The 129,144-nt window shown below is 31.4% G+C and overlaps 19 protein-coding genes across 38 annotated transcripts; 12 read left to right on the top strand and 7 right to left on the bottom strand.

The window, feature by feature from the left end:
• Window positions 1-8,848: 8,848 nt before the first annotated feature.
• On the bottom strand, window positions 8,849-12,549 carry LOC108338490 (calcium-dependent protein kinase 2). The gene is made up of 8 exons (XM_017575396.2): window positions 11,337-12,549; window positions 11,027-11,170; window positions 10,768-10,920; window positions 10,459-10,574; window positions 10,160-10,327; window positions 9,950-10,077; window positions 9,580-9,679; window positions 8,849-9,154 (listed from the first exon to the last, which is right to left on the bottom strand). The coding sequence occupies exons 1-8, from the start codon at window positions 12,031-12,033 to the stop codon at window positions 9,083-9,085; spliced, it is 1,578 nt and encodes a 525-aa protein (XP_017430885.1). The 5' UTR covers window positions 12,034-12,549; the 3' UTR covers window positions 8,849-9,082.
• A 9,372-nt stretch (window positions 12,550-21,921) lies between these two features.
• LOC108337559 (NEP1-interacting protein-like 1) lies at window positions 21,922-23,720 on the top strand. Its single transcript, XM_017574115.2, has 5 exons — window positions 21,922-22,141; window positions 22,681-22,835; window positions 22,972-23,061; window positions 23,193-23,357; window positions 23,486-23,720. Exons 1-5 carry the CDS (start codon window positions 21,973-21,975, stop codon window positions 23,621-23,623), a joined length of 717 nt encoding a protein of 238 aa, XP_017429604.1. The 5' UTR covers window positions 21,922-21,972; the 3' UTR covers window positions 23,624-23,720.
• An 822-nt stretch (window positions 23,721-24,542) lies between these two features.
• Window positions 24,543-26,492, top strand: LOC108338524 (reactive Intermediate Deaminase A, chloroplastic). The gene is made up of 6 exons (XM_017575449.2): window positions 24,543-24,823; window positions 24,969-25,084; window positions 25,176-25,220; window positions 25,368-25,441; window positions 25,523-25,572; window positions 26,112-26,492. The coding sequence occupies exons 1-6, from the start codon at window positions 24,637-24,639 to the stop codon at window positions 26,204-26,206; spliced, it is 567 nt and encodes a 188-aa protein (XP_017430938.1). The 5' UTR covers window positions 24,543-24,636; the 3' UTR covers window positions 26,207-26,492.
• Window positions 26,493-29,176: 2,684 nt separating this feature from the next.
• On the top strand, window positions 29,177-33,191 carry LOC108338523 (OVARIAN TUMOR DOMAIN-containing deubiquitinating enzyme 2). Of its 2 annotated transcripts, none has more exons than XM_017575446.2 (9): window positions 29,177-29,370; window positions 29,619-29,709; window positions 29,827-29,872; window positions 31,182-31,290; window positions 31,858-31,949; window positions 32,041-32,103; window positions 32,329-32,447; window positions 32,832-32,907; window positions 32,990-33,191. In XM_017575446.2, exons 2-9 carry the CDS (start codon window positions 29,645-29,647, stop codon window positions 33,044-33,046), a joined length of 627 nt encoding a protein of 208 aa, XP_017430935.2. In that variant the 5' UTR covers window positions 29,177-29,370; window positions 29,619-29,644; the 3' UTR covers window positions 33,047-33,191. The 2 variants fall into 2 exon arrangements, with proteins under 2 accessions (XP_017430935.2, XP_017430936.2); XM_017575447.2 differs by having other exon boundaries at window positions 29,177-29,461.
• Window positions 33,192-43,999: 10,808 nt separating this feature from the next.
• Window positions 44,000-47,650, top strand: LOC108338406 (peptide methionine sulfoxide reductase). Of its 10 annotated transcripts, none has more exons than XM_017575260.2 (4): window positions 44,021-44,154; window positions 44,375-44,401; window positions 45,607-46,133; window positions 47,200-47,650. In XM_017575260.2, exons 1-4 carry the CDS (start codon window positions 44,022-44,024, stop codon window positions 47,449-47,451), a joined length of 939 nt encoding a protein of 312 aa, XP_017430749.2. In that variant the 5' UTR covers window position 44,021; the 3' UTR covers window positions 47,452-47,650. The 10 variants fall into 10 exon arrangements, with proteins under 10 accessions (XP_017430750.2, XP_017430749.2, XP_017430748.2 ...); XM_017575259.2 differs by having other exon boundaries at window positions 45,604-46,133; XM_017575263.2 differs by having other exon boundaries at window positions 44,138-44,154; window positions 44,383-44,401.
• Window positions 47,651-51,678: 4,028 nt separating this feature from the next.
• On the top strand, window positions 51,679-55,789 carry LOC108336192 (uncharacterized). 2 transcript variants are annotated; one of them, XM_052880797.1, is made up of 4 exons: window positions 51,679-51,787; window positions 51,897-52,352; window positions 53,178-53,309; window positions 53,707-55,789. In XM_052880797.1, exons 2-4 carry the CDS (start codon window positions 51,978-51,980, stop codon window positions 55,273-55,275), a joined length of 2,076 nt encoding a protein of 691 aa, XP_052736757.1. In that variant the 5' UTR covers window positions 51,679-51,787; window positions 51,897-51,977; the 3' UTR covers window positions 55,276-55,789. The 2 variants fall into 2 exon arrangements, with proteins under 2 accessions (XP_052736757.1, XP_052736758.1); XM_052880798.1 differs by having other exon boundaries at window positions 51,686-51,776.
• A 1,999-nt stretch (window positions 55,790-57,788) lies between these two features.
• On the top strand, window positions 57,789-60,653 carry LOC108337132 (uncharacterized). The gene is made up of 5 exons (XM_017573589.1): window positions 57,789-58,202; window positions 58,320-59,160; window positions 59,268-59,655; window positions 59,929-59,991; window positions 60,077-60,653. Exons 1-5 carry the CDS (start codon window positions 57,968-57,970, stop codon window positions 60,152-60,154), a joined length of 1,605 nt encoding a protein of 534 aa, XP_017429078.1. The 5' UTR covers window positions 57,789-57,967; the 3' UTR covers window positions 60,155-60,653.
• Window positions 60,654-60,998: 345 nt separating this feature from the next.
• Window positions 60,999-66,794, bottom strand: LOC108336306 (heat shock 70 kDa protein 16). Its single transcript, XM_017572714.2, has 9 exons — window positions 65,127-66,794; window positions 64,617-64,832; window positions 62,883-62,978; window positions 62,649-62,795; window positions 62,154-62,354; window positions 61,877-62,023; window positions 61,669-61,797; window positions 61,456-61,586; window positions 60,999-61,261 (listed from the first exon to the last, which is right to left on the bottom strand). Exons 1-9 carry the CDS (start codon window positions 66,294-66,296, stop codon window positions 61,183-61,185), a joined length of 2,316 nt encoding a protein of 771 aa, XP_017428203.1. The 5' UTR covers window positions 66,297-66,794; the 3' UTR covers window positions 60,999-61,182.
• A 787-nt stretch (window positions 66,795-67,581) lies between these two features.
• On the bottom strand, window positions 67,582-70,282 carry LOC108337499 (1-acyl-sn-glycerol-3-phosphate acyltransferase). 5 transcript variants are annotated; one of them, XM_017574036.2, is made up of 8 exons: window positions 70,151-70,282; window positions 69,982-70,069; window positions 69,713-69,735; window positions 69,260-69,603; window positions 68,967-69,116; window positions 68,692-68,790; window positions 68,516-68,608; window positions 67,582-68,026 (listed from the first exon to the last, which is right to left on the bottom strand). In XM_017574036.2, exons 4-8 carry the CDS (start codon window positions 69,563-69,565, stop codon window positions 67,790-67,792), a joined length of 885 nt encoding a protein of 294 aa, XP_017429525.1. In that variant the 5' UTR covers window positions 69,566-69,603; window positions 69,713-69,735; window positions 69,982-70,069; window positions 70,151-70,282; the 3' UTR covers window positions 67,582-67,789. The 5 variants fall into 5 exon arrangements, with proteins under 5 accessions (XP_017429525.1, XP_017429526.1, XP_017429522.1 ...); XM_017574037.2 differs by having other exon boundaries at window positions 69,720-69,735; XM_017574033.2 differs by having other exon boundaries at window positions 69,720-70,069.
• Window positions 70,283-71,637: 1,355 nt separating this feature from the next.
• On the top strand, window positions 71,638-76,168 carry LOC108338730 (DEAD-box ATP-dependent RNA helicase 32). The gene is made up of 8 exons (XM_017575792.2): window positions 71,638-72,085; window positions 72,364-72,639; window positions 73,107-73,430; window positions 73,954-74,145; window positions 74,222-74,377; window positions 74,524-74,945; window positions 75,225-75,382; window positions 75,701-76,168. The coding sequence occupies exons 1-8, from the start codon at window positions 71,717-71,719 to the stop codon at window positions 76,042-76,044; spliced, it is 2,241 nt and encodes a 746-aa protein (XP_017431281.1). The 5' UTR covers window positions 71,638-71,716; the 3' UTR covers window positions 76,045-76,168.
• Window positions 76,169-80,589: 4,421 nt separating this feature from the next.
• On the top strand, window positions 80,590-82,380 carry LOC108337693 (disease resistance protein RPV1). Of its 2 annotated transcripts, none has more exons than XM_017574267.2 (3): window positions 80,590-81,175; window positions 81,285-81,614; window positions 81,919-82,380. In XM_017574267.2, the coding sequence occupies exons 1-3, from the start codon at window positions 80,643-80,645 to the stop codon at window positions 82,028-82,030; spliced, it is 975 nt and encodes a 324-aa protein (XP_017429756.1). In that variant the 5' UTR covers window positions 80,590-80,642; the 3' UTR covers window positions 82,031-82,380. The 2 variants fall into 2 exon arrangements, with proteins under 2 accessions (XP_017429756.1, XP_052737050.1); XM_052881090.1 differs by having other exon boundaries at window positions 81,285-81,618.
• A 67-nt stretch (window positions 82,381-82,447) lies between these two features.
• LOC108337651 (TMV resistance protein N-like) lies at window positions 82,448-85,544 on the top strand. 2 transcript variants are annotated; one of them, XM_052880297.1, is made up of 3 exons: window positions 82,448-83,757; window positions 83,887-84,381; window positions 84,539-85,544. In XM_052880297.1, the coding sequence occupies exons 1-3, from the start codon at window positions 83,306-83,308 to the stop codon at window positions 84,588-84,590; spliced, it is 999 nt and encodes a 332-aa protein (XP_052736257.1). In that variant the 5' UTR covers window positions 82,448-83,305; the 3' UTR covers window positions 84,591-85,544. The 2 variants fall into 2 exon arrangements, with proteins under 2 accessions (XP_052736257.1, XP_017429709.2); XM_017574220.2 differs by having other exon boundaries at window positions 82,449-83,754.
• Window positions 85,545-85,593: 49 nt separating this feature from the next.
• On the bottom strand, window positions 85,594-86,339 carry LOC108338712 (protein translation factor SUI1 homolog). The gene is made up of 2 exons (XM_052880298.1): window positions 86,187-86,339; window positions 85,594-86,104 (listed from the first exon to the last, which is right to left on the bottom strand). The coding sequence occupies exon 2, from the start codon at window positions 86,078-86,080 to the stop codon at window positions 85,736-85,738; it is 345 nt and encodes a 114-aa protein (XP_052736258.1). The 5' UTR covers window positions 86,081-86,104; window positions 86,187-86,339; the 3' UTR covers window positions 85,594-85,735.
• Window positions 86,340-87,598: 1,259 nt separating this feature from the next.
• Window positions 87,599-91,198, bottom strand: LOC108338710 (syntaxin-61). 2 transcript variants are annotated; one of them, XM_017575758.2, is made up of 7 exons: window positions 91,039-91,198; window positions 90,519-90,629; window positions 89,619-89,732; window positions 89,253-89,443; window positions 88,632-88,722; window positions 88,197-88,262; window positions 87,599-88,055 (listed from the first exon to the last, which is right to left on the bottom strand). In XM_017575758.2, exons 1-7 carry the CDS (start codon window positions 91,090-91,092, stop codon window positions 87,945-87,947), a joined length of 738 nt encoding a protein of 245 aa, XP_017431247.1. In that variant the 5' UTR covers window positions 91,093-91,198; the 3' UTR covers window positions 87,599-87,944. The 2 variants fall into 2 exon arrangements, with proteins under 2 accessions (XP_017431247.1, XP_017431248.1); XM_017575759.2 differs by having other exon boundaries at window positions 89,619-89,736; window positions 91,039-91,062.
• A 5,494-nt stretch (window positions 91,199-96,692) lies between these two features.
• On the top strand, window positions 96,693-98,129 carry LOC108337480 (uncharacterized). 2 transcript variants are annotated; one of them, XM_017574012.2, is made up of 3 exons: window positions 96,693-96,825; window positions 96,954-97,021; window positions 97,210-98,129. In XM_017574012.2, the coding sequence occupies exon 3, from the start codon at window positions 97,242-97,244 to the stop codon at window positions 97,833-97,835; it is 594 nt and encodes a 197-aa protein (XP_017429501.1). In that variant the 5' UTR covers window positions 96,693-96,825; window positions 96,954-97,021; window positions 97,210-97,241; the 3' UTR covers window positions 97,836-98,129. The 2 variants fall into 2 exon arrangements, with proteins under 2 accessions (XP_017429501.1, XP_017429502.1); XM_017574013.2 differs by having other exon boundaries at window positions 96,727-96,825; window positions 97,225-98,129.
• A 6,323-nt stretch (window positions 98,130-104,452) lies between these two features.
• On the bottom strand, window positions 104,453-105,584 carry LOC108337681 (heterodimeric geranylgeranyl pyrophosphate synthase small subunit, chloroplastic). The gene has a single exon (XM_017574255.2). The coding sequence runs from the start codon at window positions 105,548-105,550 to the stop codon at window positions 104,732-104,734; it is 819 nt and encodes a 272-aa protein (XP_017429744.1). The 5' UTR covers window positions 105,551-105,584; the 3' UTR covers window positions 104,453-104,731.
• A 7,718-nt stretch (window positions 105,585-113,302) lies between these two features.
• On the top strand, window positions 113,303-116,749 carry LOC108336410 (uncharacterized). Its single transcript, XM_017572854.2, has 6 exons — window positions 113,303-113,558; window positions 114,116-114,243; window positions 114,602-114,771; window positions 115,316-115,393; window positions 115,902-116,049; window positions 116,183-116,749. The coding sequence occupies exons 1-6, from the start codon at window positions 113,447-113,449 to the stop codon at window positions 116,600-116,602; spliced, it is 1,056 nt and encodes a 351-aa protein (XP_017428343.1). The 5' UTR covers window positions 113,303-113,446; the 3' UTR covers window positions 116,603-116,749.
• Window positions 116,750-117,765: 1,016 nt separating this feature from the next.
• LOC108337266 (mitochondrial acidic protein MAM33) lies at window positions 117,766-119,537 on the top strand. The gene is made up of 3 exons (XM_017573751.2): window positions 117,766-118,014; window positions 118,105-118,421; window positions 119,110-119,537. The coding sequence occupies exons 1-3, from the start codon at window positions 117,865-117,867 to the stop codon at window positions 119,288-119,290; spliced, it is 648 nt and encodes a 215-aa protein (XP_017429240.1). The 5' UTR covers window positions 117,766-117,864; the 3' UTR covers window positions 119,291-119,537.
• Window positions 119,538-121,085: 1,548 nt separating this feature from the next.
• Window positions 121,086-122,633, bottom strand: LOC108336505 (LOB domain-containing protein 24). Its single transcript, XM_017572987.1, has 2 exons — window positions 122,481-122,633; window positions 121,086-121,403 (listed from the first exon to the last, which is right to left on the bottom strand). The coding sequence occupies exons 1-2, from the start codon at window positions 122,631-122,633 to the stop codon at window positions 121,086-121,088; spliced, it is 471 nt and encodes a 156-aa protein (XP_017428476.1).
• Between the last annotated feature and the right edge of the window lie 6,511 nt (window positions 122,634-129,144).

Genomic DNA, 129,144 nt, shown 5'->3' with positions numbered 1-129,144 from the left:
ATGGTGCTCTCAACTTACAATCTGGTCAAACATGAATTACTGATAAGCACTTTGAAATTGTAATGTAAAGCCTTAATGATCTCTCTCTCTCTACCTATTTTGACACTCTTTCATTCATTCTTCCTTGTAGCTGTTAATGGAGCAAGGACTTGTAAGACATAATCTTTAAAGGGAATTGTTAATAAAAATTAAAGGTTTTACACATTAACTGTTTAAAATTAAAGTTATTTATATAAGTAACTCTTTAATTTTAAACAATTCACGAATGTAAACTTTACATTGAAATTGTTTTTATACATATAAAAAAATTTTGGATGTAAATTCATTAAAAACTAGACAAATACTAAATATTTTAATATAACAAATGAAAAATGTCATTTAATAATTGTCAAATAAAATAAATAATTAAGAAGTTGCGTCATGCTTTCTTAATTTTTAGTTAAAGCAAAAGCTTACATTTCCAATCGTCTAAATTTACGTTGGAATTAATTTTTACAATTTAATCTTACAAGTTCTTTACTTTTAAATTGTGGTCTCTTCTCATGCTTCGCATTTACTTTCAAATTTAAGTTTCTTGCCCAATTGCATTTCAGAGATTTTATATTAAATTTGGTTTCTTTGCTAGATTCTTTGAATTCGAATACATTTTATTTTCTTGCCCATTTTTGCATCTTGAGTGTTTTTAATTGATGAACCAATAACTGATTATAAAAGCCCACATGTTGAATTCACAAGTTCCAGCTTTTGGTGGCATAATCTTCCTTTTAGGTACTCAAAGAAAGGACTTACTGCAAAAAGTACACGAGGCCATTCGATTCATTTCATGCATGGAAAGTTTATGCTTTTCCTTTCTTCGATCAGATATTCTTATAATATTAAATAAAAAAAAATACTTTAACAATATTTTTTTTACAATATTTTAACATTATTTATATGTCATTCTTTAATTGGTCCATGTTGGTGTTTATGATGATTATTATTATTGATTGTGAAGTAATTTGGATCAATCATAAAATGACATGTAAATGATATTAAAATATTGTTAAAAAATATTGTTAAAATATCATTATAAAAAAAAACAACAACACCCAATGTTTTGGTGTCAAAAAATCGATAATTTTAGGAAAAAAACTTTTAACAATTTTTTTACAACGGTAAATTGTGATTGATTTATTTTAAATATATAGATCAATAAAAGAACTATAGTTGTTAAAAGAAGTGGTTAAAATGTCATCTTCCATTTTATTATAACGTATGTATAAGACATGAAAAGGTAGTGTTGATGTGTTTAGATTTTAACAATTGCGAAACACAACTGAGAAGAGATTCTGAAAGACCAAAGGTGCAGCGTACGATACAGTTGAAGATGATTGTGATGATCAATCTGGTTCCATCCCTTTGTCAAGTTGTAGATGCAGCTTTTCTCCATACCATTTCTTCAAACACATCTTGTACTCCTTCAAAGATGGATCCAACACAGTCACTAGCAACCCAACAAGCCTTCCATTTTCTTTGATACATTCATCCAATGACGATTCCTCAGTTTCTGAAAGAAATTTGTTGGCAATCTTTGAGGGTGGAATGGACAAGCGAGCATGCTTTGGGTCCAAATCTGTACTAAAAAGCGTCTTTTCGATCACAAACTTTATCTCAGATCCATTGAGTTCTTTGATCTTCTCCAGAAATTCCCTTGGCAGCAAATGACCTTCTTCCTCACTATCTACAGTTTCACTGTTTCTCAAGCCATGCCTGTTATCAGGTAAATTTCGTTCCTCTTCGTATGCACTGAATAAGGACACTGCCTCCAACAAATATTCAAACTTTGATTTATCGTTATTGCATCCTACTTTAGTCTTCATTCTCTTTTCTTTCCCTTTCCTTTTTAGACTCCTTTCACCCATTTCAATGGAAAACTCATGCTTGTCTTCTCTGCCAAGAAAGTCACTGAACACATTCTTAATCGTTTTTCCATTACTAACTTTCTTCTTTTCGGTTCCTCTCAGAATTTTCTCTTCCATTATACGTTTCATTCTACACTCTTCTTGTAGATTAGAATATAATATAAAATAAAGATAAAACATTTATATTTAATAGTATATTCGTAAATACCTTGATTTAATAATTAAGGTAATATGATACGATCAATATATTTTTAGTTAATATATGTATTATGTTATATTGTTTAAATTTAATATATTCTTAGTTAATATATGTATTATATTATTTTTACATTCATTTAAAACACAAGAGTAAGAGTAAAATGGTTATAAAATAAGAGTACTGATTATTTTGAGTAATGGTTATACAAAGATAAAATGGTCTTAAAAATATAAAGTTTTGTATTTTTTCAAGAAAGAAAAGAGTAAAAAGTAAATAATGATAATGTCAAATAAATGTAAAATATTTAGATGTGTCAAAAATTATTTTTTATAAAAGAATATTATTTTGTATTTTTTCAAGAAAGAAAGAGTAAAAAGTAAGAAAGGATAATGTCAAATAAATGTAAAAAATTTATGTGTGTTAAAAGAATAAATTTTTACATTTTTTAAAAAAAGAAGAAAGTAAAAAGTAAAAAAAGATAGTGTCAATTAAAAGATTTATGTATGTCATAATATATTTTTCTTATACTTTTATCTTGTGAATTTAATTGATATCATTCTATTCAAATATATTTTTAATTCATAAGATATTGTGTAGATTTAGTATTTTCTCGATTGTGTGAGAATTTAATTGATATATGTTAATAATTGAAATATATTTTTACTTTATATGATATTGTATAGATTTTGTGCATTCTTGATTATGTGACAGTGTTTAAACTTAGTAATAAAGGTAATTATAAGAGAACTATATTCCAATGTTGTCTAAAAGAAAAGATAAATTGTGAATAATATTTCATGTTATCTTATTGTTTTTTAGCAAAAAAAAGTTATAGGTGATATGTTTATGAGCCTGTATGGGAAAGCTACAAGTGATATGTTTAGGAGCCTGTATGGGGAAGCTACATATGTACGGTTAGGAGCTTGTATGGGGAAACTAGAGGTGGTCCTGTTATGAGCCTGTATGGGGAAGCTATAGGTGGTACGATTATGAACATGTATGGAGAAGCTACATGTGGTATGGTTAGGTACATGAGACAGACCAAGGTCCTTCTTGATGATGTTGGGAATTTGTAGTGACGATGTGTTGAAGACGTTATTGATAGGATAACGTTGATGGTATACTCGTGATAAGGTTAATGAGGTTATAGATTATGATAAGGGTGTAAAAATGATTATGTTAGTAGGATAGCGCTGTAGATGATTGAATTGTTATTAATTGTGCTTGTTTCCTATGTACAAATTTTATTGTTATTGGTTGTGCTATGGTAGCTTACCCATATTTGTTTGTGTTGTGGTTGTGTGTGTGTTTTGCGATGATCGTATGACATTTGGTTATACGGGAGCAGGTGATGTTACATATGCTCCAGATGCATGATAGAGACGTTAGAGTAGGAAGACGACTTGGATTATTTAAAGCTTTTGTGTTATAAATTTTAGAAATAATGTAATTGGGTTTGCTTTATTTGGTTTTGGTTTTGATTTTATTAATTTCAATATTATATAAGTTGATTTTCGAAACGATATTATGTTTAATAAAAGTTTTAAATTTTTCCTCGTAATCAAGACATCTCAAAAGTCAGCAAAAAAAAGTTACACGATAGATAAACCCACTCACAGACGGGTTTAAACATATAATATAATTGGGTGTATGTTTTTTTTATTTAATGGAAATAAGATACATAGGGATTATTATTACTTTTCATTCAATAGTTTACTTTTAATTTTATATTTTTTATTTGAAGTTGTTAGAATATTTATCTTATTTATCATGATTATATTATGACTAGGGTTAATATTATAATATGATTATAAAAGGTTATATTTACATGTGTTGAAATATTACTGAATCATAAAGAAATACACAAAATATAATTCTCTTATTTCTACTCTAATTTTTAAATATATTTCAAAACAATGAGAAAAGTAAAATATTGCATGATTGACACTTTATAATATATTGGTATTTAATATAATAGGAAAAAGAAGAAAAAGATAATGTTCTAAGCATGGATCTTCGCTTTGAAGTAATGTTTTGATGTGTGATACGAAAATTTAAAAAATAAATAACAATAACAATAATTAAGCATGAATTATTATAATTCCTTAACCATTTTACTAATTTTTTTTGTTTGTTACTGTTTTCTAATATAATCATTTTTAAAACGAGAGAACAAATACGAAAAAGAGCTCACATCATTATCTTCTAACCCAAGTATAGGAAGAATAGGGTGAGAACGTAGTCAGAATGAGGCTACAGACAGTTACATTAACAGAAAAATAATTATTTTAAAAAATAATTATATATAATTTTTTTTAATAAGAGTATTGGCCCATTTATATACCATTCAATAGCTTTTTTTCCATTCATTTCCGCGCTGGAGTGAGTTTACTTTCTCTTCTACTCCGTAATTTCTTTTCTTCTGTATTAATAATTTGTGAGTTTGAACTATTTATTTTTGAACTAATTTCTTTTGAACTATTTTCTTCTGTATTAATAATAGCTTTTTGAATTTATTTTGTTTGATATGTAAGAACCATCATATTCGATCGTTTTGAACTATTTATTTTGTTACAATTTTATTTTTAAAAAACGTATTGAAGAATGGAAAGATGAAAAACTATTTAAATTATTGGACTACCGAATATAAACTCTCTAGTCAAGGATGAAGAGAAATGAAGATTCATTCCCACTAAAAGATTTAAGAGGTTTTACTTACTAGTCCTACAATTGATCTCAATATTTTCATTCCAAGTTTGCAAATCTTTAGAATCAATCACTCCTTAAATATTTAAAATATCTTTAATATTGATTCTTAATTCATATGTGACTATTAGACAATAATAAAATTTATCGAAATAATATATTAAGTAATATAAAAGTTGTATGGTTTCAAGTGAATTTTTTTTACGTGTCATTTTTCTTTTAAAATTTTACATCCACAAAAATATTTTATTATTATTATCTTTATTAAAGAATGGTTATATATATATATATATATATATATAAATTGATGAACAAAATTTAGCTATACTAATTTTGCATTCAGATTTTACACAATTTATGATTTTACAACAAAAGTTATAATAGAAAAACTATAAAAGTATAAAAAATGGTAGAACAAACAACAAATCATGATTAAACTAAATGTAATATCATAAGTTTACACTTTGATGACAAAGAAACTTATAAGTAAAATTAAAAACTAGACAAATACTAAATATTTTAATATAACAAATGAAAAATGTCATTTATTAATTGTCAAATAAAATAAATAATTAAGAAGTTGCGTCATGCATTCTTAATTTTTAGTTGAAGCAAAAGCTTACATTTCCAATCATCTAAGTTTACGTTAGAATTAATTTTTACAATTTAATCTTACAAGTTCTTTACTTTTAAATTGTGGTCTCTTCTCATGCTTCGCAATTACTACTTTACATTTGCTTTCAAATTTTAATAATAGGTTTAAACTCTCGGTTGGTCCTCAATTTTGTATGGAAATCTCGGTTGGTCCTCAATTTTGTATGGAAATCTCAGTTGGGTCCTCATTTTTGTAACTGTCTCAATTGGGTCATATTTTTTGTAAAAATGAGCAAATTTTATCCTAACCGTTAAGTGCTCTCAGACGGGCGTTAAATTTAGCTTTATGTTTTGATGGTGTGACATTGTGCATTAAATTGAATGGGTGATGTGTTTTATAATCATCAAATCCACGTGGCGATGGTGCTTCTTCTTCCCTCTAACCACTGATCACCTTTCATCTTTTCCGCTCCTCCGCCCAAACTGCTTCCTTCCAACTTCCACCCTCATTCTCCCGACATACATCTTTTTTACTGAAATAAGATTAGAGAAAGCGATTTAGGGATTTGGTCAGTGGGAGAAGAGGAATTGGAATCCTAAAGAAGACGAAGACAATCAACTGTGTTCTACCAATTCGAAACCCATTAGGGTTTTTCGCCTCCATCCAATCGATCGTCGCGAGTCGCGGTCTAAGGCGTCACCAGCACTGCTATTCACCATCGGGGAGGCATCACGGCCATGGTTTTTATAAGAAGGGTGACATGGAGGGTGCGCGATGTGCAGAATTTTGTAGCAAAGAGACATGCATTTGCTGGTTTAGAGCAGTTGAAGTTGTCGGTTGAATTGGAGGCCTGACAGACAAACTTCCCAGACCTGGGCGCAAAGAAGGAAGTAATAAATTAGGCTGCACTGACAAAGTTCCAGGCAGTACAGGGTTGTTTGGATGTTGTTGAACGGGAATTCGGGGCTGCACTGGAGCCTTTGGATGAGCAGTTAATTGATTAGGAGCCAGAGGATTATGAAGTATCATGACAAAAAAAATTAATGATCTAGAAGGAGTAAGTTTAAGGAACAAAAGTCTAAGTAGTCTAATATAAATTTAACGCTAATTTGATATAACATAAACCCTGAATGATCATATTTAGGTTTAGGGCTATTTGGTTTTGCTTCTGTTGATGTCATATAAGTCCTAGAGTCATCTTATTAATTTTATAATTAAGTATTTTAAAGCTTGTCAGCAACTGAGCTTCCATGTCTTTTCCCTAAGTTGTTTTAGTTATTTGAGCTTTATTTATTAAGGATAAGTTATTAATCTTGAGACCTCCAGTTTCGGAATATTTGCTACCCAAATTTGGTCTGATCCTCAAATACAATTGGCGTATACAGCTTCCATGAAATCAATTCCAGATAACTCTGACTACCTAGACAAGAAAGATAATCAATTGCTTAATAAAGTCTATTCCCTTTCTCTTTCTCAGTCTGCCTAAACATATTGTTCTCCACAAGACAATATATAAAATACGATAAAAAAAATAAAAATAAAAATAGCTGTTAGTTGTTTCCAACTGTCCCAGAACACACTAGCTGTAATCTACAAATTAAAAGGCTCAGTTCACAGCCTTGGAAGTTGGGATTTATAGCAACCTAAATCAAATTATAAGTCCCAAATGACAAAGATTTGGCATAAAATATAAAACAAATGAACATCAAGCAGAAAGAGAAAAGCTACAGTGGAGGAGGTTGTTAACTTAATCATGCATTGGAAGTTCAATGTTCATTCTTTGCAGTAGGGTTAAGTCTGTGATGATTGGTGGTATGGTTAGTAAGACAAAGTTTGGATAGAAACTCAGAAAAATTGAATTACTGATCGAGTGAGGTGTGGGAACAGCGGCAGGGCATACCCATCACTCAGAACACCAACAATGATGGGAGAGACCCAATTCCAACACAGAGCGAAAGAGAGAATCTGAACTTCGGAGAGAGAAAGAGAGAGACAGAGAGAGATTGTCGCCGGCGAAGCTCCAACCGTGATCGATGGCCGGCAGGGAGGATTGTGGCCTAACTTGATGAAGAACGTTCAGTGAAAAATGTCCAGATCCCTAATTTTCTTTTCAATTCACTCTTTCCTTTTCTGACCCTTTTCAATCCTTAACATATTATTTTAACATAAATTAATTCAATTTTGCCACGTCATAATTTTTTAATTTAAATAAAAATTCTATCTAATCAAACAATGCACATCAACATAAACACATCAGCTAAATTTAACGCCGTCTAAGAGCAGTTAACGGTTAGAGTAAAATTTGCTCATTTTTACAAAAAAAATATGACCCAATTGAGACAGTTGCAAAAATGAGAACCCAACTGAGATTTCCATACAAAATTGAGGACCAACCGAGGGTTTAAACCTTAATAATAATAAAAATGAAAATAAAAAAATAAAAAAATAATATAAAATATAATTTAATATATTTAAATATATTAAATGATATTAGAATTTTAAATTAAATTAAATAATTATTAAATTTTAAAAAAAAATTGTTAATCAAAATTTAACAATTTTTAAATTTTTTATTTATTTAAAATTTAATAATTATTTAATTTAATTTAAAATTCTAATATTATTTAATATATTTCCATATTTTAATAATTATTAAAATGTAATTTATATTATTATAATTAGAACTGTCACAACCCGTGGGCCAACCTGGCCCACCATGCATTCGGACCAGATTGAGTTTGAAAAAATTGTATTTTTTTTATGCAGATCAGATTTCAACCCGACTGATTTAAATCCGGCTCATGAAGGTTGAACCCTTGGTAATCCATCTACCTAATTTTATTTTATTAAATTTTAATTTTAATTTTATAAAAAATATTTTATTTTATTTTTGCTTGAAAAAATTATTTAAGTTCTCTATTTTCAAAATTAATTAAAGAGAAATTTTGGAGTGAAATTTGTTTAGATTTGAATTATAGATAGTTTGTAATTTTTTTTTATTTAAAAAAAATTATAATTAAATGAGTCAGTGAGTCAACCCGTTTACCTACCAACCTATGGTGGATCTGACCGAGTTTGAATTTTTCTGACTAATAAATTAGACAAGTTGGATTGACTCACTAAATGATCAACCATGGTGGGTCATGTCGGGTCAGGTGACCCATTTTGACAACTCTAATTATAATAGTTATATTAAAAAAATAAAAAAGAATAATAGACGTTTTTAAGAAATTTGATAGTTTCTTTATTAAATTTAAAAAAAAATCGATAAAAATTCAGTCATCGAAATTTGATAAAAATTCAATCAAATTTGAAGATTTGTTAAGTATTTTTTTCACGGAATATAACAGACATTCTAAGAAAATCTAGAGGTCCATTGCAGGATGAAACGTCTTTCTAGATTATCATCATCATTGATATTTCCAGTAGTATCAAATGGACCTGGCATAAATTGCAGATTTTGCTCAAATTGCAGATGGGGTTTTCAATTTAACAAACTGCACAATCTAACTTGTAAAGTTACCTTCACTGGTAAATTACATGAGAACTCAATACAAAAACTTCAAAGCCAAAAGGAAACCAAAAGGATAAATAAGAGTTGACAACCAAGTCTCCATGTAGCTCAACACAAATCTAAACCATCAACTTTACATGTCTACATATGATATCTTTTAGAAGCCTTTAGAATAGCTTTCCCTTTTGGGTTCCACTCCTCATCATTGTACAAAATTCCTCATAATTGATTCTACCATCCTGAGAAACCACCAAATTCAGTGTTAACTATGGAACTAGAAATGCAAAATGAGTAATAATACTTTGACATGCAAAACTGATACTTTTACACTCATACATTATCTTTTCCTGTTTCTTTTCTTTTAGGAAAAATGATATTTTGACACAGATAAATTTTTACATTCATTTGATACTATTCTTTTTTACTTTTTACTCTCTTCTTTTTTGAAAACAAATACAAAAATTTATACTTTTTCTACCATTTTATTCTTGTACTGTATTAAATTAATGTAAAAATATGTTATGGTACCATTACTCTTCTTTTAGACATGCAAAAGTTTATATTTTTTAATGACTATTTTACTTTTACAATGTATTGTCAAATGAATTGTCAAAGTATTATTACTGATACAAAGTAGTAGCGAGTCAATAGAAGACGGGCTTACATTATCAGTGTCAACTTCAGATATAATTTCCCTGATTGTGGCTTCGTCTCCCATACCATTCTCCTTCATGGCTGTTTCCAGTTCATCTCTTGTGATATACCTGTGATGGAATCAAACAAAAAATCCAAGGTCATGTGTCATTTATCTTCAAAATTCTAAATAGAGACATTCATTAATTAATTAATGATTGGTAATGAATGTGGTCTTTGGTTTAGGAAGAAATAGGATTTATGGTATATGATCTTGTTCATTGTTGAAAACTCAATCCAATAGTCCAAAGAACTGAGGCTAAGAATGCTACTGGGGAAAAAGAAAAAGATTACTTTCATAATGTGACAGATTGAATAACAAGTTTGAATTATGGACTTACCCGCTCCCGTCTTTATCAAAATATTGGAAGGCTCCATAAAGATGCTCATCTCTCTCCAACCTGTATCTGTGCATTGTAGCAGTGATGAATTCTATGTAATCAATTGTTCCATTTCCGTCTACATCAGCCTAAATTAAACAAAGGAGTGTAAGCTTGAAAGAACATAGGAAAAACATTGAAGGACAGATATTGTTGAACTCGACAACTTACGGCATCCATAAGTTGTCTCACTTCAGCTTCAGTTAGCTTTGAGCCAAGTCTTTGCAGTCCTGCCCTCAGTTCCTCATAGGTGATTGTACCACTATTGTCAGTGTCCATATTTGTGAACATTGCCTTCAGACCTTGGATCTCTTCTTCAGAAAGATTTTCAGCAATGACCTAAAAGATCATTCAAAATTCACTCAGTTAGCTCTCATTTTTAGACAGAGGTAACATATGCCATCAAATTCAAACACAGTATGCATAAAAGAGCACTGTGGTCTCTTCATGCATCTTGTGGCTGGACTAACCTTGAGGGCTAGTTTTTTTAGTTTGTTCATTGCTCTGAATTGCTTCATTCTGGAAAGCACTGCACTGTCTATTGGCTTGTCAGAAGCATTGCCACCTTCTCTAAGCCACGGATGCTCTGATTATTCAAACAATACAAAACAAGCAAACAATTAGCAGAGAAATTACAATTCATTAACCAAGAAAAATCTTAAGGATGCTGCAATCAACCTCGTCCAACACTATATGGGAAAGAAAGCCAAACTATTAAACACTATACAGATATAGTTTACTGAATTTCAATGAGGATAAAACATATATAAGTTACCAACCTAGAACCTGAGCTGAAGTAATGCGTTTCTTTGGATCCTTTGTAAGCATTTTGCGAACAAGGTCCTTTGCACTGCTTGATATGTTTGGCCATGGATTGCTTTCAAAATCAATATAACCCTTCAATATGGAATCAAATATTCCCTTTTCCGTCTCTACAGCACATATTTTATGAAAAAATTAGTCAAGTGCAAAATAGCATGAAGCTAGCCTCTACAAGGAGATTATCCTTTCATCAAACACATCAAAGTCAGAGTATACCTGCCCAAAATGGAGGTACACCACTAAGTAAGATATACAGCATTACTCCTGCACTCCATATATCTGCTTCCTTCCCATAGCTACGATTAAGAACTTCTGGAGCAACATAGTAAGCACTGCCAACTATGTCCCGATACACCTTTCCTGTAAAGAACTAATCAGAAAAGAAAAAGAAAATAGTATATGTTCTTACTGGAAGATAATGTACAGTTTATTCTCAGCTATGCCAGAATCCACATACTTATCTTTCAGGAATGCACAAGAATTTGATTCTCATAGCAAAAGACCACTTAAAGGATACCGGACTTACCTTCTTCTATGAAGACTGATAAACCAAAATCTGTGGCCTTGAGAAGTCCCTTATCATCCTTACTGGATAACAAGAAATTCTCTGGCTTCAGATCCCTATGGATCACTCCCATAAAATGGCAGATGTTAACAACGTTAACAATCTGTCTACACACTGCAGCAGCAGCCCTTTCACTGTAGTGCCCCTTCGCAATGATCCTATCAAAAAGTTCACCACCTGCACACAGCTCCATGACCACATGAACAGAGTTCTTGTCCTCAAAAGAACCTTTGAACTCCACAATGTTGGATTGTCCACTTAAATGCTGCATAATTTGAATCTCCCTCCTCATATCCTCCTTGTCATCTCTTCTCACAAGCTTCCTCTTTGAGATGGACTTGCAGGCATATTGCAAACCAGTTGAATTTTCGGTGCAGAGATAAGTCACCCCAAATTGGCCTCTCCCCAATTCTTTCCCAAGAGTATAGTGCTGCTTAACATCCTCAAATGGCTTCCCAGTGATTGTGTCAGCCCTGTGAGCATGTTTTGGGCCTGGAGAAGGAACAGTGGCCCTCCAAGCAGCCTGAGGAGCATGTTTCTCAGGAAATTGGCTGACAAAGGGTTCATGGCTCTTGTGATTGTGGGCTCCCCCAACAGCATTTCTGTAACCAATGTGTTCTTCTGGCTCTGACCCTCTTTTACTCAGACAAGAACCCATGGCCGTGACACAAAAAGGAACGAAATTTTTAAGTTTTTCCTCACACCCGCAACTTGAAAAGTGATTGGATCAAAGCATGCAAAAGGAATGAACCCAGATGAGAATTCAAGGAATGAATATGCAACGAAGAGAGAGAAAAAGGCAAAGCTTGATGCAGAAAAATCAGAATCTGCAATTTTTTATAGATGGAGAGGAAAATAGAATGAGTCTGAACTCTGAACAAAAAGGATAAAGCTGTTGCCAAGTCAACTGCGGAATTTGGATTTGAATGTGTTAAACTAAGAATGGTTGAAACTATTTTACGACCAAAACATGGTTAGAGACCAAGAGGGAGTCCATAGAAGAGAAACTTCCTAAGAGCCACCTATGATTCAAGGACCGAATCAGAGAATCAAAGATGTTGTATCCAACACCACATTTTTTTTTTCTCTGTTTCATTCACGACATGTTTGTCTGGTACCACCAAATTATTGCCAATGAATGAGTAAACAAGTCAAACTTTATGCAGTTTAAGGTGATGCTGCTCTCACCTCCTATTTGGATAGACTTATACATTTTGAACACACTGTCTTTATATTCATATATACATGTGTGTGTTGATAAATTAATTATTCGTCTTTTATTGTATTATAAATTAGAATAGAATTCACAAATTTAGGTAGATCTTTCTTTCTTGATTAAGTCAGGTAGAAACAAATTATTCTTAAAGAAAAGTTAAATTAAATTAAGAAAACAATCGTTAATAAAAAACCATGGAATTATAAATTATAATAAAATTCTCAGACTCTTCCATATATAGAGACAAATTATTCTTCAAGAAATGTTCCTACAGTTGAAAAAAGAATCTTGAAAATTATATTTATTAATTTACCGAACCGTTAAATCATACATATAATTGATATAAAATCTGTACTATTGAAATATCACGTCAATAAAATTATTAAATAATGATTAATTTTAATGATAAAAATATATTTATAATAGATAATGTTAATGACTAAATTAAATATTAATTTATAATAAAAATTATTTTAGTTATTAATTTAGAAATTAATTATAATTTTTTAATTATGATAGAAATTATTTTAGTTATTTATAATTTATAAATTAGTATCTAAATTAATTATTATAATATTTAATTATTTTTAGTTACTAAAATTATTCTTTTACTTAAGAATATTTTTTGTAGTGTTTTCCTCTCTCATAATCAATATTGTATGATTTAAATGCAAACAAAAATCTTTTTTGTTAAGAGCACAACCATTTTGACTGAATATAAGGAAATATATTTATATGTTCACAAATAGCATAATAATTACTTATAGATTATAAAATTAAAACCGGAAACAATTCATATTTTAATTAATTGTTTGGAATTGTTGATTATTAATTTAATATTGGGGGATTATTTTCATCTGGTAGACTTAAATAATCCATATTTTTTATTAAAAAAAAGTGTTTTAGTGTAGCAAATAAAAAATTTATTATTCAGGATAAAATAATAAAAATGTGTTCCCATTAACAACTTTTATCTTCAAGTAATTAATCCATTGTTCGAATCTTATGTCACTTTTAATAATCCATACCAATATAATGTAAAAGAATATTTATTTAGTTTTATTCAGAAAATAACTTATAAAATGATGTCATGAGGAAAAGGTAAAAATTGAAGTGATTTATTCTTATAAAATCAACAATGCATTTTTATTTCATAACATGTATAAAGAAATAAAATAATATTAAAGAAGATACAATTTTCTTTTTCTTCTTTTGTTATTTACTTCTTTCTCCTTCAACAATCTGTTAATCACAATTAAATAGTATATTGAAAACTGAAAGGAAAAATAAAACGGTATGGTTGATGGTGATGAAATCCTGAAAATGAAACGTGACACGTGTGGCACGTAAATGATGAATTGTGGACACCAAACACTATATATTATTAGTATAATTTTGGGAATTTTCAACCCTCAAGCAAGAAAACGTGTACACAATAATTCATAATTATGCATTTGAACTACTAAATAATTTATGTTTCTAAAAGTTGTTAAACTAGTTTTATATATGATAATTAAAAAAAAATCATACATGATTTCACATTATATATGTTTGATGGATTATGTATGTTTTAATATCCAAATCTTTGTTTTTGTTACCATTCCCTTTTGAGTTCTTCATTAAACGGGAGAGTAGTAGATATTCTGATATAAAACTATATCAATATAATAATTAACTTGTATTAAATATAATTATCTATTTTTTTATTTCAAAACAAAATTATATTTATAATTTTTTAAATAAATTTTGGATTAAAAGTGATATAATTTTTACTAATAATCATACTTTATTTTAAGTTAATTAATATTAAAATTAATCTCTTGAAAGTTGAATAATGATAAATAATTATCCATAAGGACGCATTTATTTTTTTTCCTAAAGTTGAATCTGGCTCCTCCCCTTATTCTTTGTCACTGGATAATTCATTTTAACCTTTCTGAAAAGTTATTCACACCACACTTTTTAAAGAAGAAAGAGAGTGGTGTTGTTTTGTTTTTCAATTTTTTTTCCAATAATAAGGCTATTGTTTAAGCTTTTGAGGCTGCAAATTAAAAAAACGTAGCTTTCTCTAACCATTTTGTCTAGTTGAGTTGCCAAAGCAACCTTTATTTTATTTTTTCAATTTTATTACATTTTTATAATTTGATTTGATTGAATGAGTACTTTATAGTCGGTATGTACATGTTTCTGAATTATTTTAGAAAAGTATAACCTATAATTTAAAAAGAAAACATCAAAACTATAAAAATAAATAAATATCTATTCGACGAAAATACACTTATGTTTCTATGTAGATAAGTCAAACCATTATTTAGTAAACTATAAAATGTTGAGTCATCGTGATAATTGTGTAAAATATTCATTGATTCTATCAAGGTTAGTTTTTTTCTTTTTCTTTTTTCCTAAACCTTAACATTTAAAAACATATAGTGACTTTTCTAGAAATAAAAGATTTTCAGCTTTTTCTTCCACTCACCTACCATGTGATATGATGCTATAAATAGTATATTATATTTGGTGGGTGCAATGGTTATGCTCTTAAACTAATAGCAAATAATGAGTAAAGTTTATCATGATTCTTTAAAATAATGGGTCGTATGGTTATAGTTTAAAAATATTTGGTTAATACCTATTTTATTTTCTATTTTAGTTAGTTTAGTTTAAAACTGTGTTTCATCTAGCGTTCAAAATGATTTCAATTTGTAATTTTTGTTTAATTTAATTTCTTTTTTTAAGGGTAAAGTGATGTGTAACTCGGAATTGATTTGGAGATGGTTTAACTTTGTGACTTTCGCGATAGTTGTTTGATTTGGTTGGTGAATCTATTGAACAGATTAATATTATAGTGAATATGAAGATGCATTGATGAAGATGAAGGTTCATAAAGTGGTGGAGAAGATCTTGCAATTTAGGGTTCGTTCTTGTGGTGACGCAATGTTTCTCACGATATTTGTGTGAGCTGCATTTATGATGAAGGAGGTGTAAGGAGAACAATGGTGAAAGTTTGATGAGTCGTAGTGGTCTATTGGTGGCAATGGAAGATTTCACGATGGTGGTTTTACGATTCATGGTGACTACGATTAGAGGTTTCGAGGAAGATGAAGGTGCGCGAGGCGTGATTTGTAATGGCTTACATGGAAGTGACATTAAGCATATTTAGGCTTGTGTTTCACAGTTCATAGCCTTTGTTATTACAAGGAAGAAGAGAATGTTGCTAGATATGAGCGTTGTGGTGGTTGCTTTGGTTTCAAGATGGTCCATAAAAAACTCGATTATGTTATTGGGTTGTGTTGCTTTTGTTTGCAGGTTGACGTGGTTGACGAAGGGGAGGGTTTCGTGGTGACGTTGTGGTGATGGAGGTTAGCACAAGGAAGATGGTCTGGCCATGGATTGGTTTTCACGGTGGCGTGAACCTGGTTCACAGTGGTGAACTGTTATGCCTTGCGGTGTGGTGAGATAAATGAGAAGGTCATGACATCTAGGATTCCTTGATGATGAGGTAAACAGCCACATCAGATAAAATGAGTCACGTCATTCATTGATGGTTGACCTTGACTATATCAGTAACAGTTTAGACACTGTATGAAAAAAAGATCAAATTAAACAAAAATTGAGAACATTTAAATGCCAAAAAAGTCGAAAAACCATTTAAATAAAACTTACCAAAATATGAATTAAAATAGATATTAAGACAAAATAATTTCATGATCACCTTTTATAGATTTTTTTGGAGAAAAAGAATATATACATGTAAAATTAAAACAAAGACCATGTCCCTCGTTTTAATTCTGCTTGAAAAAAATAACAAAATGGTTATTATTTTTATTGATAATACTTTTGCACTGAGATATTTTCGTCGTGTATATACTTGATTATTTTTATTTTATAAATTGAAAAATATTTTATGTTAATTTGTTAACTAAAAAAAAAGCTCATGATTTATCCCTAACATCTAACCGCGAATATGTTTAGGTTTCATTACTTTTCCATAATTCACCAAATTCCAAAATCTACCGGTCGTATTCTTATATAACACTTATTTATTTTTTTATATGACACTGTATATAAATAGAAATGATTGCATTATGTGCAGGTGTTTTTTTTTACTAAAATTGATTTGTATGACAAAAATAACTTAATTTAATTGTAAATGAAAAATAAAAACTAATTTATATTTGTTTATAATTGGGAAAATGTCATCAAAATAATTTTAAATGATATTTAAAATCATTTTTAATTTATGAATACGAGATAAAATAAGATTATACGCTAATAATATTGTGAAATTCATTTTAACCTAATCACACGTTTTTAATGCGTGGAATATTTTATTTCACTTTTAAGTATAGGTTGGTTCAGATAAAGTGTGAACGTGTGAGAGATTTATCCGAAAAAAAAAACGTGACACAAAATGAAAAGTTACGAAGAGTTTGTAAAAAAGTTAGTTTCTTTTTATTATTAAAAAGGAGTTGTTAGAGAAAAGTGGTTATTCTTTAAGTTGGTATTTTTTAAATTTAGTTTTTATCATTTTTTTATGATCAATTTTCATTTATAAAATAATTAAGTTCCTATTTTTCTATTTTTTTCCTTTTTGCCTTATTTCATTTTATTAACTCATCCTTACTAAAATATGGTCTCTATAAAATCAAATTATAATATGACTTAGTCGTATTATTTCATTACTTTAATAAAAACAACAATAAAAATGAAAAAATATATATAACTTTTAATACGATAAATTGTTTGAAATAAATAAAATTGTAAAAACTGACTACTGTGGTTGAAAAGAAAAAAATGTATATTTTGTAAGAACAAGGTAAATAAAAACCCTCTCTCCAATTCGACAATAGAATAATTTTCAATTGAAAGGCAAAAGTATTTTTCACAGTATAATAAGTTTATTTATCTCATAATATTTATGGTGTTCTTTTAAATATACATTTTTTCTTTCATTGATTATTCAATCAGAGAAACAAAATATAATGTTTTTTTTTTCTTTTTCATCTCATACAAAATATAAAATAAATCATTTAATTTTTTTTTAACTTTTTTTTTATGAGCAAACACAAGCTCAATTTTAGCTTTTAAAATAGCAATATCTCGTGCAAACCTACGAGCAATAGAATTGTAGGGACTTGCGGTTTCTACCAATGGAGGTGTGACTTTCCAACAATAGAGGTGCACATTACGAAGTATAAGAAAAAAATGGGGTGCAGGAAGAAATTGTCCATGGTTTATTTTAAGAGTACAAAACTTTTTATTTGGGCCATCAGAATTCAATTTGAGTTAAGAACCCAGAAAAACTTAATACTTATCATCACTTAGTGTTATCCATCATATCGTACAAGTATTCTAATAAATCGGTTATTGTTTGTTCTCAATAATAATAAATGACGGAGAAATAGAAGAAACAGGGTATTATTAACACTGAAAGATCATGCATCTTAACATTATGCATTCAACAACAATATATATAATTAACATGATTATTAAAGATTATATTGTTGTTAATTTTAATCTGTATCCACAAAACCTACAACGTATTATATATATTCTCAGAATAATTTTCATCTCTTCTTCATAATAAAAGGAGATTGAATAATAAAATAAAAAGTGTGCGATGATAAAAAAGTGTAGTGATACGATTCACAAGACACACTTAATCACCAAATTTATGGTAGTCGTAAATTTATACGTTCAAAACTAATAATAGACCCATTATCATAATTATCATTGAGAAAATGGGAAATAATCCTTTTTATTTAGAATATATGTACATTTTAATTATTATTTAACAATATATCAACAAAATTTGTTAATATACTTTTCATAAATAAGATTTATAAATACTTAATTTTATTATATATATTTATTAATTATATTACTTTTCACTCTTATAAATTGTTTTTATTTATAATTAATGTAAAACAATACTTTTTTTTATGTCAAATCATATATATATATATATATATATATAATGAACGTGAGACTAGTGAGACTATATATATGAATGAATAGTTTAATAAATGCTTAACTAATTCTATATATGTCAAATAAAAAATTCTTTCTTCTTCCAACCTTTTGATTTTTTCATTTGTTTTCATTGTAGAGATACTCTTCCCCTAATTCTTTCCATTCTATCAATGAATAATTTATAATAATTCTCAATTCCAAATCCACTAATTATTCTTCGATAGCAACAACATTGTTTGAAATTTCTTAATTTTGAAATATATCAAAACCTTAGTAGTAAAAAAAAAAAAGTTGTATGCTATGTTTCCAATATTGGATTTCATATTTGAATAATTAAGAAAGTATGTTTTTTATCTACGGGTCTAACAAATGAAAATTTTAGATAAAACCCAATCCATTAAGATCTCTTCCTTTTAAAAACTGATAACATATTAAAAATAACTTTAAACTTAATTTAATTATAAAATCAATTTATAAAATAAAATTTACGTGCATATCCATCCATATATATACAAATTGGTCTTATATACATACAAGATAAGAGACTTCTAACCATTATAATAAATGTGAAATTCACTATTATGAAACCAAACATGGTGCAACTTGCATTATCTTGCAAATGGCGTTCGCGCACATTGAATATTGTAAAAGTGGGTGATGTGAAGTGAAGCAATCCAGCCTATTAAAATTGAGAGGGACAATTACGCTTTGATGGCTTTACTTGTGGTAATGATATACCCTCCTTCAAGTTCAAAGCAAATTTCTATTTTTCTTCCAAAATCCTTTTCTATACCAGTAAAGAACAAACAAATCTTGTTTCATTCTTTAGATTTCACCAAAACTTTGTCTAGCTTAAGATTTTGCAAATTTTTTACGGAAGATAAATATAAGTAAAAGTGACGTGGTGTAGAAGACTAAATATGAAATATGTCATCATATCTACCATGAGTTAATGCATTTAATTATGAAGTTATTAACTCAACATGTATCAGCCCACAGTTGCAGATAACCAGCAACCAGTTTTCAGCACCTTGTTTTGGTTACTTTCCTGTTTTTTCTCTGCCCTACCTCTTTCAAACTGCCCTAAATATCTCAACTTTCCTTTTATTTCAACCAATAGGAAACACGATTCAAGTACTACAAAGCACTATAAAGGCCATTCCATCCACCACCCCACTTAACCTTTTTTGTGTTATCATATCATTCTAGTACTTATAGGTTTAACTCACTACACTACAAGTACCAAAATCAACCCACCCAATTGTTTCCCATCTGTACATAAGTTGCAACTAAACTAAATCTAATTCGATGATTATTAAAAAATGAATTTTAAACATAATTCATACTTATAAAATTGATTTATAAAATAAAATTTATATATATAATTTACACTGAATTATACCTTTTTAGCATTCAATTGATTTAATTATTTACTATTTGTTTGATTGATGCACGTCATATGATCATATTTAATGTAAAAATTCGAATCAATTTCGCAAAATTATCACCTAAGCTATACATTTATTGCTTCTCTGTTGACGTGAATTTATTGTTGGCAAATGGGTTATGAAACATACACATCAGAAACATACTTAATCAAGTTAGATAGATCATATAAAATCAAATGAAAAATGAGTACAATGTATTTTCTTATGTTTAACTAACACTTTATAGATCAAGATAGGTTTAATGTATTTTTTTTCAGATGTTTTTTTTTTAAAAAAAAACATCTTAAACTTATGAAATCAAATAACCATTTACTTAAAAGTGAATTATGCAATAAAATCCAGACAATACTTTTTTTTTTTTTGAAAACAAAATTAACGAATTGATTTCAATTAACTCGTTATAATTCGAATAAAAATTAGGCAATTCACCCATTTAACGGACCTAATTAGTAGTACATTTGAACAATAAATATTAGTTAAAGCACCTTCGAGTTTTTTAGGTTACCAGCAAAGTGACCGAAAGCAGCCAAACTTTAAGAAAAAAAAAACAAAAACAAGAGAATTAGGTAGCAATTAAACTAACATATGACGTTTTTTATTTTTGTTTTTCAGTCGTTTTCCTTTGCGTGTGCTTTTTTCTTCTTACGACATTCTTTGGTGAATTGGTGTGCCATATTTGCCTAAGTAAATTTGTTAAGACTTATTGTTTTTTTCATTTTATGTGATTCTATTTAGCATCTAAAAGTAAGATAATTAAAATAAGTTTTGTTATACATTATGTTATAATAAAAAATTAACAATTATTAATCAAACATTCAAATATTTATAATTTAATTGTATGGTTGTGAGATTTTGGAATTTAAAAATTTCAGTGCTCTCAGCAGTAGTAACATTATTTAATTGTTTAGTCATGCACACTTCCTATCTATACATCACAAGGAGCCTACACGTAATCAACCACTCATGACTCATCAATACTATGTTGTTACTTAAATTCTAGAAAACGATGTTTAAACATCAAAATCCTCATTCATATCACTTTTTCCTTTGACTCGCTTCCTACTAAAATAGAAAAGAACGTGTGTTCAACGTAGCAGTACTATAAAATATTTCATCATATAAAAATTAATATGACTTTTTAATTAAATCTATTTTCCTATCGCATATAGTTTAAAAGTCACTTAAACAAATTTGGTATCGAAATATCGGTATCCACCAACTTATAATAAAATTGTTAAAAAAAAATTTAAAATTTAATTTAATCCCACAAAATCGATTTTAAAGGTGAAGTTTGCACTTATTTATATACTATTAATTGGTCTTATTTTTAGTCGTTATAGAACTTCTAACACACCTCCTCACACTGAGATATATACATCTCGAACGTGAGACTAGACATTAATAAGTGTTCCAATAATGATCCGATAATAAATGGAATAATATATTTACACAAATTTTACTAGAATAGACTCTAACATGACTCTTATACTATATTAAGAAGTGGACTTTAAATCTAACTAAGATTATCAGATTAATCATTTGTCCGTTAAGTTTTTCACTAAGATAATAAGTCATTATATTCTAATTAAAGATTTATGTTTTTATCACACCTAATAATCTTACATCATTTAAAAATCAAGATTAAACCGAGTTTAAACACTTCTTTTTCCTTCCATCTTCTAATACATCTTTTAAGAAAAAAAGTATAACCATATGATTCACCTTTAACTATATCATTTGATATACTCGAAACAATTGTAATTTTTTTATATTATATTTAACTTAATTATCTCTATCCACATTTGGATTATTTCCTATACTCAAAGACTCTCGAATAAAAACTAGAATATCTGGTCCATGACTGTAATTAACGTGGCTTGCCTCTGTCTATAAATGCTAGTGTATCTGCTTCATTCCCAAGCAAAATACATTTTGACCATTCTTATCCCTTCACTTTGAAATGCCCATTGCCACCACTTCTCTCACTGTCACCGACTGGTTTTCTGAAATGGTAGAAACAGTAACCGCAAGTTTCAAGCATCTTTGTAATGGTGGTTCTGCAGTTGGGCTATTCATGAAGGCTTTCGAGAGAGTTCTTTTTGCCTTATTTACTTGCATTGTGGCACTTGGTAAGTATGATGCATTTAATTTCCTTCCTCTTTGTTATTACTTACCATTCTCATGAATTGCCTTTGTCCTGAGAAATCACTGCTTCAATGATATACCTTGTTATGTTACACATCTCACATGGTTTGTTAAACGTTTGGCTTTATGTCTTAGAGAAACTGTAACTTATGCTAGTCAGGTTAAGTACATGTTTGAATTTCTCTTGGAGACTTGAAAAGTGTTTTTGCTCCCAAAGTGAAAAATTTCTTGTGTATTTGGATTGGTGGTGAATTGAACTAACAGTGATTTTTTGAAACACGAAGTATAAAAAACAACCATGGTTAGTTCACCACAAAAGTAACCTTTTATTTCGAAAACACTTAACTAATCCTTCTTCATTTTTTCGTTGGAATTCAAAAGCAAACATTGAAATTCATTAAGATACTTTTCCAATTTTATTTCAAAAGATCAAAACTGAAGAGAATGAGGGAATAAGATAAAATGGTGTTTGTCATTGACCCAAAGTCACTGCAGATATGAGAAATGTTTGATGTTTGTGCAGGAGGGTCAATAGTGGGAACAATTGCAGGAGGCATAAAAGGGCAGACCACAGAAACTGGTTTTCTTGATGGTGCTGGCAAAGGAGCAATCACAGGAGCCATTGCAGCATTGGAATTGATAAATTTTGACTCTGCTGCTGATGAGCCAGTGTCTAAGGTAATGTTGCCAGTTCCATACTTTGAAAAAAAGAATGTTTCATCCCTTTCTATTATCTCACCAGTAACTAGTAGCTGCTAGTCCAAGAACACTGTGTTCTTCGCACTCACCTTTGAGTTTTGGTGTGGAACTGCAGTTTGCCCTGTTGAGAAGTTTATTGAATGGGAAAGTCTTTATGGAATGGATATGTCCAGCTGTGGCAAAACTCTATCAGTTGCATGTAACAGTAAGTATGAAACATAAATCTCTCTATTACTGATGCTAAATCAGGTTAATGTGTAATTAGTGTGTGTGGACCATACTACAATTCTAAGAATCAAAATTTTAATCACATTTGGTGAAACTCATTTGTTTCAGATTAACACACTGGAAACAATATACCAAGAAGTATCAGACATTTATGATATCAGGGGAGCAAGAGGGGTACCCCAGAATGTGATTATGAAGCTTCAATTTCAGCCATTCAACTCTGGAAAAATGTCCAAGTTATACAACATGTCTTGCTGCTCAATTTGCTTCCAAGTGAGTAACATCTCATAGTCATGTGAAAATGAAAAAAAAAAAATGTCTTAGTATGAAATATTCACTGTCTGCACTATCAGTATAGCTTGATATTTTCTCCTAAAAATCATTAACATTTTGATTTGCAGGAGTTTGAGGATGGAGAATTGGTGAGGATACTTCCAAAATGTGGCCACCTTTTTCACCTAGAATGCATAGACAAGTGGCTAGTCCAACAAGGATCATGCCCAATGTGCAGAACTTATGTTCCAGACCACATTCTTTAATAACAAATGTTTCAGTTGTAAAAGTAGGTTGAGCTTCTGTCATGAAGTATTAACTTTGTATATAATCTTTTTAAGTTATTGCCAAATTAGTGCATGCTAGTTATAATCTCTTTTATTTTATTTTCATAAATAGACCTTTTTTAAAATAATTTATTTTTCTAGTGAAGGAATGCTGTATATGGGTCAATCTGCACTGACACTTAAATTTAAAGAGCAAGGACTATAGCTTAACCTGTGGTTATATGGTCTTTCCAAACCAAAATTAAAAAATAAATATACTTGCAAACATAACATTAAGAAAAAGTAATATAGTTTTACCTTACATCTATGAATAAAAAATATAAAATATTTTATCCACGTAAAATAAAAGCATAAGATAGTTCTGATATTTTCTAAAACGATATTAACGCAGAACCTTACTTACGTTTACCTCTTAGCATGAGTTTTAACTTTATCGCTTCAAAAATAAATACCCAAATTTTACCTTAACTAATAAAAATATATAACATTTTTTTGCTTTTATATTACTATTATTATTTAATAATATTTTCCTTCAACCAAATGATAACAATAGTGTTTCAATTTCTGTATCCTCTAAAATATTGGCATGATAACTCTATTGTTCTGAATACAATATCTTAGCACATCCTTCTTTCACGCTGACAAGGATATTTGAAATGTAATTTTTGTATTTTGAACATGTCTTCGAAAAAGAAGATAAATATGTTAAGATTTTTGTAAGGTGCAAGAAGAAATGTTCCAACACCAATTCGTGAGGTGCAGGAAGAAATGTTCCAATTCAAGACTTTGCATTGGGAATGGGCCTAGCCCAAGAACCGTGGAAGCCCAGACATTTTGAAAGGACAAAAACGGTAAATCTGTGTCTGAGATAAGGGTAGTTCTGGAAAAGGGAAATATTATTACAGAGACCCCAAAAAGCGAAGACCAAGATTGTGTTGGTTTGAAGAATTTGATTGAGAGTAAGAGTGTGAGGTAGAGTCGAAGATATACAAATGGCGTCGTGGTGCAGTGTTCGGAGCTTCCAGATTCCGGCGATGGAACGCGGCGCACTGCGCAATAGTGCTTCATTGGCTGCCGGAGTGGGGTGTCTGTCGGTGGCCGGCACCTCCTTCTGGCGTTCCTCTTTGTCACGCAACCGCTCTTTGCCATTCACATGCTTGAGCATTTCTTCGGATGCTCGTATGTACCCATTGTGAAAAGACCTTCAGATTTTTTTAACTTTTTTATCTTCGATGGTGATCCTTATTGTTAATTTTTTAGCATCGAAGTTAATTGTGAAGAGAAGAGAGTGAGGAAATTGTAAACGATTGTCTATGTGACTTAGGTGTTAAGGAAAGTGTTCAAACTGATGGGGCACCGGCGGCTCTGGGGCCATATTCTCAAGCAATCAAAGCCGACAACCTTCTTTTCGTGTCTGGTGTTCTTGGCCTTGTTCCCGAGGTTTGTTAATTGTCATCTCCAGTTTTTTTATAGTTTATCTTCCTTTCTTCAGCAGATTATTGATATGCGTGTGTTTTGCTCTTCAATACAGACAGGGAAATTCGTATCTGATGATGTTGAGGAGCAAACTGAACAGGTTCAATACAAAATGAGACCACATTTCATTTTGTAACATACATAACATTATTTGATTGTATCCTTGTATGATATGGTAACATTTAGTCGATGATGCGACCCACTTGTTGATTCTGTTTTTGACATTTGAGATAATTGTCCTTTGTAGCTTCTAAAAAACATGGGGGAAATCCTTAAAGCTGGTGGTGCTAGCTACTCCTCGGTCGTTAAGACAACAATTATGTATGAATTCCTTGCTCTCTGTAGTTGGGGTTTATTGCATTTCGGCAATGTTACTAGTTTTTGAGGTTTTATTTCCTGCAGGTTGGCTGACTTGAAGGACTTTAAGAAGGTCAATGAGATATATGCTAAATGTGAGTTCTGTATAGTGAATTTTGTTGATAATGTTTCCTTGGCGGTTTACATTCTTGTAGAAGGTGAAGCTTACAATAACTTGTCTTGGTGAAAAGATGAATACACCTTAAACTTGTACTCAATTTCTAACCTCTTTGATTAGAGATAACTAGACATAAATTCTATACTGCAGATCATGACAGTTCTGTATCTGTATTGACAAAGTGCTTAACTATGCTGATTACTAGTGAATTTCCCATATGATAATTTATTCTGTTCTGTAAGAATTTATCATGCTCCATCTGTGGGCTGTGCACGAGAATCTGATCAGCATTTAGATTCAAAATCTGCATGCTTTTTTTTTTTGTGGTTGAAAATTCTTGAAGATTCATCTATTATCTGTCATAGGTAATACTAATATATGCCAAGGGTGATTACTAGATTGGTGCAAGAGAATCCAGTAGTAGTACTGTGCTGATAATTTTATGATTTTTCTCCTTTTAATTGGCATTATTTATTTTCACTGTGTTTAATTTATATGTTGTTCCAATGGTTTCAGACTTCCCTTCACCTTTCCCTGCTCGTTCCACTTATCAAGTAGCTGCCTTGCCATTGGATGCCAAGATTGAAATTGAGTGCATAGCAACACTATGAGCATCAATGGTAGTGGTACCTCCTGCTCCTTCAGCAAACTCAGGTTAATAATGCAGGAAGGGGACATATGTTAGTAATGGAGTTTTATTTTGTTTTATTTTGTTTTGTTCTTTGGTGGATAGGGGTGCTCCTGTATTACATTTACCCTAGTTTCCTATTGAGGTCTCTAATCTTCGGATTCTCTCAAAGATTATGCTCGTTAAAAGTGAAAGAAACTTAGACATTGAAATGGTGTTTGCAGCTTCTGTTGCTTCCTATCACATAAAAAGCCCTTGAATTATGTTAAGTGTTCTTTCTGTTAGATTATTTTTGGAGGTAGCCCTTCATCCAATTTTTACAGCATACATTCATTCTGCATAATGCTTGTTTATTTTTAAAGGATAAAAAGAAACCTTAAATCAGTATGAATGGTTGTACTAAAACTTAGATCACTGTATTCGATTTAGTAGATACAAATATTATTGAAAAACTAACTGCATCCTATTATTAAGAGAATCTTGCAGGAATTAAGAAATTGATAATATTAGTAATTTTTTTTTCTAATAGCCAATAATCTATTTACATAATAAGAATTAAAAAGAAAATAAACATTGAGACTTAAAAATTGATATTTCATAAAAAAATAATCTAAAGAATATACTTTAAGACTACTTAATGAGTTTGAGTATTTTGTACACAGTTTGTTCAAGTAGTTGAAAATTTCTTTTTCAATCATATAAAAAGTTGTGGGCCCAAGTGAATTTTTATCAGCGAAAGGCATTGATTCTATACAGGAAGCATAGACTTTAGCTTAAGCACACTGTATACGTATATATATAAATAATATTTACTTAATATCTTTTTAACTCAAATTAATATTTAAGAAACATTTCAGTTTTAGAATTTCAGTTTTATAAATTAAGATTAAAATATTATAAATATTTTATATTTGATATTATGATACATTTTACTTTTTATATATGTAATGTATATAAATAAAATATAATAATAAGTTATTCCATTCAATATATTTCTCATATATTTCATTCATCTCATATCTTCAAAAGCCTTAAAAATCTCAACAATAATTATATACACCAAATTGCACTTGCATCCAATGATGTTATGTTGTCACTTTTCAAGAATAAAGATAAAAAGTTAAGCATATTTCAACTTCTCTTCCTTTTTTTTTTCTTCTTTTGTTGACATGCACCAAGATCAATTTAAGTAATTCTCACACAGTATTAGAGAAAAATAGAGTCAAAATAAAATAAATAAAACTTACATAAAGAAAAATATCTAATTTTATTTACATTTGATAGTTATTTCTATCGGGGTCTAATAGATATATTAGAAATGCGGTCAGTTTGATTCTTTAATTATTATTTATTTTTTAGTTATTATTTATTATATGTTGTTATTATAATTTATTATGTTGTTATTATATTAAGTATTATTTTTATATAAGATATGTCTATTATGTATAATTAATCCTATAAATATAAAGTAGTATCTCCTACCTATACTCTAATTCATAACCCTAATACATTTGATTACACAGTTGATTCCATTCAAGGGAGTAACAAGAAGACAACAAAATTCATTTGGAATAGCTGCATCGTGTCACTTATTTGGAAAATCTGGGCTCAAATCTCTGGTAAGATTAAATGTGTTATTAGTTATCTTTAGAAAAAAATGATAAGTGAATTTGAAAACACTAATTCTCAATTGAAATTTATGAGTTAGAATCTAATTGATAAATTTAATTATTGAAATAAAACATGTAAGTAATATTTATGTAGGTGATTTTTTTGGGATAATAGTGTAAACATTTATTGAGGATAAAATATTTTTTAAATTATAAAAATAATATGTGAAAAATGTATGACTAAAGCAATCAGCAGTAAAAAAAAAAAAAACTGCACAAAAATAATTAGTGAAATCACAAGGGCAAGTGAGAAATATTATCAATCAAAATTTAATATAGTACAAGTTATCATATACTTGTCAAGTATTTAAGCTAGTTTTTAAGTTTTTTAATTGAAAAGTTTATTTCATCATATTAGTAATGTTTGGGAAATAAGTTTTTTTTTTTTTTTTTTATCTTTGATGAAAAGTTCAATTTTTTGTACTCTATCCTTAACAATTCATGTTCTCACTAATTCATCTCTTTTATATCTTAATTAAGTTTTAAAGTTCGGTAGTTTTTATTATTTTAATTAAAAATAAAAAATATGTTAGATAATAAGATAATATTATTATCACTTATATATAATAATCGTGAAGTAATAATCATGGTATAATGTTGAAAATAACTCATGTAAATTAAAAAACATTAAATATGTTTTTCGCTGTATTTTTGTCTAAAATATTTGGTTTCAGTACTTTTTGAAAATATAAAATATCATTTGACATGCAAAATATTGCTTATGAAAAGTAAAGATTCTGAACTTTCACATGATAATGATGTTTTTTTGTTGACTTTTACCATGTATACGAAGTAATATAGATTTGTTATTTAGTTTTAAGACTAAACACAGTTTTTCATAATAAAAAATAAAAACATATTTAACAAAAAAAATAACTACCCATAGAATTAAGTTATAAGCATATAGAATGTTTGATTATATACAATTTATCATAATATCTAATATAATCCACAATAAATAATATATTTAATTATTTAAATGTTTATATATAACAAAAATAAATAAATAATGATGATACTAATACATGTAAATTATAGAAGTTGGGGCATTTCCACTCCTCATAAAAAAATGAATTTAATGCATATAATTATTTAATATAAAGTGGCAGTAAAGTTTATTTCATACATTTAATTTAATAATTTGAAAAATGAAAGGAGTGATTAGTTAGAAAATTAGGAAAGTGAAATTAATTATAGATTAGGGTGAAATTAATTATAGATTTGTGAAATTAATTATAGATTAGGGTGAAATTAAAGGATAAGGAAGAGATGGTGTGAGTGTTCCTTTGCTTGCTAGGTGTTGGCCATGGAAGAGAGTGGGGCATGTTCAGGAAAAGGACGGTGCCATGGCATCTGAATCCAAATGCTGATAACCACCGTTACCCCTTTTTTTCACTTTAAAGATCAAACCTTTTTCTTTTCAAATACCAAACCCAACCAACGCACAAACCCACCTTAACAAGCTTTAGTTTTCTTGGTCCGTATTCTTCTTCTTCTTCTTTAATCCATTCCCTTTTCATTCTCCATACCATAGATCTTCATTTTCCAATTCCAAACAATTTCCGTTTGTACAATCCTTTCCCTTTCTTTGCACATGTCTAACTTATGTTCTATCAATTTAATAATCAATAAACTATAGGTTTTGTTCTTTCGCGGTCGGTATTTGTTTGCATTTGGTGCTGCTTTCTAGATTTTTAATTTGTTTTTTTCATGATTGATTTTCAGGCTGGTGGTTGTCTACAATCTGCGTCATGGAAGGTGTTATTGTGAGAAGAGTTATTCCTTCAGATAACAGTTGTCTGTTCAATGCAGTTGGGTAAGCAACGCAATGGAAGTCAACTTTTTTTTTATGCTGTGTTGGTGTTAAGGTTGGTGTTGGTGCTACTTGTACAAATGATTCCTCTTGTTATTTTTGTTGTGTTTGTCGATTCAGATATGTAATGGATCATGACAAGAAGAAAGCCCCTGAGTTGCGACAGGTAGTGTTTTCGTATATTAATTTTATTTCTCTGGAATTTATCATCCAACTGCTTCATTTCTATGTTTTTTTTTTTGTGTGAATTTGGTTCTAGTGGTAAGGGGTACTTCCTTTCTGAGGTATCAAACAAAACTCGAAGTTAAATTTGACCTTTTTTACTAAAAAACAGAACTCATTTTGCAAATCTTGAGGTATCAAGCATGGTAAACTCAAGATTTGGACTTGTGAAACCATATCTTAGCATGTTACCAATGCTGGGTGGCCTCCCTTCACAAAATGCCCACGGCTATTGCCAAAATATTTGCAACGCCATTCCACCATGGTGGCCATGTTGCCACCATTTAACAACATTGTATCAGAATTTGTTTCTGAATCCGAGGAATTCTTTATGGGATTGGAACAAGGAGTTTTTACCCAAACGAGTTAGTGTTCCCCTGAATTGTGTTATTCTCTTAGTATGACACTCATTCAATATATTTTTAGGTCCCACATTTTTATCAGAGAATGCGTTTTTAGGTTCGGATGAGAGACTAAAATAAATCCCTCTTGGCAAACGTGGGAGCTAAATCTAAAAGCCTATTACATTTTTATGGGGAACAAGAAGCAATTTTTGAGGAAGTTAAATCATATTTTATCCTTTCTTTTCTCGTGATAATCATATACAGTGTGCTAGCGTGTTATCATATACAATTCAAATGGGACATCCAACATTCCATCTTAATTGAAATTAGCTTGGCGTTCGTATCGCTTTGCTTGTTTCAATTTGAGTAGTTTCTGCAACCAGAAAGTCAAAATAGAAGTTCTGAATTTGTTTTTCCGTGGAAAAGTGTTCCTTGTAGACACATTTGATTAAAATTCAGAGTTGGCTTTCCAATTACTAAAATGATTGCAGTAAATGCAAAAGATTGTCAATATTATACCGATTGTGTTTGGATTTCACACTCAGTATTATATAAGGATCAGCTATATTTTTAAGTAGCTGATGTTTCTTTAACGTAGGATTTAAGCAACTTTCTGGTAATTTTTTATATTTCATCATCAATTCACATGCCTCTATTAGTCTGCCAAGCCCAATGTCGTGCCACTCAATGCTTTCAATGAAATTACTTGCAACCAGAAGCTTGTCAATGCAAAATATTTGTATTTTCAGATGTGAAATTACATAGTCTTTCATTTAAGAATTATCAGTGAAGTGGAAATGAAACTTTTATTCCATTGTATTACTTATATCTATTTAATTTAAGTATGTCATTGACATCATTTCGATCATATTGTAATTTGATAGTTTTGTACTATTTGACGTGCTAAAGGTTATAGCTGCAACAGTGGCAAGTGATCCACAGAAATATTGTGAAGCATTTCTTGGGAAGCCAAATGCAGAATATTGTAACTGGATTCTTGACTCAGAGAAGTGGGGAGGTTAGTTGGCCTATGCCTTCCTGATCAAGGCTGTTCTAAATAAAAAGTTTAATGGAATTGATTATCAACTTCTATTGTGCTAGTTGGAACTGCTACCTGTATTGTTATACCGTGGTCAGTTTGTACGAATGTTTAACCTCAAATGTGGTGAATTCATTTTTATTTGGAATGTAGAAGGTTACGAAACTTGCTCAAAGTTAGGTTGATTTAAAAACTGGGTTTTGAAAAACTTTGCTAACATAAATGTAGTATGTAGTATATGAATAAAATATATTATTTTCCTGAAATGTTATGAGGTATAAAGATTTAATTCAGATTTGGGAAATTTCATTTAAACATCTGGATACCCAAACAAGCTTTTGCTACTATTGTATTGGTTGTTTTGCTTAAACAAGTTTCCGAAATTAGGCTTTTGATATAAATTGTGGGTTCAGATTTTGTACCCGATGAATTTAGCACGGCTTTCAAAGGGTATTTCAAACTCTCCTAGTAACAGCTTAACAAGATTGCACTGTTAACGTTTTGTTTGTTTGATGTGCTAATTAAGCTCTATATTCCTCCTTGAAGGTGCAATCGAACTTGCAATATTAGCAGATTATTATGGACGTGAAATTGCAGCATATGATATCCAGACAACTCGATGTGATTTGTATGGTCAGGTTAGTCACTTTTATGCAATTTATGCTCTCAGTGTTGCAACCTCTTAAGACCGAACTCTCCATTTTCATCTTCTGTGTATACTTTTGACAGGAAAGTAACTACTCTGAAAGAGTGATGCTAATTTATGACGGTCTCCACTATGATGCATTAGTGGTGAGTAATCTCATATACCAGAAACTATTGATCATCCACTTCTTCTCTTTTGTGCATTTTTAATTTTTGGATTTGGAGGTGAATCATGAGATTGCATGTGTATGATATTTATGCTTTTATCTACTGCACATAAAACAATAGAGAAAAAGAAATACAAAATTCAGGCTTGTATGTAATTCCCTTTTTCATGTTGCCTGATGATTAATCACGCCTTGTTTGGGTCAGATGTCTCCCGTTGAGGATGCTCCTGAAGAGTTTGATCAGACCATATTTGCGGTTCAGCCGAACAGAAGCATTGGACCTGTGGAGAGGCTTGCTCTAAATTTTGTGAAGGACCAGCAGAGGTTGTTTGCAATTCTTATTGAACCTTCTTAAAACAAATAGAGGAATATTTGCACTCTTAGATGATTGAATTGCATGAATCCTCAAATTTGGATTCTTCATATTACTAGATTTTTTTTTGTGAATATATATTACGTAAAATGTTTTTATGTGCTATTACTTAAAACTGAAAAGTGAGAGAAACTAATGAGACAATGTTTTTATGTGCTATTACTTTAAATTTACCAATTTCTATGGTCAAACCATACCGATGAAATTATGCACATTTTTTAAGGGAAAAGTTGGGCTATGGATCTGCCTGTAGCAGCCTATATTTTAACCCTGCTCTGGTACAATTATTTCCTTTCCATTTATGCTATGCTAATGTGATGTATACTCTTTTTCAGGAAACGGAGTTACACTGACACTTCCAAGTTCACTCTGCGCTGTGGGGTATGCCAAATTGGAGTAGTTGGCCAAAAGGTGATTCTTGTTTTACTTATCTTAGCCTGAACTTTTTTTTCTTTTTATGATTCTTAGAAGTTTTTTTTCCTGAACATTTCAGGAGGCAGTTGAGCATGCACAGGCCACTGGTCATGTTAACTTTCAAGAGTATAGATGATGCACACTACATTGATTTGAAAGAGATACAGATGTATGTGCAGTGGTTGATTTCAATGACCTAAACTGAATAATTTCTGCATGTGCCAATTTCTGTTGTAATATTATTAGCTTTTTCTCAAATAAGTTTCATTTATTTTCCTTTATGGAAAGTTTCATTTATTTTCTTTATGTAGCTTTGGTGCAGTGCAGTGGAGTGTCTATATTAAAAGTTTATAGATTAACTTTATATATAGTTATTTAAGGTTTAATTTGTGAATTTTTTTTATACAAATTCTTTAAAATTTTATTTTTAACGTAGCCATAAACTAATTTGAATTTATAAAAAAATGGAAATTCATATTTTTCTTAGGATTTTTTGGTTTTTTAATAAAAGTAGTTTTTTTCGTGGAGTTCATCGGTTTAATTGGTATTTTCTTTTATGGTTCATGGTTCATATTCTGGATTTGGTTCATCTCTCTAGTAGAACTGAACAAGAATCCACTTTTTCTTTCAATGCAAGTGAATCGTTTTTAAGAATTATACTCTTTTTTTTCATATAAATGACTACATATTATATATAATAAAAGATTATCTAGCGTTGGAAAAAATAGAAACTAAGATATAGGATTTTTCATCCAAACAATTCAATAACTTCGGACGAACCCAACCATCTAAGGGCAACTTTAATAGCAATTATTATCTTTTCTTTTTTAAGAGTTTGTTTTTATAATTTATTGATCTTTTCATCTCTAAAGAATAACAATATTATTAAAATAAATATTACATATATAATAATGAAATTATTAGAAGAAAACAAACTTAAGACTCACATTAATCTGATCATTGCAAAAGAGAAAACATACAAACTTAAGACTCACATTAATGTGATCATTGCAAAAGAGAAAACAAACACAAAGTTAGACAACACAAAATCAAAGATAAACTAGAATACAAACCATTAATGATATATATATATATATATATATATATATATATATATATATATATATATATATATATATATATATATATATATATATATATATATATATAAACATTTAAACATTATACACATGATACACATATGACATCAACCAACTCTATACACATGATACACATATCACACCAACCAACTAAACACTCTATGCATGATCATACTTTGACTAGACTTTTTGGACTTAGAATGAATATCGAGCTATGACGGGTTATACACTTGTGGTGGCTTCTACTGCTTTGCAAAATCATTATCAATGAGTTTCACCCTATCATACTCACAAGGTTAGTTTGTTCCACGCCTTGGATCATACTGGAAGCACCCAAGACTAAGACCTCCTGTTACTCTCACCACATGTGTCAAACCTCTCTGTGTGAGAATGCATGACCATTAAAGTGTCAGGAAAACTCCCTAGATTGAGGCTACCCGCATTCATTCTAACACACTTGAAACCACACCATGAAGTTCCACCTTGGAACTAACCTTCGTAACTTTGAAACCATTGATATCACTTGACCTTTACATCTTATGTCAATACATGAGACTACCGATCATACATTAAAGAAATAGAAACACCCTTACAAGTCATAAAAAATCACATAATAGCACAATTTCTTCATGGCATTTTTATACTCACATTTACATAAGGAAAACAATTTTGAAACTCTCACCAACAGCTCTTGAAGGGTCCAAAACTACCTAAAGAACATCCAAAACGGACATCCATAACCCTAAAACCCCCTTCCCCAAAACTAGTGTAGTGGTGCCCAGTTGTGCCCAGTGGCGCTCGGGCGCCCAGGGGCTAGCGCTCAGCCTCCTGGCCACTGAAAAATGGGCGCTCAACGCTATAGTTAGATAAAAACTCAATTTTTCTTACTTTGAATAGTAGTTCCCTCACATCGGCTCTTATTACTCAAAATCACCCATTAAAACCTTTCTTGTTAAGCTTGAAACTCAAGTAATTCACTCTTCCTTACTCCAAACACTTTAAGATAAATTTCATACCACACTACATCTTCCAAACACAGAATCATGACAGCAGAAACATTCTAAGAATATCATCATTCAAATATCAAACTACCTTGGATCATCATTCAAACTCAAACATAATTAGAACAATTAATTCAAATACATGTAATTCACTTTATCCTACATAAATATATTAAGTCCAAACCAACACAATAATCTAAAGCAAGTTCTAGCTTCCCTTACCTCACAATAAATTGTCCGACTCAAAGAACATTCTGCTGATTGCTTGAAACATAAGAAATCTCTAGACGAACCTATGAAACACCAAATTGGAAACGGACAGAGTCCTTAGAACTCTAGATTAAGCAAAGATGACTAGGAGATGCATGATCACACATTCAATGATCATTCTTTCTTCTAAAAACATATTAGGAACGAGACAGAAAAAAGGAGTCGAAACTTACTTGTTCTATGACAAAAATTGATCAGCTAGAAATATAGATCTCGTCACCGTGGTCGATTTGACACCTCTTGATCACCAAAAAGATGACTCAGGAGTCAGAACTCTTAGAAAAAAAGGTAGAAAACTATAAAAAAAAAATGGTTTCTAGAGAGATGATTTGCTGGGATAAACTTAAACTTTAGGGATTCATTAAAATCTTATTTTATTAGTTTTGGGTTTAGTAATATTTGATTTGATTTTTATAGAGATAAAATAGATATAGATAGTTTTGATTTTTCTTTTATTTAGGAGAGTATTATTTTATTTTATTGATATAAGATAGAGATAAATTAAGTAGATTTTATTTTAAGTTAGTTGATATTCTATTGTTAGTTTTTATTATTTGTACTTGGCCCAAAGCCCTATTTGCACCTATTTAAAGGTTGCCAAGATTCAATGAAAAGTAACCACAATGAATTGAAGAGTATTATTATTTGTGTGGGTCACGTTTTTCCCAACAGTGGTATCAGAGCTTTATGCTCTGAGTACCGAGAGAGAGAAAAAGAGAGAGGAGAGAGTCAAACACTGTGAGAGAAAAAGTGAGTGCTTGATTTTTTTGTAAGAGATGACAAAGGTAGTCAATGGGATGAGTATGCCACAATTGTCGGAAAATACCAATTACGACAATTGGTCTTTGCAGATGAAGGTTCTTCTTGAATCCCAAGATGTATGGGACATAGTGGAGGACAGGTACAATGAACCCACGAATGATGAGCATCAGACAGTGAACCAGATTGCTGCAATGAAAAAGACACGAGTGAAAGACAGATTGACTTTATACTTTCTGTATAATGCAGTGGATGAATCTGGATTCGAGAAAATAGCTAATGCAAAGTCAGCAAAAGAAGCATGGGAAATTCTGAAGGTGGCATACAAAGGAGATACTCGCGTGATGCAGGTCCGAGTACAAGCTCTCATAAGAGAGTTTGAACATATGGAGGTGGATGAAAATGAGGGAGTTGCCGAGTTTATAACTCGAGTGCAGAAGATGGCTAACCAACTCAGAATGAACAGAGAAGAGGTTCCTCCTAACCGGGTTGCAGAAAAGATCTTGAGAAATCTGACGGATGATTTTGAAAGTATCGTGGTCACCATTGAACAAATAAAGGATTTGTCAACTCTCACTGTGGAGGAGTTAGCTGGGTCATTAAAAGCCCACGAATTGAGGAAGAAAAAGAAAAAGAGGGAACCCAACGATCAATTACTACATGTACAGTTTGACTCGAATAAATCTCGGATTACTCAGAGTTGAGATCCTGGCGGCAGAGGGCAAGGCAGACGAGGACGAGGTGGACGTGGCCGAGGTAATTTTGAGAATGATAATGAAGAGCAAACCGGTCAGCAGAATTGGCGTGATCGAGGACGAGAGAAAGGCCGAGGAGATCAGTCAGGAGTTGAATGTTTTAAGTGTGGCAAGTATGGCCACTATGAAAATGAGTGTAGATCAAGCAAGTGCTACAATTGTGGTAAGGTAGGCCATATTGCAAAGTATTGCAAGACCGAGACAAAGGGGGAGACGAATCTCCTTACTGAAGATGCAGAAGAATTATTACTGGTAAAGAGCTTGGATGCAATGGACATGGAGAGCCTGATCCCAACAATGGATGAAGTGATCTTGATAAAGGATGCAACAATTATGGAGAAGGAAAATCTGGAGAAAGAACTTAAACAAAAAGATGAAGAGATTCAACGGATATGGAGGCTTCTAGATGAACAGAGGGTTGAGCTTGGGGAGCTGAAGAAGGCGGCTCTTGAAAAGGAAGAGAAAGCATATAGCGTTCATGAACCAGATAAAAATAGGGAAGAAGAAGATGAAGAAGAGATGAAGGCTGATGAGATTTCTACCAACTCGGTATGGTATCTAGATACTGGGGCAAGCAATCATATGTGTGGAAACGAGAACTTTTTTTATAAACTCACCAAGGTGGAAGCCAAATTTATGTCTTTCGGAGATGACTCCAAGGTGACCGTGAAAGGGCGTGGAACAATCCGACATATGCAGAAGAATGGACGAGTTGGAGAGATTAGGGATGTTTACTATGTTTCGGAGCTGAAGAACAATATTTTAAGCATGGGTCAGATAATTGAAAGAGGTAATTCAGTTTTTATGAAGGACCAGGTATTGTATTTAAAGGATAAGCATGGTCGTCTAACAACCCAGGTAAAAGCAAAGAAGAACCGGTTGTATGAACTAGAGTTGAAAATCTTGGAGAGAAGATGCAAACCCGGTGTGGGATGATGCACATGGAAAGCCGATTGAAGGAAGGAAGAATTTAAGTTTATGGGGGAGTTTGTTGGGATAAACTTAAATTTTAGGGATTCATTAAAATCTTATTTTATTAGTTTTGGGTTTAGTAATATTTGATTTGATTTTTATAGAGATAAAATAGATATAGATAGTTTTGATTTTCCTTTTATTTAGGAGAATATTATTTTATTTTATTGATATAAGATAGAGATAGATTAAATTTTAAGATAGTTGATATTCTATTGTTAGTTTTTATTATTTGTACTTGACCCAAAACCCTATTTGTACCTATTTTAAGGTTACCAAGATTCAATGAAAAGTAACTCCAATGAAATGAAGAGTATTATTGTTTGTGTGGGTCACATTTTTTTCCAACAATGATATGTTTTAAAATAATAAAATTCGTTTATAACAAAATTATTTATAACTAAAACATTTAATATTGAAACGATTTTGACTCTTTTGAACTATCATCCACAACCGCTTAAACAAAGTTTATCACATCATGTACGTGTTATTTGTTTTTATTTTTAGCGACATTTCATCTTGAAAATAGTTTAATTATACACACATCTGTCAACGTTTTTATACTAATAAATAATGATTCAATCTTTGCAAATTGCAGTGATATATTCCTATTGGTCATTTACATAATGCAAATAGATGAAGATAAATGCAACATCTTTTTCAATAGCAGTTTATATATACCTCATCTGAAGATGACTAATATCACTAGTGTTGAGATCAAAAGAGTGACGTATTGATGAGATAATATATATGCCAGATGAACGTCATACAAACCAAACCACTGAAATATTAATATAATTGCACAACAAAATAAATATTTAACACCACAAAAATTGTTTCAAATAATTTGTCATTTGAAACTAACCTACCTCTTCATCTATATTTTTGAATATGTGACGGGATGATATGTCAATTAAGTAAAATAAGAGAATATTATAAGATGAAATTGAAATATAATATGAAACTTATTTTTAAATTAAATAAATTTTTATTTTTATTTATAATCTTAAAATGGTAATTGTTTGGGGTGTGAGATCAATGTCATACGTCTAATTTTCAATGTTTTTGTCCAAGGTTCTAATTCGTCATTTGAATGCTTTCTCTTTATTTTAGAAGATACTTCGATGTTAAAGTTACTTTAACTTAAACAAATAGAAATAAATATTGTAATTAATATGTGTAACTTACCTTTTTATCTCAAATATTTATTTATAAGTTTTGTGGTGGACTTTTAATTAAAATTGGCTTAATTACTATCAAAATGTTAGTAATTTGAGTTAAATAGTTTTAGGATTGATCTTCCTTGAACTTGTTTAGTTCGATCAGTCTGATATAAGACCAAACGACCTTTTTAGTGACCGTCTAAGCTCAACGACTTGTTCATCATATTAGTGGTTGACCATTCGATATAATGCATGACTGTCCAGATTTAGTAGTTTATTCGTTGAGGTAATGATTGATCATCTAGTATAATATATGATTTTCTAGATTCTGAACTATAATTATCTGCTCATTAAATTGATGATTGATAATCCAAATTATAATTCACAGTCAGAGTTATGATTTAACGATTAATTATTTTAAAGTTGGGTACATTATTGACAATTTGAAGGATGTTATAATAATAGCCATATTTCAAAGATTGAAGTAGTGCCGGCAGAGTAGAAGACAACACTGGTGGTTGGACTTAGGTTAGGATCAGTGTGAACTCAGAATTTGAGATGTTATTCTATCCACAAATCTCTCACCAATTCATCATTATTCATCAACCACCAAATTTCAATAGTGACCACAAAGAGATTTGTCTGCCCCATGATTTTTGGAACCTTTTTCAGTGTAAAACTTCATAATCTTCTTCGTATGTCTACCAATTGCAGCCATTGTAAAAGTGTTTTAACAATTCAAAGATGAACCATATGTGAGTAACATAACACAAGACAACGTATCTTGAAAGTGATAGCTTTTCATTGTTTGCTGAAAAACTTAACCAGGTGAAGAAATTCTTGAGTTTGAACAATGCCATTAATTAAAGAAAATGTTTTGTTAATCATCCAGCCTTTAACGTAACGCCACACAACATTTCTAAAATAATAAGTCAGCTTTTTGGAGCAAATGGTAAACACAGTCAAAGTCTATCATAATTAGAAAACACATATTTTTTACTTTCATGCTTTTCGAAGATCTCACCAAGCTTTTTTTATAAACTACAAATCTCCAATGTCGTGGACTTCAATGCTGCTATTACTGTGACTAATATCATTAAACTACTCCAATTTGGTGGTGACAAATTCTGAAAGCGAATCTCAGAACCATTCACGCCACTCATCAATCAAAGTTGAAGAATGAAAGTGGCTGCCACCCTGGCCACTAGTAGGTGGAGCAGTGTCACGGAATTTTATCAAACAGTTGCCATGCTCAAACATTATTATCAGGAAAAAAATAATAATTATAAAATAACCTCGTGATTAATTACAATATTGAATTGATAGAGAGAAGGAAAGAAAATCAAGATTGCAAAGATGTTCTGAATGATCAAATATATATTTACAGAAAAGAAAGCAAAAATTATGAGTTACATTAAGATTCCCATAGAAGGAGAAAACAAAACCCTAAAAGTGTGTATGTATGGAAGGATTGGACCAAGATCAGACCCGATTCACTGCTCCATGGATCCACCAAAGTACATTTATTAATGTTCTGGAATGCTCTGAAGAGCAGGCCTCCATGGCCGTTCTAGCGATTCATTGATGAATTGGGCCAAAACCTGTTCCACTCTGAACTCCTTCACCTCCACTTTACCGACCAACTCCTCCAACTGTTTCTTCGTGATCTTTATCTTTACCTCTCTCGTCGCTTTCCTATCACCACCGTAAGAACACTTCTCCGCCGCAAAATCCTCCCACTCCCACTCCTCCTCCGCGGCGGCGAAACCCTCGCGCCTTAAGCAATTCCCCATTTTTTTTTCTAGGTGTTGAATCGGAGAGAAAGATGAAGGTAAGAGGTTGGTGTTATGATTGCCCATATATATATAAATGTGAAAAATGAAAACGGCCACGTCGGATTTCATACGTGGCAAGTGTGGGCCGCTTTGACTTCAACGGACTTAAACGCAGCATCTTACGGGATCACATTGCAACTTCGGCTTAATATTAATATTTTTTAATCAAAATTATAATTGTGCATTAATGTTTTTAACATAAAGTTTAAAATTAATATTATTAAAATAATTAAAGAAATTTATCCAAGTTTTGTAAATTGTGCTGATCATGAATAGCCTCAAAGCAAAAGTCAAACCCTTCAAACGAAATAACACTGTTACTTTGATGCTGCCAGCTATGAAATATTCAATCCAAAGTTTCAGGTGTGAACAGAACTTTGGTTCGGAATCTATCCAACCTTTTCTATTTATATTAATTTCATCATTTTTAATTGTGTGTGAGATAGAGAAAGGATGATTTAAAGGAAATAATTTAAAATTTATGTAAATTGCAGGAGTTAAAATTTGTTGGTTATTTATGAATATTTACTGAAATCTCACATTATATTAGAAAGAAAAAAAAGTAGAAAAAAGTTATTATAAAAATAAAAAGTTAATTTGAGAGTAATGATTCCAATTCAGTAAGTATTTTGGATGCAAGAAAGATTTGGATAATTATGTATCATTGAAAGGTTTTAATTTTTGATAAAAAAAAATACTGAGTATGTTTATAGGAATTTTGTATTTTTTTTTTTAAATCACATTAAATTAATGTTGGGTTTTTATTTCTATTTTTATTGGTAAAGATCATTTTATTTGAAGAGATTTTTAACAAAATTTGATGTTCCATGACATATTTTAATGAAATGTGTTATTAATAAATATAACAAGTTGATGAAAACATAGATGGTGGGACCATAAAGCTAAACTAATTGGTAGGTTTTAGGTATGAAAGGGATAAATGGAAGGACATTTTTTAAATGAAAGTAGCCATGTGAAGTGTGAACACAAGATAGGGAAAGGAATCTATGATTGAAGGTGCTGTTTGGATACCTTTTTTTCATGTGCAATTGATTCCTATTTTGCTCATCCAAACGCACTTTTTTTTGTTAAGGGTATTATATAGTCCTTACACGACTTTTGTGGAAAATATGTTCAGTAATAAAGAAAGAAATAGTCAAAATCGATAACATGCAATCGTGTTTCGAGTTTAACCATATAAAAAAGCAATTAAGTTTCTACAAGGACACCACGTTGAAACGGCAACGAAAGGAATCTCCAAAACTTTCATATTTAAGGTACACTATGAAGCGTACACGATTTTCTTCTGCTAGAAAAGTGCACAACTACATAAAGTAAAATTCAAGATAATTACAAATTTTGCAATGTATAATGCTTTAGGTCAACTTTTTTTTTCTGAACTATTATACATCTTCAAACTAAATCATAAAATATTTTGTATAGTATGACTCTTTGGTTTTAAGTAAATTAAATGGTTGTGTTAGTTTGAAATCCCAAAGGAATCAATTGGATATTGATTGGAGATTAAGGTTAATAATAATTACATTAAAACTAAGTAAGATTATTATCAATCCATGTTAATCTGAAACTTATTTTAAAATCTATAAATACAAGTTTGAGATATGATGATAAGTTAATTATATTCATTACACATTTATTGTTGAAACTATCATATTCTCACTGACTTGTGCCTTTTACACGTAACTTTCAGTTTGACTAAACGATAGTAAGCAAGAAAGAATCTTAATATATTAAAAATTTGAAGAAGATATAAAATATATTTTGTTAATGCATTTTATTAAAGTTAATGTAAAATATTATTTTCAATAAATAATAAATAACATGTGAAAAGTTATTGATGTAATAAACGAAAATCCTATAATTTTCAAATAATTAAGATAATTAAATAATAGTATATATAAAATAAAAGATAAATGTAATCTTAAAAAATCTTAAAAGAGAATATTTAGCTTTATAGGATTACTTCTTGAACTTGGAATGAGTAACCTAACTCATTCCTTATATAATTTGTGATTAACTTTTTCATTTGGATGTTACTAATGTTTATGAAGTTTAAATATGTATTTTTTAATTTGTTCAACGTTGACCACTATCTTCACTTTGACTACTTAAGTCTCAATATAGCAGCAGTTGGCTGTATTCTTTTGCTAAAATATTATTTTGACTTGGCTTTCATGTCACAACTTTTTAGACTGAATTGCATGCTTCAGATTTAAATCAATATGACATGTTTTGCATAAAACTCGAGTTAGTATTTAAATTAATAAAAGCTAATTAATTTTCCTTAATTATGAATTAAGGAAATATTAATTAGTAAAAGTTAAAAGGTATTACCAAGATTCTGTGACTCTTTCATGCATGTTTAAATGAAAATAGAAGCTTTCTCTGTTTTTTTTAAATCATTTTCTCTACATTTTTCTAGGGCTTTTACTTATTGTACCCCTATTTCTTCGGATACCTACACAAGTTTTGGATATGACTATTTCATCTTCTATGAATTGATTTTCGAATTATATACTCTGGAAAGACTTAAATACAATTTTATTCCAGTTTCATTAAGTTTTTTAATTATATATTTTTTCAATTAAGTCATAATTTTTGTAAATTTTGTTTATTTAAGTCTTTAGTAATGTCCATTAAATAATTTTTTCTCTGCAGTAGCACTGTACTGCGACAGTGGAGCTGACAGTGATGATTATGTTGTGAAAGATGTGTGAAAGGGTTTCAGTCTTTTCCTATTATTATAGGGTGCAGTTAATAATTGGGGGTGGGGGAAGTAAATAGCCTTTTTCTAGTTCAATTGGGCTAAACTTACACGCCCGTAGTAATCCACTATTAGCTTTACATGGTCCTAATCCAATCTTTTATATTAGTAATAACAATTATATTAATTTCCAAAATAAATTACAATAAAATTGGTTCAAATTATTCAACAACATGGAAAACAATATTACTATACGATGTATTTTAATTAATTTAATAGAAAGTAAATATATTTAAATTTCTCACTTCATATATAATTTTATTCAAAGTTTTACTTTAAACGTGAAAAAATATATGAATGGTATCTCATGACGTGTAGCCCTTACATGCACTAATTTCTGTAATATTCTAGACGCTACGTGAAGGGATTTCATGTGATTTTGCATTGAAATGACATGCTTATCCTTTAACCTTTAAAGAGTTAATCCGTTCTTTGCGTTAACTTGAGGAGGGGTTTTTAAGTCTTTTTATCATGGATGCCAGAATAGAGAGAGAAACCATAGTAGTTCAGCATCAAGACTCGCTCTTTTGCAGTGATCAAATCCTCATCTTCTTTCTCAATCATCAACCACCTTTCAATTCCTCTCTCTTCTGCTCTCACTTGGGTACGTTCTTTTTTTTTTTTTTTCCATTCTTCAGTTACTTGTTCTCTCTTGTTTTTTCAAAACTATCTCTCCCATTACCCTTTTCCCTTTAATCTTTAAGAAAAAAGGGGATCGTGGGCTCTTTTAATTTCTGTTCAATTTTTCTTTATAGTGTTAAAAAAGTTGTCTTTATTATTCTTATTGTTATTGTTTGGAGATTGATTCGAGTAATTTGTTGAAGGGTTGAAGATGAGAATTTGTGGAGCAGGTATGGGTTGATATTGGATTTCGTTTCATTTACTATTTGGGGGACACATTTCCTTCATGTTCATGTTCCCAATTCTATTAAAAATTCTGGGCCACGTGAGTTTGATTTTATTTTACTGTGTTGTAAGTGACTCTGGTTCAATTCCCAATTTCTGTGAAGCATTGGAGCATGAAGAAGATATAATATTTGTTTGTTATCACAATCTTTGACCCAATACGAATTTCCATTTGTTGCGCAGCTAGCCTGACGGAAATAATAAGCTTATAAAAGTACTATGTATGTCTTTTTATCTTCCCCCAAGTGAGTGCTAATAGTTAAACCGTAAATAACTTCTTTATCTCGTAACAAAGACTTGCTTTTATCTACATGTATGAAAGGAAAAGTTTCAGCTGATTTTTTAATTTGAATAAAATAGAGTGGCAATTTCAAGTGTTAAATCAATGTTGAACAGTAGGCAGAGTTGTATATGAGTCTGCAGCTTGTGGAGTCGTGGTCCATTCTTGGGGTCATTCGCGTACATACAGATGGTATAATAAAAATATCCCTAAGGTCAGAGGGAGAGTATATGTGATTAGGACTAGAATATATAGTTGTGGGAGTTTGAGTTTGGTTTAAGTCTTGAGAAAACGTTTTCTGCATTCATTTTTTATTTTCATAATTATAAAAATTTTGCACGTTCGATGGTCAATAAATTATATTTGGTCCTTGGGATGGGGGAACAAAGTAAATATTTGATTATATTTTTGTAATTATGTGTAAGAATTCAAAATGACAACGGAAAATATTTGTTCAAGTCAAAGGCATCCACTGTGTTTTCCCTTTTCGTTCCTATATAAAATTTGTGATCTCACTCAATATGAACGTATGGGTGGATGGTATAATTTGTTTGTTTTTGTCATTCATCCTTGTAGTTATATTAGAGAATAATTGTTTTATTAGTCAAATGATCCTTGATCGGTGTAAAACATTTTTCATTGCTAATATACAGGCGCCATGTGCTATAGTAATAACAGATAGCCCCGTATGGATCAACATAAGTCATTCAAGATTAAGTTTTAAGCTTTTGATTATTTGTTGAAATTTGTAACTTCAGTTTTGGCATCCTGATTTGGTGGCTCCTTTGTTTCTTTCATATATACAAGTGCATTTTTGAATTGGTTATTTATTCTAGAAAAGGATTCTCATGCTACTAAAATGCTTAGCAGCAATCAGCAGCAGCTATACCACCACATCCAATTCCCTTTCAGTGTTTGTTTCTTCTTCCCTCTCCAGTCCTTCGAAAACCAAGTTCCTTCCCTCACTTTCTAGGTTTTCTGTCAAGCGTTCTGGCTTATTTTCCCAAACTCGTCCTAGCATTGCTGTGAACAAGCCCTCCATGAACCTATTGAACAAACTTGGATTTGGCAGCGCAAGGGCACCAGAGAACTTGGATTCATCCATTCCTCAGGGTCCAGATGATGACATACCAGCAGCAGGCCAGCAGTTTGCCCAGTTTGGTGCTGGCTGTTTTTGGGGTGTTGAGTTGGCCTTCCAAAGAGTGCCTGGGGTGACCAAGACAGAGGTTGGTTACACTCAGGGGCTTGTGCACAATCCAACCTATGAAGATGTCTGTACGGGGACCACAAATCACTCAGAGGTTGTAAGGGTTCAATACGATCCCAAAAATTGTAGCTATGAGTCTCTGCTTGATTTGTTCTGGGCTAGGCATGATCCTACTACTCTGAATAGACAGGTAAATATAAAGTTTTTGGTTTCTGATTAAATGGAGGTTGTCAAAGTGGTTTCTGATTGATATATCTAGACTTTGGTGATTTGAATAAGAGGTTCTCTCTTTGTTGACACTTGCCAGTATTTAACAGATACGTTTATGTTTTGATATCTAGTTGAGTCTTGTTTTGTAAATTCTGTTGTAATATGGGTCAAATAAAATTCATGGGGTCTCTTTGTAATAGTTGTTTAGGCAATTGTAACCTTTTATTTGCTCTCTGCGGATGTTGATACCAAGGGTGTGAAATGGAAGGATTGGAGAAGTTAAGTTGGTTTCAAATGGATGGGTAAAAAATAATTTTCTAGTTCACTTATGATGTCTGACTACTTAATAAAAAACCGATCATCCATGACTTATTTAATTAAAAAATTCCTACTCATCCATCAATAACTTATCATGGATAGATATACAATTCATTCGTTTTAAAATGAGGGATGATTACATCTAGTAATAGTTGTTGATCCAATCCATTTAGTATTGCTTGTATGATTGTGCAGATTGATTGGATTTAGGCATGGATAGATTGGATGATCAGTGGATAAATAAACTAATTGGCATCCCTAGGTTTATATCCAGAAGTATTTGTTGAGTGATGCATTTCTCTTTCCTTTGGAGGGGTTTGGAGTAGGGACATTATAAAAGTGTGAAACACTGACATTTTTCAATGTTTTCCTGTTGATCTCAGAGGCTGGAAAATGATTTATATTTCTGTAGAGATCACACAATTTTTTAGTTTTCATTTTAAAGTTAAAATAGTTAATTTTATGATATAATTGTCTCACCCTCTGTTTCTTCTGTCCAAGTTAGAACTCTTCTGTTCCCCCCTTTCAATATATTTTATTTATTTTCAAATCTTCCATTTCAATATGCATGCATACTTTTATTTCTTGGATTCACTCTTTCATCCAAATCCATGCATACAGGAACTTCCAAAAATATGGTAACTAATGATATGCTGCTGCACACACATGAATTGAACATTCTAGTTCTTGAGCACTTAGTTACCATTTGATCTTGTCTTCTGTGGCAGGGGAATGATGTGGGAACTCAGTACAGATCTGGAATATACTACTACACGGAGGAGCAAGAGAAGGCTGCCAGGGAGTCCGTGGAACAACAGCAGAAGCAGCTGAACAGGAAGATTGTTACCGAGATTCTTCCTGCCAAGAAGTTCTACAGAGCAGAGGAGTACCACCAACAGTACCTTGAGAAAGGGGGTCGGTTTGGTTTTGGGCAATCTGCTGCTAAAGGTTGCAATGATCCAATTCGGTGCTATGGTTAATTGTAAAAGAGGGAATCGCCACCAAAGATCAACGACAACGGTTCTTCAGATGCTGAAATTCCATAGTTTTTGTAACTTCTTTTAGCAAGTAACACATATTGTGCATATTGAAGGTTGAAGATGGACATGGCCATAAATTCTGTTGTAGAGCTGTATATGTCTATTATATATGAAATAATTTTGCTTTTGAAGTATTGCATTTTAGGGATGTCCTAATATAACTTGAAGCTATCCCTGTATTGTAGTTATACATTGATTTCTTTCTTGAAGCTATAGAAATTACTAAGGTAGTCTTTCTTCAACCTTGGGATGTGATGTTATGAAAAAGAAAGGAAAAGTGTACTGTGGAGGAAGGTTAGGGAATAGTGTGAAATGTGTCCTATTGATTTGTGGTCTAGAAACTACAGGAAACATATAGGGTAGGTTACAAAACTGACCTAACAAAATATCTTGTCCAATTGTAATTAATTATTGATGCACATGCAGCAGTATCGCACAACTTATTATATTCTTGTAATTTTGATCTCTTAAATGAAGCAGAGATACAAAACAAAAAGAAAGCAAAACATAAAACAAGAAAGTGGGGGGCAGAAGAGGAGATAACTGTCCCAGCACCTTGCATTTCCATTAAATTCAGAAACCATTCCTTTCTTTAACTCTGTCACATGTGCTGCTTTTTCACACTCACAATGAAACTTTATTTCTGAAACAAATAAAAGAAGAAAGCTTTTTGTTGGTACCATTTTCTAATTATGATAACAACAAACAAAATTATCTCCTAATGGGAAAAAGGTTAAATATTTGAGATATTTTATTGAAAAATTGCAAAATAGAAAATCTTAAACTTAATCCATATATTTCTAAAATAAAACTCTAGCATGATGAAAGTCCAATTTTTTGTTCACACATTGTATGACATTTGATATATTTATCTTGCAGCAGTTTTATCAGGTTGTTTTTCTTTTAAACTGAGAAAAAGGTGATAAAGAAAGAAGAAAATGTGTACAAGTTTCATTTTTTGTCTGTTTGTATGAAAAACATCCACTGAAGAATACTCAACACACTTTGACAATTACTAAGCTGAAAAAAATACAAATGTCAGCAATTTTCTTAAAATTATATATCAGTCATCAATAGTACAACAACTTTCTAAATGCTTTGTATTACCATATGTTTTTTTATTCATTTTCTTATATTTATTATTATAATCCCAGTTTATAACGAAAAGAATATTTGATGATTGCAATATGGACACGAGTCCCCACTGAACGTGCCCTCTTGTCATTTCCAATTTTCCATGCATGCAGACAACATATCCTTCACACTGCATCTTCGTCTTCATCATATTCTTCATTTTCATAATAATATAACAATTTAAGACTCAAATTGTATGTTTTGAAAGATCAGACAATCCTTAAAAAAAAGATAACTGTTCAACCATGGTATTTACATCAGTTTACTAATTTTTGTTTTTAATTAATTATAAAATAAATAATAATACTTTGACAACATTTTAACATCATTTACATGTAATTGGTTAATGTTTATGATTATTATTATTATTATTGATTGTGAAATAATTTTACATCAATCACATAATAACACGTAAATAATGTTAAAATATTAATGTCTGTGTAAACTAAAAGGACGTCAGAAAGTTAAATACTATGATGTGAAAATAACAAAAGTAGACTAATAATTGAACCCTTTTAAGTCAATAAAGGAATGATGAAACGAAGAATGTATTATGATATCAAAAGTATACAAAGGAAACAACTTCAACAAAACTTCCAAATCACTGTAGATACATGCAGTAAACTTTATCTCATACTATTTAGTAAACAGTGTTAGAGTATTTCTTCTTCATCGTAGTGGTGATTTTCAGTGATTTTTTTTGGAGGATATAACTGCAAAAATAAAGTGTAAAATAGAAGAAGAAAAAGCCAAATGAGATACTGGTTTAACAATATAGAAAATAAAATCTGTTGTTTATCGTGTATTTATCTGTTATTTATTTTTTTATCCAAACTTCTGTATGTATTTTTAGTGTTTGAACTTTTTTCTCGAACTTTTTATAAAACAATTGGATTTTTTTTATATATAAAAGGATTGAAACACTCTAAATATTTTTAATTAACGTATTTTTTTATTACTGATAAAAAAACTCAATTATGGTCTTAAATAAATATTTCATCAATATTTTACCTATTACAGATTCATTAATAGGACATTCATTTCAAATACCATTTTTAACTAAAACCAATATTTTAAATTTGTCTCCAAACTTGCCACCAGTATGTTTCTTTATTTTAATTTACTGAAGAATTAGAAAATTAAAAAATAAAAAGTCTAGAAGATGTTATAATGATGTCTGAGATAACCTTTTCCTACTTATGATGGCCGTGTCTAACGTGAGGGATTCTAGGAGTTTCTTCACCATGTTTGTTTCCTATGTTATATTTGACCTTGAAAACCTAAATTATTTAAATTTTCTCTAATAGTAACTTTTAAACAATGTAACATATTGAAAACATATTAAATTATCTTTAATCTAAACGTTAATTTCTATTAAACTTTTATACTATGCTGAAAATAAAAAACAAAGATAATCTTGGTCTAAGAATTTTAATAAGCTATTCAGATAGATCTAGTTCTACATTAAAGTTATCGTAGTCATAAAAATGAAGTTTTAATTAATTACATTAATTATTGGTTATTAAAATTAGCAATAATTTGAAGCCATGTGAGTGCGTATTTTAATATGAAACGCACGTTTTGCATTTGTCGACGTGGCAGCTTCTGAGATTGCCACGTGGGGTCTCCCTCGGATGCCTTTTGAGGTAGGGTGAACGGAGAAGACAATGAACTGTGGAAGCAACAAATAGATGAGACAGTGACGCCACTACCTTTTCTGAGAAACCAAAGCAACGCGTGGGTTACACTCTCCGTTCCTCGCGCGTGCCAAGCTTTGGTTTCAGCTCATCACGCCATGCCAAATTGTACCCTAATTTTCCAACAATTAGGTCTGAAAACTCTTCTATTTTATTGGTTTCACAATTATTTCACAATGAAACGTTTGTTTTTTAAAGACGTTAACATAATAATAAATAAATAATAAATCAGTTATATTAAAATGTTAATAAAAAAATTGTGTTAAAATATGTTTTCATTTCAATTTTTAATATTGCAGGAAAAATAAAATAATCAATGTGGTAGGGTTTATCGATTAAAATTTTGTATTTGTTGCTTTTAATTTCACTGATTCAAAGTTTTTTTTTCCTTCCTGATTTGACCATAATTAAGGAGGTTTATATAAATGCTTGATTGGTTCCTTAATTATACATTATACCTTTACCAAGTACTACTAACTGTAGAATTTTCGCATTTGATTTTTTATTTTATTTTATCTTACTGTTCCTTTATACATTTTTATTCTTCTAATAAATTAAGTCAGTGAGATTTCATCTGATATTATTATCATCTGTATTTAATACGATTATTCGTTGTAGTTAAAAGATTTTATTGTTGTTATATTATTTTGAAGACTTTGACCTTTGTGAATTTGAAATTTCTAGATTTTCTTAATGCTGTGCATAATAATAATAATAATAATAATCAAATGACACAAGATTAAAAGAAATACACAATTAAATCAGCAAATTATCTAAAGAAAACGGTAAAATCAAGTTTTATTAAGTGATTAATTTAGGTAGCATATATTAGATTTGTTTTAAATAATATCTTAAGTAGACTATTACATAAAAAACATATACATTGTACCATGAATAAATTATCCAATTAAAAAAATCATAGCAGAAAACTTTAACAATTTTCCTTTTTTAGTAAATTGGAATATATCGTTTCAGAAAATTTTACAAGAGACGGAGCGGGGTTTCAAAATCACTAAAATCCTTACAATTATTTTTTAAAGTAATATAAAGTTAAATTTTTCAAAAAGAACCAATCGATTTAAATTGGAAATTGAAAAATGATTTCCATATATAAATTAATAATTTGAACTTCTTAAAAACAGAATGAATAAAAAATAAAAACCCCACCATCCATGATCATTCAAATCACAACGTCTCTTCCACCAGCAACCATAACAAGCATAGCAGCTTACAAATCAAAGTAGGACCATACGACACCGTATAAAGATTTCACGCGCGTCATCGTGATAATAAATACGTTGACCGTATAAGCATACGGCACGATATACACCTCTCTCGTATATGTATTTGTATTATCACTGTGTTCGTTCGTCCTTTTCTCAGCAAAATCTTTGAAACAGTGAAACTCTCTATCTTCATCACTCTCTCTCTTCTGTACTTTCCTCGTGTGCTCTCTCTCTCATACAAACATTTCACGAACTTCATTACTTCAACAACACACAGATTCTATCTCTCTCTCTCTCACACTGTTTTCATTTTCTCTTTTTGGAGCAGTCATTGTTTCATTTTCGCAAGGCGGCGAGTATTAGCATATATTTAGTAGGTAACTCTGATGGCTGAGACTCGCCGGCGACGATGAAGTATTCCGGCAAGGCGACTTTCCCGGCGGGCATTTCTTCGAGGGGCGTGAGCAACCCTTCGCCGGACTGGGATCTTGAACCGGCGCGGCCTTTCCAGCGGCGGAAACCGAGAACTCCGGGGACACGGTTGAGGAGACACGGTGGAAAACGGAGCAGACCTGAAACCCCTCTGTTGAAGTGGAAGATCCATGAGGATCCACTCGAAGAGGACCAGAAGTCTTCTTTGTCGGGGTCTCGTCGGAGAACGTGCCGGAGCGCCAAAAAGCAAACGGAGGTTGCCGTGTCGGCGCGGAGACTAGCCGCCGGGCTTTGGCGGTTGCATCTGCCGGAGACTGTCTCGGGTGATGGCCGGAAGGGGTTGGAACATAAGGTAGAACTTGAGTTTCTACACTAAGGCTTACTTAACGGCAAAAACTATTGTTTCCCTCGTATGTACACTATATTTTCCATGTAACGGTCAATGTGGGATCTCCGTCGATTACCCTTACGTTCTTAGTTTTTCTCTTGTTTGCGTTGAGATCCCTTGTTTTTTTTCGTTCCCGTGTGAGTTTTGTTTCATCTTGCATGCTTTTTTGCGGTTTCTGATTTAAAATTGATTTTGCAGCTATAGGCTATTAGGTTATTCCATCTACTTTATGGTAGGCCCTCCCTCGTGGAGAGAAAAGAATTATAGTTTATTGTTGGGAAGTATTTTTGTATGATGATTTTGCTGTTGGTTGATTGTGAAGGGTTATTTGAGAATTGATTCGAGGAGGGTTTGTCAGTGTAAATAGTTGACGTTCTGTTGTAGTTGTTTTCAAGATTTATTTCCCGGACCCAAAAAATGTGCTCGGTGGAAGGATTGATTCTTTGTCCATTTTTGCTTGATTAAATCATCGCCATCCAGACTGCATTAATATCGGGTCTTGTTTGACAGAATGTGAAACAAAATGCTGTTTCTGCCGTGTTAATATTATTGGTTTTACAAAGTCGTATTCTTTTATGCTTGTTTGGAAGTAAGTTTGGACTGCTATTGGATATTCATTATATACGAGATTCGGTTATTTGTTATCTGTGCATTGCAGTTGAATTAGAGAACTGATTATCTTCCATGTACTCTATTATTGTCTTCATTTGTGGATCAATTAGCTGCTTTGCAATTTTAATTTGATAGGTTTCCGTTTCTCATTACTGATGTGATGTCACTTATCTACAGCATGGAAATGGCCACGCAAGGCACCGGTTCCTTGGTCATCCAAATGGCATGATCCATGAATTCGATCTGAAGAAGAATCCATTGCAAAGTCCCCGTTCCATATTTAGGGCAAAGAATGGACACTTCTGTGAGGTATGAATTTTCTTATTTCTAGAATATAATATTACCATTAGATGTTTTACAGCTCTTCAGTCTTTGCAATCGAAGATTTTTGAGTGAATGTCATATACATGTAATAACTCAAGTTAAAACTGGACCCTGTACCTGCTCTATAGAAAAATGGCTTATTTGATGGCAACTCGGGAATTAACAAATAAGGCTGATTATTGCATTGATCCATGCTATGTATAGAAGTATAGATCTGCGTAGAAATGACTTAGACTACAATTTTTTCATGTAGACATACTCGTTGTAATTAGCCTCTACATTCTAAATGAGCAATGAGTTTCAAAGTGTTATGCTTTTACTTATTAAAGTGAAAGAGCAAATAGTTAAGGTGCTAATATTAAACCTACTTTGTGCTATTCAGCCTGAACCTTTCCAGTTTTCCAACACTGAAAGGGAGGGTGCAACAAAATGGGATCCTCTATGTTTAAAAACGTCAGATGAAGAGGCACATCATATCTACAGACACATGAAACTTCTTGACCAAAAGGCAAGTGCAGTATCTATGGTATCTGCCCTCGGAGCTGAACTAGAGCAGGCTCGGGCACGAATTCAGGAGCTTGAGACCGAGCATCGATCCTCCAAAAAGAAGCTTGAACATTTCCTGAAGAAAGTCAGTGAGGAAAGGGCGCAATGGAGGAGCAGAGAGCATGAGAAAATCCATGCATACATCGATGACATTAAATCAGAGTTGAGTAGAGAAAGAAAAAATCGCCAGCGGATTGAAATTGTCAATTCAAGGTTGGTAAATGAGTTGGCCGATGCCAAACTCTCTGCAAAGCGCTACATGCAAGATTATGACAAGGAAAGGAAGGCCAGAGAATTGATTGAGGAAGTATGTGATGAGCTTGCCAAGGAAATTGGAGAAGACAAGGCTGAAGTTGAAGCATTGAAGAGGGAATCTTTGAAACATAGGGAAGAAGTGGAAGAAGAGAGGAAGATGTTACAGATGGCGGAAGTATGGCGTGAAGAACGTGTTCAAATGAAGTTGATAGATGCAAAAGTTGCTCTTGAAGAGAAGTATTCACAGATGAATAAACTTGTTTCAGATTTGGAAAGTTTTATCAAATCAAGAAGTGCAGATCCGATAACAACAGAGCTGAGAGAGGCACAGTCTCTTCAGCAGGCTGCAGCTGCGATGAACATTCAAGACATCAAGGGATTTTCATACGAACCCCCAAACTCTGATGACATTTTTGCTATTTTTGAAGAAGCAAATTTTGGTGAAACAAATGAGAGGGAGATTGAACCACGTGCTTCTCACAGTTCTACTAGTCATGCCTCGAATATTCACATTGTGAGTCCTGAAGCCAATGCAATAACTAAGGATGGCATTCAGAGGCGTTCTGATGTATTTGTGGATGATAACGGGGATCTAGATGGAGATGAAAGTGGATGGGAAACTGTGAGCCATGTTGACGATCAAGGCTCGAGTTATTCACCAGAAGGGAGTACCCTATCTTTGAACAGGAATCATCGAGAGAGTAATGTCTCAGGGAGAAGTGTACTTGAATGGGAAGAAACTGCTGGTGAGGAGACACCAATAACTGAAATAAGTGAAGTGTGCTCTATACCTACTAAGCAGTCAAAGAAGGTATCATCCATAACAAGGCTTTGGAGGTCATACCCAAACAACGGGGATAATTACAAGATAATCTCTCTAGAGGAAATGAATGGAAAGCTTTCAAATGGAAGGTTATCTAATGGGGTCATAATGTCCCCTGATCATGGATCAGGTAAAGGTGGATTGAGCCCCCAAGACCTTCTATACCAGTTGAGTCCTGAGTCGGGAAGTCCACATGCACATAAAGGTGGTATGAAAGGATGCATTCCTCGCGGTGCACAGAAGAATAGTTTGAAAGCCAGACTTTTGGAGGCTAGAATGGAAAGCCAGAAGGTTCAGTTGCGCCATGTTCTTAAACAGAAGATTTAGTTAAGGGCATCGGCATTGCACAGATTGGCAACCTGGATAACTGATAAATGATTGTGAAGGTACATATATATGCTGCTCACGGAAAATCTGCTCAAAAGTGCTGAGGGGTCATGAATAGTTGCACATTTTCTGCCTCGTATTAGTTCTTATTTCAGTTCTTCATCATCATTCATATTAAGCTTTAAGCAGATACCCTTTTCACCCTCTTGTGCCAAATGCCTCATACCCTGAGATATCTGGGCAAAACCTTCACTCTGTAATATGGGATTACTAGCCTTACTTCTTTAGGTAGGGTCTTGAGAAAAATTATGAGAAACATGTAAGCTTGTGTTGTACTTGTATCAATTCTAGTCAGAGGACAAATGTGAAGGGAAAAAACATTGTCATAAAGTATAGATGATAGTATTATCTACTTCAGATTTTTATTTTCTATCATTGATGTCGCATAGTATTGTTGTAGATTGTATTTTAGTAGGTTCTGGGACAGAAAAATATAACTTCATACTTGTTCTGCGACATTTATCTCGCTTTCTGCCCGTCTTCTTTTTTGCTGACTTTGATAATTAGTTCCCTTCAAGTATATCTAATGAAAAGCAATGAAATTGAAATCAGCATTGTTTTTCTTTTGTTTGCTGATTATAGTTGTTGAAATAAATTCTGACTCATGGAACGTTTTAACATATGTTATGGGAGTACACGAAAAAAAAACTTTATATCTTTTGTGGACAGAGAACATAAAATGTTATTAAGAAATTTTGTAAGTAAAACATTTGGACACAAAGAACATAAAATGTTATACAAACATGCAATCAATATATAAAAATTAAATTATTGATTTAGTTATTTAGTTTGGTTTTAGAAAATATATTTAGATAGGCATGTAACTACAAAAATAGATTTTTCTATCATAGGTTGAAAAGGGCACGATTATCTTTTTTTTCCTCCTTTTACTCTCATATAAATTAGAAATTTTAAAATGTTTAGCTTTCTGTTTGATGCATAATAAGGATAGCATTTATTCATTGTTTGGTGAATGATGAGTAATGCTTAAGGACAGTGTTTATTAATCAAACTGTTTCCTTAGGATATCATATTTTTTTAAAGGTTTAAACTCTCCCTTAGTCCTTATTTTTGTATGAAAATCTCAGTTCGATCCTCATTTTTTCATCTATCTTAATTGGATCATATTTTTTTGTAAAAATGAACACATTTTATCCTAACCGTTAACTGGTCTCAGACGGCGTTAAATTAAGGCCGCATGGTGTAGAGAGAATGTGTTGATGTGTGATGTGACATTATTTACTGGAGTGTTTTGATCAAATAAATAGTGGTGATATGACATTATTTATTTTTTTTATTTAATAATTTTAAAATCAAGTTTTATTTATTTTTTATTTACTTTGTAGAAGACTTTTTTTTTAAGTTTCACCACTTACAGTGGGTTAGAACACAGTTATTCTTCAGAATTAAATTAGTTTATTTTTAATTATTTATTTTATTTATTTGATAATTTTTATTTAATATTTTAATTTTCAAGTTTTACATAATATTTTAATATTATCTTTTTTTCTTTAAATATAAATACATAAATATTAATTTTTATAAAAAACTATTTAAAATAATTTTTTATTGTAATCATTAGATATATAATTTTATTACTTTGGAAAGTTAAAAATATAATATATATTAAATTTATTTAAATTTAAAAATAAAATAATTTTTAAAAAAATATAATAATTTTTTAAAAAATATAATAAACATATTTTAGTTTAAAAAGAAATGTTTTCTCTCAAATAGTCATCTAAAAATATTAAATAAATTATTATTTTTATATAATAATTTGATATAATATAACAATTTTGTATATTAATATTCAATTAAAATACACATATTTTTATAAAAAATTTAAAATTAAGAAACTAAATTTATAATAATTTAGTTTAAAATAATGACTAGTGAGCATGATTAAATTAGATTATTAATTAAATTAATATATTATCTTAATATAAAAAATTGAAGAGAAAATATGGTGATGTGACTTTAAGGATATTCACTTTAGAGATTTCAATACATTCTCTCTGCACGTAAATGAGGAACCCACATCAATCCATTCTCTCTGCACCACGTGACCTTAATTTAACGCCATTTGAGACCAGTTAACGGTTAGGGCAAAATGTGTTCATTTTTACAAAATATATGACCCAATTGAGACAGATGAAAAAAATAAAGACATAACTGAGATTTTCATACAAAAATGAAGACTAAAGGATAGTTTAAACCTTTTTCTAAATTTGCAATCATTCTGCAATTAGTACATTGTATATATATACTTTGAATTTCAGGATAATTTGTAATTAGATTACTTTAAAGTAGACAATTAAAATAATTGATTACATAAATCAAGGTAATTATGATAACTTATATATTCAACGAAATGTGAATAAAAAGAGCTTATTGTAAATAAAAACCAAGAGACTAAAAATAACTAAATTTAAACATGCAGAAAAGGAAAAAGTTGAGAGGCATTGTAAGAGAATATTCGCCACACTTCATCGTTCACTCGTGCCAGCAAGAAATTTCAATTCCCTCCATTTTTCCCCAAATTCGAATCCACAAACCCTGATTTACTTCAATCTAAAATCCATTCCCTTTCTATTTCTCTCTGTCGTTCTCAATTTCCCTTCTAATTTCCATGGCCAACTCCGAAGTGCCCTCATTTTCCCTAGGTCTCGACACGCCCCCGCATTCCCCATTCAATCCACCTCCTTCTCCGACCGCCCATGTCTCCGACTCCGAACTCGACACTCGAGCCGACCCGCCGCGCCCCCTTCTCAAACGCATCCGCCGCGGACCACCTTCGCCGTCCCTCGACGCCGACGTGGATGACGATATCGAGGAGTTCTCCTCGCAGGAAGATCCCGATCAAGGTAAGGTCAGCTAAAACCTTTTTTTTCTCTCTCCGCTTCTCAATTTTAAATAATATAATATACTCTTTTTCGTTCTAAATTGGTTATTTTTTGTTTTGCTGTAATATCTATCATCAGTTCATACGCTTCTATCGGCATCGAATCGTTCCGTGTGTAGCAGCTCAAAAATTTCGTTGAATGGTAGTAGAGTTTTCAGTTTAACCCCTCATCATTGTAGTAACTCTTCCAGAGATGGGAAAAGAAAGGAACATTCGGATGATGTTCCTGCTTCTTCTAGGTTAGAAACAGGGAAGAGTGGCTTGATGTTTCCCAAGTTAACGACTAGTCCTCTCCGTAGGTTTCAGTTAATTGATTCCGATGATTCCGACGTGGATGTTGGTGGTGGCGCCAATAATGTTAACCCTAACGACAATTTAAAACAAGATAAGAAATTATCTTTTGATGACAACAAAAATGTGGATCTTTGGAAGGATTTTTCGCCCCTAAAAAATGATTCTGTTCCTGAGTTTCGACTAATTGATTCCGATTCAGATGTTGATGTTGGCGGGGATAATAAAGTTTACTTTAACAATCATTTAGAAAAAAACAAGAAAGCATATTTTGATAAGAATAGAAACGATTCTCTATGGAAGGATTTTTCGCCAGTGAAGAATGTTTCTGTGCCAACACCAGCTTTTAATGAGCTGTGTGAAGAGTACTTTCGTTCTAACAAGTGCAAGGAAGTCCGGGGTGATGTGAATGAAAGTCACAATGAGAGGTATCCTGGGGTTAGTTCTAGCTGTCAAAGGAATCAACAACAATGGGAATCTGTGGACCTAGTTTATCCTGCTCATAAGTACTTTTTCCATGAGGATCCGAGAATTCAGCAGTTAGTTCACACTCGCTTTCGGAATTTCAATCCATTAGGTGCCATAAACAGAGTGAATCAGCAACCTAATACCTCACACATTGATTACATGTAAGTCATAGCTCGTGCTCGTTTTTAATTAATCACTGGTAGTGATTTAAAAAGACAATGGTTGTCGTTTTGTATTACATATTGTTTTTGGTGTATTTTTATTTTAGGGGACAATTTGGCAATGGAAGAGCTTCAAACACGCAGGGGGTTCAAAATGCTTGTGTAAACGGCTCAACAAGGGGGAAAAACACATCCAGTAATTTGGTATTTGAGGGATCTTTCAATACTTCTGAAGGCTGGGTGGATCCCAAAATTGTTTCTCCATTTAGCCATGGGGAATCTTCTAGAAAGAAAGCAACAAAGAGGAATAGCACTAAGAATAGTGTCTCAAAAGGTAAAGGTAACAAATCAAGCCCTGCAAACCAATCACGTGCTTCTGGGGATTGGGTGGAACCTAGGAGCTGTGCCAGTTCGCCAAAGGATGCTGGCAAAAGACGGGTCCAAGCAAGTGGTCAATCTGCCGGTCATTGGTATACATCTCCAGAAGGAAGAAAGGTATGCGAAAATGCTAAAAAATTAGTTTAATGATATTAAGCATTAACTGGTTAAATTTACTTACGATTCTCATGTTAGACAATAGTCATTAGAAGATGTGGGCTGTTATCTAGTGTTGTGTAAATTGAACTGCTAAGAGCTCATACATGATGTTACTGAAGATTTATATCTTGCTTTGCTGCATGATCTGATATGCATATTAGGTATCCCACCTAACCTATTTTGTCACATTGTATCATCTATCAGGACCTGATTCTTTTTTTCCTGCTGCAGGTGTATGTCAACAAAAGTGGGCAGGAGTTGACAGGCCGGAGTGCTTATGTACAATATCGGAAGGTGCGTCTACTTGCATACCATTCTGTGGTTGTTATCCTTTTGGTTATGGTAGCATTAAATGACTAAATGCCTTTGACACTTTCAGGAGAGTGGAACCGTATTCAATAAATCAAAAAAGAAAACAGGTTCCAAGACTACCAAAGCCAGGAAGAAGAGAAACTGAACACTTGAAGGCTAGACATTTATCCCTGGTCCACATACAGTCATTTACTTGCGGATCTTTTGATTAGCATTACCATATAGGTTCAATTCCTGTTTAAATGCCCGAACTTTCCTGTATCATGTTTTGGATGGGAACAAGGAAGATAGAGAAATCCAGTATGCAGCATCCCTTGAGGAAACTGATTAAGGGGGATTGTTGCTCAGTGAAAGTTTTGATGCTTAAAAATCCTTGCAAATTATATATATTGCGAGCCATGAATGTTTATGTACAGTACACACGAACCTAAGGTGGTCACGATGAAAGTGTAGCTTTGGATAATGATTCAATTGGGATCCAAAATAATGTTTCGGTTCACACTTGATTCACCACTTGGGTTTTTTTATTCTTTTGATCGAGCTTGTTGCATTGTTAATTATGCTTAATTTCTTTCCGGTATTTGTAAATGAAAGAATAATAAATGAACGATAGGAATGATAAGAGCAATTTTTTAGATTTTTTCCCCCTGTATCTTGATTATACGTGATGCTTCGCCTAATTTGTTTGGGTTTTCTGGTTTCTGTTTATCTATGTGGCTCCATTCGGAGCTATTTATCATATTGCATTTATATGAACAAATGTAAAGATAATTTTGGGTACAATCACATTCTTAAACTATGAACCTGAGATTGGCGTGCTGTATAGATTCTAAAACTGGGACTTTCCACTCCAAAATTCCTAGGAATTTAACTTCAAGAAATCTTGATAAGCGATCTAAATTTTATTAAAACGTAAACACCGCATTTCTGTACCACGTGTGCATTTTAAAAGAATATATAACCATTGTTTATAAACATTTACTCCATGGTACAGGATCAATTTGAAGACTAAGTTAAAATATCAAGATAAAATCATTGGATGCCTTCAGTAGGTGGGACAAAAAATAAAAAGATTTCCCTTTCAACTCCTGAAGCGGGGAACAAGTGTGAAGAATAAAAAATGTTCACATTTGTCAGAAGCCATTAGCCATAATATAATGTTATATCTTCATTTCATGGGGTATTTTGTTTGTCTGTACCCTCATCTCTTGGAATTGGAGAACCGTTGGATTTCAATACCTTTTGGCATACTCTGAAATCCATAAAAATATAACAGTCATTAGTTTTGAGATAAAATGAACGTATATAATGACAATTGGATTAAACTGGAGCAATTCAGCAATGCTTTGCTTCAGCAGGTGTATAATTTAGACCCAATTGAATTATCATATTACCCTACAATCATGAACATCTGAAAAGGAAAACGGAAAGGTAAAAAAGCCATACGAGTTTAATTCCTCTGTCTTGCTCTGGATATCAATTGATATTAATACTGGATCAGAGTTTTTAGGGTAAAGATCTTGTTGCTGCCTCATCTCTCTTAGCCACTGCTCTGCTTTATTGCACTCATTTATGACCTGAAAATAAAGTTGTCACACAAAACCTGATACTGAGGGCAACATCCCACAATTACATTCATTCATCTATTTATTATTGTACCAGTTCTTTATCTTGGGGTGGAAGAGAATCTGCTGACATTCGATACTCTACAATGCAGCTTAACAAGTCTCTTGTAGCTTGTGGTCTTGCTTCTCTGTCTTTGTATCGATACTCAATTGGATCCACCAGCTACAGAAGAAGACGAAGAATGTAAAAAAGTGTGGCGTGGCAAACATGTTTTGCAAAAGATTAGAGAAACAAAAGTAACCTGTTTTAGATCTTTTAGTTTTGCAGAATAAGCATCTACAGTTTCATCACCACCATCATCATAGAGCCATTCCTCGGTCTCTTTCAGGCCCCTAGATACGTCCTTCCTCTCATGTTCACTCGAAAAGCTCAGATATGTGCTGAAGATCTATTCATGCAATCAAATAAATTTAAAAACCAATTATTCAATAATGACTACACAACAACTTACTCATAAAATGTATCTGAATCTCACAAACCCGCCATGTCTACATATCACTGAGATATTCAATGTGTACCTTACTCCTTGTTTCATAAATATAAGACTCCAACAGATTCTTGTTGTCTTTGATTAGCTCAGTAGCTCTGTCCTGATCGGCTAACTGGAGTTCTTTTTCTTGAGCTTCCAATATCTCGGCCTTGGTCATTGCACCATAAATGTTTTCAGTCACTGGTACATGAAGCCTTCTGTTAGCTTTATCTTTTCTTGTACCATCAGCCTGTAACAAGGCATGATAGTAACTTTTATTTTCTCAAAACACCAACATGAATCATATCTGCAATCAAAACAATCTCAACAAGATAAAAATGTACAGATACAACACCACACACATCAAAAAAATGAATTGCAAGAGTCTGACAGATATGGTACAGAATTCAGCATCATAAATAAGCATATAATAAAATTTAGCAATATAATTTTGCACGTTTAAAGGGCAATTTGCTAATATCTTCGCATCTTCCACTTAAAAAAGGTGTGCAGGGAGAAAAGAGAACAGCACAAGAGAACGTACAGAATGACGAGAAGCTTCAAACTTCTTATTGATACTATCATCTGAGGCATTTTCCATTGTCTCAGAAACAGGTGCAATATTGACTGTTTCAGAATTTGAATGAGAATCGTCTGTTGTACCTGAATCATCCACACGATCCTCAACCAACTAAAAGACAAAAAAAAGTCCATCTGCTTAGAAAGATCTTTTGAAACTAATAATGCCATATGAAGAGATAAAAATAAGGTTTCTTACCGTAACTGATTCAATACCAATAATGCCATGCAAATTTAGTTGTACTTGAACTTCAATTATTGCCTTACTTGCATGGGATCCATGGAAAGGACCAATCTGAATAGAAGTGACAAACAAATGGATAAGTGTACATAAATAAGGTGCAGACATAAGCATACATAACACTTCATGATCACTGGCACAATGAATGGCAACATAGAACAATTTATCATAACTTGTTTGTCCTGTGATATTTAGATGTTTTCTATCATATAATAGACATAAGCAAATGTTAACCAATTGACATTGTAGATACTAAAGAAGTAAATATTGACATTTCTCTCCATTTGAGAAAATTGGAAAATAGATATGTGTACGGTGTTAGATCCACCATATCTGCTTCCCCTTCTCCTAAGACCACGATGATTTGTTCAAGCATGTGCACATCTACAGATTCTCATATTGCTATAACAATTGATACTTTTACAACAATGACTTTCTTTGAGAAAAGAACAAACCATGGTTGCTATGCTATTTACTAATGAACCCTTTCTCTCCTTGAATAAAGTGGGAGGTGTCTATTGATTGTCTCAAGATTCAGCAACAAAAAACAGTAGCCTTTTAGCACAAGATGGGGTTGGCTACATGGATCAAACAACGTCATAATGTCTTAACATAAATTCTGTCTATAAACAAACCGCATTTAAGTCTAAATCTTTCTCAATTTGGCAATATTGATTTTTTTCTTGGCCTTTTACCACTCAACATTCAATTTGGACAACAATGCAGATCTTGGATTTGACCCCCCTAAATTGAGGGAATACATTTTAAAGAACAAAGTGCATTTATAACCATTAATTAAATAATCAAACTGTTTAAATCATGATAATAAGATACAAGAACATGCATAACAAAGTTATTAAAGTCTCAATTGTCCAATCTGTAATCAAATAATTACAAATACATTTTCTCTTCTAACGTGTAATCTCCTCACTTTAAAGGATCCAAGTGTGCAGGTTTTAGTTGTTCAGTAAAATTTTTGGTGAAGCTCGAGTGCTACTTTCTAATCATAAACTGCCCCCAATTCCCTAAAGAGCTCCTCAATTTTTTATCTACTCTGCTTGAATCCCACGGTTTACATCCTCCTCAATTTCCTTGCCATTTTGTATGATGGGCCAAAACCAGGTAACTAATGGTATGGTATGGTCTCAAATTTAAACATCTTAGTTAGATTAGAAAGTCTATTACCAAACTTATATACCTTATACTCTATTTTACTTTTAGAAAAAAAAAGAAAAGAAAAAAACTAGTGGAGTGTCGATAGCAAGGTCCACTGTCCAAACGTCTCCAAACCATTGACTCAAGATTCTTCAAAGTAAATTTTCTCACTTGAAGCCTGTACCTAAACTGGACTAGACAGAGGACTTGGGCGGTTGCTCATTTGTGTATACAATAGCTTTATACATAAACGAGTCCCAGACTTGCAACTGAAAGGTAAAAGTTGCTGATTGTATAGTATATACTACTCCTTTTTTTTTTTCTGTAGAATTAAAAATACCAAACCAGTAAAATATAGAAGACAATAAGCTTGTAGAGACTATACCACATGCCTTACATGAAGCACACAACAGAAGAAGCAAGAACAGAGAGGGTAATAATTAACAAAGAAAAGTGAGGCAATATAGATAACATGGAATCATGGACAAGATGATCTAAACTCCTTCACAACATATTAAAATTGTAAAGCAGGCATACTGTGAAGCAACAAATTTTAGGATATGCCCCGGGTGGTAATTCATCTGGATTGGCATAGAATGCTTCCAAGTGGAGCAAATCACTGTACTCAAATGTGAGAATTTTAACACTTGGAATGGGTTGGCCTTTTGGGAAGAGTACACCACCATGCAATCCTGCACGAATTGCCTTTCCATCCGATGAAAGTCCAATGGAAAAAGGAATAGCATCCTGGACCTGAACAGACACAGGAAATTACATTAATAGACTAATAAAAGCAAATGCAAAATTCCGAAGAAAAATATATGAGAGAAATTAAAGTTAAATATATTTCTAAACAGATAGATAAAAGAGAAATGGACAATCTAAATACAGAAAATAAACCTAGAACCCAAGGTAGCAACTTAGTCCATTTAGTATTTGTTACATTTCGAACCTAACAATCTATACAGACACAATAACCCACTCTCCTACACATATACATATCGTGAAGACAGGATAAGGATCAGTGTTTTGTTTCAATATTCAAACCTCATATTCTTTGACAAGGAAAACAGGACTCAGCATTGCACACTGGAGAGCACAACCACGAGCTACACACTCACTTGCATTCAGTCTGCGGCTGAGCTCTCTCTTAAATAGAGAACTTAATATTCTAGTTATAGCTGGAATCCGTGAACCTGAACCAACTAACTCAACAGAACTAATCTTTTCTACCGTCAAGGCTGCATCAGCCAATGCTTTCTTGCAAGGAACAGAAATTCTCTCCAATAGTCCTGATGCCAGATTCTCAAATTCTTCCCTCTTGATGTATCCTTTAACATCTTTTTCATCCATCAAACACTCAACGCTAAGATCAGCCTCTAGATTTGCACTCAAAATCTTCTTCAACTTCTCACATGCCACATGCAGCCTCCTACATGCCCTGTCGTTAGAATACACTTCAATATTGTACTGTTCTTTAAATTTTGCTGCAAAATGACTAAACAGAACCTCGTCAAAGTCTCTCCCCCCTAAGCTCATGTCATAAGCATGTGAGAGTATCTTCATTTGACCAGCCTGAAATGCTGCAATACAGACCTGAGTATCACAATGGCCTATGTCAACAAATGCAATATAAACAGGAGCTTCACTACCAAAATCTGATTTGTAAACTCCATAACTAAGAGCAGTTGCAGTGCAATCATGGATCAACCTCAGAGGCTTCAATCCAACAATTTCTGCTGCGTTGAGATAAGCTTGTCTCTGCAAGATGGTGAAGTATGATGGAATCCCAATAACACAGTCAGAAACCGTGGTCCCAAATTTTTTTTCTGCTATGACCTTCAAGTGCGCAAAGAGCATTGCTACTATTTGAACCGGGGTAAACGCATGACTCTCCTTTGAGTATTCCAAGTGTATCAGAATGCCGCCATCCACACTTTCCGAAGTTTCAACAGGGAGCATTTTCAACTCATTTTGAACATCAGGGTCTGCAAATCTCCTGCCTATTAGTCTCTTCACTTGAGATATTGCGGACTTGGGGTGCATCATGGCAGAAGCAGCACCTGCTGACCCTAAAAACCTTTGCTTCTCTCCAAAGCAAACCACAGAAGGGGTTTCACGTTCGGATTCATCATTCAATAAAACATCAACCCCTCCTTGCTTCACTGCAGCAATCACACAATTCTCATTTCCAATATCAATCCCCACTCCGCTCATCTCAATTCACTGTGTCCTTGTCCCAAACAACTAATTCCAGCCAATTTACCCTTTCTACTTCAACAACGTCCGCCGAAAAGACAAAAACTTCACACAAAGCTGGCCCACAAATACAAGCATAACATTTCGCACAGGGCTGTTACTACAAAAAAGAAGGTTTGGAAACACACTCATCAAAATAGAAACTTTATTCGTATATCATGGAGAAGTATGAAACCCAATTACATTGTGTAACAAGAAATGCTCTGAATAAAACAAAAAATGATGAAACCCAAGAAATGCTTTCAATGTAACAAGGAAGTCCCAGAAAAAAAGAAAAAAATATGAGATACGTCAATGTGAATAGTGAGAGAAAATGGAGAAAAAGCTGTTTTGGGAAAGGGTTTGCAGAGAGATGAATGGTGGAATGCAGAAGCAGTTGGTGAGTGCATAACTAGTTTGTGATAGCAGAGAGAAAATCTCCCCTTCATTCGCTGAAGCCATAATACTTATCAATTTATCATCAAATAAACAAATTTATTTGACAATAATCAACTTATTCTGGACAAATATGTAAGTTTATTAGGTAAAAAAAAGACAAAAAATTAAAAACTCTCAAATATTAGGTAAAAATTGTAATAACACAGGTGTTTAAATAAATTTTTATCTATTCATTTTCTGTATATTCTTAATAAATAATAATATGTTTTCGTTCTTGATAAAAAAAATATTGCTTTGGGTCTCCATTTTTTTATATGCATTAAGACAAACGTCAATATCCAAATATATTGGAATGTGATTTCTTTTTCTTTTCTTTTGTCCGTATTAATTTTATTTAATTTCTTCTTCCTTCCGAATGTTTTATTCCTTTTTTTTTTTCATTTTCAATAAAAAATTATTTTTTCTGTCATTCACATATTTCACTGATTGTTTGTTTATTCAGTGCCTTCCGTCACTAAAATAATATGTATATTTTAAAATTATTTTATTTAAAATGAAAAAAAAATCAATCAAATAAACAGTGTAAAATTAATTTCAAAAATGATTTCTTTTATTTATTTTCTCCTATTTTATCTCTTTCCAAAGTGATTTGGTCTCAGTCATTGCATATTAAATTTAAATATCTTAATTAATATTTCAAATTCAAACAAAATAGCGAAAACATAAACAAATGAACATATATTAAATTTTAAATTAATAAACTAATAAAATCTAATAGAGAATCCAAATTTGAAATTCACAATGATAAGAAAATGTTACATAGTGTGATGCTTGCATTCTTGAACAATATAAAAGTTTCACCAAATGATCAAAAGGTAAACATTGATATTCATATATCAGTTAAGAGCACGAGAATAAATTAGACATGGAAGCTAAGCTTTTTGCAAGGATTTTAGGTATTTCATTTGTTAGAACCAATTTATGCATATTGCAGTTAACAAGAGCTCCCTTTTGGAAGATATGCTTCAGCTTAAAATTGATTCTGATTCTGATTCTTCTGAGTCTACAACTTTTCAAGGCAGAGGCTTCTGAGTCACAGGAAGGTGTTCAGCATACATGTTGTGTATCATTGTAACATAGTCATCAATCTTATCAACCTTCCAATTTTCAGTACTAATAGGTGGAAGATACTTCACAGTCAGAGGTGTTGGTCTAACATGCAAACTGCCTTTTCTCCATGCTAGATGAGTACCTGTCAGAACCATTGGAACTATTGGAAGACGCGATTGCAGTGCTAAATGAACAAAACCCTGCATCACAAGTCAATCAATAATGGATTCTCAACCATAACCAAAATTATTGTAGCATATGAACAAGGCTAATTTCATGTATTCTGCTCATTTTGCAAGTGATGATATTTATGATCTGTATCTGTTAGGAATCTAGCTATGACTATAAGTCTAAGTGTTATATTGAATAGAAATGAAAAAATTAAACACTACACAGAAAAAAAGACAAAAAGAACAGACAAATTCATTGTTTTAAGGTGATAAAATCCCACTAATTCATTGTTTTAAGGTGATAAAATCATTGTTTTAAAGTTTTGGATTGGAATTAGTGTCAATCATTTATGTTAATTAGTCAAACTTATAATTATGTTTCATGTCGACCAGAGACAAAATTAAGACTAATTTATAATTTATAAGTTTGTAGGGTTGAGTTAAACTTAAACTTCACTTTTTAACTTCTTAAGATTATAAATTATAGAATGCTAAGAAAATGGGACTAGATAAATATACCTTTTTGAAAGGAAGTAGTCGTCCATTCTTAGACCTGGTACCCTCTGGGAAAATGATCAACGACAGATTGTTCTTCAAAACTGCACGAGCTGCCTGAACATTACAACCAGAAGTTAAAACATTATACAAAAATGAGGTAGTAGATGCTGCAAGAACAAGGTTACAAGGTTATATACCTCTTTCATGGACTCAATAGCTGCAGTTGGGTTGGATCGATCTATACGAAGATGGTTAGCCAAAACATAAAGTTGCCCAAATAAAGGATACCATATTATCTGCATAGTTTCTAAATATTTGAATGCACTTTTTACTAGAAAATTTAATGTAAATAGTTGCTAGAAAATATATGATAATGACACATTGAATATTTCAAGCATTCAAGTAGATAGAAGATGCACACAAAAATCCATTTCCAAAGTTTTTCTTTTACATTTTGAGCATTAGAACAAACCTCTTTCTTAGCAATGCCAACAGTGCCTGTAGGAGTTAACCACATTATAAGAAATATGTCTATTGGAGACGCATGATTACTGATGTAAATGGCTCTCTCGTTAGAGTATTCAGCACCTTCAATTTCTATAGGATTACCAAGAATCCACATCTGCATAATGCTTGAGATATCAGTCATAACATGTAAAACTTCCCAAAAAGTTTCAAAACTTGTACCTATGCTACTAAAACAAGGAAAATATCTCAGCCATTCACTCCAAAATTGTGCTGAACTACATATTAAAGGTAGCTTACCAGAATTCTACCAGTCACATGTCCATAAATGTTTCCTTGTCTGATCCTCTCATAGGGCCATGGTATAAGCACAACCATGATAATTGCCCATACGAATGTCGTGACCATCATAGACACAAAACATGTAACAATTCTGATCCAAGATATGGTTGCAGAAACCCACCCATCATCCTTCCTTGTTGTTTCTCCCAGTCCATCTTTCACTGCAACTTTTGGAGTTTCTTCCACACTTTGGCTAGATCTTGTATTCAACAAGCTCTCAAACCTTCTATGCCTTAAAAGGACACCACCTTCAGTATTCACCATGACAGAATCTGTGAGCACTACACGCTAACAGAGGCCACCTGAAAAAACCAAAACCAAAAGCAGAATAATTCGTATGTTATCACTTAAATGTGCATTGAGGAATCCCATGAACAAAAACCAATACTAATATCTTGCATAGAACATTACCAAATACCTTTCTCCCAGTTCAACTGAAGGATCAATCACAAGGGTCGGTGGTCAATTAAAAAGAGAGTGGAATTTTTCAAGAACAAAATACACCAGCAACTGATAAAATTCAGTTTTTTTTTTCAAGAAAACTGAATGGATAAAACCCAGAACTCCCATTTTCCGTCAGTTAACGAAAATGGTGAAAAGTTTCAAACTTTAAAATGAACACTGAAGATGGTGGGGGTTTCTTCTACTATATTTCGAAGGAATTTTATACTATTTTATACCATTAGTCTTTTTATTTATCAGTCTGACAGCAATTGCTTGAAGAAGACCCAGCAAAGAAGCACTTGTGAGTTTTAGCTCCTGAGAAAGCTGAAATGAAGGAAAATGGAAGAAGTCAAATTCCAAGAGGACGATTGCTGAGAAAAAGAGAAAAAGCAAAGCCACACATACAAAGGTAGAGAGTGAAGACAAGAAGAAAAAGAAATGTATGGTAACGCTTATGAACAAGAAGAGGAAGAAAACAGAGGCTATATAGAAGTTGTGCCTCAAAACTAAGATAAGATGAAAACATTGGAATTGAAATGAAAGTTCTTATTAGCAAAGCAGGGACACAATGTTACACGTGACATCTGGCTTCTGGCTATTGTCTTCCTCTAAAGTATTCTATTCTATAGAATTTAATAAGAACTATGATCAAAATAATAAATTTAATAAGAGAAAATATAAGAAATACTTTTTATGGAATAAAATTAATTTATTTTATTTTCTAAAAATATTTCTTGATACAGACATAATGATGAGTTAAAAAAAGTGCTTTGATTGATGATTTGGGCAGATTATATTTTGACTTTTGTAGTAGTTTGGAGTGAGATTTAGCAACACGTGGGAAGTGATGTGTGGTTAGGTGCATTTAGCCACATGTGGTTCAACATCACACCTCACCTCACCATACACTTTCTACGTCTTTCAAGATTATTCACACATTTGCATCACTTTTTTTTTTTTAATTTAAAAACATTGATATAATAATTTTGGTAAATTTTTACTACATCATCCTTTCCCTATGTCTTATCTTCCATATAATTTTACTGTCAATTGTACTTCTATTTTTTAACTATTTCGCTTTTATGATTTTAGAAAAATAGATACATATCCTTTATTTTAATATTTTAATAATTAAGTAATAAATATATAAAAACTCACGAAAATAATAAAGTAATAAAATATTTATAACTTTATAAAGAAAATCGTTTCTCATAACTATTTAATAATTACTTTTTAGTATATATATATATATATATATATATTGAGATTCACATTAACTAAAATAAAATTAATTTATAATATATATATATATATATATATATATATATATATATATATAAAAGTGTAAATCTTATTTACTTTTTAACATCTTTAACAAATATTAAAATATGAATTAGAATTTATCCTAAGAATTTTGTTATCTATTATGAAATTGTGATGAGATTTCTTATTAATTATTATTAATTATTAGTGTTACTTTCGATATATATATTATTTTATAGGTTTCAGTTCATTTTAAAGTAGATTCCTTTAACATTATTGGTAATTTTATCCTTAACTTAATATAAATTGTTTTATTATTTTAAATTTTGCAGTTAATTTTATAAAATTAATAATATACTTTTATTTATACTAATAATAATAATAAAATAAAAGTAAACATACATATATATTTTCACTAATATAATAAAATAAAATAATTAGAAGATTAAAATTACATTAAGTTTTAATGGAGGGGATAAATAAGGAAAAAATTGCAAATTCAAAATTGGGAAGATGTTATTATTTAAAAAAAAATGGGTAGGCCTTTAGTCGGGCCAGCCCAATTTTTCATGAATTGGGGAAGGTATTTAGCCGCCAAATCTTATATATATATATATATCTCTCTCTCTCTCTCTAAATAACACATACTAAACCTAAACTTACAGCATCCTTCTTCGTCTTCTTCTTCTTCCTCCTCAAGCTTGAGCAATGAGAAGACCAAAATCGAAGGAGTTTCGGAAGCAACAGAGACTCTCAGAGCAGGAAGAGATAAACCTGTTGAATTCATGGATCCAGTTTCAGCCACCGGACTCCGGCTCCAACCCAATGTCGCTCCCACCACTGCCCAAAAACTCCTCCGTTGGTCTCCTCGAAGGCAACACCTACTCGCGCTACGCTGGCGCGTCCCGCTTTGATCAATTCCCGCTTTCCAAGAAAACAAAGGACGCCCTGCGGGAAGCCAAGTTCGTTGTCACAACCGACATCCAGAGGGCTGCTCTACCCCACGCGCTCTGTGGCCGAGATATCCTCGGCGCCGCCAAAACTGGGTCCGGTAAAACCCTCACTTTCATTATCCCTGTAAGTGCTTCATTTTGTCTCCACTCACTTTGGATTACGTTTCCTTTTATGTTTTTTGTCTAATTCAACTTATTGTGATAATAATATAATAATGGTATTTGTTAAAAAGTAGGCGTGAAATTGCAACAACTCCTTTTGTTTTTTCTAATAGTGATGAGATAATGAGATAGAAAAAATAAAATAAAAGGGTTCTGCGCAATCTCATGAAATACTGGGGTGTCGGTGTGATTTACTCTCGGACTTATGGTTAGTTGTTTATGGTGGATTATGAATGATAGGTGTTGGAGAAGTTGTATAGAGAGAGGTGGGGACCTGAAGATGGCGTTGGCAGCATCATCATATCGCCTACAAGGGAATTGGCTGGTCAGATATTTGATGTGTTGAAGGATGTTGGAAAACACCATAACTTTAGTGCTGGCCTTCTCATTGGTGGTCGAAAGGATGTTGACATGGAGAAAGAACGTGTTAATGAGCTCAATATATTGATCTGCACACCTGGTAGACTGCTACAACACATGGATGAAACTCCCAATTTTGATTGTTCACAAATGCAGGTCAGTATAGCCTTTTTCTCTCCCTTATATGGTGTACATTAATCCAAATTGGACTTTGAAATTAGATTATAATTCAGACATTTTTTCTTACTATACACTCTGCTACCGTGTGTGTTTTAAATATAGCACTTTGGTCTGCTAGCTGCCTTCGTTGATTACCGCAAGAAAAATTTTGGTAGACACTACACTAGGATGTAGGTCATTTAGCAACCATGCTTGAAGTGGAGTATGCTTGGAAGAATTTATTTGTAACTTATTTGAGCTTTATTTTATGACAAATTTTTGTCCAAGCGTTATGAGAGAGTTTATGAAAATATCTTATGATTGTCGTCTTATTAGTGAGCTTTCTAGAATAACTTATGAAAACAGTTTATGACAAAATAGTTTAACATGGATTCCTCCTGAATTATAGAAACAACATGTGAAAGTACTTATTTAATGATGATTGAATGGTCTTCCTGGTATAGGTTTTGGTGCTAGACGAGGCTGATCGCATTCTAGACAGTGGGTTCAAAAGGGAACTAAATGCAATCATTTCTCAACTACCAAAGCGAAGACAAACCTTGCTTTTCTCTGCAACTCAAACAAAGTCAATTCAAGATCTTGCCAGACTAAGTTTGAAGGATCCAGAGTATCTGAGTGTGCATGAAGAATCAGTGACAGCCACTCCTTCTCTGTTGAAGCAAATTGTGATGATTGTTCCCCTTGAACAAAAGTTAGATATGCTGTGGAGTTTCATAAAATCTCATCTACAGTCAAAAATACTTGTCTTTCTTTCAAGCTGTAAACAGGTAGCTCCTCTTTTCTTTCCTGTTAAAGAAGTTCCTTTTCCTGAAGGGAATCATGTTGTAAGCTTCTATTACAATTTTACTGTCATGCCACCTGAAAAGTGCTCCGTTGATGATTAACCAAATGCATGGCTACTAGCTTGTCATCCTTTCCAAGAATATTATGTAGTTTGAGGGAATGAGATATTGCAATTTGTTTAATCATTGAAACGGAAAGTTAACTGGTTAGTTTCATACTCAGTAGCTTAGTAAACATTTTCATTATTGCATGTGTAACTGCAAAGGATGTTGTCAACATTCATGGAGCTTCTTTATGGTTTCCTTTGTTCTAATCATGGTTATTGTAGTGAGAAAGTTTTTAAATGCCTTTGTGCTCATAAGATTTCAAATGGAAACTGGGGGGAATTCTATGTTTAAAAAGGAGTTTTGTTGATCTCTGGATTCGATTGATTCAATTTTGTATTTTTTGGGTGCAAAATTCTTGAGATTGACCATCTACCATAATGTTGTCATCCCTTATTAATAGGTAAAATTTGTCTTTGAAGCATTTAAGAAACTGCACCCTGGCATTCCATTGAAGTGCCTTCATGGGAGGATGAAACAGGAAAGAAGAATGGCAATATATTCTGAGTTTTGTGAGAAGCGCTCAGTTCTCTTCTCAACTGATGTGGCCGCAAGAGGCCTTGATTTTAATAAGGCAGTTGACTGGGTTGTTCAGGTGAGTCTCATTCTTGTGTTTTCTGTCTTGTAGCAAGTCTTATGGTCTAAGTATTGATTCTCTCTTGCATTTGTAGGTTGATTGTCCTGAAAATGTAGCTTCTTACATACATAGAGTTGGTCGCACAGCTCGATATAAATCTGGTGGAAAGTCGGTTTTATTTCTGTTGCCTTCTGAAATGCAAATGCTTGAAAAGTTAAAAGCAGCAAAGGTTCCAGTGCATTTTACTAAGGTAAGTTTTCCCTGAAAGTTATTAGTAGACGTGCAATTTCAATCTTCATTTTAACATCAGATTTTCAGTTTTATATCTGGCTCTGTTCCGTCTTTTGCTGTTTCTGACATCTTATTTTCATGCTTTTGTAATTGTTGATTATTCAGCCAAGGCAAGAACGACTGCAACCAGTTTCTACTCTGTTGGCGTCTTTACTGGTTAAATATCCAGACCTGCAGCATCGGGCTCAGAGGGCGTTCATCACATATTTGAGATCCATCCATATACAAAAGGATAAAGACATATTTGATGTTATGAAACTGCCTATTAACGAGTATTCGGCGTCATTAGGTTTACCAATGACTCCAAAAATCCGTTTTCTTAACCAGAAAATTAAATCTAAAGCTGCGTCAACAAAATCAATTTTAGTTGAACCAGAAGATTCAAGTGAGAAAAATGTCTTGGAGGTTTCTAGAAACAAGATAGACACAGATCCTTTCAAGGATGAAGAAATCGAAAATGATCTTTTTCAGTTAGCAGATCCTGCAAATGAAGACAAAGTGAAGTCATCTGAAATTGAAGAAATAATGTATGTTTATGTGTTTTCAGTGGTAGGGATAAAAAATTTAGATTACATTCTGATAATTCTGCGTTGGTTTCCTTTTATATGGTTATTGAAGGGGCTGGACCTTCTTGTTTTGAACTGCTGAGGCAGAATGACCTTTAAATAAAAAATCCTATGATGGCTAATAAAAAGTTCAAACTTATTGTTGGACATAAAATTCCATTTGTCATGTTTCTTGGTGAGAGCCATTTATGTGGAGCTTCAAATTTATTGTTTTTATCAATTTTGTTATTTCTTGTGCAGACCAGCAACTCGTGTATTGAAGAAAAAGAAGCTCAAGATTAATGTACATAGGCCAGTGGGGACCAGGGTTGTCTTTGATGATGAAGGCAACACACTTCCCCCGCTAGCCAGGATAGCTGACACACAAAGTGGCAAAGAAGCGTTGCTGCTTGACCCAGGTATATCCCTTCTAAGTTCTAAATCTTAGTAATAATTTTACATGGTGAAATTGCTACTCTTACATGTGTAAGACTTTCATTGAAGCCAGCTAGGACCTCAAATTCTCAATGCATGGTTTTCAATTTTTTTTAAATCAGGAAATATACGATTCAACTACTCGTTTATCAATTAGAAAATTATTTTGTATTTTCTGAATTATTCTTGAATTCAAGAATCTGACCTTGGTACGATCTTGCCATACTTTATAGCATTGAAATAGTTAACTAAAATGTGTGTTCTTGGATTTTTGACACATCTGTCTTTATGTCATCATACAGAACAAAAAGCTGAATACTATAGAAGGATGCGCGATGATTTGAAGAAGGCTGACAAGGAAGACAAGCTTATAGAGCGTCAGCGGCTTAGGGAAAAAAGAATAAAGCAGAAGATGAAATGGAAAGCTGGGAATGAGGAAGAGGAGGACCAAGATGATAATTCTGGGTCAGAAAGAGACGAAACTGTTAATAGACGGCATAAAAAGAATAAAGTATACTTTGATAGTGACAGTGATGAGGGTGAAAGAAATGAAATCGCAGGGAATTCACCTACAAGTTCGAGTGCGGTTACTTTGGAGGAGCAAGAAGCTCTGGCTTTGAAATTATTAAATTCTATGCACTCATAGGATGTGCAGAATATAAACAGGTGAAAAATAGATCAAATTTTGGAACTTTATAGAAGAGCTTTCAGGAACAATGAAATTTTGCGGCCAGTTCAATTTTTTTTGGCATGAAAACATAATGATGTCATCCTTGTGTGTGCTTATCAATTTTGTTTTTTGGAATGAAAACATAACGATGTCATCCGTGTGTGTGCTTATCGTTGTTATAAGTATCTTCTTTCAAACATTTTGTTGGGAAAATAAAATATTTTATCGCAATTACTGTTTTCATTATATATTTAATTATTAATCTCATGAATTTTTAAAATTGGTGGGATTTTGAATTAAAAACAACCATGAAATATATAAAAATAAATTAGTGATGTGAAATTTATAAATAAACATGATTTTAAAGTATAAATGATTTGATAGGCAGATAGGATTTAAAAGACGATGCAAGAAATTAATGAAGTTTAGTATATACAAGAAGAAATTAGAAAGAGAGTCCTTCTCGGAATAACCTTCAGATTAATAAAAACTAAAACTTAATTAAATTTTCATAGATTGATGCATTTGAGTATCTTTAATTAAATTTATATTATATTTTTTAATTCATTTAATTATTTTATTAATCATAAAATTTCATTTATTTTACTAATCATAAAATTTCATTTATTTTACTAAATGGAGATAAATAAGAAAAAAAATGATAAAATAATAATTATGCCATCCAATTAATAAAAAATTAAATGGTAGAATTTAATTAAAAATTATACTTTTTTGAGTATTTAATAAATAAAATAAAATAATAAAAATTTAATTAAAAATATTAAAATTATAATAGATTCCGAAGTCTAAAATAAATCCTTTTTAAAAACAGATATATAGTTAAGTTTGTTGATACATGACATGTGAATACTATGATGTACCATTTTCTTAGTGTGGGAATTTATAGAGAGGAAAAGGATAAATGGGTCCAATTCCATTTTCATGTTCTTTAAGGTCCCAACAGCGGTTCCAAGAAGCTATGTATCTGGTTCCAGTGGCAATATCCGGTTCCACCTTCATGCGTAGTCATAACCATTAGCGTAGCCGGTTCCACCTTCATGCGTAGTCATAACCATTAGCGTAGCCGGTTCCAGTATGAATTGCATCCGGTTCCAACGAGTGACAATCTTAGAGTTCTCTTTGCTTGACGCAACTACGACTTCCATGGATACATCTTCAATCTTCAATGTTTTCCATGGTTCATGTAGCAGGGACTTCCACGGGTCATGTAGCGAGAAGTAGGGGGAGACGAAGCTTTTAATGGCAACACATTCTTCTAATTGTATGTTACAGGTTTTAGGAAGAGGAAGCGTGGTGTACGTGGACATGGCTATGAAGGTTTTGCATCTGTGGTGGAGATCTGTTGGAGAGGCTGACGAGTTGGTTGTGTTGGATCTTACTTGTAGAGGCAGATTCACTGGTTATGTTGGTGTAGGTGTGAAGGTTGATCTTTGAACAAGTTGATCTCTGTTGCAGTTGTGAAGTTGGTGTGTGGACGAGATCCATCTGTGGTTGTTGTTGGAGGTATTTCTTTGAAGTTTTAGTGGGTTATTGTGTGGTGGTGGGTGTTTTTTTGCCAATGAGGGTGGATTTTATGATTGCTTGCTATATATTTGGCCGGTGCTCGTAGCTTCCTTACTGCGTTCTTGGAGCATTTATTGTATATTGGAAGTTATTTCGTGGTAGATCTGTCGTGGTTCTCGTTATTTTCCTTCCCTGGTGCTTTGTTGGAGCATCTATACTCTATTAGTGGTTCTTTGAGTTTTGGGTGGTAGCTCTTTCAAAATATCTTCCTTGTTGGCTATATAATTTCATAAGTCTTCAACAGGTACGTGTAATATTATGGCTGTTCAATTACTATTACTATAAGTGTGCATTATTTTGATAGTATTTGTATGTTGAATGTATTGTGCATATAGTTGTTAATTAGAAGTTTATATGAAGTTCTTAAAATTATTTTGTTAGTATAATGTATTCTGCATATATATAATTCAAATTTTGTCCTTGTTTTCTTTTAAGTTATTGCTGCATTATTAGTGTCAAAAGGACGGGAAGAAGTTGTAAAGCAAAAGAACCAACTATTACCTTTTGCGTTGAATTCAAGGTCGACATCATATCAGAAGTAATTCAACATCATATCAGGAGATGTTAAATTGACGTCGAATTTAAAAAATTTGACTTTATGTTAATTAACGTCGAATTTAAAAAATTTGACTTTATCTTAATTAACGTCGAATTTAAAAAATTTGACTTTATGTTAATTAACGTCGAATTTTATTTTTTTGTTTAATTAATTGCGATTCCTTTTTTTACATCTCTACGAAGACCTGAAAAACAGAAAAAAGAAAAACAATAAATTTCAGTTTTTGATATTTTATAAAGTACGAACTATGAACGTGTAGTGTAGTATCAACAACAAACAACAACAACAAACAAGTTCAACCAAACAACAACGAAAAACAACTTCAACCAAACAACAACAATAAACAAGTTCAATCAAACAATAACAACAAACAAGTTTAACAAATAAGTTCTTCAAAACGAAAACGAAAACGAAAACTAATCTTCAAAAGGTAGGTTCGTCGGAATAAAGTGTTGGCACCCGTGAGAGAGAAATTAGAATGCGCCTATGAAAGACAAGAACATGAAAATAATCGGTCAAAACAAATGAAAATCATACCTAAAGTAGTTAATTAACATGCATTTTTATCAAATGAAAGAAATATTACATATGATGACTGTCAAACTTCGTTTGAGAAAAGTTTGAGCAGAGAAAAGGGTCTCGTGCGTTAAGATAAAGTGAATGAATTTTCAATCTCCCGCTCAAATTTTTATTGAATTCGCTAACATTTTGACGTCTAACGCTAGGGCATTCGACGTTTTATAACCTTTTGACGTCTAATTCTAGGGCATTCGACGTCATACGTAAGTATATTTTCACCTTCGGGCCAAACATTTTTGCAATATTTATCCAATAGGTCATCAAACTTCTAAATATTCGACGTCTTATAACAAATTGACGTCGAATTAGAGTTTTAAACGACATCTAATAATTGCATTTATTTACAAAAATGTCACCGGTCATTTTTAACATTGGCTATTTAGCGGTTGGACGTTGAACGCGTGACGTTATACGCTGTTTTTGTACCAATGTCGTTTCTTCAGTGTGATAGTCATCACATGGAGCACTACACAGCTTATTTCTATACAAGAAATCTTGCGGTCCTAAAAGTTATGAATTTTGATTCATTTGCGACCTCTAGACTTTATTTTTATCATCATCTTGTATTTCAAGGCGTATCAAATTTTGTATCATTGGACCAACCCTTCTATCTAAATTTGGTAAAAGTCTTCTATTCAAATATAAGGATATCAACAAATGGATATCTTCATAGTGAGGTGAACAAAATAAGTTGAGACCAAATGATTGGTTGAATGTTGCCCATTTAAAATACGAGGGTCAAAAATTGTCCTTCGAAAATATACCAGATGACTTTTCCTATGATTGCAACATTATATTGGCTACTATGAAAACGGTTGGTTGAACATTAATGACAAACTTCTGCATTAGGTTGTCGTTCATATGTTGACTCCACGAGCTGCAAATTATGCAAAATTGTTGCAAGAAGATATCCTTATGTTATGCATGCTAGAAATAATATATTTATCAATTGGTCTCATCACATAATGCAACATATGCTTAAATGCAAGGTCGATGACACATCTACAATATGGTGTATTGATTACCCAAATAGTGCAATATAGTGGAGTACATCTTGATGTTGACGTCATCACTCAAATTGAGACCAAACAACATTTCTGCCAATTTTTTGAAGAGGATGAATATTGTCAATGTCAATGGTGTTTGGCAGCAGATCCTCGATGTTAATGAAGACGAAGGACAACCACAAGATCAAATTCCTCAACATGATAAACATGTTGAACATTTTCCATATCCTTCAAATCCTCATATGATGACTCAAATGTGAAAGAAGTACAAAACTTACAAAACAGAATGCAAGATATGAAACAAATAAAAAAGCATGTTCAACGAATTAAAAATAGTCAAACCAACTTATCTATGGACATAAAGTGTCAATTCGCTAACCTCAACTATTGGATGATGGTATTACATGAACTTATTTTTTAATTTGTTACATTACATCAACTTTATTTTTATTTTAATTCAAAAAATTTTATACTTCTTTTATTGTCAATAACAAAAAATTATATCATACTAAATTATATTTTTCCTTCTTATAATAATTTAACCATTAAATATATTATTAATAAATATAATTTTATATTATTTTTACCACTAAAAACATTTTAATAATTTTTAATTTCTATCAATTAAATTTATTTTATCTATTGTATAAATCAAAATCTTACTCTAACTTTCACCAATTTTATTTATAAATTCACTCTTCCTCTTTTTCAAATTCGTACAACTTTCACCAATTTTATTTATAAATTCACTCTTCCTCTTTTTCAAATTCGTACAATAACAGTTAACTTACTTTCAATTTCCTTTCAAATTATGATTCATTCTGAACACAACGCTAAACCGGAGAATGGAGGCAGAAAGTTACAATAGACTGAGTCAACAAGACCCTTCTGGTGGTGCCACTGTTTCTCATCCATCCAGTGAACGAAAAAACTTTGATGTTTTCCTCAGTCTTGGTGGAAAAGATGTTCGCTACACCTTCACTGGTAATCTCTTTAATGCTTTGCGCAGCAAGAGAATTAAGACCCTTTTCAGAGAACATGAATATGAACCTGATGATGACACCAATATTTCACCCTCTGCTCTTAAAGCAATACAAACGTCAAAGATTTCCATCGTTGTTTTCTCCCCAGAATATGCATCCTCCTCAAAACGTCTCGATGAACTTGTGGCCATCCTTGAGTGTAGGATGAGGACCAACCAACTCGTATGGCCAATCTTTTACGGAGTGGAACCGACTGACGTAAGATTTCAGAGAGGTAGATATGAACAAGCCATTAATAGATTTGAAGAAAGATATTATTCCCCAGAGAGGATGAATAAATGGAGAGCAGCTTTGGCTGAAGTCAGCAACTTGAGTGGATGGTTTTACCAAAAGGGGTATGATTATTTTCATGAATTGATCTGTACTGGCACATCATAGAATCACTTCTGAATGACTTACCCTTTTATCTTCTTATGAATTTTCGAAGGGTTTGTGGTTTTATAGGCACAAATACGAATATAAATTCATCCGAAAGATTGTGGAAGCAGCCGTGCAATGCCTGTCAAGATATGATGTTTTTCTGAGTTTTTGTGGAGAGGATACCCGCTACACTCTCACAGGTTTTCTATACAATGCCCTTCGCCGAGAGGGATTCAAAATCTTCATGGACGATGAAGAATTGGAGGGTGGGAACCAAATTTCTCAAAAGCTAATGGGAGCAATAGAAAGTTCAAGGGTTTCAATTGTTGTGTTCTCTGAAAACTATGGATATTCCACCTGGTGTGCTTTGTCTCAAATCACCAACTTGGAAGGAGAGCATCTCAGTGAAAATGAGTCTGTAATGTTAAATTTTATTACTGTATTTATAATTGGTGTTTGTTGGAATGTTTTGTGAAATTGAAATACAGAAGTAGTAAAACTTACAGAAAAAATAAAAAACAATAGCCATCCAAATGCTAAACAAGAAACAGTGATTGTCCGAGACATGAGGTATTGTGTGTTGTTTTTGTACAGCACAATACATTAGTTAGAAGATTGATCAGTGGAGCTTAACATTTTTGCTCCGATGAGATGCATAAAGTCCTAATTAGGAGAAAAAATGCAGATAAATGTATTAAAAGGTCTTGTACTTTTGCAGGTTCCATCATGAATCTATAGAAAGGATTGTGGAACGGCTCATTAATATTGAAGATGAGGAAGCATATAACAACTCCTTTCCTTGTTCCAATGACAGCTACGGAGAACAATGAATAAATGAAGACTGTCAAAATATACATGTCGTGGAGCTCTGTGTAAGCAACTGATAGTGGCATCAGTAACAATCCTTGAATTGTGCTTATAAGTGTTGTTTCTGCACCCTGTTGCAGTTCCAATGGTTTTTTGTATTCCTTTTAAATCTCGTTTAATTCTTGAGGTCTGATGTGTTTTTTCTGCATCTTTTGTGATGAGTGGTGCTATTTTAGCACATGGACGTTTTCATTAGCTTAGGTTCCATGAATCAGAGTTTGAATACTTGCTGTTGAGACATTGTAATCTACTCAGACACAAATAGAAATATAGTATACACAATTAAATTTTTAAACTTCAATTTTAATTTTCATATGGTTTTTTATCCGTTCTTAGTTCTTCATTAACAGATGTGATAGCTCTATAAAAAGAAAAGAAAGTATTGTCTTCTTCCTAAATACGTGAGATTACATAAAATTTCACTATCAAAATACCATGTTTCATCAATGGAGCTGTCATGTGAAACTGCAAAAGGGTACCAAGTGTCGTGAAGCTGAGAGTGTTGCTTTGCTGTTCATCCTAACACGATACTACGATATACTGTTGTTCGAGCCTTTTAGGATTATATATATATATATGGTGCTATGCACCTCTTGCAAAATAGATATCATAAGACTATACATTGAGTTTTTTCTCTTTTCCTCTTCCTTGTATGGTTTTCTCTTTTCCTTTTTGCAACATGAACAGTCACCAAGTTTCTGATATCATGCAGATTTAATATCCCCTCTGTTTATGCTGCGCCTTTTTCTCCCCTTCATCATCCACAACCTTTGATCAAGAATAACAGATTTTTTATCTTTCTTTCAAATTCATAGATGGAAAGTATTGATACTCCTCAACCCAAAATCTTAAAACCCATTGTTTGTGATATTATTTTCATACTCAAGTTTCTATTTTCTAATCATTATACAACTCAAATCGGATTCCTAAACATTTTATTTTTGTTTACTTTGAGAATATTTGACCTCTTCTTCACGTGCCTTTGTCGGTCTCTTCACGCAATATCATCCAAATCAGCCGAAAGTCGTCAACTTGATGGGATGATATTATTGACAATTAACTCCATTGACAATTTTTAGATCCATGTTCCAGAAACCATGTTTAATGGCCACTTGGTGGTCCCAATCAATTAATGTTCATGTATTTCATGAGAGAAGGAAAGTTGCAACCTGCAATGAACATCTAAGTAATCGCAATAACACTCAGTTTGAGTTCTTGATTCATTTCATTTCGATGCTATGGCGCGTTATGACGTTTTTCTGTGCTTTAGAGGGAAGGACACGCGCCACACCCTCACAGGTAACCTCTATGCTGCTTTGCAGCAGGCTAGATTCAGAACTTTCATGGATGATGACGAGTTGAAGGGTGCCGACCAAATTGCATATACGATCGTTTTGGAAGCATCCAGGATTTCGATCGTTGTTCTCTCCGAACACTTTGCGTTTTCCAGTTGGTGCCTTGATGAACTTGCTAACATCCTAGACTGCATGAACACAAAGAACCAAGCCGTTTTTCCAATCTTTTACGAAGTCGATCCGTTCTATGTAAGGCACCTGAAAGGTAGTTTTGGCGAGGCCATGGTTGCCCATGAAGCTAGATTCGGAAAGGACTCTGAGAAAGTAGAAAAATGGAGGTCAGCTTTGGCTCAAGTGGCCAACTTGTCGGGATGGTGTTTTGGAAGAGGAAGGTGGTATACATTTGTTTGCAGATACTTTTTCAAATATGTTTAAATCAAACACAAAGGAACAGTGGATATTCAATGCTGGTTTAAACTTTGACAGAAAAAGAAATGCAACAACTTGAACTTCTTTTTTTGTAGGTGCCAATATGAATATGAATATGAATTCATTGAAAGGATTGTGCAACATGTGACCAAGTTGTTACCCCGCTACAGCATTTTTCTGAGTTTTAGTGGAAAAGATACACGCTCCTTCACGGGTTTTCTCTACAATGCTTTGAGCCGAAGTGGATACCATACTTTCATCAGTGATGGGGAACATAGTTCACAATCTATTGTTGGGGTTATTGAAAAATCAAGGCTTTCAATCATTGTCTTTTCTGAAAACTATGCACGTTCCCCTTCCTCTCTTGATGAGCTTTTGAGGATCCTTGAGTGCATGGATATGAAAAACCACCTGGTTTGCCCCATCTTTTACAAAGTGTTACCGTCGGATATAAGGCATCAGAGAAAAAGTTATTGTGAAGCCATGATTGAACATGAAAATGTGATGGGTGAGGACTCTGAGAAGGTCAAGAAATGGAGGTCAGCTTTGTTTCAAGTCGCCAACTTGAAAGGATGGTGCATGAAAACGGGGTACAGTAAATAGTATTCTTTGTGCTGGTTAAGGCTTTGAATTTTGCAGTCTGTGTTTTGTTGGGTCGCACTTACTTTGTGCAGATATAGTTTGATGAGTGTTAGAATGAAAATGAAAATTGTAGATAATGAGCTAAATGGCCTTCTACTTTTGTAGGTACGAATACGAATTTATTGAAAAAATCGTGGAAATGGCCAGTAAAATTTAAAATGTCCTTAACTTGAGTGAACTAAGAAATTGCTGTGGTTTCTTCAAGTTGAACGAAGAATTGAGGAAATTTCCATTGACTAAATCGATGTGGAAGCCACTCCTCATGGATCAATCAAGGAGGAAGTTTACTACAAGACACAAACATCGTATGAGATATGGATTCAAGATTGACATTACTTTTTACCCAAAACCTTAAGACAATAGGTTAATGAGTCTTTCATCTTCATATACTGCTCTACTTTATCATTTCTATCTAATGTGAGACTTAAGCTCGTACTTAGATTCCCAACAGCCAGAACCGATCAAGTAATTTAACAAATGGTTCTTTCAGCAGCTTTAGCTCACAGATTCATAGCAGTACTAATACTTACAATCAACACTGAGGAAAATTGTCGTAATTTTGGATAACAATGCACATTTTATTCCTCATTTTTTCAGTTATCATATTTACATATTTACATTCCTTACCTCTCTCATGATTGGTTTTTTCATTAGGTAGAAATTATATGTATGTTATTTGAGACTAACCCACTTAGGGGATTGTCACAACTTCTTTGATATGTTGTTGTATTGTTATTATCAGAATCGTCAGTTATTAAGACGAGCATGTGACTCTATTACCACTTATGAGTTTTGTTTATTAAAGAGAAATTATATATATGTAATTTGAACTTAATCAATTAAAGGATTGACACATCTTTAACCTAAAATATCAAGGTATTGGTTTTGAGTCTTTTTTTCTTATATAGTATTTAGTTTTGTGAATTCTATTCAATGATTTACACTTACACTTAAATTATTTTTAATAACACCGCAAACAGAGGTGTCTAAGGACAATCTACTCCAGTTAGTTCAATTGAACGTGCTAAATTCAAGGAGCAAAACCCTCATTTCTATTACTCTTTTAATGTATTTCATTCTTTTTACTCTTGTAATTAAAAGTGTTCGTAAAAAGGGTTTGGTGGATAATTGATGAGATTGATTATGCAATCCAATCAAAATAGAGTAAATAAATTTATGCCATTATGATCATCCATCGTAGGATTTTTCTTCATACATAAAGAAGATGACCAAATACTCGAAACATGTAACTTATTTCAGAAACAGTGTGATAGGTATAGTTGATGAGTACAAGGTAGGTGGTCAAAAACCATGAATCTTGATCTGGTCCTTCCTAACAAGTGCAGCCTGAATGAGGAAGTGAGAAACGTTTTTGCGCTGATCACCTTGGAGTTGGATAATCTTGCCAAGCTCCTTGTCATGGACAACATTACCATTGCAGCAGAACTCTTTCTTCAGGTCTTTCAGAATCTTCTCATAGCTGAACTCTTTCCTCAGACCTTGCACTGTCGTCAAACTCTTCTTCCCATTCCTCTGCTGTATACGGATATGCACATACTCCTTCGCCCCGGGGGCATCTCTATCTTTAGCCTCAGCAAATGGGTCGAAACTGTTACTTGTTATCTGAAAAATACCCACTTCAACCATATATATTCACCTGCAACAAAAAACCTACAAAACAAACCATAAGCTACACAATATTTCAGACCATGCTTCTTAAGTTCGGAACTATCTGGTTGAAGGAGAGACTAACCTCTGAGAAAAGGGAAGACTTGCAAAGAAAGCAAGAGCGAATTGAGGAGAATAGGTAGTGGTTTGTTGTATATATATAGAGTGGTTCGTGTGATTGTGTAGTGAAACTATTTTAGGACCAACTTTTTTTGTCCATCATGCAGAACAGCTTTTGTTGTATGCAGTATTCTGTAAATGTTTGTGCATGTTGATGTTAAGTTTTGACTTTCATTGCCAAAAGTGAAATAAAAGAAAATCTTGATATGAGAATATAAAGTGCTTTTTGGTGGATGGAGTATCATATTCTGGATGAGGTTGATGAGTGGTGGTAATTGAAGGCACAGAATCGCAACATACTTTGTATGGTAGAGAACGATGGAAAGAAGAATTTACATTCAAATTGCCTGCTTTGGAGATTCTGTTCCTTTTTTGTTCTTATGCTTGGCTTGGTTGAGTGTTATAGATAACATCTCAATTTGCCTAAAAAAAGTTAAAAAAATAATACTTTCATACATATAATTTTTTTTTACTTTGACATTATTTTTTTTTACTTTTATTTTCTTCTTTTTTAAAAAATTATAAAAATTTACTCTTTTAAGATTATTTCATATTTGTTAGATGTGTCAAATGAATGTGAACATGTGTTATGTTATCTTTAGTAAAAAAAATTCTTGTTCAATTATTAGAAAGGAATTTTTTTTTATCATGAGTGCATTTGGTAGGTACATTTAAACCTTTCTGCTAAAGCATATTATTTAAATTTGAGGGGTTTTTGTACGTAAAAAAATAATATCATGTAATGGTATAAAATAAACAATAAATTATAAATTCTAAGTGATTGAAACTTAATATACTTCTAAGGACAGATTACACTTCCTTAAGTTCTACAAAATTAACCTATCAGATCAGTTTTTTTAAAAAATATCATTTTGGCTATAGGCTTATAAATAGACACTTTTCATGAAATATAATCACATATATTTCTTCAATTTTAATCTCTGATCTTTCTTGTTGTTGTAAGTTTCAATATTTTTGTTTGCTTTCTACAAAAATATTTCTTTTCTTATTCCCTATTTCTTTATGTATAAATTTAAAAATACATTTTTTTTTCTTAGAGGACGTATAAAGAAGCTGTCAAAAAATATCATAAAATAGTCATAAACCATAAATTTTCATATTCGTGATTGTTATTTACTTCTCAAAAAAACCTTTTACTAAATTACAATTAATGTTCCAAAGATTCAATGTAATTTATAAACAACCTTTTTTTTCTTCATAAAATAGCTGAACGGGAAGAAAAAGAAAAATCAGTTTTCACAAACATGTTATTTACTTGTGAATGAATGCAGGTTTAGATAACACAACAGCCTTTTTTTTGTCATCATTTCAGTTTGTAACGTGATAAAAACAGCAACTCGTCATTCTTGTCCCTGTGAGCAAGTAAATAATGGGTTAATTTGTATAAAAATCTGTCATAAGCTATCTATCTTGGTACATGTATGAATTCAAAAAAAGAACATCAAACATTGCAATCTTGAAAACGAATACAACTCATTTAAATCACATTAGCAGTCTATACTGCCAGAAACCAAATCTTCTTGTAATATTTTCAAGCACATTGCTTCCCTTTTCATCATAATAAAAAATTTCACTGCCTTCAACAAACCAAAGAGGCTTCCACTTGATTTCTAAGCATAATGGATTTCCCAATAATCTGGTATCTTGACAAAAGCTTTAGATCCTTTTTCATGTACAAACACGAAAACTTTTGTCTCAATGACTAGGTGAAGAATACCAAGATAAAGAGGAACATGAACAGAGCCAGCAAACCCAGGATCATCATGATCTGGCCCTTTGCACTAGCCTTCTTCATGACCATTGCTACTTTTTTCTGATATCATAAACAATGAGAGACATTCAGCTTTAACATTCAATATTTCCCCCTTTTGTTATTGCTAATTAATGACAGCAATAAGCCAGATAGATCATAAACATTTTAATGAGACAATGGAAACTAGAAGCAGAAACTCACTTGGACAAAATCTAGACGATTGGATGTACTGTCCATCTCATTACCCAGTTCATCAACAATCTTCTCCTGAAACATCAAGGCTTTGACAAATTTAGAAAGAGAAACTTTCCACAGAAACAAAAAAAGACATTAGAACACAACTCTTATTAAAACACTCAAACGAAACACATAACTTAAGTGCAACAGTGTTGTCTAGCTTCCAACTTTTGAAACAAAAAATAGTAAGAATAAAAGGGAATCCAGTGCATGACGGACTCCCCCCTATTGGTGTTCTGGTATGATAGAAATATGCAGCCTTGACCCTGCAAGGGGAGAGAGGCTGCTTCTGGGATTTAAACCAGTGATCTCCAAGTCACATGGTGGAAACCAGGTATTCCCAACAAGAAAAATGATACCATCACAGACAAAAAATCTTCTCAAATATGCCAAATATACCTGTGCAACGAGCTCATCATGTATAGTAAGTCCAACATCTCCAATTCTCTGTACACTTATACTAAGTTCGTCCAACTCCTCATCCTGTCTCCTATCAACACCAATAGATAATATATGTGTAAAAACTAAAGTAGAAACCAGAGGATGATTTTTTCCCAGACTCTTGAACATTAATACCAGCATTTAGCTGTGTTAAGGCTACCTGACACAGTCTTTTCATTCCCCCATTTTCTTTTTCTTCCAGAGGAAAGAAAAAAGGAATCCATCCTTTTAGTTTTGATTTTTTGTTTGTAGTAATAATAGATTCAAATAAAACTCAAATGATTAGCAACAATGAATTCACAGAACAGAAATTTATAATTACAAGAGAAGCAGAAGAAGCATAGGCTCATGTTTCCACTACGGAGGAGCCCGCCTATGTCTCAAACAGGAGAGGGCCAAGGTGCGGGCAACATTGGTCAATCAAAATACAATTTAGCATCTTGTATGCACTAAAGAGGCTGGCAAAGAGTTTAATCTAGAAGCCAATTAAAAGGAGGGCAAACAACAAATATTTAATTAAATGCCATATGAAAAAGAGAGAGAGAGAGAGAGAGAAAGGGAAAGGGAGAAAAGAAGTACTTTATAAGAAGCATCTGCCTGTCCGATTCTGATTCTATGAGATCGTCGTTATCCTGGGTAGCATATGGGTCAGACGCAGATTGATGAGAATTAGTAAGCCTCATTAATTCCCTGCGCATCCCATTTAGATTAGCATTGTTTGTTATATTTGAGCGTGTTCCCGCTTCCATTGCTTTCTTTGCTGTGCTCACCTAATAATGAACTCCAATCATTCAAGAGCACCATACAGATAAAAAGAGAGAGAGAGAAGGAAATCTAATGCGAGCTACCAATAGAGAAATACCACACGAACAATTGTACATTATGTTGAGAAAAAAAGCAACAGTATTCTCCTAACTCTTAATCAAGTTCAGTAGTTACAGATACCTGGCTACGAGCATCACTGGTCCACCTCCTCCTGTTCTCAAGCTCCACTTCATCAATGCCATACAAAGAAGGATCTCTAGAGGCCACAGAAATTGCTTTGTCCAATTCATCTACCTTTCTATCAAAAAAATCGTATTTCAGCAGTTTGAATAGGTTCTATTGCAAAATAAACAATAGTCTAAGATGTGTGACAAAGGGAGGCTAGACTAAGAGTGTGCTTCTAGAGCTACAAGCAACTTTCTACCTCTTCTCTACTACGAATTTAACAACCATCAAAGATTGAAAATCAAAACATTTTCACCTCACTTCATTTTCACTCCCCTCCTTACCCTTTCCTATATTGCCAAAAGGGGAGAGCAAAGTCAAATTAGGGGAAAAGGAGAAGAGGGTTAATGGTGATTTTGCTCTTCTTGCTTGGATGCCTAACGGGGGAAAAAATGGAGTGATTAAATAAAAATACATGGATATAATACATTTTATAATTAACTAATGAGCTTTGATATTAACAATATAATTTAGCAAATATGTTTACATATATTTTGCATCATTGCAATGATGACAGGGTTAACTATTCCTTTTGATTTTATGATAGAAGAATATCATGTGAATGGCATAAATTGCAGCATTCAACAGAAGCATTTCGGATGGTTAAGTACAAATCCCTCATTTTCCTTTCTACACTAAAAATATCCGCAATCAAGAAAAGAAATATACCTCTTCCCGCTGACCTAGATTGTACTATAATCCAAACATTCCTCGAATGTCTATTTAATAACACCCAAACCCAAATTCCTACAATCGATGGTAGCACCAAACTGGAAGAATGAATAAAACTCATTTAAAACAAATATTTACAGGCCAACTAACTTGTCACCGGTTCAACATACACAATTGGTATACCTGCCAATCAATGCTTTCACAGCTAGTAAGAACTTCCTTTGAAAGATTGGATCGCTCGCCATCATCAGCAGCTTTTTCCCATTGGCGAAAAGTAGATTGCAGCTTATCAATCTTACCAGAAAATGAAAATTAGTCAGTCAATAAATTGCATAACATCCAAAAAAACTCATGCAGCCATTAACAAAATCCCAACTTCTATTTCCTGCTTCAATTACACATACAACAGTTACAGATCGCAACAGGGCTTTCTTCAAAATTCCAAATTTGCAGACAAAAATAGCATACTCAGATCGATTACTTATGATATTAGAAGCAAAAATATCCCGGTTAATAGTTTCAGCTAAGATTGACGAAGAGGAATCACGTAAAATACTGGATCCAGTTGTACGAGTAACAGAGAAATGATGCAGAAATTTCAAGTAGAACGCATGATTTATGACAAAAATAACAAGTTCAGTTCATTTTCATAATTGAACTTACAAGAAAACCTACTTAATATGGGGAAAAAGAAAATGCTTACAGATTCTTGAATCTCCTCCTTCACAACATAGAATGGATCTTGAGCTGAAGGCATAGTGTACTGCTGTTTCCTACTGCTTCACACTAAACACACGAAAATTGGGGAACAGTGACACACTCTGCTTCAGCTTCATGTGTTCTTCCCAAAATTCTTTATATGCTACAAAATCTATAATATATATATATATATATATATAATAAATTTAACTAATTGGGTTTTCAAAACTTTAATTGGACTTAATGAGTTAAAGGAAAAAAAGAAGAAAACATTTTATCAATAATGAAAATGTAAACGAATTTAATTAAAAAACTTTTAACTTGTGGTTTTTTTTTTCAGAAAAATTGTCATTTACTTATAAAGTGACGAGTATAATAAATTTGTTTATTTTTATAATAGTTATAAAAAATTCATACTTTCTAACTAGTTTATAAGAAAATTACCCTACTATTGTGTAGTTATAAAACTCAAAATAATTAACATTTTATTTTTATTAGTATAGGGCCTTGGCAATATGACAAGGTAATTTTGAAAAAAAAAATTAAAAACAAAAGGGATGCATTAGTAAGAAAAATATTGGTGTAAGTAGTACTTGGCCCGCTTGGTATTTGTAATTGGACCGAACATCAAAGGCCCAAAATTGTGAACTTTCGCTTCTGCACTATAATTCTTAGCTCATTTTACAAAATTTTACTTATATAATTGAGTATCTCAAATTTATAATTTTTATTTTTTATTATAAATAAAAAAAAATTGTTAACTTATATTAAATATTATACTCTAAAAGTTTCATGAAAAATGAATTTAATCAATCTAATTATTGAATTAAAATTATACATCATGTTAATTGTGTGTGAATTTAGTATAAAAACAAATAACAATAAAAATAAGTAAATGATTCGTAATTTTTATAAAGTTACCCTCTTCACTAATTTTGTATACATATTGGATAATTTTAGTATCTACTACAAGAAAAAGTTCAAAACTTTCTCAGCCAAAATCTGCTCATTACATCCAAAATTTATTTATATTTATTTATTTGTATTTATGAAGAGTGTATTATATATATATATATATATATATAATCATTGTATAATTTTACAGAAGACTGTATATAAATTATTTTAACTTAATTTTTATCACATATTATGACTATAATTCTTCATGTGACTCAATTTAATTTAATAATATACGTTATCTCATACGTATTTTGTCACCCCAACGAACTCTCTGAAGTCATAACGCAAACAATAAAATAAGAACAAAAAATATGTTTTAGCTAATAAGCACATTGAACAAAGAGAGATAAAATTATGAAAATGACTAAAATTCTATAAAACAGTGATCAAAGAAAAAAAAAATGTGCAGTAGCCATTTTCAGAATGACATAATAAATGGAAGCGATTCAAACATAATTTGAAATTGGAGGGATATGATAAAAAAAATTAATATTTTTTAATATACTATGTGTATATAATTTACCGTTGGAAAATATTTCCAAACTCATATTATCATATTTATGATAATTTTAGAATTAAATAAGCATGAATAAATCACGCGGTAATTAGTTGTTTAACGCTAGGATAAATAAATATGTTTGTTATATCTTGTTAGATAATATATTTATTATTTAAACGAGGATTTGGGTTAGAAAATAACATTTTTTATACTCTCACTTTATTTCAACTTTATTATCATTATTATTGAAACTTATCATTATTTATTATTATTGATTAAAATTAATGTTTATATTAATTCGCATGTAACATATCCTATTACATATTAATATTATATTAAATGAGCACAAAAATTTATGCACATGTAAAGTATGTTATGAGAAACTTGAAAATGATATATATAGCATTGAGACAAAATCGTCTTTCATGACATAAATATTTCATGTGACGAAAACCATTAACAATTATTCTAAACCTAACAATATAACTTTCCTGCAACCTTTTGAGGATAGTTAAAAGGAATCTCTAATCATCTTTCTGGAAGTTAACTTCTCCAAAGTTAATAAATTATTACCATGTTAATTATGTCATCCCATATCTTATTTCAGGATTCGAATACAGGACAAAATAAAGATTGCAAAAGGCTAAATCATATAAAGTAAATACATGTTATAAGATTGATCAGAAGTATCAAAATTGTTATCTCATATTGAGAATAATTATTTTTTTATGAGATATTATTTATTTTAAAATTTATGAATTATGATTTTGTCTTTAAAAAATATTTTGAAAAATAATAAATATTTTAAATATTTTAAATTTCAATTTTTAAATAATATAAAATTATTAGACGTAAATAAATGCTACTTTTCTTTTATTAAAATCTTTTATTTCCGTAAATTACAAAAAAAAGACAATAAAAATAAAGAATAAGAAGATATTATTATTATTACAATAAAAAAAATCCTATTACATGTAAGTAAATTTTTAGCATCAGCAAAATTCATCCACAATTGCAAACTCCTCTGAGTTCACAGATGCAAGAACTACTTTTGAGTGAAGTGGGTTTTGTCTCATTCATTAAATGTGTTTGTCAGCTGCGTAAACTACACTTTGGATTCAAGAGATTCATTACCATACGCATTTCTTAATAATCTCTCTCCAACCATCCCAAAAACAAATAAATAAAGTCTTTCAATCGTTATTGTTTTCGGGTGGATTCAGAATCGCGTCTAAATACTTCTTTATATTTTTCTGTTCATTCTTCGATATCATTTTAGCTTTCTATAAGGTTATTTTCACTTTTCAGTATTTAAACTCAAAACTCTGTAAGTATTTTCAGTTTCTTTATATAAAGTCTAAATATATATATAATATTTAAATTATTATAAGTTTTAATTTTTAAATTATGTGAAATTATTAAATTTAGTAGAAAATATATAAAAGACGACAAAACTCTTCACTTAGTGTGGTATATCGATCCTATCTGACTATCAATACATCCCTACTATTACATGTAGTATATACAAAACTTCACGTAATCCTATAATATCAAACAACATTGTCTGTTACATAATATAACTCTCTTTTGTTAATCAACTTTATTGTTTTGACACAGTGCTGTCACTTTTCGGCCGCCGTATGAATGCTGTGCATGGCTTAGCTTTTAGCAAGAAGATTCTGCTCCAACGGTGGAAATCTTGCAGATTCTTTACATATGATTCCCACTATTAATGAATGTTGATTGGGCTAAGACGCTGAAAATTTTCTGCTCTGTGTTGCTGATGGATATCTACGTACCTTGAATGTGGATTGCCAATTGCTGCATGTGGGCCACCTTTGTCTCCTTCTTCAACACCTCGAACTTCCTCGACCATTTCCTACGCAGCTTTTCTTTTTCCAGAAAAATAACATAAAATCTTTGACAGACCATATGTGTTGTGCTCGACAGAACATAGATTATCCGTGTGCCACTTTTCTTTCTCCTAAAATAGCATTTTAGCTTTTTTTAATTTTATACCTACTTGTATTACTGGTTTATTAGGTTAATTAATGAGCTAGTAGTGCTATGCTGCCTTCCTTTCATCCCTTTTTCACCATATTATAAACCTCATTCTCAAAAAACATTATCTTTATTTATATTTTTTAAATTAATCTTATTATTATTCTATTTATCATATTCTTTAATCATGTGTCTTTAGATTGACATTATGTTGAAGAAAAAACAAAAATGTTTGTGTGTCACTAGTGTCGTGTGTGTATCATACTTCTTTCACAAATTCCTAACATTTGTGTTCTTGTGTTGAAAACTTTGACATTTTTGTCTGTTTCCTTATAATGATAGCCAGTCTTTATCTATTAGCCAACCAATCAAAGGGAATGTAATGTATCTACTCATTTCCAATTTCTAAGCATCTTGTTGTGTTGCTTATTTAGTTATTTTAAAACGTTTTTTCAGTTTTGATTTGAAAAAATAATAATTTATTTGTTGAAAGTTACACAATGAATTTATAGTATATAATTAAGTTTAAATTTTATTTTATAAATTAGTTTTATTATATTAAATTAGATTTTTTTTTTAATATGGCCCGAATCAGATCTTATTTTATTGAAATTTATTTTTTATTAGATTTATTGTTGAATTTGTTTGTTAGATAGTTATCTAACCATATTATCTTACACGTCAGTTACCTAAAATTGAGTTAATTTTCTATCACATATCTATAATTCTTAATGCTTCATTATTGATGGCTAATAATGAAATGTCATAATGGAGAAGAAAACGAATAGTACTTGTTAATGTAATGAAAATTAAAATATTGATTCCTTTAGCAAAGTAGTATAGTTTGTTTTTCAATTTACTAAATTAGTATTCTTTAAGTGAATATATTGATTTATTTGGATTATGTGCATCAAATTCAAACAATTTTCACACACAATGAAAATTTAGGACCTTGTTAAATTCTAAAAGCACACTTAAGAAAAATAAAAGAATATAAAATAAATGTTTTGCAGGTAGTATTTTTCACGCAAAAATCAATAAAATAAATTATCAACTTTCTTATAGGGATGTAGTTAATAATAAAAATTTGATTTGATTTTTTTCAATACAATAACGAAGAATCATATTCTTGGTATGGACTTTATAATAATTACTAATTATAATATTAATTTTTAAAATATATTTATTGTTATGCAAGTTCATGTATCTGGGAAATAATTATAATTAATAAATGTAATGTGCAATAGTACGGTCTTCTGTATAAGTTAATCATTATTCATTAATTTTAATTAATACACAAGATTAAATATGTTGAGTGAATTTACTTCATTTATTATTTCATTTAATTAGCATAGTACTTGACTTTTTTGTAAGATCTTTATTTAATATGGAACTTCAACACTCCAAGACATTAGTTACAATACTTTTTTTTTTCATATAAAAAACCACCTTCTTGAGTTTTTGAAATACTTTTTTGCATATTTCAAACTTCCATATTATATGCAAGACATTTTTTATTTCCATAATAAACTCATTTTATACTCTTAATTTTTTCTCTATTTTATTTTGTAAAAAATGATAATAACTTTATTAGTAACAAGAATTAGTTTTTATACATGAAAGAGCTTTTACACAGTTTGTATCTCATTGACGGAATTTTGAACAATAAAGTAAGTTTGTAATTAAAAAAAATAAAAGTATTTCTGTTATTTGCTCTATTTATTAATATGAAATTTCATTCATTTACTCTATTATTAATTTGAAACTTCATTATTTTTGGAAAAAACATAATAATTAATTTATACAAAAATTAATCTTATTATAATAATGAATTACATTTAATATTAATATAATATGCTTATGAATTTAATTTATTTCTATATAACAATAAATCATGAATTATTACGAAACTCTAGATTTTAGAGATTCCATATATATTACTTACTAGGAAAATCTAGAGAAAAATTCGGCAAAAAAAAATACGGAAAGAGGTTAAAAATAATCACAGAAAGAGATTAAAAATGCTCAGCTAGAATAAATTTACTCAAATGTTCAATAATGTTTCAGGCTTTCAGTCTTTTTAATAGACAAAAAAATATAAAAGTATAAATTAATCATTAATTTTAACATATATTTTACATTAATAGAATTTTAAAAAATAAATAAATAAAATAGTTAATGGTGTGAGGTTGTAGAGTTAAATACTGGACAGCCATCATTTTGTGGACAACACTGTCTTATTCTTTCCCTTCAGATTTTGGTGCTGCAGTGTTCTTCACTTTCTCTGTGTGCTGCTTTCATTACACTTCAACTCTACAAATACATATTCAGGTAACCCAAACCTTTTGGATTTTCACTCACCATCACATATATGTCAAATTCAACTTCTCTTGCTATCACAATTCAACCTCACTCCACTGTTATCAACTCAACTTTTTGTTTTCTTTGGCATATTTCAGGAACCCCCTTTAGAATCTTCATAAAGTTGAATTATTTCAAGCTTCTGATTCCTGGACAACAGAATAAGGTTGTTCTAATTTTTCCTCAGTAAAAAATATCACATATCTCACTGTATAATCACCTCCTGTGATTTATTTATTCCTGCACTTTTGCTTCTTGCTTTCTCCCTACAACTTCCAATTTTTCTCTTCTGTTTTATGCTTGAATTGCTGAAATGAAAATTCTTGTTCAACCATTTGAAACAAGTTTCTTCAGATTTGTGTTATGCAGGAAGTGGTTGATTGATAATGGGAGATAAATATAGTCCAGGCAGGAAGCACAGTGGGATATGGAATTCGTTGAGAGATGGAGATTTTGATGAAGAAGAAATTTGGGATGTTATCAAGAACAGAAGTGATTATGGTTCTTCTGGGGTTCGCATGTTCAAAGAGAAGGATCAGTCCTCTGCTGTTCCTGTTCCTGCTAGGCCCAGTGCAGCCAGAATGGTGCCAAGATCTAGCAATAGCAGTAACAATAGCAGTGGTAATTCCTCCAATGAAGCCAAGGTTCTTCAGCAATCAGCACCTGTCAAAATTCCTGACTGGTCAAAAATTTATACGAGTAACCCCGCCAAGAATAGTACTTCAAGGTTTGATGCTGATTATGATGGTGAGGATGATGGTGCTGGTAACTATGGTGGGGATAGTGATGAGGATGGAGAGGAAAATGATGAGGCTGATTCAAAGCTTCCTCCACATGAGTTTATTGCCAGAAGGCTTGCAAGGAGTCAGATATCCTCCTTTTCTGTTCTAGAAGGTGCTGGGAGAACCCTCAAAGGTAGGGATCTTAGCAAAGTGAGGAATGCTGTTCTCTCAAAAACTGGTTTCCTTGAATCACTTTAAAGGGTCTTCTTCAGTGGTGATGTAGTAGTATTAGTTCTTTCACATTTTGGATGTATAGTGAGTTTGTAGCTGGTGGTTACTTAGCAATGGAGATATTGGTTCATGCTGCTTGGGGTATAAGAGCATTTTTTAGCCATGAAAACTGTGAATCAAATATGCTGTGGCAAACATAACTGATTTCAATTTCCTGTTGTACCAAATTGATGGGATCTTTGTGTTTTTGAGCATCCATAAAAACACAAAGGTGGATGTGAATCATAATTTTAAAGCCATTCATCATTTTGAAGGATAAAAGTGTTTTTCTGTTCTTCATTGATTGTGATTTTCTGTGACTCTTTTTTTGTTTTCTTTATCTTTGTCTTCCCTGTGCACAAGTCCATCTCTCCCAGCCTAGGCCTACTTCCCTCCTCCTCTATTACTACTCTATAATGAATAAAGATTCTGTGAGGTGTATCCTCCATTGGATGAGGAGAGAGATAAGAAGAGATGGAAGATAAAATAAGAAATTTGATGTGATGAGTGAAAAAGATAGAAACAAAGAAAAAGGAGGAGTTGTGAGAAACCAGAAAGTGTATAAAATTATTGCTCTCTTAATCATTGATGAGTGAATGGTTTTTTTTTTAATACTATTTCCCCCATCTGAATGCTATTGCATTAAGGGAAATCAAAGTCCATTGAAATATTGAATAAACTAATATCACTGATCTAGCTTCCAAGAAGATGTAACATATATTAAACTCTGCAGTTTTCCAGTCCAAAAATAAAACAAGTGTGCTTTGAAATTTCACTAAAAAGTTTCGAATATATATAAACTATTCATTGGTCTAAAGCTGAATGAGTTTAGAATTTGAAATAAATGTGGTATGAACTCAAGTACTTGTTTGTTTGTTCAGTTAAGAAGTGACAAGCATTTACAAATCTGTAAAATAACGTGACTTATATTACCAGAACTCTGAAAGAAGGGATCTAAATTATTAAACCAGTGTGTCATTGGAAATTGACAGAGACATTCACCAACTTCGAGTCATCTAATAATTATAGAGTAGATCAATGTATAGTATGTAATGACGTGTGACAATATGGGAAAAGAAGAGAAAACAGAAACACCCAGTATGTAGCAGTCCCTATCAGTTTTCACCTTTGATCACCATAACATTAATTTAATACAAGCTACTATAGAGTATGCATTTTGTAGCTTGTTTCAATTTTAAACCACTTTTATATTCTCCCCAATCATTTTCTTACCTCTGTTGTCTGTTTCGAATTTCGACTTTCATCACCTTGATTCCATGCTAAAAAGAATTACTGAATGCAAAACTGATTAAGACCCTTTATGTTTTTAAGTTAGAAACACATGAAGAGAGAATTAAATTATCTACTGTGCAATATCATAGTGCCATTATAGTATCATCTAGGTAACTCTTGGTGATGCTGTTATAGCACAGTCAAGGTATATGCAGTGTTTTATAAGTTAGACACAATATATGAAATTCAATGAATGATAGAAACAAAAATATAGAGCATTGCAAAGCATTCTTCTGTTATGCAACCTCTTGAGAAATGAGTTCTGGTATGAAAATTAAAAGAGCTTTTATAACTGTCAATGATCAATGGTTGGATTAAGAGTGTTGTTTTGTTGCTTTCCAAATATACCAAAAAATTTAGGATTACAGAGTTTGGTTGGTTAATCCTTATAGATGGTAAGGGAGCATTGCATTTGATTGTGTCCCATTTTCCCAACCAAAATGTTAGGTGCAGAGTTAGAGTAATAGACTATGGTAACCTGGCATTTGTCTCTTGCTCCACATGGGAAAACCAGCTTCTTAATGAAAATGTTTCCTATGACAAAAATAGCATGATGCCAGACCCTCCACAGAAAATGTCTAATCTTATACGGGACATTTTCTTTCCAAATAACCCTCCACATTCCCTCTCGGGTGCCATATGAAGAGGATCACATTCACCTTCTCACTTCACATGATATTTTTTAAGTAACATAAACTTATTAACTATTTTTTGGATTCAAATTATAAAGTAATTTTGGTTTTTCTTCTTTGATCGTAAACTTATGAAATGCATTCAACGCTGTCTATCATTTGTTACATAAAAACACAACAAACTACTTTCATATATTTCAGCCATTATAAACGTATTAATTGTTGAGTCTATTAAGGATGATCCAATCATATAAGACATTAACAACACTTTTTACCTTAAACATATAAATGGAACCTAACCATACATGCCCTCCAATAATATATTTCAAATCGTCACACTAACAATCCACCCTTCGCCCCCAAAAGGTGATTTTAATAAATATCCAAATATAATACTTGAACTAAAGGTCAAATTAGTTATTTTTCTTACATCGAGCTCATGTATCATATATATATATATATATATATATATATATATATATATATATATATATATATACTTCCAAAATAAAGAGTCTTAAATATTAGAAGAAAAGCACCTATACTTAACAAGATTAAGTGAATACCTAAAATTGCAGTCATTTTATTTTTATCTTTTCATACATAATTGAAGTAAGAAAATGGATTAATGGATCCTTAACCTTATATATTGCTTTAGTTTTTCATTTTTATGCAATTGAAACGTAGACTGACATTCCCAATATTAATATTCATCCATAGATAATAATAGCTTACCTTGAAGAATTCTATGCAAAACCTTGTTGGACCTACGTCAATAATGGATTTGGTTCTCTAAAAAGGCACCAAGCCTACTTTGCTAGATGAGTGGTGTGTATCTATACAAAATCCTGAATCGTACCCCTCCCATTTTTCACTAAAGGACAAGACTTTCCAACTATGCTGGTGGAATCATTTTTTTCCTACTACCCTTATTCCTCAACCTCAAAGAAATTTAGAAAGGTGTAAAAGGGCTTAGGAAAATTGGCTTTGCATAAGATGGAATCACTTTCAAAGACAAAGGAGTTCCCTTTTTCTGCTTAAGCCTTCAAGTTTAGCTTGTAAATTGTCCTTGCTCTACTAATATGGAGCCAAACTTCTAGTCCAAAGATACTAATAATATGTATATCTCTCTCTTTTAGTAGCATTAGACAGATGAATAATAAGCATACGATACATTGTCTATCCATCCTTAAAATAAAATTAAAAAATTAAGAAAAAAATGAAATGTCTAAAATTTTTCAAAAACAAAAAATTATGCTAAGCAGATCTCCAAATATTGAAAGTTATGCAAGTTGAGAGAGGGGATCTGAAACAAGAATGATGTAGAAGGATAACACCAAAAATTCAACAGAAAATCTAAATTTAAATGAAACGCAAGTTGTGTTTTGTGTTATATTTTTACTAAACCTTCAAATTAAATAAGTTTTTAATATATTTTAAAACATAAAAATTCATCTGTATATTTTAAAAGTTTAATATAAAAACAACACCAAAATTAATATAAAATTCCATCAGAAAATGAATCGAACTTCGTTTATTGGAGTTTGATAAGTGGGCCTTTCTTCTGGCCCATTTGCTAGGAGAGCTTTCTCAATGAAAGTTCACCAAACACTTCATGTGCCATCGTCACATTTATCTTGAAATTAAATATATACTAAACTTATATTCTTATTTCATTTAATTTACTTTTAAAATAAAAAGTGAATTACTTAATATTTATTGAAATTTATCCCCCTTTAAATCACTTTCAGCTCACTTTAAAGTGTTTGAAACAACTTTTTCACGGAAGAGGTTTCCCTTGATATTCCAAACTTGCTTACAAATGTTTCCGATATTCTTCCTAGCAACTAAATCTTAAAAGTAAAATAAAAATATTATTTTAGTTATTGAAGTAAGCTTATAATAAAAAAAAAATTTAAAAAATCGTAATCTTTTTAAAGTTTCTTAATTTTTTTTCCATTGAAAAAAAAATGAGTAGAATTTTTTTTTTTCACGAAAGAACTCATGCTATTATTAATCAGCATGCGAGTGATGAAGGAACATTTGCATTTGAGTTGTTTATGGTACTTCTCTCCTGTTAAGCTATGACAGACCTAACAGTGAAAATGGATAACGCATGACAAAAAAAACAAAAAAAAAAACTAACTAGTATCTATATGTGTAGCCCATTTTTAGTATTGATATCATGAGATTTTATTAAAAAAAAAATAGGTTTAATGTTTCCATAGATTTCTCTTTCTGTTCAGAATTTCAATAAGGTTTCTTAGTTATTCGGTGTTTCAATTGCATTCTTATTTTTGAAAAAATAAAATAAATAGAGGTTTACCATCAAATTGGACAAATACCGTTTAAAAGACTCTTACGTGGCATGCTGATAGTATTTTCGCCAGAGCTAAACCTTCTCGCCTGGACGAGATATGCAGAAAACTGAAACACAAGTTTTGCTGATATATTCATTTTGTTAAGATGCAATAGATGATGTTAAAGTGAGTTTGTGAATGAAAACTCAAATAACAATGGATTTGACTATCTTGAATGAATGAAGTTGTGTTATATTGATTCTACTGTTTGGCTCTCTTGAAAGCTGTTTCAGGGTCGAATTTTATCAAAGTATACTCTGTTGTGTAATCTATAAAAATGAGCTACCTTACCTCAATACCAACAATGATGTTGATGGTATATCAAAAAGTAGGAATCCTAATAAAAAAAGGGATCATATTCTTGTGAAAGCAAAACCATTTTTCTTTCTATGATAAAGTATCAGTGTTTTATCTCTACATACATCGCGTCCTATAATTTGAGGAAAGAAAGCATTGTGTTGGAAAGAAAGTGGTTATGAATCAGTCCTTCCTTTTCTGAGTTTTAATATAAGGTCGTGTGGTCTCGCTTAAGCTAAAACTTTTCGCTTAAGCTAGATTGACGAGACAACATTTTTAAAAGGATTCGTCCAGGCGACCCAAGTTTTGCCTAGGCGAAAAAGCTCCAATGGTTCAACCTTAGTTGCAGGACATTATCGCCCAGGCGAGCAAAGTTTCACGTAAGCGAAAATGTTCCAATGGGCACCCCAAGTTTTAGCCTAAATCTCGTTCAGGCAACTTAGTTTCAGCTTAAGCGAAAATGTTTCAGTGCATATCTCGTCCAGACGAGAAGGTTTAACTTAGGCGAAAATACTGTCAGCATGCAACGTAAGGCTTCTTAAACAACGTTAGTCCGATTTGACAGCAAGCCTTTATTTGTTTCAATTTTTCAAAAATAAGGATCCAATTGAGACACCAAATAACTAAAGAACTTATTTGAGATTCTGGACGGAAAAAATGGACCTACCGAAATATTAAATCGAAAAAATATTTATTGCCTGAAAACATAACATGCTAATTAAATATTAGAAAACAACACTCATGATTATGGTCTATCTCGTAATCAATATTTCTCTATCATTATCAATGATATCTAAAAATATTTTTCTTCAACTTTTTTTTAGTGTAATGAAAGTTAAATGTATGAAATTTTACAATATATATATATATATATTCAAATTTTGACTTTGTCTTTCAAGTATATTCTTGTCAAGTGCTTGTTAAATCAATGAGTTTTCTGATTTTGATTTTGTCCAACAAATATATTATTGTCCAATGACCACCAAATCAGTAATTCTTTAACTTTGACTTTCGTGCAACGAGTATATTTTCATTTTGCAAGTTCAATCCAACAACCAATATAAATGTCCAATTCAATTATTCAAACAACATCATCTATAATACTAATCAAACAAAACCCTCAATTTCATCATGTAATTCAAGTAAACAAAATTATAATCATAACTTCAATTCCATTCACCAATTGTTATTCACACAACTCAATCATACACGCAAAACACTATTCAAACATACAATTAGTAATTACAATATATCAATCACATGAAAATTATGCAATTAGCTTTCCTTACCTGAGAGATTGACTAAATTGATCAAAAACTCTTAAAACATCTTCAAATACAAAAAAAAAGCTATGTTGTGTTTTTCTTATAGAAACAACACAAACACGATCAAAACACACAATTAGATCCACTAATAAGCAAACTAGCAAATAAAATGTAAACACTATATGCAAGCTAGAAAGGATGACATGTAAAGAACACAAAAAAAGGTAGAAAATCAACTTATTTTATTGAAAAATTTGATCAAACAAAAGTGAAAAGTTCGTTGTGATGATTACTTTAATTATTTTCGATCTTCAATCAAATGAACGGACGATAAAAGAACTTATAAAAAGATAAATATAGCTTTAGAGAAAAGATTTTTAAAATATAGTGTATTTTAAAATAATAAACATTTTTAATAAAAATTCTATTTATATTTTAAACTTTTAATATTAAAATATTTAAATCACATTATTTTAAACACACTACCAATTCAAAAACATAATTTTCTGGAATCTTACGTATATAACAATTATCTTGAATAGAATATGTAATGATATAAGCAAATATAAATGTATGAAATATATATATATATATAAAGAGGAGAATAATATTAACATATAACTAATTTTATAATTATTCGAACTCTACTGTAGTCTAAATCCATAGTATTATTGACCGAGTACGTATTAATAGAAAGTTAATCGCATAATAAAAGAGTTTACTAAACACGTCAAAAATCAAATACTCACTTAATCAACTAAGAAAACTCGCTAAAACTGGATTTATTCATATTATACTAAAAATAAAACAAAATAAGTCCTGTGACTGTAAATAGACTATTTACCCTTTTTTCTATCATTCCTTTCTCAAAACTAATGAATGAACTAGTATTTTAAAGGGCTAAAATATTCTACTAATTTAATTCTATTTAAAACTTGTTTCAGACAGAAGCTTGGTATTGAAATATGTATAGACAAACTAAAAAAGTGATGATGAGAACACGAACGTTGTTGCTGTTATCGGATGATGTTCCATAGCTAGTAGAAATTAAGAAAAGTTGAGATCATTCGAAGATCTGTGTCCTTGAAAAACTGCAATTCATTGAGTGCGAGATTTCTTTGTTCTTCAACATCATGGTTGCGGAAACCCCTCTGCGCCATTCCCCTCATCATGCCCACATGAAACCCAAACCTTCTCAGCCTCTCAATCTCCTCCTCACTCCCACCTCCGACCACCGCACCACAGGCGGCGCCGCATGCGTGCAACCCACCCTCCCCTTTCTCCACCACGCGCTTCATGTTTTCCTCCTCCAACGTTTTCTTCATGTGCTGCGAATCTATCAGCCCTCCCGAACCCACCGCACGTGATATCTCGATTATCACACGCATCACCCGCTCCGGGCTTGCACTGCCCGGCCCGTCGCCGCTCGCCAACAACTCAAACCCAAGCGGAACAATCCCGTCCCCGGTCAGCAGCGCTATGTTGGACCCCTCCCTAACACCAAGCTCCTCGTGCACGTGTGCATTAGCCAGGTTCAGTAACAGGGCCGCAGCAGCGTCCATGGCCTGGTCGCGCTGCCCGCCCACGAGCTCGCAGGCTGCGAGACATAGGGCGGGGACGGTGGTCCGGGGGGCGTCGAAGATGAGGCGGCGCATGGGCTCGAAAACCTCGAGCGGCTCTTTGATGGGAATGGCTTGTTTTAGGTGGGCTTCAATGTCGGCCTGCAAGGAGGCCCAGTGAGGGTGGGGTGTGGGTAGTGTGAAGGGCGTGGGCTTGACGGGCAAGGGGGAACGGGCCTGGGCTCGGAAGCGAACCCTGAAGGTGGCGTTGGCGTTGAGGAAGATTGTTCCAGGCATTGTAAAACGAAGAAGAATAGTTATGTGTGTGGCATGTACAAGTTGATCAGAGTGCGTATTTATGGATGAAATAGACTGTTCATCGTTTCAACTTTTACGGCACTCGCTTTTTATGACATTTTGACGTACATAATTATTTTACATTCATTTATACTATTTTTTTTTAAAAAACTATAAAAATTTAATCTTTTAACACCATTTTATCTTTATTAAATGTGTCAAATGAATTTTTGTCGATTTAAGTGTGCTAACTTTTTCATGTCATTAAAGCTAGTTTAATTGTAGTTGCCTTTTAGTCAGGCTAAACTTACATTATACTTACTTTCATATTATTCTTAAACCTTAGATTTTTTTTCTCTTTCTCAGTTCACAAGTTTTAGTAAAAAAATTGATAAAATATTTTGGAGTGTAGAATGACATTACCCATTAATGTTGTGTTTGATGAGATATAATAAGATAAGAAGTTAAAGTAAAAATTGGATGAAATTATGAACTGCCGTCACATCCTAAATCGAAATTAGAAATTTTAGTCACAGCCACACACGTGAAGTTGGTTGAGTGCGTTATCGTAAAAGGGAACCGCACTGGATTGAAGGGTCCCGATTTTGTCCGTAGCGAATCATACACACCAATTATCGAGGGTTTAAGTGTCATTCAAGTCCTACATATTTTATCGTATTTAGAACGTGTTTCGCGAGTTTCAACTGTGATTATTGTCACAGATTCAACTCTTACTAATTCCAAATTAGTGCCTTTAAACCGCAGACAAACAAGTTACCTTGTTAAATGTATTAGCTTCTATATTACATTCCAACAAGAACCAAATAGAAATTCGTGTGAAAAAACATAACTTGTGCTTTTGAAAATAATTCAAAATAATAAATTATAAGATAGACTTGTTTATAAAAAAATAATCTATAAATATAAATATATTGTTTTAAAATTTTGGATTGAAGTAATCAAATTTTTTATGTGTGGATTGAAATTATTTTTATTAATGTCGTGTCTTCTCAACAATTCTATTTTGAAAATTTATTAGAATATAAAGTCAAAAGTTCATCTTGGTAGTTAACTCAAACAAATTTCTATATAAAATATTTTTCTAAAACAAAAACTCAAATAAATATGTCCGGTTTAAAGAATAATAATATTCATGGATAGCTAAAAAAAATTGTTAATATAAAAAGACTCATGATAGAGAAATTGTTAAGAATTCAGAAAATAAAAAATAAAAACAATTAAACACTACATAAAAAATTATAAATTTATTATTTTAAATTTTTGTATTGAATAATGTTAATGTATGAGTTTAACTGATCTCTTATTAATATTATTAATATTATAGGCTTATAATGTTCTTTCAGAACATGATGTTTTATTTATGATAATTTTTTCTGTACTATTATTCTATTACGTCTTCAAAATACATTAATCAATACTGTGTATCATGTTTTTAAATATATTAAAAATAATTTTAATATATCAACATTAATATATTTTAAATAGGATAAGAAAAAAACTCTAAAGGAAAATCTAGACCCTTTGAAATTCCCATCACACGTAACCTCAATTAAAAGTTCTTCTGTAATCTTTCAAAAAAAAAAAAATAACTATATAATTATCTCCACGCAGTTTCATCTAATATTAGTAAATATAGAAGTCACGCCGCCAATAATATATTCATTAAAATGTTCAACACGAAAAAAGTAAAAGTAAAATATATTCATTAAAATGTTCAACACGAAATAAAAACAGGCACGCTTTTCCACGGTGGATAGAGTGGACACATAACTTGTTTTATTAGAGTTACGACAAAGGCACAGTACGTTCAGCGGAAGTAGGAATGACAATTTTATCTGCAAGCACAAGTATTCGCGGGTAAAATTCGTGGCGAGTAGTAACCATTTGTGAATATTTACTATCCGCTGCTTTTAAACGGGTAGGATATGGATAGTATACTACCTGCCCCGCGGGTATCCGTTACCCGTAAAAAATTAAAAAATAAATAATTTATATATTCTTTAATTAAATTTAACTAAAAATAAAATAAAATAATATTTTATTAGTTTAAATTTTATCAAAACTAAATTTTAATTTATATTTAATTTAATTTATATTTAATTTAATTTATATTATATATATATATTTGTATTTTTATTTAAATTTTATTTTTAAAATATATTAAATATTTTTTTACGGATATCCGCGGGTACCCGCGGGTATTAAAATACCCGCGAGTATTTTTTAAACGGGTATCCGACGGGTAGCGAGTCAGGTAGCGGGTACGATTTTATCCGGCGGGTAGACACTACCCGTACCTGACCCGACCCGTTGTCATCCCTAAATGGAAGGTATCAATCGCACGGACATTATATATTTTTAGTATAATCTAATATATGAGTTTAAACTTATATATCATCATTAAAAATATTTTAAAAAATATCATTTTTAAATATAATTTTAATAATTATTACAAAAAAATCTTAATTCTATAAATTTAATATTAATTGTTTCGGTTGTAGAATTGAATAATTTTACAAAACATTCATTTATATGTTTCATTGTTAGGTTTAGATTTATTTTGAACTCTTTTTAGTTAAAATTAATTTTACAGACGAAGAATAATGAAATGAAATTGCAAGGAACGGGACATATAAAACGAGAAAAAGTGAAAGGAACATAAGAGAGGAGTGGGTAGGACACAGAGCTGAGAGGGAGATTTCGCAGAGAAAATGAATATGATTTTCAATTTGTTTTTGAAATTTGAAACTTTACGCAAATATTTCAATAAAATACTATAACAATTTCAATCATTTTTAAACATATAAATTAAATAAAAGAAAACTTAATTTAATCATGTGATTATAATGCTGAGAATTTAATCATAAAAAAACTTCAACTCTCGCATATGCATGTCATGAATTTAGTATATATATTTCAAGAATCTATTTTTGGGTTTCAAAATCAGATACATTATTTTTCCACACGTGAATGTTAAAAGAAATGTTGATGGAGTAATTGAAGAAAACATAATTGATACTACAACTCATAAGAAATAATTGAAGAAGTGGATGAATAATTGCTCAGATAATTACACACATTCTGTGAAAGTGGGACCTAAGTTTTCCTTAATAAGTTAAGTTCATGGTTGTTATTGTATGTATTCCATAAACGAGTCTTAATCAACGGCTTAAGTGGTAATGATTGTTTATATTCTGAATCAAAACGATTGTCTAAACTGTTTAAAAGATATTTATATAATATATTTTGATATTAAAATCAATTCAATATTGATAATTAAGAAGGAATAGTATAGTAAATTAAAATGGTTTATCTTTTTATTTTAAACATTTATTTATAAATCGATAATAAATTTTTAGTTAGTGTTAATTTAATTTGAGATAATCATACTTTATTTTTAAATTGATTAACTTTTAAGTTAATTAATATATTTTATTTTATGACCTATCTTAGTGATCACTTAAGTATGTTAATGACTCATTAGATAATTCAAAATATAATAAACCGTCTACTGATAAACAATGTTTTCTTTATCATATTTTAATTCTGTATTAATTGAGTACTTTGACATGTTTAATAACAATTGAATTAGTAATATATTATATTATGAATGATACTGATTAGCTTTTAAGGTAAACTTTTACTCCTTACATCAAAATAAACTAACATATTTTATATTTACACCAATCGTTTACAAAGATCAAATTAATTTAAACTAAAATATATTATACTAACACCTTAATATGAAATCATTTTTGCAAACTTCAATATTAATTTAAACAAGTAACCATGTAGATTTTAAATAAAGTTAACTTTAAAATCATAACAATTATTTATATTTAATGGATTAGTTTCTCTTGAAAACGGAAAACTGTTTTAAATATTATTATGCTATAATGTTAATTGTAAACAAAAAAATAAATAAAGCCAAAAGAAGTCAATTTGTTAATTTCAACTTCACTAAAGTGATTTGAGCGACAAATGTATATACATTAGCCATTTGCAGGATTGAATGTATTATGTTTTCTTCATTATGAATAAGTAGTTATTCATATATTTTTATTACATTTGTAATTTAACATGCTTTCAAAGATTTATATTTACGTATTGAAAGTTTAGATTTTTTTAATATGAAATACTAAATGGAGACTTAGCGACTGATCTCTATAAATTAATTTTTATTAAAACTATTTAAATATATTAAATTGTTAAAAATAAATTATACTATATTAACTTTTTCTTATCTATATAGTTGATTGTGTAAGAATTTCATAAGTCTGATGAGTAAATTCTGCATAATATTTTTAGACACTTTTTTAATGACATTGCTACACATTAGTATAAAATTATGTTACGAAAATATTTGATGAAATATGTTTTAAATGGTTTCACAAATAATTAAATAATAAAATTTGATTTGTACGTTTGGTTCTTAGTTAATTTTATGTATTACATTAGTACTTCAAACATTTTAATGACATTAAAAACAAATTATTTAATATAATTTACGGTGATAGACATTGACTAATAATTTCAGTGATTATTTATATAAATATATAGTTATACAACCAATTTAATTTCTCAATCAAGTTGCATTTCACACAACGATAACATATATTTTAATTTACACAAAATTTTAAGCATATATATTTATTTATATTACTTACGTATCTCGTTTAATTTTTTTATTTATTGTTTCCATTGGTAAATAAGAGTTTAACATTTTTTTCTTAAATAATAATAATAAATATAAACTTATATTATAATTTATTACAAATCTAAAAATATATACTTAAAATAAAGTAGAGGATATTTTGTCTGTCAGACCTCATTAAAAACGCACAAAAAAAAAAACCCTTTTTAGTGGAAGCTAAATATCGAGGAGAGTTAGAATTTCATAAAGTGAAAAACAGGTGGTTGCAAGAGATTGGGTGTTCGGTTTTGGATGGTAGAAGTAAAACTGAGTTTCAAAAGTTTACGCCATTTTCTGCATGCACCAGCCATCTTCAACCTTCTGAAATCTCCTCCTTCTCTATAGAATTCTTCATCTTCTCTCTAAGAAACACTCACTTTCTCTTCTCCGATCACCACTCAAGCACAGCTGAAGCACTCCCGGCGTCAAGAGCTTCCGTTTAAACCGATTGGTTTATGATTATGAGTCGGTGAGTCTATTTCTCTCTAGTACGTTCGTTTAAGTCTTACATGCAACTCTCTATTTATGGTCACCTGAGTGGATGGTAGTAGTCTGAGTGTTTCTGGTTTTTCTCTGTAGTTCAGTATCCCTAACAACGTGATCGTCGAACGTTAGTTCTGTGGTAAAGGGAAGCTTTATTTTGCTTCGTTTGAACGTTCGTTTACGTTAGAAGTAAGGGAAGCTTATATAATTTGATTTATATTCTTGTTTGAACGTTAGTATGTTGCATGATATGTTGTTTGGATTATTGGTTGAGTATGAAATATGTACGTGCTGTTTGTTTGGAAGTGTGGATGGATGATTGATGCATGTTGTGAATTGAGCTGAGATAGAAATTGAGGTTCGAAATGTGGTAGTCTGAGAAAATGTGATAGTAGGGACGAACGTTATTAGCGAGCGTTCGGTTCTTCTTGGGAGTACCTGATCTTATTTGAGTCTCATGTCTTGGGGATGAAAGCTAAGAGTTTTCCTGTAATATTATATAGAATTTGTTAAACTTAGACCGAGAGTTAGTATTAACCATTTCGTTCTTTTTTTTTTAGCGTCCGTCAATATTAGGTTCTCTCATACAGGTAAGTTCATTAACAACGATTGTGTTTGAATAATAGATAAGTATATATATATATATATATATATATATATATATATATATATATATATATATATATATATATATATATATATATATATATATATATATATATATATATATGTGTGAGTCTTCAGTAAAATTGTAGTTCTTCCTTAGACTTCCTAAACAGTTTAGTTAAATGTGTTACATACTACTTAAGGTCTTAGGCGTTGTCGTTCTTTTCATTCAGAATAAGTGGTGGATTAATTGTATAGATTTATATTCATTCGTTTTAGGTAAGTTTATTAGCGATCGGTCTTGGACAAAGAGTTCTCAGTAGCGCTCGTTCCTAATAATCACTTGGTCTTGGACCAATGCTCGTTCAATAGTATTGGTTTCTGCAGGGCTCGGTCTTAAACCAAGCACTAGGTTTCATTTTCTGAATTATTATTATTACTGTGTAAAAATCAGAGTTTTCATTCAATCTGAATAGCGTCCGTTATTCCATAGTTTCTCATCAGTATTAGTATTTAGTGTAACATGTGTTGGTCTTTAAAAAGGTGTTCGGCCTAGAGTCTTAGTACTCGACCTAGGCTTTGTTGCGTCCGTTTTGAGTTCTTAGTGGTTTGATTATTGAAGTGTTATTCCAGTGAATGTATGGGATGATGAGAGAACGATTGTAGTTCAGTTGAATGTATTGATGATGAAGTATGAGATAAATTGAAATGTGATGTGAATGAAATAGTGTAATTATGAACGAGTATTCCAGGGAGGAATATCTCTAAAAGTGGTTATTGATGTGGTAAAGTATGAATGTGGGCAAAGCTTAGCTGGCGTTCATCCTGATATTCCATGATTACTCATTCTCATGTAGAGAGGAGTAAGTCACGCGTGGGAATGGCAGGAGGTCCTAGTCCTTATGGTTAATTTGGATGGAACGGACTAACCTTGGGTGACAGCTGTTGAGGGTATCCAGTTACTATATCACCCAGGTGCACAAACGTCATAGCTACACATGATTCATACAGTTCAGACAGTCAGAGTCAAGTGGTCGTTATTTGCATGCATGGTTGTATGAATTATGATGTGGTCGTTGTTGGTTTTGTTATGAATATTGCATGATGTGTTTGGATAAATTAAATTACATAAGCTTACCCTGTTTCTTTTCATTTTTGTCTGTGATGTTCGTTCTGTCTGTGATGTTCGTTCTGTCGTTGTCCTGTTGCGATGATCATCCATGTGGATGTGAGCAGAAGGAGAAGAGCTGTTGGAAGACGTGGAGGAAGTGAAGGCCGAACTTTAGAAACATTCGGTCTGGTTTTAGTTTTATATTTTGTAAGACCGCTCGATGTGTTCCTTTTGTAGAACGTTTGGTATAATGACAATTAGAGTAGTGGTTTGAATTCTATAATGTTATGTAAGGCCGTTCGGCCGTATTGATATTTTAGACGAACGTTAAACTGATCTGTAGTATTATTAACATGTGATGACTCTTGTATATGGTTCTATACTGTATTTTTGGAATATTACATTGTGTCATTAAAATTTCTCAAATTAGTTTCATTCTTCAATTTTGTTACTATTTTCATCCTTTATTTTTTTCAAAAAAAAACTTATTAGTTGTTAAATAACTATATTTAACATTTAAGGTCGGTTATAAACAGGAAAAGAAAATACACTTTAAGTTCAAATATAGAAAGTATTTTCAAACTAGAAAAACAAACATAAACCACATATAAAAAACTAAAATTGAATTTGGAAAAGTTAAGCGGAGACAGAAACTTACTTTTGTCTAATTTTTAATTATAAATAACCTGTATACTTATTAATTACATGGAATAATATTTATCATGTACTACTAATTCTTAAAACCATAGATAACAATATATTAAAATCATTTTTTTTTCTTAAATTGAATTAATATTGGTAATAATAATTTTTTCAATAGAGAATCCTAAGTTAAGTCGGCTACGTTTATTCCAGAACAAACAATACTAATGAGATGTAGAGAGAAAGTGATTAGGAGTTGATAACATCATCGGATTTGGTTCTTAGGAATTGAGGGTGTTGCGCACGTTTGCGTTGCATAGTTTTTTCATTGTGATTTTGGATGGATAAAGGTAAAGGTGCCAAAGCATTAGCGACCTCTTTGGAAAACCTCGATTTGAATCCCCCATCCAACGTCAAATCCAAGTCTTCCATTGCCCACCCTCAATTTCCCGGTAAATTTTTAAACTTCAATATGTTTTTCTATGAAACGTAGCTTCTGTTGTTCAATTTTAGAGATGGGGTGTTATGTTTATGTTTAGGTTTTGTTAAAGCTTTCACCTTTCAGAGCCCCATGATCATCGAACTTACTCTGTTTTGGGGATCAATTGAATTTCAAAGACCGTGGTTCTTTGTTTCTGTGTTAATTTTAAGTAGAAAGTTCAAGCCATTACTCATTTGGGCTTTATTGCGATTGATATCTGTTTTTGACGGAATTACCAGATTTTGTGGGTACTGCACATTGATTAATTAGGTTTTGATCTTTGACTCTGCGTTTGTATGACCTGATTTTGCCGAAGTATGGAAGCTCAGTTTAAGTTTTACATCTGACTAGAATGATTAAAATATGTTTTCTTTGAAAGAGACACTAGGTGGGTGTTAGTTGGGAGAGGTTTAGGTTTTTTAAATGAGGATTTTAGTTTAAACCTTGGTGGCATGCATCAATTCTTTTTGCATAAGCATATGCCACAGAAAAGGAATTGGCAAAGTTTTTTGAGTAATTTTTGTGCAGGATTTCTATCTAAGAAGACAAAGCCTTCGAGTTTAGTCAGCCTTTGCGTGGGAGTTATTGGAAGGCATCTGGAGGATATTATTGTAGATTTGAGTGAGATTGCTGTCAACTTGCCAGCTGATATAAAGGTAGGTTACTGGAAAATGATTCTTTTTCTTCAAATCTTTAAATAGGTCATTTTTATCGTAATGCTCATACATGTAAAGTTATGGTGTGCTCAATGCAAATGTGTGGCAAACAAAGGTTTCTCCAGGATTGCCCGTTTATTTGGTAGAGAAATTATCCTTTCTTGAACAGGAGTATTCTTCTTTAGTTGAAACTTATGTTCTGCTCACTGTCCTAAACACTTTTTGTTTATCCCATGATAAAAACCTTTGATTATGTTGTGTATTCCACATAAAAAGAACTTAAAAAAAAATCTTTCATCATGGATCGTGGGCACTATACACACATACAAATAAATAATTTAGTTACACTTAATGACAGATAGTGGTGGCAGCTATTGCTAGAAGAAGGAAATTGCTGAATGACGATGTCCTGATCGCATTGGCTGATACTTCTTGGGAAATCCTCGATATCTCTGGCTCAGATGTCTCTGATTCTGGCTTGATAAAAGCAGCTGAAGTATGTAGATTCATTAAAGCTCTGGATATAAGGTATAGAATTATAACCATTTCAAAAAACAATGAAACAATTTATTTTGCCTTGATGTCTTAAAATACACAAGCTCGAAAAAAAACATGAATTTTCGTAATATTTAACTGTTTCATGTCCGAGTCTTTCATGCAATATGCTCTAGCTTCTAGTCTTAACTCTTAAGCTTATTTGATGCTCCAAGAGCATGTTATATGTCCCCTGCAATGGATCAGCTGACAGGCACCTTTTTGAGAATGTATTTTGCTGTTTGATCTATATCATGAGTTGATTAGAAGCTGGTGATCACTACTGATTGACTTTTCTGCTTAGACCTTCCTCTTTCGATGTAAATTTAATTGTATTTCATGGTTTTACTCTACTGGATATGATGATCATTAATTTCATTTGCCTTTATTTTGGTTCATCAACAATTTGCCTTGAAATTAGAATATCTCATTGTTGTTATCTATCATGCTAACAAAAATATTTGAGTTTTCGTTGTGTTTTTTTATATTATACTTCTCTCTCTTTCAGAACCACTTGATATATTGAGACTATTTGCAGCCGATGCACCAAAATTACTGCTAGTGGTATAGCTGAGCTTGTGAAGCACTGCCATTTGTTGGAGACATTGAGATGCGGGTACATATCTACTGTTGTTCATTTTAAGTTTCATTTCTTTGTTAAGGCAATTTCTTCAATGCTGTTTTAAGCATTTCGTTTCTCATTTAAGTCATTCTAAAAAATTTGTTTCACCCTTTAGGTACCATATTCTTTTTATACTTTTGTAGTTAGAATCTATAGACTGAGTTCGCTTATAAAGATGAGCAAAGCATCTTAACTTAATATTTTATAACGACAAAATATGGCTTTAAAGATTGGTCTAATGTCACGAAGGAAATGTTATTTGAACCTTGGGATTTGTAGGTATAGGGTTTATTCTAGAAAGTAAATTAATTTAACAAGGTAAAAAAAAAACGTAGCTTTAAAATCGTTTAGGGTGTTTTTTCTTTCCCTCATGATGGTACTTCTTACGTAATGGTTTTCATGTAATCATAAGCTATAATCACACTGAATACAAGAATGTGCTGAGTATGATTGCATCATTACAAAACTCGTAAGAGGCAATGAATCATGATTAATAATGCAGAGGGTGTCCAAGGAGTGACAACACTGCACGGAGGTGCTTGGGTATATTTAAACCAAGATTTGATGATTATGTGGAGGAGGATTCCTGGGAGGAGCTGGATACGAAAGAAATTGCTAGTGGTGCACACTCACTCAGGTGGCTAGTATGGGTATGACCCTCAAATTTTGCCTAGATTATTATAATATTACTTTGATTCTCATTGCATTTGGAAAATCAAAGTTGCTAACATATTTCTTGCCTGAGATTTCTTCAAGAAGTGAATCGTTCTATTTTATATGCAGCCAAACATTGATAAAATTTCTTTGGAGGACTTTTCTACTGAGTGCCCACGTGTTGTTGTAAATCCTAAGTCATCACCCTTTGGGTTCATGGGAACTGAGGTTCCGAGGGAAGCATTGCAAAACATCATATTGGACAACGAAGTTGTCAAGGATATTGATCCCAGAACATGGACAGTGCATCATAGGTTTGCTTTGAAACCCATCACTCAATCTTCTTCAGGCTCCACTGAATTATCAGTAGCTGAAAAATTCAGACTTGCATTTGTGGAAAGGGACAACCGATTAGCTCCAAAGAGAGCTAAAAATGCTCGGCAACATCAGCGTCGTGCAGTGCGGGAATTGATGCTGATGAGCACGAGAGCCAAGGCAATGGTCTTAGCCTCACAAGTAAGCAAGTCTCTTCACGGTCGAAGCTCATAGAATTCTTACATCACATGCATTTTTCAGCTGCCCCAAGATGTACTAATAACTTGTGTGTATAGTAAGAAGCTTTGGTCAGACAGATTTTGAATCTTATGATATCTCCTATTACAATTCTGAATGATCGGAGCTTTCATTTTTGTGCCTTGTTTGAGGTTCTCATCAAGTGAAAAATTGCTAAGATGCACTTCCCCATTTTATAGAAGAAGTATGATTGCATGCTTAGTGTGGAAATGTAAAACTAGTTTTCAAATTTCATTGCTTTGGAAGAAGCTCTTGATTCAAAAGTGTTAAATTTAGTAAGATGTTAGAATGATAGAAGTTTCAACTGATGCCTACGCAAAAAATCATGTTAAATAATATTGATAAATTGATTAATGTTTAATAAATTTACCAGAAAACTATTATTGTCCAATCAATGTTGTTAAATAATATTGATAAAAAAAGGCCTACAGATGCATGGTTATTAATTTAACTGTGTAAATATTGTCAACTAATCGTATAATGTTAAATGGTAAGGACATTTTTATCTTCAAAGCTTGGACGTTTTTATTGAATGCGTACTTAAGAGAATTTTTTTTTTCACAAGTTACTTTTGCAGTAGGTAATAACAAGTATTGTTGGCCTTTTTTTTTAATAAAAGATTGTTTATTTTTGTTTCTTATTTTTAAACTTTCAAGATAACATTTTTCTCTTTCAATTATACGCTTACTTTTTTGTATGCTTTGAAGATTGTTTGAAAATTATATTAAGAGAGAGAGCTATATTGTTTTTGAAAATTAATATTGTGTAATTATATTATATGAGCTTTTTCTTTACAAATTAATTAAATTTTAAATTTTCACATATTGCTCGTGTTATATTTCAAAGATTGTCTACTTTTCTATTTATGTTAGAATACTTTATAACATCAAAGAGTATCTGGTGAATATCAAATCTCATTTTCGCTAACAAAATTGTTCATTTTAAAATACATTTCTTTGTATTTTTAATTTATAACTTTACAAGAGCAATAGTACATATCATTTTTAGTTTTTATTTATTTATCATTAAAATATAGAATATAGTATTTAGTTCCGAACAATTAGTACATTATTTCTAAGATTACAAAAATTAAACTGTAAATGTATGTAACAATGAAATGTTAAATAACAATATAATATTGTGATTAGTTTTGAGTGAGTACTGAGTTGGGTCGAGTTGCCACAACACAATCACACACGACACGGAGGAATAGACGCAAAGTAAAAGTAAACAGAGAAATGTGGAAGCGAGCGGTGGTGGGCGCCGTGGGTGCTCTCCGGCGGCCGTTCTCGTCGGAAGGTGGCGGTATCTCCACCGCCGTCAACTCGATGCTTCTCCGCTCCCTGAAGGATCACTATCAAGAAGTCGCCAAAATGAACATGCCTCCTGTAAGCGCGCTCTTTCACTCTCTTTTTTCTGTTAGGGTTTTACTCTAGGTTTAGACATTAGCTCACGTGACAGTGGCACGTGTCTTGCAGAAAGTGAGTCCTCCGTCGCCGTTCACCATCGTGAAGGGGGCTCTGGACTCACATGGTCCGGTTCTGAAGCGCAGCTACGGCGAAGAAGAGGTGACCGTCTACGTGATGCGACTGTTGGCCCCCGAGGACGAGGATTCTGCCACGGACCAGCTCTTCATCCATGTCGATGTCTTCAAACCCTCGCAGAAGGAATCTTTGATTTTCTTATGCGGTTTGTACGAGGATGCTCTGGGGATTCACTCTGTTTCCATGAGGCCTAAGCTCGAAGACTCTGGCTACCTCCTCATCCCTTCGCAATACACTGGCCCTGTTTTCGCGTCAGTACTCCTCTCTCCATTTTTTTGTTTGGGGTTTACGTTTGTGTAGGTTTGGAGATTGGAAGTTATTGTCATTGCAACCTCTAGAGTATGTAGAAGTAAAACCCACAATTGCTAGTGTTATATGATGGTATGATTTAAGGAGAGAGTTAGCTTTTGAGATTGAGTCATGTCAAACATTCAAATTTGAGGGTGGAATTAGACTTTTAATGGGGCTTATTAGGCCAATTTGTTATATCAAATTACCTAGCACATATCCAGTCTTGTAAATTTCTCACTATATCTGGTGTTCTGGTTGAATGATGTTTTGGAGAACTTGCATTGATGAGTGACATGACTAAAGTAGTATATATACTTGAGGAGGTCTCCTATGAATAAACTTTTGGAGTTAAGTTAAATCCGAACCTTAAATCTATGATGATCGAGTTCTATTAGCCATAAGATGCAATTAATAGGTTGAAGTTCTTAATTTTGTTTTTTGAAGGTGTAAGGAATATTGTATTTGAGGAAAGGAATTGAAGGAGAATAGACTCCCACTCAGCAGCACCCTTCCTCTATTGCTGGAAGCCTAGCACGTAACAGAATTGTGCCGTATTGGCTTGGTTTTTAGAGTCTTAACTATTGTTGAAAATATTTCTACAACGTGAGTTCCTTCATTCGTTTTGACTGACTTTCTGTAAATTGCCAGGGATCTAGATGATAAGATGAGAGATGCGTTTCACACTTACATTGAGGAACGAGGAGTGAACGAGTCTCTCTTTAAATTTCTTCAAGCGTGGCTATATGTGAAGGAACATCGAAATCTGATGCGGTGGTTCAAAACGATGGGCTTGTTCATTGATGGAAAGAAACCAGCTACAGGTGTTTAATCCTCTGAGGTCATTTATTTTGCAAGCGGACCGATACAGTGATCTCAAGTAATGAACTCAAAACTTCAGAACTTCTCAATTTAAAAGTACCTAGAGTTTTATATTTGACTGTTAGGCTATTTGTTTTGGAGGATCAAGTACATAAGTTTACAGCGACTGGTAAATTTTACCAATTTAACTTTTTATATTGTGATATGATTATGACAAATTTACTTAAAATTTAAGATGAGTTTTTTAAGTATCAAAATGCAATAGTTGATATTACATTTTAAAACACATGATGAAACTAACCGTTTCATCAACTCAAATTCTTATACTCTATGAAAGCAGATTATATTCTTCATTAACTTCACTTGTCCATGTTTTTGCACGTTTTCTGCATTTTTACTCTACTAAATCAGATTATATTCTTCTTCAACATAAAAACTTTTCTGTGACTGCACTTTTTCATATTCTTGCTTCATGAAATCAAGATTGTGTGGTTCTAACCTCCCAGCTCTGTCCATATGAAATTCATTCGATAGCCACAATCATGGTATTTTAAATGTTGAGAATGAATGATGTGAGTGTTGTAGTTTCTCATCAATAAAAGTGAATTTCTCAATCAAAAACACCTTGCCGTCTTTACATTTTTTCCTGCATGCTGATAACAAAAAACACTTTTTCCTGCATTTTGGCTTCATGAAATTGAGATTGTGGACCTAACCACCCATTTCTATGTGGTCACTGCTTCAATTTGTTAATTTGAACACCACTTATGTTCAATTCCAAATTCTTTTAATAACTTTTTATAATGTGTTGTTAATTTCTTTAGAGAGGTTTATAATTCCTCTTGTTTATTCCTTGCATTGCATGAGACTGAAGTCTCTTATATTACGACAAAGACATCGTGTAATCGTGTACTTATTATTAAGTTGATTATGATTTTGTGGTCTATTTGATGAAAGTTGATACAATCAGTAAAAAAAATATTTTTCAGTAATTATTCGATATTAATTATTAGATTGACTTATAATCATTGAGTCATAACTTATAACTTAATAAAAGTATAACTTTTTTAATTTAAAATCGTAACATTTTGAATGATATGATTTGAAAGCTTGGTGGATCTTCCATTAAGACAATTGATGTAAGGGGATTATGAATTGCATCCAATAATGTTTGATTCTTTTGAGTTTTGATGGGTCAAGTCTTAAAGATTAAATGGATATGTTTTAAAGATAAACTTGATTTATACTCGAGGTCGTTTTAACTTGGGTAAATGTTTTATATTATTTTAAAAGTATAACTTTTGAATAACTATGTATTAATAAACTAATTTCTTTATTGTAATAGTATTATTTATTTTAAAATAGATTATAAATAAATTATAGTTATATATTCAAGTAATGTGGTGATTTAAACGACAGAATATTATAATTAATATATATATATATATATATATATATATATATATATATATATATATATATTCAGTTTTCACTAGTATTTCTCTTACTTTTTATTCCTTTAAATTTTTTTTATTTTTTATCCTTATAGATTTATAGGTGTCGTAAATTTTAGCGTGACATTATTTCACGTAACACAACATGATTTTTTGTAATAACGCTAGCTATATTTTCCTTCTCAACAAAATTAAATAATTGAGTTTAAAATGAAAAGGTTTAGTACTTATATAAGAATTATTCTGAAAAGTTCAGTACAATAACGAATCAGTGCCCTTAGGACATTCTTTGAAGAACGAAATGAAAGAAAAAATAAAACAATTATTTGTATGAATTGAAAAACATGAGTTTTAATTAAACCAAGGAACTTGATTAGGCCATTGAAACTGTGGAGGGTTGTTGCTTTCTGGTGGTATTTGAAAATTGGATTGAGCTTCAGCTGTTGGCAACAAGTTGAAGTTTGTTTCTGCATTATTTGGGTGCAGCAGTTGAAGCTTGTGACATGTAATCTGAGTTTGAATTTGAGCAAGTTCAATTTCTGTATTGTGGATTTGCTCATATAGTTTTGAGATAATCCCAACACATCCATAAACTGGGTCTTGAATCCTACATTGTGCTTCAAAGTATAAAGAATTTGCAGTTTGTTCACGTAAATATGGTGGAATTTGCTGCAACATCACAAAACACAAAGGTTATAACATAATTTAATTCACTTTAAACTCACATTCATATCAAATATTAATATTATTAGAGTTAAGATCCCTTTATAACACTTCTAAATTACCAAATTCCATCATATTTGATATATAAAATTTTTAGAAAAAAAAATGACGCATTACTTAAAAACTAAATGAATTTTAAAACTTCAAATTACCAAATTCTGTCAAATTTGATATTTGAAAGTTTTAGAAAAAATAATACATATTCATATTTTTTAAAAGATAGACATTATGTGTAATTCAATATTACAAAATCATATTTATACACTTATAACATTTCTAAATTACCAAACTCCATCATATTTGAAAAAACAATACAAGTCAAAAACAATATACCACTTTTAAAATGTAAGTTTAACTCTAATTAATTTTAAAAGAATCGTGTAAAATGAGATTTACACCAAATATAACACTTTTAAATTATCAAATTCTAACATGAATTTTAGAAAAACACAATATACAATTTTTAAAATAATATATTACTTTTTAAAAGTGGATTTTAAATTTAACTTAATTTTAATTTATAAAATGATATTCATACTTATAACACTTTTAAATTACCAAATTTCATCATGTTTGATATCGAAAGAATTTAAGAAAAAAAAACAATACATGGTACCAAATTTCATCATGTTTGATATCAAAAGAATTTAAGAAAAAAAAAACAATACATGGTATCAAACGCAATACATTACTTTTTAAAATTTAACTTTATAAAATTAATTTAAAAAATTAGATTTGACTATTTATAACACTTCTAAATTATCAAATTTCATCATATTTGATATTTAAAAGTTAAAAAAAAACGACAATACATGACATAAAAAACAAAACTTTACATTTAAAAAGTTGACTCTAAGTTTAATTGATCTTTAAACTCATTTTATAAAATGAGATTTTTGTTTTATTTCTATTTGACGTAGAACTTCAACATTACTCAAGTGAACTGAAGTCCTAAATTTGACTAAGTTAATGTATGGAATTTGATGTAATTCTTTATATGCAAACATAGTATGAAATATATACCTGAAGCATTTTCCCAACATTACTGCCACCATAGATTTTGTGAACAGAAGCAAATCTTTGAGGATCATTGGCAGGGAAGTATGGAGAGAAAATGCAATCTGAAGGACATCTTCTTCTTTGATTCTTGCAAGCTGCACATCTACCAGATATCATCATATCAAATCTAGTAAAAGGAAAACAAATCCAACAAAAATATTTGCTATCCAACAAAGATTTCTTCTATCTGTCTCAGACCATAGATAAGATTTTTTCTATCTTACATAAGATTTTATGTTTTATTTGCAGAGAATTACTTTTATCCTATACTAAGAACAACATCTTTAACGGCTACCTTTACTACAAAAGGAAACTTTTTAAATTAAAATTGTTAAAAAACAAATCATTGTAAATCAACACAATCATGTTAATCACATTAATATTAGAAGAGCCACGGAATTTGTAACACATGCATATGCAAAACTTGCTAAAATTGTAACAAATCGAATTCCATTTTAGCTTAGTGGATAGGAAGAAAACATGACAAAAAAAAAAGTACATGTCAAATAAATAAATAATTTCAATATTATTTTTTAATAGATCCGTGATATAGTGACTAAGACTAAAATTTAATTTAATAGATATACAAATCTATACTGTATTTATAGAGATATATAACAATAGTTACAATAGTATATATTTAGATAAAAAAATAAAAGAAAATTGTTAAGAATCCAAAAATTACAAATATAAAAAATAGTAAATTTATCTGTTATTAAGAACTTTAATGATTTATGATAAAATTTCATATTTAAGGAATGATATTTTTAACAAAAGTTATTGGTAATATCCAAGACTAAATTTGAATGATATATCAGATTCATGTCCACAATGATTTTCCTATCTTGGGACAAAGTTCAAAATTATGAAATTTAACTACACATGCCAAAGGTAAATAATATTCTTCTAATGCATTTATTTAATATAAATGTACATAAACTTCAAAGAAGAAATAATCTTGAACAAACAAACGTCTATTTTAATGCTTTATATGGGACAATATTTCTTCTATGTATTGTAATATATAGAAAATCTTAATGCCTGATTTTTCAACATATTGCCATGAAAAGTAAAAAAAAAATCACCCACAAAATTATATATATATATAATTATAACTATATTAATTAACTTTTCCATCCTAAAACTTTGGGTTTTTAAAATTTTTTTCTTTGAGATTTTTCTTAAATGTTTCTATAAGTTCTTAACATTGCTTGTGAGTCATTACCCTCTAATTATGTAAAAGAACACACAAAATATGTATAATGTACATCAATTCAATGTTATTATAGCAATATGAATTGTGTCATGTCATCACAATAGTAGAGATTAAAATAATCACATTAATTAAAAAAATAATTTTGAAAACAATACATAAAATATCTGATCAATGGAAAATCATGGGATGGAGGAAGAGCTTTCCATCCACGATCTCCTTTCCGCGGCATTCCCGGCCCAAATCAGTAGCCCAAAAATACTTGATGGGCTTGGGCCTCATGAGAGCCCTGTAAGATAATATCGTTAACTATTAGATGTGTTGAATTATGACGATGTGGACGCACCGTACATAGGAGTTAGTTGAGTTGTTTTTGTTGTTTGCAGTCCACGTGCTTTTTGACTTCGTTCGAGATGACTAGTTCCTACAACAACGTCGTTTTTTATTACAAACATTAACTATTCTGTACCACATTTGACCATTATTAACCAAAATATTTTATTTAACCCACCTACATTTTTTGTACTAATTTCTTGTTAAAACATATCTCACACACATTCTATCTTCTTTCCATATAAATTAACCAACACTTTTAACGATTTTATTATCTTTTTAGGTGATGGAGACTTCTAAATTTAAATTCTTAACTAACAAAACAAAAAAAATAAAAAAAATTACGAAATAAAATAAGGACTAAGGATATTACAGTAAAGTGAAGATTCATTGCAAAACTAATCTATGAGAAAAAAAATAAAATTTTAATCCAAAAGAATAAAAATAATCTTTTTCTCAAATAATGTAAATTTGTATAACATAAATTTTTTGTTATGATTTATTTTTGAATTAAATATGTTTAGGAAACATTGAAATTAGTCTCTTTAAAAAATATATTAAAAAATATAAACAACTCAAATATTATATTGAAATATTAAATAAATTTAATTAGATTTTTGACAAAAAACAATATATTTAATTTTTTATGTATCTCTTAAAAATTTAAATTAAAAAAAATTAGTATTTTTTCTTTGACGGAATCGTATCAGTGGTCGATTACCACGTCTTAAATTCTATTAATCAATAAAATAACCATCTTAAACTGTTGTTACGCTTCAATAGTATAGAACACATTTTTTAGTTTTTTTTTTCTTTTATTCGTCGTCGACAATGTTAACGTTAATTTCTTTCAGTTTGAGCAGTATTTGTTGACATAGGAGGACGTGGTATTCCTGTAATCTAGGGAGAAGGTGGTGGAAAAATAAGCAACTAAAATCCAACACGCTTTGGTACAAACAAACAGAAGCATTTGACCAATGCGAAGTTTTGTGTGTGAAGGCAACGCGTAGCTGAAATTCATAAAGAAATAAGGAACACACATTTTCTAAGGCTATTTCTTAGCCAGCCAAAATTGACCACACATGACAGAACCAGTGGCTGTAAATATGAGCATACGACAGCGTGTTTCGCATTCGATCGAGAGTTTCAAACTCGAATTGCACATTGCATGCATTGTCTTGAGAAGATCAGCTCAATTGCTGTTCTCAATGGCTTTGTATCTCTCAAACCTCTTTGGATGCTTCTCCGAGTGCTCAACAGAGTCTAAAAGATACATATGCGATGGCAATGTTTGTGTTCTCAAAAACCCAAAGGAAAACCTCGCTAATCGACAAAAGCTCGCCGACAGCAACACGCGAAAGCAAAACCTTCCAAGTTCGTTTGGCCGTAGATTCAAAAGATCTTCCTAGTTCACGGTTCTACACAACAGGTTACGTTTTTGTTTGTGATTCCATGTTTTGGTTCTGTTTTGTTGTCTTTAGAGTTATTCTTGAAGGGTACAAAAAGACAACGGTGTCATATATATAGCTTATTCCATTTATCCATATTCTGATGTATAAATCCTACCCTATATATATACTCATCAATCTTAGATTCTTTAATAAACACATTACAACTTTGTCTCCAATACGTTATGGTATCGAACACTGGAACCAACTACGTAATTTTTTTATGTTCAGTTATATTATGATCTTAAATATGCTACGTTCTTGTGATCCATGGGAAGTATCTGCTGAAGATGTATATAATGGACATTTTTACAGTTTGTAGCTTAAAGTTCTTGCTCCTGTCTATAGAATCAAAATGAGAGTTTTTGATAGAGTTTTTGTCAACCATTTGCAATATAATATATAAATTCAAAGGAGAGTAGCTGATTAATCGAAGAGTTTCACAACCTAATAATCGAGAGAACATGCTCCTATATTGATGAATAAAGGATTTTAATAAAGGAACAATGTTTTGAAATTATTAATTAATTATATGCTGGCAAAAAATGTAAAAGAGGATATTTTAATGAGTGTAATTATCTAAAAGAGAAAGTTAAATATTATTTATTAATTCAACTCCAAACCATTCAGATGTAGGAAAAAGTTTCATGTATATGGATATTTTCAGTCGAATTAGATTACATTTTTTACATATTTTTTTAGTAAACTTCATCTAACCCAATATATATTTAGATTGGTTTGCGTAAATTAAATCATGTTTGTAATACAGAAAACTTTATAAATGGAAGTTTAAATAGAGTTTTAAATCTTTTTGTAAAGCAAAGTTTAATTCTTTTGCATGAATTAGACATTTAAGTTTATAAAACAACTTTTAGAAAAAAACTTTCAAAAACAAAAGTAATAAGACACAATGGTTTTTATACTGATTCGCTTCAAACTGAATTATATCTAATTATTTCTTAAAGGTTTAAGGGATTCACTAATATAAAAGATTACAATGAGTTTAATCACTTTTGGTTTACAACTAAGTCAACTGATTAGAATAATTATAACCACTTTTGGTAAACTAGTTTAACTAACTAGACGGTCTAACTCTACTAAGTTAACCTTGTAAGTATTTTACTTTACTTCGTAAGAAAACAACAAAGTGTTTTGCAAAATTACAATAATAAAATTTATAACTCTCTTAGAGAGGATTTGAAATCAATACAATAAAATTTTGAAAACTTGTAAAGAACTTTTCTTTTCAAAGAACAAGTCTAAAAGACAGAGCTTAAAGAGAGAGACAGTGTGAGCATATTCGATAATAATTATTGTCCACTTCTTAAAAAAATTTGTTATTGAGAGTTTTTTCTAAAGGTGTAGCCTTAATGCTAGTGAGTCATAAGCTATATTGCATATTGACAGAGCAATTGTGTTGTGTGTACGGAAAGGATAGACAAAAAACATGAAGGAAACATTCTTTGAATATCTTCTTACCTCTTAAAGTTATTCTACAGGTTTTTAAATAAAGGTAGTGATCTATACAAAAAAGAAAGCATAATTAACACAACAGACAAAGAAATACTAGAACGTACATGCTTTAAAATGTTAGATGCTAAGCATTTAGGTATAATACGTACACTATTAACACTATCTGTTTTAAGTAACTTCCATTATTTAAGATAATTTTAATATGTAACTTTTAACACTATTTTCATCCTAAATGATTTAACCTTTTATTAGACGCTCTCCTTGTACAATTAAGATATTTAAGTTAAAACTTTTAGAACTTTTTATCCCAGAGAATTCAAGAATTTAAACTCTATTTGATTTAAACCTTTTGATACAGTTAAAAAAAGTTTGCTTAAATATTGTCTTATCAATGTTTTCTAATATAAGATCAATTAATTAAACCACGAAAACAGCAAAAATAGCAATGATTTGAATATGGTGGGTGCATGTATGACATAATGTGAGAGAACCATCAATTATCCCTTTTGTCTGGATTGAATATTCTGAAGATATGACATGATGTGATTGAATTAACCATCGACCCCAACATGCATGTATGCATGCATGAGTTAATTATGAAAACCTAGTTAATTATCATCAACTCCCATTGAATAAGTTTCAGCAATTGGACATGTATGGTGTTTAATTAAATTCCTTTATCTAAATTAATACAGCGTGTATAAATATACCTTGGTAAAATAAAGCTTTTACTTCTTAATCTACATCATGCTAATCACTAAAATTTGTTAAAAATTCAGTCACATAATTGATATAGAAGATAACCAATGATAATAGCAATTATTTTATTATTTTCTTAACTTAAGTTCAAAATATAGAAACTGTTATGGATATAAACGTAACACATTGAAATTGTGTTAGACTCTTTGTTGTATATAAAACTTTATAATGATGATGATGTTTTTTTCTTTTTTAATTTTGTTTTTCTGTATTGTATTATTATTTTTAAGAATCCAACAAAGTTTAAGTTAGTTATATAGTTAATTATCTTTTTTAATTATAAAATATGGTTACACGAACTCGCATAACACAAATATATTTTATATTTATATAGTAATGAAAATTATATATAAATATATTCATAAAGATAATTTTTTACTTTAATATTAGTTTTGATTTAATAAAAACAAACAATAAGTAATATTGCTTAATTAACCATCACAAGAATGAAGTACGTGACCACAAAAGAAGTTCAATAAAGTGAAGAAAAGCTATAAATTTTGTGGTTATTTTACAATGAATACTTCATCACATCTTAATTTTTAGTCATATCCTACCTCGTGAATTCATGTTCTTTATATACAGGCTGTGATTTTGAGATTTGTCAATTATCTTAAAATTTTAAGCATATTTTTTTATTTAAATAAATCTTGAATTATAAATACGACTCTATAGAATTTCAAACGACTAGTTTCAACAGAGATTCAAAATTTAAGAAACATTAAAAAGCAAATAAACGAATTGAAATTGAAAATTAAAAATCAAGAATGGTGTTGTCAATTTTAAGAAAGAGCAAACTTATTTGACACAATTAGTGTTGCTTGACTCAAAAAAATTTTATTCAAGAAATTTAGGCAGGATAGAAAAGTTTAAGGATAACTAAAAAAAAATTCCTCTTATTTTGTTTATAGTTTTGGCTTATTTTTGAAAAATATTCATTTGGGTAGAATTCAATATGTTCCTTTTTAAAATAAAGGCTTAAATGTTTACTTCGTCCCAAGGTAAAATTCTGTTTAGTACCCGATTTTAAAAATGAAGACATTCGGTCCCTATGTTATGAAAAATATATGAACAAGGTTCACAAAGAAAGAACAAGTTCAACAAATCATCAAAGAAAAAGTTGAACAAGAGATAAAAAAAGCTGGACAGCAGAAGAGAGAAGAGAAAAAGTACTGCCACATCAGTATCGACTTAAAGTTGTTGCTGTCAACTTAACGGACAGGACCTTATTCATTAACTTTTCATAACATAGGGACCCAATGTCTTCATTTTTAAAATCGGATACTAAACAGAAATTGAGCTCTTAAAATGACGACAAAGTAAGCATTTAAGGGTAAAATAAATATCATTTTTAATGTAAGATTTTTAACTATTTGTTTACCTATTCAAGATATGAAATTTG

Source organism: Vigna angularis, chromosome 7 (genome assembly GCF_016808095.1).
Source record: "Vigna angularis cultivar LongXiaoDou No.4 chromosome 7, ASM1680809v1, whole genome shotgun sequence".
Classification (NCBI taxonomy): Eukaryota; Viridiplantae; Streptophyta; class Magnoliopsida; order Fabales; family Fabaceae; genus Vigna; species Vigna angularis.
Note: the sequence above shows the minus strand (reverse complement) of the source record. Positions and strands in the feature narration are given on the sequence as shown.

Excerpts from the sequence above, each read along its gene's own strand:
- LOC108337693 (XM_017574267.2), top strand. The coding sequence starts at position 80,643 with ATGGAGGCAGAAAGTTACAATAGACTGAGTCAACAAGACCCTTCTGGT. Across the intron at positions 81,176-81,284 it reads GGATGGTTTTACCAAAAGGG|GCACAAATACGAATATAAAT; the intron begins GTATGATTATTT and ends GTGGTTTTATAG. Across the intron at positions 81,615-81,918 it reads GAGCATCTCAGTGAAAATGA|GTTCCATCATGAATCTATAG; the intron begins GTCTGTAATGTT and ends GTACTTTTGCAG.
- LOC108337480 (XM_017574012.2), top strand. The coding sequence starts at position 97,242 with ATGGGAGATAAATATAGTCCAGGCAGGAAGCACAGTGGGATATGGAAT.
- LOC108337266 (XM_017573751.2), top strand. The coding sequence starts at position 117,865 with ATGTGGAAGCGAGCGGTGGTGGGCGCCGTGGGTGCTCTCCGGCGGCCG. Across the intron at positions 118,015-118,104 it reads CCAAAATGAACATGCCTCCT|AAAGTGAGTCCTCCGTCGCC; the intron begins GTAAGCGCGCTC and ends CGTGTCTTGCAG. Across the intron at positions 118,422-119,109 it reads TACACTGGCCCTGTTTTCGC|GGATCTAGATGATAAGATGA; the intron begins GTCAGTACTCCT and ends GTAAATTGCCAG.
- LOC108337651 (XM_052880297.1), top strand. The coding sequence starts at position 83,306 with ATGGCGCGTTATGACGTTTTTCTGTGCTTTAGAGGGAAGGACACGCGC. Across the intron at positions 83,758-83,886 it reads TGTTTTGGAAGAGGAAGGTG|GTGCCAATATGAATATGAAT; the intron begins GTATACATTTGT and ends CTTTTTTTGTAG. Across the intron at positions 84,382-84,538 it reads GGATGGTGCATGAAAACGGG|GTACGAATACGAATTTATTG; the intron begins GTACAGTAAATA and ends CTACTTTTGTAG.
- LOC108338406 (XM_017575259.2), top strand. The coding sequence starts at position 44,022 with ATGGATGCCAGAATAGAGAGAGAAACCATAGTAGTTCAGCATCAAGAC. Across the intron at positions 44,155-44,374 it reads TCTCTTCTGCTCTCACTTGG|GGTTGAAGATGAGAATTTGT; the intron begins GTACGTTCTTTT and ends AATTTGTTGAAG. Across the intron at positions 44,402-45,603 it reads GATGAGAATTTGTGGAGCAG|CAGCAATCAGCAGCAGCTAT; the intron begins GTATGGGTTGAT and ends TAAAATGCTTAG.
- LOC108336505 (XM_017572987.1), bottom strand. The coding sequence starts at position 122,633 with ATGATATCTGGTAGATGTGCAGCTTGCAAGAATCAAAGAAGAAGATGT. Across the intron at positions 121,404-122,480 it reads ATGTTGGGAAAATGCTTCAG|CAAATTCCACCATATTTACG; the intron begins GTATATATTTCA and ends GTGATGTTGCAG.
- LOC108336192 (XM_052880797.1), top strand. The coding sequence starts at position 51,978 with ATGAAGTATTCCGGCAAGGCGACTTTCCCGGCGGGCATTTCTTCGAGG. Across the intron at positions 52,353-53,177 it reads GGAAGGGGTTGGAACATAAG|CATGGAAATGGCCACGCAAG; the intron begins GTAGAACTTGAG and ends ACTTATCTACAG. Across the intron at positions 53,310-53,706 it reads AGAATGGACACTTCTGTGAG|CCTGAACCTTTCCAGTTTTC; the intron begins GTATGAATTTTC and ends TGTGCTATTCAG.
- LOC108338730 (XM_017575792.2), top strand. The coding sequence starts at position 71,717 with ATGAGAAGACCAAAATCGAAGGAGTTTCGGAAGCAACAGAGACTCTCA. Across the intron at positions 73,431-73,953 it reads TTCTTTCAAGCTGTAAACAG|GTAAAATTTGTCTTTGAAGC; the intron begins GTAGCTCCTCTT and ends CCTTATTAATAG. Across the intron at positions 74,146-74,221 it reads CAGTTGACTGGGTTGTTCAG|GTTGATTGTCCTGAAAATGT; the intron begins GTGAGTCTCATT and ends TTGCATTTGTAG.
- LOC108337499 (XM_017574033.2), bottom strand. The coding sequence starts at position 69,565 with ATGGTGAATACTGAAGGTGGTGTCCTTTTAAGGCATAGAAGGTTTGAG. Across the intron at positions 69,117-69,259 it reads ATGTGACTGGTAGAATTCTG|ATGTGGATTCTTGGTAATCC; the intron begins GTAAGCTACCTT and ends AGCATTATGCAG. Across the intron at positions 68,027-68,515 it reads GACTACTTCCTTTCAAAAAG|GGTTTTGTTCATTTAGCACT; the intron begins GTATATTTATCT and ends CTTGTGATGCAG.
- LOC108338523 (XM_017575446.2), top strand. The coding sequence starts at position 29,645 with ATGGAAGGTGTTATTGTGAGAAGAGTTATTCCTTCAGATAACAGTTGT. Across the intron at positions 29,710-29,826 it reads TGTCTGTTCAATGCAGTTGG|ATATGTAATGGATCATGACA; the intron begins GTAAGCAACGCA and ends TTGTCGATTCAG. Across the intron at positions 29,873-31,181 it reads AAGCCCCTGAGTTGCGACAG|GTTATAGCTGCAACAGTGGC; the intron begins GTAGTGTTTTCG and ends GACGTGCTAAAG.
- LOC108336306 (XM_017572714.2), bottom strand. The coding sequence starts at position 66,296 with ATGAGCGGAGTGGGGATTGATATTGGAAATGAGAATTGTGTGATTGCT. Across the intron at positions 62,796-62,882 it reads TTGGTATTGAATCAGTTACG|TTGGTTGAGGATCGTGTGGA; the intron begins GTAAGAAACCTT and ends TTTGTCTTTTAG. Across the intron at positions 61,262-61,455 it reads AAGACAGAGGAATTAAACTC|AGTATGCCAAAAGGTATTGA; the intron begins GTATGGCTTTTT and ends TATGGATTTCAG.
- LOC108337681 (XM_017574255.2), bottom strand. The coding sequence starts at position 105,550 with ATGCCTGGAACAATCTTCCTCAACGCCAACGCCACCTTCAGGGTTCGC.
- LOC108337559 (XM_017574115.2), top strand. The coding sequence starts at position 21,973 with ATGCCCATTGCCACCACTTCTCTCACTGTCACCGACTGGTTTTCTGAA. Across the intron at positions 22,142-22,680 it reads TACTTGCATTGTGGCACTTG|GAGGGTCAATAGTGGGAACA; the intron begins GTAAGTATGATG and ends ATGTTTGTGCAG. Across the intron at positions 23,358-23,485 it reads GCTGCTCAATTTGCTTCCAA|GAGTTTGAGGATGGAGAATT; the intron begins GTGAGTAACATC and ends TTTGATTTGCAG.
- LOC108338524 (XM_017575449.2), top strand. The coding sequence starts at position 24,637 with ATGGCGTCGTGGTGCAGTGTTCGGAGCTTCCAGATTCCGGCGATGGAA. Across the intron at positions 24,824-24,968 it reads GAGCATTTCTTCGGATGCTC|GTGTTAAGGAAAGTGTTCAA; the intron begins GTATGTACCCAT and ends TATGTGACTTAG. Across the intron at positions 25,573-26,111 it reads CAATGAGATATATGCTAAAT|ACTTCCCTTCACCTTTCCCT; the intron begins GTGAGTTCTGTA and ends CAATGGTTTCAG.
- LOC108338712 (XM_052880298.1), bottom strand. The coding sequence starts at position 86,080 with ATGGTTGAAGTGGGTATTTTTCAGATAACAAGTAACAGTTTCGACCCA.
- LOC108336410 (XM_017572854.2), top strand. The coding sequence starts at position 113,447 with ATGGATAAAGGTAAAGGTGCCAAAGCATTAGCGACCTCTTTGGAAAAC. Across the intron at positions 115,394-115,901 it reads TTGGAGACATTGAGATGCGG|AGGGTGTCCAAGGAGTGACA; the intron begins GTACATATCTAC and ends TTAATAATGCAG. Across the intron at positions 116,050-116,182 it reads CACTCAGGTGGCTAGTATGG|CCAAACATTGATAAAATTTC; the intron begins GTATGACCCTCA and ends TTTTATATGCAG.
- LOC108338490 (XM_017575396.2), bottom strand. The coding sequence starts at position 12,033 with ATGGGTTCTTGTCTGAGTAAAAGAGGGTCAGAGCCAGAAGAACACATT. Across the intron at positions 10,921-11,026 it reads TGTACCTCCATTTTGGGCAG|AGACGGAAAAGGGAATATTT; the intron begins GTATACTCTGAC and ends TATGTGCTGTAG. Across the intron at positions 10,575-10,767 it reads TACTTCAGCTCAGGTTCTAG|AGCATCCGTGGCTTAGAGAA; the intron begins GTTGGTAACTTA and ends TTGAATAATCAG.
- LOC108337132 (XM_017573589.1), top strand. The coding sequence starts at position 57,968 with ATGGCCAACTCCGAAGTGCCCTCATTTTCCCTAGGTCTCGACACGCCC. Across the intron at positions 58,203-58,319 it reads GCAGGAAGATCCCGATCAAG|TTCATACGCTTCTATCGGCA; the intron begins GTAAGGTCAGCT and ends ATCTATCATCAG. Across the intron at positions 59,656-59,928 it reads CATCTCCAGAAGGAAGAAAG|GTGTATGTCAACAAAAGTGG; the intron begins GTATGCGAAAAT and ends TTCCTGCTGCAG.
- LOC108338710 (XM_017575758.2), bottom strand. The coding sequence starts at position 91,092 with ATGCCTTCAGCTCAAGATCCATTCTATGTTGTGAAGGAGGAGATTCAA. Across the intron at positions 88,723-89,252 it reads AGGCAGATGCTTCTTATAAA|GAGACAGGATGAGGAGTTGG; the intron begins GTACTTCTTTTC and ends TGGTGTTGATAG. Across the intron at positions 88,263-88,631 it reads ATGATGAGCTCGTTGCACAG|GAGAAGATTGTTGATGAACT; the intron begins GTATATTTGGCA and ends TTGATGTTTCAG.